Source organism: Epinephelus fuscoguttatus, linkage group LG19 (assembly GCF_011397635.1).
Source record: "Epinephelus fuscoguttatus linkage group LG19, E.fuscoguttatus.final_Chr_v1".
NCBI lineage: Eukaryota > Metazoa > Chordata > Actinopteri > Perciformes > Serranidae > Epinephelus > Epinephelus fuscoguttatus.
In genome coordinates, this window is record NC_064770.1 from 22415096 (window position 1) to 22559274 (window position 144179).

Below are 144179 nucleotides of genomic sequence, written 5' to 3' on the forward strand. Positions count from 1 at the left end.
GTAAGCAATATACTTCACCCCCTAAAGCGTCACACTGTTTTATGATTTGGATTTCACACTCATAGACTTCAAGTTAGAAAAAAAAAAAGTCTATATTTAGTGCAGTTCTTGTCCCCTTGTTTTTCAGTTTGGGCTGTTGTGTTCGAGTCAGTGTTTTGAGTGTGTTTTTTGAAGATAGATTAGTGAAGCTATGATGTAAAACAGGTGTGTGACAGCAGTTTACTCTGGACTACTAACATCTCCCTTCACTAGACGGATGCCACCGTGTGATGAGATGATGAGATGCACAAAAAAATAATGATTAAAATAAAACAGGAGGTGGGTCAGGGTAAAAATATGTCCCTTTGATATCAGTTGGACCTTTTAAGTTCAGTAATTACCCAAACTGGCACTGAGGGACTTTAAGCACTGATGGACAATCTGCTTGCCAGGCAATGGGCAGCTTTTGTATATTTGCCCTGTGACAAATTCGCAGAAAGACATCCTTGTAAAGGCCACCGTCATCGCTCTCTGAGGGCAATCTGGGTGCTGACACGTCGTGTCTATCAACTCCAACATGGCTGTCAGCGCAGAGCACACCATCCCTGCCAGCTAGTTCTCTCCTGCTTGCTCAAATTGTACAGTATCAGTGGAGAAAAGTGAGTGATGAGGAACTGTGGAGCAGACAAAGATGTCTTTTAGCTCATATTGACACACACTCAGTTTGATTGCATTCTAGTCAAGTGCTGAAGGATCATCACCACCAGGGATATAACATAAATAAATGCTCTACATTGGCACACGTGGATCCTGCTCGAGGATGTTTATGTGTGGACACTGATGCATGTTGAGGGAAGGATACCCTGTCAGTTAACAACAAAGCCAAAAATAATCCGGAGGTTACAAGTCTTAACAACATCCTTTTAAGAGGACATGAAAAAAACAAACAAAATGAAAAAATGCTTTCCATAAGACATTTAAAACAGAACCCTGTCTACTTTTTTCCTCTTTTTATGGCCTTACAGCAGACAGGCACCCTGGAAGTGAGACCTTTCACGTGCTGATTGGGAGAACGAGTTGTACAGTTGTCAGCGCTGGATTGATGAGAGTCAAGGGAGCATTGGTGTTGATGCTGAAGGGGTTAATGTTAGCTCTGGAGGCAGGAGGCAGTCTTTACTGGGAGTCCCATCACCGTGGTCAGTATGGGAGTTGTTAGAAGTGTTCATTAATCATAGTCCTAATTTGTTTTCACACTTCTGTGCTGACACAGGCTGAATATTATTACAGTGGCAGTTACGTGGGAATCTTAGTAGTCTGGATTGTGATTGGATGTGAACGGATGTGTGAGCTTCACTTGTGTTCATAATAAGATGAAAATGTGTGGAAGAGTGTAATTCAACCGTCAGGATTAAATGCTGCTATTTCTGAAAAATGTGCAGTTAAATAAATTATTACCTGGCGCGACAATGTCGCAACAGCTGGTACTGTTTTCATCTTGTAAGTTTGTGAGTGTGTCGGTCATTATGGCAAAATGTGGTCCTGGAGACACACATTGTAGCGAGAACTACCACAGAAGTCATTTTGATTGTTCTGCCAGGTGTTTATGTCTGTCTTTATTTGTGTGGAAAGATTCTGTCAGTGCAATAACATCGCAACCCGACACATTCTCACTCCACACAACCTCGTAACATCCAGATATGACATGCAAGGTACCCTGGGTGTGTTGTTTGTTGTTGTCTGGGACGCCAACTTGTCAACTTCAGCCTGTTACTTCCGTTTTACCAGGAAATGAATCCTTTTTCCCTTCAACAACAAATGCACGTGGTTACATTTGAACAACATTCGCATGTGGTGGGGTTTAGGACAAAAGAACAGTGTTTGGCTTTACAATCTTATGAAAAGGAAAGATCGGCCTCCTGGTTAAAAGTCGGTGGTAATCGGACCCATCCACCACCCTTCCCGCTTGCCCTGCCCTAACTTTTGCCACCTTAATGCTGGAAGTCACCAAGTGCCGGATTTTGACAACTTTGGAGTGAGACTGGGTTGCGCAACCGTGCAAAATGCAGTCAAAAACTTTACAGTTGTGTAGTTAAGATCAAAATGAAGACAGCTTTTGTAAATGGGTGTGTTTCAAGCAAGGAGGCCAGTAGTAATGTGGTAGAAAGTAGGGAAGGGACCATTGGCCCCCCACTTTATGTCACTGGTGCATTCGCTTTAAAGGTGCTGACACACCAAACCGACATCAAAGAACTAGCGACGATGAAAGCCAACTGTTGCGTTGTCTACATCGCCTCACGTCGCCCTGTGTCAGTTGCATTTGAACACACTACATGGACTACATCCAATGGCCAAGTGGCACGTACGTAACACAAAAAGGGAAACCGGAAGTCCAAGGAATGCATGAGATAAACAAAGTAGCAGAGTGAGAGAGTGGTACATCCTGTCAGCCGAGGGGTTTCCTATCTGTGCAGCCGAGCACCGCAGCACCTCCACGGACTATTACATCCAGACGGTCCCGGTGTTTCCTCCGCAGGCTCCACTTCACTCAGCTGCCCGACAAACCCGCTGCTTCTTCCCACTTTAATCTGTATAACAAACCAGGGCTTGGTGCTCTGGTTGGATCCAAACGGAGAGCCGGGGCTAGCTGGGAGGCTAGCAGAGGCTAACTGGCTGTGCTTCAGGCCATGCTGCAGCTATTCAGGTTAAAGTGGGAAGAAGCAGCGAGTCTGTCGGGCAGCTGAGTGAGGTGGAGCCTGAGGAGGAAGCACCAGTTAGCGACAGTGCAATATGAGAGAATTTACTAAATTGATTACACCTGTCCTGTTTTTTGAGTGTGTAAGCCACATGTTGCAACACACGTGTATAAAGACAAGTGTGTTACCTGTTTAACCAAATTTATTAGCATGACTCCCAAGGGTACCTGAGCTATAGACTTCATAAAGCCAAAGGGAAGTTTACCCTGAAAGCTCTCCTCTTTAATGACGTACCAAGTCTTGACAAAGCCACATATCATTAACGTCATATTCAAACTATGAATGTGTTTATTTTTTGTGTAATTTGGCAGCAACTCCAATGTGAGTAACATTGAAGAGAGCTCTTCTTACTGTTATTATTATTACATTGAATTACATTTTTGTTTCACAATTTTACATTTATTCATGTCATTGCTATCATGGTGCGTAAGTCTTAAACAGCCTTCTGATTTAACAAATTTGCCATTTAGCTTTGGGTCATAGTGGCAGATACAGGATCAAGTACTTCATTACAAATTTTACTTTGAAGAATGGCTTTATGGCTTAACAGGGGATCGTCTGGTCTCTTTCCTGTTATATTAATAATGACGTTTTGCATTGAACAAATGTACTGACCTAGGAGTCAAACCAAGGAAAACACTACACATCTCCTCCCCTATGTGTTGCAGGAGTTGGCTCAGCTCAGTGAACCACAGCCTCATCCATCAGAGAGGCTATACATTAAGTCGACTGATCATTACAGCATCTGAGGAAATGTCCTGTCCTCAACCAAGCTTGATTAGGAAGACTGAACTACTGGAGAGAAAAAGCAATATACTGTTGCAAAATTATCCTTTTTTTGGGTTTTGTTTTGAAATAAAAATGTGTTCATTGTGACCAGGCAGTTGTAATAACAGTATTAAAAATAGAGGAGTTTTGTACAGTTCATACTGAAATATTAAACATCTATATTACAGATGTTTTTCACCAGCAGTATTCAAATAAAGATATTTATACATGGTGGAGACTTATATCTGTTCTTTTACTGTATGTTTATGTTCAGACAAGGTCTTGTAAGCTAGATACAAACAAAATGATGTGATATATTCTTAATATCACAGTTAGTTCAAACAAACACTATATTTTACACCATATTTGAGATATCAGCTATTTTAGATGTGTTTAATATTGTTTGCCCATTTTTAAATATAGCTCATATTCACTTTAATAGCCTTTGCACTTAAAGACGTGGAAAGGTAAAGAGGGAGTCATGAAAGTAAAAGACCTCATTGTTTGTCCCCACCAGTAGCAGATAAGGCTAAAGGTTGCTTTGGAAACTCAGCCAACTGGAGCCAGAGTCCAATTTAGGAAAACCACAAAGTCAACACGAACGCGTGCAACGGTTTGGGAGGGAATAAAAAAAAAGAAGTTGTGATTATGCAGGCCGTAATCAGAAGTCAAAATATATAAACCAAAAGGCCCTTGGATACAGTGACACATCACCATTAATTTCCATCAGTTCAGGTAAACTATCATTCTGGGGCACAGGCGGAGGCATGATGACACATTTACAGTATATATAATGTGAGACTGTCACTACTGCAGAAACCATATCCTTTTATTTATCCAAGGCAAGGCCAAATGCTGCCATGGATATGTGCTTCCTTTAGGTGTTTTAAATCAGCCACATCTTTTGGAGTTGAGACATTAAGCTAATATCTTCATACTTCCCCACCAGCGTCCGAGAGGTAGTGTAAGACCGGCAGGATGTAAGACTGTGGAAAGAAAGAGGTGGTTTTTGTCTTGTTTTAGGAAACTGTATCCAGCTTTTTACCTTATATAATATTAAAAATGGACTTTCATTCATACTCACACAGCTAACACTTCAAGATAAATCCAGGGCAGAATGTTAAAGGATCTTTTCTCCAGCAGCTTATGTATAGTATATGATATTTTTAGCTCTAATCTAATATATGTAATCCAATATATCTAAGACATAACATGAAGCTTGTTGTGGACGCATCAGGTTTAATGTACACTATATCAGTATTTCTCTAACCCCACTGCCACGTTTAAATAGAAAAGCCTGGTTTATCAGTGGTTGATATCAGTCACACCAGAATATTAAAATAACTTCAACATTCAACACATCACCCCATACAGTATATGTGAAAATATATTCCAGTGTGTGCAGCGCTCTGTGAGACTCCCTCTGTTTTTCTTATCTGGCTGTGATTAGGATGCAGCGGGCTGACATAGATCAGACTGCCGTGGCCAAATTACGCCTAACCAGCCGCAAGTCTGGAGAGCAGTTAGACTCCAATTAACACAGGCCAAAGTGATTTCCCCAGGTTGCATCACATGTCGCATGCAATGGTAATTACGGTGTAAATATTCAGCACATGCCTCGCGTGAACATGGCTATTTCCAGGTAAGGTCTTCCTGCCCCATGAGCATGTCACTGTCATAATAAACAGGATTTTTTTTGTAGAAATCATCTTTCTCTCTAATTCAGAAACGATCCTCCTGAATAGAAGTCCTGAATAAAAAATTTTGGATGACAGAAAGTTACTTGAAAACACAAGAGGATAAATAATAAATAATGTTAAAAGACATTTTGGCTTTAAAAACATTTGCAAATGTAACCACTGGAAAAGTAGAAAATAATTTCTCAACTTTAGGGGTAAGTTCAGTATTTTTCAACTTGGCCTCTATTTTTTATGTCTAAGTAGCCCCTTTTACACTGCCAGATTTTTGGCGAATGTTGGGCCGTTTTGCCGGCAAGCTGCGAGTGTTTAGACACACAGAGCCGGATTGGCGAGTTGATCCAAGGTGCCCAGTTTTCCCCCTCTTGGATTGACATATTGGCGGAACCTTTTTGGTTTGAAATTAACAAGGCGCCTTTCCACCATGGGAGGGGCTGTTGATGACGCCGCACGCTCGACCCACTGGCGGTGGATAAACAGGCAACAGCTGATAGCAGGAATTAGCAAGCAGCTAGTAGCAAGAGGGAAACACAAACCTGAGAGACACTGTAAAGATGAGCAACTGGGGAGACAAAGAATTGCGCACCTTCCTTGCTTGCGCAAACGAAGAGGCCATTAACCGTCTAATGACGGGGACTGTGAAGAACGGGCAGACTTATGAAAGAATCGCCGAAGGACTGACTAGCCGTGGCTTCCCTCCCACATCACTGTTTACGTTTTGTTTTTATACTGCCAATGCTGAAAAAAGACTGATTGGGCTTTCCTGCAAATTTGCACAATTCCTATTTAAAAAGGGCTAGTGACCAATTGTAACAACATTTTTTGTAATTTGGTCCAGTATTGAGCAAGAGCGCTGCAATCGGCAGTGGGAAACAGTCTGCAGTATAATCACCCGGGGCATGTTCGCACCTTCGATTAATATCCACTAAAAGTGCTTCTTTTTGCCACTGACAGGATCAGATTATTATTCTAAGTGTCTGAGAACTTATGGAAAGGATCCATACAGAGATAGACCTTTCGTTAAAGATTAAGATCCTTTTAGTTTAACCAGAAACACCCCTGAAATTGCTCTTACCAATCTCACCAAACTCCATTGAAATAAACAGCAATTTTAGCATGTATAAAGCCCCCACGTTTTCACATTTAAGTGGGCGAATTAAGGGTTTATTTCAAGAGGACCAGAGTTGGCGATAGTTGGAACAGTGGAAAGACAAACCAAGATAGTGTTTGTGAGTTTTGTTTTGTCAGTTTTGTTGTTTGAATTAAGTTTATTTTACAATTCTAAAATTACTGTTTACACGAATGGAGTCTGGTGGAATTGGCGGAGCTGATTTTGCGTCTGTTTCTGGTTAAACAAAAGGGATCTTATTCTTTAACAAAAAAGGTCCATCTCTGTAGGGATGCTTTCTGTAAGTTGTCCGACACTTAAAAATAATCTGAACATGTAAATGGAAAAAATAAGCACTTTTATTGGACATAAATTGACAGTGCAAACAAGGCCCTGCCTCCAAGTTAAAAACACTATATGAATATGTTCCACAAATTAAATGGACAAAAATCAAAAAAATTCTGATTAATCTAATGAATTATTCTTCTAAAATTAAAATAATGGGACTGTAGCAATGCAAAATATCTATCTACTTGATAAGTTTGTAAATGGCAGCAAAGTCTGAAACCTCAGCAAGATCAACAGCCACTGAATTTAACGCTGCTATGTCTATGATCCTCATTTATAGGAAGTCTGACAAGAGTATAAAATATTTCACCATCTTGCTCCTCTCTCCATCATGTCTGCCCCAAAGCACGGGTTCAAACAAACAATCGAAGTCATGAAGCATACCACAATAGCCATGGTAATGTCATTATCAGCACACACTGACTGGGAATCAAGGTTAGGAAAACAGCTACGAGTAATAAAAGGCTGATATGTAAAATGAAAACAAAATATAGAGGTAGAAACCTTTGTGTAGATTTAGGTAAAACAAAGACATTCGGGAGCTTCTGCAGGTCCTCTGACAGCTAGAGTAATTCTCCAATCCAGCAAAATACACTAGACAGGTTTTAATCATTACATCTTACATGAGGAAAACTACAGTTAGCTAGTCATTTGCTAACATGACAAACATGACAAATAGGACACACGTCAGTGACCAAAAGCAACCATTATATCTTGTCAGAATTGATAGCTAGGATGTTTTTTTTCTTACACCAGTCTGGAGAAAAGTCCTTTACACTGCCAGTTTTAGCACGGGTGACTCCCGCCACTGGTGTGGTACCTGTCCAAGAACAACTTGTCTGAGGTCGCCGCAGAGCCAGAGTCTGACACAGTGATTATAGGTGGTACTCTGGGTGAGGAAAGCTGCGGTTTTCGTGCTGAATATCTGAGAAATCCATTGTGAGCTTCACCTTTTCTGAGGTAGCACTTGACTGAATTATTTGCCGTGGGGAGGAAGCGAGCGAGTCCCCGGTCTGTTACCAGGAGCTATATCTCAGCCATGCTGCAATGTGGATAGGCCTGGGTGTTAAGCATGTATACTCACATGTGTGTTGTGCATTTGTGTGAGCAGACGATATCGGAATAAGTCTAGAACAAGCTGACTGTGTTTGTTAAAATGGGTACAAATGAGTGAAAGGATGGGAAGATTTGAGGTGATTGCCACTGTAGATGTCGAAGGGACCTTTGAGGGGAAATAAACTATGATCCACACTCCAATGGGGCCATTGTGTATGGCAGCACTTACCTCATGTGTACAAGCAGAGACCCTCCACGCAAATCTCCATGATGGAGGGATTGAGATGTGGGGAGCGCCTGTGGATTTGGAAAAACTATATCTTTCTATCTGAAGAGCCATAATGTCAAGCATGTTACAGTCCATCAGCTGGATACCTGCCACAAATAACTTCAACCAAGTGGGCTCCAGGGAGCCATATCACAAACTTTGAGGTTCTTTTTTTCCTCTCTCTTTTTCAGACAGAACTGCCTTATGACTCAACTCAAAAATCACTTGACATGTAACATCTTTTGTGTGTATGTGTGTGTGGTGGGTGTGAGGGTGGGCTGACATACGTGTGGCATGTTTCGGGGGGGGGGGAGAAAACAGTAAGCACGATGCGTGTACGGATTGTCATGACGTGTTTCATGCTGCTCAAGACACATTGTAAACTCTATCAGTCACCCAATAAATCCTGCTGGAGGGAAAACACAACACAAGATATATGGCTGTTTAATGATCGCAAGCCGAGGTGGAGGTGTAGTGGACTGGACCGAGCCTGAATGGGGTGTATGGGTTCAGCGTGAGTTGGAGGGGGGTGTAATCCACTGGGAGTACGCTCAGCTCGGAGCCTACATGGGGGTAGACACAAGGCCCTAGTCACAAGGGGTTAATTGTAGGTGTTTAAAGAGCACATGTCATTAAAGAGCTGGTGGGTGGAAAGAGTTCTATTTATACATGGCAGAGGTAATGAGGTGAAATTATTCTGTCCGACAGAGATGGGATGTGACCACAGCAGGCTGGTGGAGACTCTCCTGCCCTGGCTCGGACTCCTGAGAATGTTTTCAGTCCAAATACAGGCGCTGAAACGTAAGCTTGCTAATTAATTCCCATTTACATACGGCCAGCTGTGGTTTCCATTGCGCCCTACAGCCCAGGCGCCTTGTCACAGCAGCAGGCGATTGATTGACTAATTAATGATTCCCCAGATGCAACAATTAAATTGAAATTAACTTAATAGGTCTCAGACAATATTTTGCCACGGTTGTGTTTTCATTACTCATGTTTACATGATAACATACATAAACAGAGACATACATGGCGAAGAATCACACCAGCAACTCAAAGGCTTTCACAAGTTTTTTTCTATTCTGGATCCCTGCTCAGTTTAAGTGTTTAATTGAAGGGGGTACACCTATGTAACGCTTTGCTCTACACAAATCTGTGTTTATAGCACTACAGTTGTGCTGTGAAAAAGTAATATCAGATTGATTAAGTGGAATTATCCCTAGAGTGATTAAACAAGCACTGCCTGCTCCACTAGAGGGAGCAACTCCATAGGGATCAGATACAGAAGAGATGAACACATGATACTGTTTGATACTGTACCAGTCATACACTCCTGCTGTAACAGCCAGGCATGATACAGTTTGCACATATTATCACAAAACATAATGATTTCCTTGAAATTCCCAGGACTGGCCACTTATCAATTCAGGTTTAATGAGTTTAATGTGACTCCTGAAACATTAATGAGTATAAATGAGCATGGTGAAGGTTAAACAAGTTAAAAGAACAAATAATTGTGAAAACCAAGACACTGTCTATAAAATGCTTTTGCAGCATTGCCAATTGTTCAATCAATGACCAGTTTTCAGAATCCAAAAGGAAATGTTTTAATGTCAGAACTGTCTATGTGATCAGAACTGTATTTCGAAATTTCTTTAATTTTGGAGCCATATTGTGACAAGGACAGCCCTCATTTGTGTTGTAGAGTGTACTTATTTCTTCGTCTTTTTATACATATCTATCCTTAATTTTAATTTTTAGTATTAGTCTTTGTCTCTGACTCTTTGAAATATCAAAGTCTTGACTGTAAACCTTGTAATGGGCCAACCTCTCATTGATTTAATTTTTTCTTAAATAGCAAACATAATGGATGTCAGCGGTAAGATCTGACAGAGCCGACGTCTTATGGAACTGACAACAAAGTTATATATTTATTAATTTCACCGCAGTTTTCATGAGTTGTCAGTTTATTTTATGGAAGTTGCTAATCAAAATAATAATGTTTAAACCATAATTCTTATTCAGTTTAGATTCAGCAGGGCTGCAGATTTGATATGTTATGGTTGAGACACACTCAATAGCATTATTATTTAATGTATATATCATAAAATGTAAAGCTTACCAGTTTTTGAGCAGTATTCTCACCTTTCTGGAAACCAGGGAGTGAGACACGAGTCCTTGAGATACGCTGTAGCTCACTTTTATGCCCAATTAAATTATGTTTTTGTAGTAATTTTACATTCAAGGGCCAGCATTTTCACACACACAAAAAATCTAAAATATTTTATAAATCATTTTTATTTAATGCACATAAATCCTATAAAAATAATGTTTTACTTGAAAAATGAAATTAGCATGTTGAAAAGATATAATTTTAAGTTCTTTTTTTTAATCTATTTTTATTTGGTAGGACATATTTTATCCAAATTCACAAGAATGGGTGAGTTATATGTTCATAGATTGCAATATAAATGATAACCAGCTGCAATGTTGTGACGGCTGGTATCGTTTCTACCTTGTGAATCTGTGTGTGTGTGTCCCCTACTGTAGTGGGGAGAAGCATTTTTAGTGCCTTGCCAGGTGTGTTAAGTGTCTGTGGACAGATTTTGTCTCCTTGTAGCATCACAACCTTGCGAGATGCAGTCGTGAAATTTTCAGATGTCAAGCTGAGATCACGATGAAGGCTAAGTTTGAAGATTAGTGTGGTCTGAGCAAGAGAGCCTGAAGCAGAGGTGTAGGAATAAGGGACGGAGCCATTGCCTCCCCCTCCAATTGTTCTGAGTCGCAGATCACTGTATAACGGCTCAAGTGATTCCACTGCAAGATGGTCTCCAGTTCTCTTCTTGTTTTAAATGTTAAAAGAAACAATGAACATTGTGAAGTCATGTAAATCTATGACACCCTATATTTTTTACATAGTGGTTGTTTTAGGGTGTATTTTGTTTCTCTACTATTCATTTAATTAAAGAAACAACACACATGTTTTACCGGTCAGTGAGGTGTGGTCCATGGCCAGGTCTTTGGCTCACTCTGTCCTGAGCTGTGATGGACATTGGATGGAATACAGCCTGAGGATGTCCACTGGGAAGAGTTTGTGGTTGCCAGAATCTGATCATTGGGAAGGCGCATGTAACCGAAGAAAAAAGAAAACAGCAAACTGAAGAACCTGCCAAAATCATCATGCAATTTCTGGAGCACTCTAAAATGCCAAGGGAAGCTGGATCTCCTTCCTCTGCTTGATAGTTTTCTTAAATTACTGCTCAACTTCCTCTAAATCCCTGTTAAGCAGCATTTTTCTCAATTGATTTTTATACATTTGGAGAGGAGAAAATAGAGAAATAGCAGAACACTCGAGAGAAGTGAGAGTCTGTGATTAATAGATGCACGCAGCAATGAAATGTCTGTCATTCATACGCCGTTTTCCCCTGACGCTCAGGTTACACGGACTGAAACAGCGTTTGTCCATATTAGTGAGGGCCCAGTTTTTACCTTTCCTGTCTGCCTGCTGGTAAAGGAGAGAGGCCAGCGTGCTATGGCATGACGGTCAGTGGCACCCACCCTGCATTTCCATCGGCGCCTGCTGTCCGCGCCAAGCCTGAAAAAGGTGAGATGGCTGATATATACACTCTCACACACAAGGCCATCAAAAATAAGTGAGAGGCCACCTCAGTCTGGTACACTTTCAGGAGACAGAAATGTGAATTCAGTCTTATGGACAGGCACGATAAATCCATCCTGGCCTCAGGAGGAATGTGAACTCTGAGTCTGTGACACCACTAATACTATGGAAGCCTATTTCGGCCAGTGTGATGAAATTTAAAAAAAGATCCTCTAAATCCTGGGTCTTCAACAGGAGGTCTGTGACCCCGAGAGGGTCCTCAGAGTTACTATAGGGGGGCCACCAAATGACCTCTAAATAATCTAATTAACTAATGAAAGCATTTTAAGTAAAATGTGTCTGAAAATCCACATTAATGTGAATCTAACAAATTAGCCAAGATAATTAGTCTGTTCATAAAACCTAATAGTTAACAGTACACAACATTTTTGACAGGCTGACTGTTGCCCAGGAATCATTATGCGATCATGTGAGCTAGCTAACGCTACATCACTGTGCGGCACCTCTAATTATTTTTGCATATTAGCCAGTTAGCTGTATTACTATGCCAAGTGTACAGGCATTCTTGTGCGGCACAGTGCATTGTTTCATAACTTTTTAACAGACTCTGAAACACCGTCCACTTGAAAGTGCAAAGGGTGAGGCTAACGCACCAAGCAATGCTACAACTGCTGCTTAGTTAGCAGCTAGGCAAACAAGAGAAGACCTGAAAAATATTCAGAACTATCTCAAGTGCAACTCTCAAAATTTCTTGACTTATGGCCAAAACACAACCGGCAGCTAATTTATGTGTCAAAAAAAATACGTCTCTATTATTTTCAATGTACAACCCCACATCGGCGGCAGCTAGACATGCATCGCGCTCCTGGACACACCGCCCTGTGGCACTTCAAGCCACTGTCCTATTTCTAGTCTCACCACCCCTGGAATTAAACGCACTTTCCCCCCACTCACTCTCTGCTTGTACATACCAACTCCTGTAGCAGCTCTTTTTCTCTGCTCCTACGGCAGCTCGACTCCTCTAGTCACTACTGATGTATAAAGAGAACTCTGTTGCTGTTGCTTTGTCTTGTGTGAGACAAAGAATAGATGAGTAGAGATCATTATCATCACATTATCCCATCATTATAAAGACAATGGCCAAATGGTGGAGGAAGTACAGATCTTTGAGTAAAAGTAGCAATAACTTTGCGTGGTCATCTGTTGATGAGCTACAGCGCGACACGTCTAGTGTGTGCTAGGGGCGGCAATTGATGTGGCGGCACCGATGTGTTTTCAGCTTCAGTTTCTAAAAAATAATGACCTGATTATCTCAAAATAATGATAAACTTTATTCAAATTTTCAGTTAATAATGACTCAGTATTTCAAAACAATGAGTTAAAATTTCAAAATAATGGGACATTTTCTTAAAAATGGTGACTTAGTATCTCAAAATAATGACTTACTATCATTTCTCATTATTTTGAGATATTAAGTAACTGTTTTGGGAAAATTTGTCATTATTTTGAGATACTAAGTCATTATTTCAAAGAAGTTTTTCATTCTAATAACTTAAAAAAATGGGCTACCTTATAATTCAGTCTCCCTGACTATGAAATACTGTGGTCATCTCAACTCAAAGCCTAAAGCGCTTACTAGTACAACACATTACCTGCCTTTGTAACACTGTAGCAGAAGAGAATAAATAAAACTCTTTAACATTGGTGACATGCTCGCAGTTGGCTCGCCCAGCACTGATAGTTAAAACGTCATAAGTTGAATACGTATTTCATTACGTGTTCTTCTGATTTAAGCACAAGAAAAGTGGCCTGCCTCAGGCAAAGCCACACAAAACGGTGATTCACTGCCTTTGTAAATATTCTTTTTGGCTGTCGTCTTTCGGTTGCGTCTCAGTATGACTTTTCCAGAGTAAGGGTGACATGCCGTCGTCGTATAGGGCCTGTCTGGACCTTCTTTGCTTCATTAATTCATTTCAACTTTACAGAAATAAATACTACTTCTCTTTTTTGAAACTCATCTTGAGAAATAACCAGTTACATACTATCATTAAACAGCTTATATTTACATCTACCATCCTAAATCCTTAAACTCAAAGGTTAACTTAGCTATTTGGCATGGAGCTTTTTCACATTAATAATCCCCAGATATCTTATGGAGGTGTTATATTCAAGCTTGCCTTAAAGCTGTGCAATGTTATGTATATTATAATGTCAATGTCTGGAATTACAGCTAAACCACAAAGCTAAGCACTAAATTCTGACAACAGACAAAGTCTCAGTTCAGTTTCTGTTGGCTTTAAAGCGAAGCTCAGCAGATGAACTGAGCCATCAATCACGAATAGAAGACAAAAAACATAACTGCATTAGTCACCTTTGTCTTGGCGTATGAAAACCTGCTTGCTAAAGGAAACCCGATATGATACTGACACACTGACATTTCATAATCGTGTACAAGTTCTTAGTCTGGGTCACATCCTGAAAACTGTGACATCATTCAGATTTTGCCACAACCTAAGACGTCTGTTTTATTTTAGATTTAATAGGATATGAAAGTTTAAAAAAAAACAGACAAAGAAAACAAAGAGGAAAGCAGGAAAGGTGACAGGTAAACTGGCTCGGATTTGGGGTTTTACTTAAGCACTTGAATGCGTCATAACTTTGTAAAGAGCATTTTGAATGTCAAGAACACACTCCTACTAATTTCTAATGAATGAGAATGATGTCATCCAAATTAAGAGGCCTGTGTCCTGTGATATATTGGAATTAATATGGCTCTGAAAACTTTTTATTATTAATAGATATAAAGTTTGTTCTTTTGCAACATCCAATCACAATGTGTAATACACTTGGAACCCAATAGATACTTTTTCAAACCCTGGTCTTTAATGACTTGTCATACTTTTTAAAGAAGCATCTTGGGGTCAAATAAGGGCCAACAATTACCTCCAAAGTGAGTTTAATACAAAGTCTTTGCCCCTCCCCACCTATAGCTGCTGCAGAGGAAAAACTCATCAACATATCCCTCAATTAAGCCACATTTCATCAACGCCAGTCCCAACAGGACTGATCAAACTATGTTTGCTGTGTTTTGTTTTGGAAACCCTGCAGTGGCCTTTTGATGGGAATCACAGGTCTGTTCCAGTTAGGCAGCTGCTGGAGAGATCATCGTCTGAGTTTGCATGGCACCCGCTGAGAGGCCCGAGCACCATGGGAGAGCTCTCCCAGATAATTTCCATAAATATGAGTAATGTGCCCCTTTCCCACTTTGGTGTAGGTCCCTCTGGGAGGATGTGGGGATAAGCGCGTATGCCGTGACATCCACAGACCAATAAGTTATCTGCAAATGTGTTTTTAGATTTACTGAGATTTGTTTATTGCAGTTTAGTTGCTAAGATCAATATTTTAATGAAGACAGGATATGACCCCCTGACTAGTAACAGCGTCCTTATGAAAAAAAGACATGGCTGGATGTGTTGAAGAGATAATAACTCATATAGCCTACATGAGAACTGCTACGTTAAAGCCATCACTTCACGTGGTGTCTAACATATTGGCACACACAAGAGAGCATCTGAAGACTCTGTGTGGCACTACTCTGGGTCATGGGTGGATTCTGAGCGGGCCTACCTGGCAGAGGTCTGGGGGCCCAAAGTGTCAGGGGCCACCCTGACCCCCATCTGCAAGATGTCACTCACAATAACACGTACCAACCAGAAGGAGACTCAAAGTGGCCACAAAGAGATGCAAAGGAACTACCAAGAAACACAAAAAGACCATGAAAGACATAAATACACCTCAAAGACACACAAAACCAAAACAAAGAGATGCAAAGGAACTACAAAGAGCCAGAAAATGGCAACAAAGAGATGCAAAGGAACTACAAAGAGACACAAAGCAACAACAAAGAGATGCAAGGAACTATAAAGAGACACAAAAAGACCATAAAAGACATAAATACACCTCAAAGACACACAAAACCAAAACAAAGAGATGCAAAGGAACTATAAAGAGACACAAAGCAACAACAAAGAGATGCAAAGAAACTGCAATGACACACAAAATGACCAAAAAGGCACAAATATACTTAAAAGAAACACAAAAGGACTGCAAAGACACATAAAACGACTACAAAGAGAAACAAATCAACCATAAAAGACATAAATTTACCTCAAAGAAAAACAAAATGACCACAAAGAATAAGAAAAAATGAATTACCACCACAAAGAGACAGAAAATAAAAAATAAAAGCCTCATAATATGTGTATGCTGTGACCTAGAGAGGCAGTAACTAGCATTTCAAGTTATAAGTGGCTCTAAATCATCACATTTTGAAAACTTATAACAAAAAGTTGTGATGTATGACAAAAGAGAAAGAACGCATACATCAGAATTGGATTTTAAAAACAACAACAACAACAACAACAACATAATAACGACTGCAAATTCAGCAGCAACTGAGATCAACTATTCAGTGACTCCAATCTCTGGAACTCCACAAACTTCAGTTATTTTCACATTTGCCGTCCATGTCTTTCTTGTTTTATTTTCTCTAAACAGTAATAAAATACTTTATATCCCGCCGTCACGGTCCATTTCGTTTAAGACTGTCATCCATGTCATCTTTTCTGTTTGGCTAAGGTTGCACTGTAAACCCTGCATACCTGCTTTAGGCGCAATTAAATTCATACAGAAAGGTCTGCACGGGTCAGAGGACGGCTCGTCCAAAATCAGAAGAACCCAATAAAACCCGATGCGTCTGCCAGTGTTGTTGTGAGGCAGTGAAAGAGAAGGATGGTAATAACTTTTTATCATTGTATGGACAGACAGGGAGGGAAGGAACATAAAAACAGTGGAAACACAGCTACAGTATCTAAGGCTCAGCGGTATGTTTCTGCTTTCTGTTTCACATATAATGTGTTAGTTAGACAGTAATAATAAACACAGTAAATACTTTTTGTTTTTTGTTGATAAAAAGGACTCAAAAAATATTGCTCTTATTTATTAGCAGTACTGTATGTATCTTAGTTCTTACTGGCCAATACAAATATTAAACTGAAACCAAAATTCAGCGCTTTCTCACCAGGTTTTTGGATGGATTTTGAAGCCTTGGTTCTTGTGTGGTTAGGTAATGTCCAATGCAAGAAAATGGGAGAAATAATGACAATATTACACTTACATATACAAGTTTAATACTGAAACAGGAGCACTATATTTTAAAATCATGAAATAAAAGGAGAGCAGTAATTTCTGCAGCTGTCAGGGTTTAAATAAATAAAAACTAAAATGGGCTTTATATGTTTCAACAAGAACTCCAGCTCACAAAATTCATGTCGCTCCATTCCCTCTGCAGCCGTTACAGATGTTTTTCCCTGTGGGGAAAGCAGGGTCAAGGGGCAAGACCTCAAGTGCTTATGATGTTTTATACTGCCTAAACCCGGCATAAATTGATACCTCAGACATGAAAACATTTGAGTTGATTTTGGGTTATTGTGCTTTGACATGTAATTTGTAGTTCTGCGTTCACCCAGCTCTTCAAGCATCCCCTGCACCTCCCCTTCATCGCTTCCACACACACACACACACACTGTAAGTTCAACTGTGCTTGGGACGGTAAATCAAACTCCTCTGAGGAAACCATTTATAAAAGCCTGACATCCGGCTTCCTTTTTCTGATTGCTGATTACACCTCAGAGTTTCTGAATGCAGCTTTGCTTGTCACCTCAGGACCGGCGCAGGACGAGATTAAGAAACCTCCAAGCTGTAAATTAGCCACATACATTATCTATGGCCCCAAATTTGATCCGCTGATCACCGTCTCCTCCTTGCAGCAGGCAATGTGAGGCCTCCTATCCTGGACATGATGAAAGAGAAGAGAAAGCTCTTAATGGCTTTAGCAGCATACTGAATCCCTGCCTTGTCTAATATTAAATCACTGCTTATATTTCTTACAGCTGGCTAAGACTTGAATGGCAAACTCAGAGAGAAATCACAAACCAGTGCCTCAGAAAAATACAGATTATACCTCAAATAAGTCAACATTAGCGCATCACGGTGTGCCTGAATGAGCATATTAATATTGTTGCATGCCCTCAGTTCCAGTAACAGTGCTTATAACATGCCAAGGTTGGGATTTTCCTTTTTTTTTTTACTCTAATACAGTGGCCCTTCAGAGGTCAGCTTTTTAAGCGTGACATACAAAGAACAAAAAACAAAAGTCCCAAGGCTGTTTTAAGACTTAAGATCTGCAAATGAAGTGTATCGATGGCAGCATAAATCAGATTGATTTAATTTTAATAGCGGCATCTCCTCCTCTCACAGAGTTAAGGATGAATCCACATGCTCAAAATGTCCTTTGTGTTGGCAGGTCAGTGAACACACCCAAGACAAGGTGAAGTATTTTAAGTATGGAGCAGCTGAAGTATCACATTATATCAAAATGTCTCAAGGAGCTTTTATCATATTTTGAATTGGTCATATTTAGTTATTACTTCTCTTTCTCATACAATTTAATCCTTAAATATGTTAGTTATGGTACTTAAGAAGGAGGGAAAAATGTCTAAAAAATTAAAACTGCGTATGAACTTTTGGTATTAATTGAACAGCAAAAATTATGTTGTATTAAGCATTTAATCATAACTACTGTATATTCCTCAGCAAAAATTTAAATATGTATTGGGTAGGCACCCCCCAGTATATTGTTATAAAACATATATTTAAAAAAAAAAAATTGCTATGCTGTCACAGGCAACCATGCACCACCGTCTGAAATATCATCAGCAAATGTAATCATAATCACAATAAACTTAACAACCTTGCATTTTTATTACTGGTTTTAGTATTACAGCATATTGCAGTTCTGCCTGTGGTTTGTGCAAATGGTCTTGCCATACCCCAGCAGAAGCTGTTGCACCTACCCACTGCTGTGGATAAATGCAATCCATATACCTGTGCTGTACTGTCTTTCTATTTCATTACTTTAAAATGTATTAAAAAGTGAAAAACTACAATGTAATTTAAGTGCTACGTAGGTTATGTCACTGTCCATTGTTTATACTGTCAAAGTTTATAAAAAAGACATAGTGTAGTATGCATTAAAATTTAATTGTGTGTGTGTACCTTTCCTGTGTGGCCTCAATCATATGCTGGCCTCTTAAAATGGCACTCAGTGATTAAAACTTTGAAAACCTCTGATCTAAGTTCTATGTTTCAAGTTGCTCTAAAATGGTCAGTTTAGTTGTTTAGTTTCTTCAGAATTCTCCTCCAGACTCCCCTCAAGGGCTGGCTCGCAGAGGGTGAAAATTGAAAATGGTCCCCCCAGTGTTACATGGGCAGAGATGGGTAAGGGTCACGGCATGATTTTATGACTCCACAATCGTGTAATGTGACATAGTGACTTTCAGAAAGCTCAGAGTCGTGGGGATTTTACTGACGATCCTGCGGAATGTTTTAGAGTCCACCGTAGACGATGGCAGCATTTCTTGTACCACGTAGCGAGCCACAAGCTTCATGGCTTCTTTCAGGCTGATAGGTTTAACGTTATCTCCGTTATTAGAACCAAAAGACAGCCGTTGCTGTTTCGGAGCTGAAGGACCAGCGTTCTAAAAGTAACGGAAGTAACTGATGTCTTGTTTGAAAATGTACTCAAGTATTTGATTACTCAAACAGCAAACTAACGCGTTACTAAGGGTTACTCATTACTGCAAAAAGTACTCAAAGTACTCTAACTCATTACTTTGTAAGGCGTTATACCCAACTCTGCTCCTGGGAGAATATGGCCGTGGAATTTTCAAACTGTCATTTTAAATTTCCAAATAAGTACACACTCTCAACACATTCTCACTCCGACCTTGTCACATATCAAAGTTTGGTCATCGACATTCCACATTCATATGTGATGTGTAAGGTACCATGGGTGTGTTGGTTGTTGACATTTTGGGATGCCGTGTCAAGTTACGCTTGTTAAATGCATTGTCTTCTTTCAAAATACACTTCCGTTTTTGCATGAAATTGACTGTTTACACACAGTCACTTTCAAAATAAATATACTACGTTGGTAAAACACCACAAATTGATGGGGTTTTTTTTGCCTTCAAAAACAAAAGCACATGGTTGGGTTTTGGGAGAAAAGAACAGGGTTTGGCCGCGGACACTGCTCTCCCAAGTGAAAGTCATTGTTTGTTGGACCCACCCATCCCACTCAGACTACCGTTGCCTTAACTTTTGTCCACTGGCCCCTGAGCGCCATTAAACTATATTGGCGACAGGCCGTGTATCATGCAAACATTAAAGGACAGCTTTTTCATCAGTGTCTGAAGCTGCAAGTCACTGCTGAAGACTTTGGAGGGAGAAAGGGTTGGTGTTCTCATGTTTCCATAAATTGCATTAATGAGGATTAATAGTGAAAATAGTGCAGTATGAACATGTCATTTTTTACTTGTTTGCCATGTGAATTCGTGGCTAATAGCTTTGTTTAGACACATAAAACTTTTAGTTCATATTGTGCAATCTCATAGATCTATTGACTGCTTTTAGTTGTGTCATAACTATTCATGAAACTGTTTTTTTGTGTGTTGAAAACCATATTTCTCTGACTTCCAAACATAAGGTATGTAGTTGTAATCATGTGATATTACATTTCTAAATATCGCAGGTTTGCACTGCTGTCTTTCTACATGGAAGCTCTTTCTCCATCATTTCTTTAAGTCACATCCATGCCCCGCTCTAAACATGCTGTACAAAAAAGGTAAAAGACCTCTTTCATCAGTAATTGATAGGTGCTTGTTTTGGTTCAGTGGCGTTGTGTCACTCTTGCCACTATGCGTTAGGAATATATCAGAGCTGGAGCGGCGTGTGAAGGTGGGGAGATGGTGGAAACAAGTGTGTCATGACCAGAGAGAGTGGCACATACGCCATGCTTGTCAGGATGACTAATAGCCCAGGGCAACAGGTCTCACTGTGGGGTGTTAACAATCAGCCAGGCCTCAGTTGCAGCCTGACAGCCAGCCATATGACTTGGATACAAGTTGGTCACCTGCACTTTGAATATCTTAAAAGGACCTTTGTCTCAACAAGCTTTAACCAGCTTTTCATGGTTAAAGATAACACCATTTCCAGGTGTTAAAAATGCCTCACACTACATACAAGTTGCTTTAATTTTACTAATAGCTGAAAATGCTTTCAAAACAATCACCAGTGCCACAAAATGAAAGACATTTGTATTAACGCTTTAGAACGAATCACACGGATCATTTAGTCTTTTTGCTGAAAATGAGAATCTTTATTTGACAAGTCAGCTCAGAAGGCAGCTCATCAATTCAGAGTGACATTTACACTCCCACTGACCCATAGGGGGTAAAAGAAGAAAAGAAACCTGTCCGCTCAGCGCTGTGCAACACTATCCCCTTTACATCCAGAGATTCCTGGTAGTGCTCTGCATACAGTAGCCAGCTCATTTAAATGTATTAAATGATTGTGTTTTATGCTTAATTGTCTTATTTATCAACTTTTGGGCCATTGTGTGATATATTGTAAAGTATAGTCAAATAATTAAGCAATATATTTAATGAAGGAAAAACATGTCCTGCCCTGTAATTACCTTGTAATATTAGACAGGGTGAAACAACATGTTAACTGTAGACAGCCACCGGTTGGACCACTTTGTTAGACGCCTCGGTGAAAACTGAGACGCTTGTCTGTCGGCCAGCTTCCTGTACAAGGTGAATTCCCTTTCTGTGAATGTGACTCGTCTCTTCTTAGAACTTGTTCTGTCAGCATGTACAAATAGAAAGACATCTTGACACAAAAAAGTCACAAACTCCTTCAAATAAACTATTATTTTGGCTCTGAATTGCCTCGGTTCTTTTTTTATAACTTCTCAATATAGAAATTGGTCGGTGGAGGTGACACGTAGAGTTGTTGACCATACAGTATTTAAACTGGAGCGGACATGTCAGCACTTTGGTACTCAGGAGACCTGTCTTCCTCCAGACTTAGCTGTACATGCTGCCATTACACAGTACATTGGATATTATATACAGCTGGTTGCATGCATCCAATACCCCACATGCTGACAGGGAGAGATTTGTACATTTGTTGACACAGAAATAGCTGTTTAAGGGCTGCTCTTTTGAAATGCAATCTCTAAAGCAAAGACATTAAAAACAAAGCTTAAAATGCAGCATCAAGAAGCCTAAATTTAAGCTTTAATCACTATTTTCTGAGTGCCTTTAACTGACCTTATATAGCCTCAGGTTTGCTGTAATGTAATATCCAGTGTGAAATAAATGCAATTGCACAACACCTTAGATATGACATCTGAACATGCTGTACAGATACAGATGGGTACACACTGTTCAGATAACAATCCATGAAAAATAATTAGAAGACATCTTGTTTTGTGCGCTGTCCTGAGTTCTGACCATAGTGATGTCATTGCTCCACACCCCCCATTCAACTGACTACTGGTCTCCATTTTTCCAGCACTGGTTGACGTCCCTTCCAATCATGCCCGTTCATTTACACGTCGGTGTAACACAACAGCTCAGGTTTGTTAAAACAGTGTTAACAGCCAATTAGTCATGAGCAGAGGTGGCGGATTTTATGTTGCCCTGGAAGACAAGCGTTTCCAGCGGCATTTTATTTTCCAGGTGTGTTAAGCCGATTTTATATGGTGTGGGCAGACAGCCTTGCCCACCCTGTAAACAGTTATGTAGAATGTGTTAGGACAATAAAAAAAGGACCACCAGAAAATTGTTCTGAGATTTAATTGACTTCTATTCATAAGGAAATCAGCTTGGTGGGCGGTTAAAGGCTGTTCTGGACATAAGGATTAATGTTGTTAGTGTGTAACACATCATAGTATAACATAATATAGAATGTGACACTTTTAGTACTGTCACCTTGTCCTTGTTTTTTGGCTGTTAATGTTTTGAGCAATGTGGTTTACACCTCTCTGATTGGCAGTGGTGTAGTTGAGGGTGAATGCAGGTATACGGGGCATACACACCTCCTTTTATCTTTTCTTTTTCAGCCAAAAAGCCACTGAAATATATTGTAATATATAGGTGAGTATACCCACTTCCTTCATAGTATCCCACCCATCTACCTAGTAGTACACCCGCCTCATTAACTGCCACTATACTGCTGACTGGAACAAAATCAAACATGACAAGTTGAACTTTATGTTTTCTGCTGCTTTAGATTTAAATTTACATCCATCCAAATTTAAATTACAAAAAAAAAAAAAAATCTGAAGTGAAAATGATGAAAATCTGAAATAATCAAAATATTGCTTAACAATTTCTACACTTTTACACTGACACAAAAAAGATGGTGTATCATGTATCGTTTATCGTGTGTCGTGTATCGTTTATCATTTATCACGTATCATGTGTTGGGTATCGTGTATTGTGTATTGTTTATCGTGTATCGTTTATCATTTATCGTGTGTCGTGTATCATTTATCGTGTATCGTTTATCGCGTATCATGTGTCGGGTATTGTGTATTGTTTATCATGTATTGTTTATCATTTATCGTGTGTCGTGTATCATTTATCGTGTATCGTTTATCATTTATCGCGTATCATGTGTTGGGTATCGTGTATTGTGTATTGTTTATCGTGTATCGTTTATCATTTATCGTGTGTTGTGTATCGTGTATCATTTATCGTTTATCATTTATCGTGTGTCGTATATCATGTATCATTTATTGTGTGTCGTGTATCGTTTATCATTTATCGTGTATCGTTTATAGTGTGTCGTGTATTGTTTATCCTGTATTGTTTATCATTTATCATGTGTCGTGTATCGTGTATCATTTATTGTGTATCGTTGATCATTTATCGTGCATCGTTTATCATGTATCGGGTATTGTGTATTGTTTATCATGTATTGTTTATCATTTATCGTGTGTCGTGTATCATTTATCGTTTATCATTTATCGCGTATCATGTGTCGGGTATCGTGTATTGTGTATTGTTTATCGTGTATCGTTTATCATTTATCGTGTGTTGTGTATCGTGTATCATTTATCGTGTATCGTTTATCATTTATCGTGTGTCGTATATCATGTATCATTTATTGTGTGTCGTGTATCGTTTATCATTTATCGTGTATCGTTTATAGTGTGCCGTGTATTGTTTATCCTGTATCGTTTATCATTTATCGTGTGTCGTGTATCGTGTATCATCTATTGTGTATCGTTGATCATTTATCATGCATCGTTTATCGTGTGTCGTGTATTGTTTATCGTGTATCGTTTATCATTTATCGTGTGTCGTGTATCATGTATCATTTATTGTGTGTTGCGTATCGTTTATCATTTATCGTGTATTGTTTATCATGTGTCGTGTATTGTTTATCGTGTATCGTTTATTGTGTATCGTTTATCATTTATTGTGTATCATGTATCGTGTATCATTTATCGTGTATCGCTTATTGTGTATCGTTTATCATTTATCGTGTATCATGTATCATTTATCATTTATCGTGTGTCGTGTATCGTATATTGTGTGATTTTGTTTAAAAACATAATGCGACAAAGTGCAAGGGAAGCAGACTTCACTTACTGATCATGATGTACATAAAGGATGTGACTTAAATGTCTCCTAAAACTTGAAAAAAAGGACTGGAGAGATAAAACATTTTATCAGAAATGTGTGGATTAATAAGAAGATTCAAATGAATACTTGAAAAAAAAAAAGTCACCCCTCCATCTTGTTTTTGATCCATTGAGGTTTGACTCTCTTTTGCTTTATCTTGTTTAACCTTCTGCGTCTGCAGTGGTTTTAATGGCCAACAAATAAATAAGTAAATAACTGGAGTGCATGTAAGTGTGCATCTACTGTACCTGTATGTTACTGATTCCTGATTGTGCCTTTAACACGTCTAGTAAGGTGACTTTTGCTCGACTAAAATCTGGCATAAACTCCATGTTATGCTAAAATCTAAATGATATGTGTATCGTATTTCTCTCGAGCTAGTTGTTTTTGTGAGTCACGCAGTAATCTGAGGGGAATATTTTTCCTCCCAATCCAGAGATGTGACTGCCTGAGGTCTTGGCAAAGTCCTGCGCAGTCCGGGAAAAACTCCACTGAGCACTTGTGATTAAGTGTCTTTATTTAAGCCCATGAACTCAAACGAGCAATCAGAGCCAAACCGAGGCTCCAAACTTCCTCAAAATCATGCTGCTGGAAGCACTGAAGAGTGTAACTGACCGGCTATCATCATTCCTCTCCTGTCAGCTGGTGCTGCACATTAAACTTCTGTTGTTAGATTCACTGAAGTTGCAAACTTTGCAATTAAATGAAAGATATTAAAGATTTTGCTATTTTTTTTTCTGAGCGATGCAAAACTTATCCTACCTATATACCACATACACCCCTCCTATACTGAATACTGCTATATTATTATTGTAGCACACAGTGACAAAGGAATTATGCATAATTATGGCAACATGTAGTCCTGGTATATAGTCGTTTCCAGACAGATCTGGGACATACTGTCTCTTGGCCTCAATCCAGACGTCTACAGTGGCCTCATTTCATTGTTCTGCTGTGCCATCAAGGTTGCGGCTCTGTGTATGTACACAGCAGTTAATGCATGTATACAAAATAAGATAACCTTTTAAGTTATCCCGACACTCAACAAATTGCATTTAATCTGTGCTACTTTAAAACTTCAGACGCTGGTGCACGTAAAATAAAGAGAGAAGTCATCAGAACAGGTTGAGAGATACATGTCTGGATGATAAAGCATGTTTTGCTTTCTGTGGTTTTCATGAATGAAATCATGTTCCTGTGTGCCGGCAGCCTGGTCTTGTCTCTACCTGTCTGACGGTGAAATTCCCACATTCTCTCTGTCTCACTCACATCACTCCCTCTGATGAGCAGACAATGTCAAGGAAGTTGGATCGTGGATGTGTTTTTATTTAGTCTCCTCAAAAAAAAAAAGATCCTTTAATGGGATATGTGATAAAGAAAAATATACAGCACTGGTGCCTCGTGATTTAACAAGCGACTGCTTTTATTTGTTGTGTCACCCTAAAGAAACAACTAAATGCTCCATTAAACTGTGTAAATTACGATAAGCTTTTGACAAAGAAAGCTCAAGTGGGATTAAAGGGATGTGATTGTATCTGCCTATGTGTGACACACAGGTATGACATCCGCTGGGTGTGGGGATCTAAGTGGGTGTGGGCGTGCAGACGTGTCTATTTTTAGAAACATTTAAAGGGAGAATGAGGTCAGAATTCACTGTGTTAAACTCAGCACACACCTCCGGGTGATTCAGTGGCACCAACTTGCGAGACCTGGTCTGGCTGGTCGGCTCAGATGTTGAGGCAGGAACAGACCAACACCAGGAACACTAGATCACTGTCATGACTTTCTCTTTAATGTGAAGTTTTTGACTTTTAATGGTGTCATGAAGTCGAGTTTTGATAGGTAAAGCCTTATTAATTTTTTTTCATCATGTGTTGTATCTGTATACAATCACGGGCAGAAATGCACACCTTGAGTGCTGATGCTATGCACATTTCTGCTCACTGCAAATAAATATAATAATCTTTATTTAGTTCAGTTAATGGTTTACCAAAAATGCAGATGGATGGACAGATACAAAGATGAAAAATACAATTAAATAGTAATAAAGAAAAGAGCAGAATGAATATAGCATCAAGGCAGTAATACAGATTTCTTAAGATTAAAAAAATGCTAATGTTAAGCTTATTGAGGAATAATAAATCTTAACAAATCCCTCATTTGAGATAACAATCCAGGACTTTCAACTGTCATGGCTGTCATGAACAGACAGATTTGGATCTCTTCACGTGCAAATGCAGTAATAGCAATGATTTCATCGATGTCTGTTCTAGGACGTCTCATCCGTCAACCCAATTGCAAGTAAAAAAAGTTTGTATTGTACATTTTTGCAAACCACAGATTTGTTACATTTGTAAATTATTTTGTAGCGGACATGTTGAAACTTAATGTTTCTTAACAATGCAGTGGTAAAGGTGTGGTTACATTTAGGCACAAAAATCCCTGGTTATGGTTGAGGAAAAGATCATGTTTTGGTTTAAAACATTCACTTTTGTGGTACAAAATCAGCTGGAAAAGCAGGGACAGGTCAGTGAAAAACACCAAGGTCCGGTGCCACAAATGCCACTGGAGAAGCTGCAATGTGCCTCTAAAAACACCCAGGTTCAGTGCCACAAACACTGGTGGAAACGTCACGAAGGGTCACCAAAAAAAAGGTGTTTTTGGTTTCGTACAGTGGTCTGCAACTCGGCATCTGTCTTCCTTGACATGCCATCCACCAGCCCCTCCACCTGAAGATGAATCAAGTCAGCTTACATCACCTTAGAAATGTTGATAGGACACGTATGAAACATGCTTATTTTGTGGTCTGCAGAAATGTATAATACCAACATTTTCTTCTAGCGACTGGGCTGTGTTCATGTTTGCTTCTAAGTTCAGCCTGGAACTTCATTCTTGACCTTGGCTATATTAGTTTGGCTTGACAATCCAAGATCCACTTACTATCTTTTTTAGGATATCACTTGACATTTCATTACACACATATTACAAATGTTTTAAAGGGTCATGCACTGACTTTGTTCATAAGGTTCCTTTAAGTATTATAATGAGTAAACTTTGCTTGCTGAGAATTTAAAATGCAACTGAGATCAAATTTAGTGGTCCCTTTGTGGTCAAAAATCATTTTTAGTGCTGTTTCTAAATGTATTATGAATTGTTTATAGAATATAATATAATAAAATATAGACTATAAATTTCTCCATTTTGGTTTCTGATATTTTCTCAAAAGAGAGCACAGGATTTGTGATTTACAGAGCAGACATAAACTACAGCAGACAAATAAACAAACAATTTCACTTCAGTTGTCAATAACCGGCAGATATATCAGTCAGGTTTAACAGACAGAACATTTCAGGTATGTCTACAGGCATGATGTAAATGTGCCTGAATTCCTGTTGTGATAAGCGCCATCACATATGTGTCATTCATACTGTACACCAGGGAACAAGCAGGCATCTTAATCCTCTTGCTGATGACAGACAGACCTACACCGTCACTAGCTGGAAGCTCTGGGGATGCTGCTCTGTGTTTTAGTTCTGCGTACATGTATTTCTATACGTGTATGTGTCTTGCCAGTATACCGTGTCTGCGAAAGCGCGTGTGTCACAGCAGGTTCAGACAGCCAACACACTAACCTGTTTAACTCACTCGGCGCCTGAGCCACTGATGGGGGCCCTTTACTGCTCCCGGCTGGTCCAGCCCCTAAAACAAGCTCCTGGGCTGCAGCAGCGGTTAGGACCCAAACCAAGCCTCCATTCACCTCATCAACCCAGCTGTTTATTTTCAGAGGCATTAGAGGAAACACTCGACAGGGCTTATCAGATCCAAACAGTCGCACGTCTTTGTTATTTTACACACAGGCCTCCTCTCAACTCAGCCTCATTTTCAGTAATTGTTTTCTTTCTTGCTTGGTAGAATAACACGGTGGGCTACATTTAACACAAGTGGTAAGGGAATCCGTCAGTGTAAACAAGGCAGATACAATGCACACTGGGATTTTATCTGAGCCTTTTCTGTTATTCTGTGTTTTTTAAGGGCAGGGCTGGAGCAAATATTGGAGTGTACGTGTGTTAAAGTGAAATTGGTGAAATGAAATACAAGTCTTCAGCCTCAGCCTCTCATACAGACCTCTGTTTTTCTCAATTACTGCTGCACTAAACATCAGACCCACACAGGGCTAGTAATGGATCTCTACAGATACTGGACTGAAGTCTTTTATTTAACTACTTAATTTAATCTGCTTTAAACAAACTATTGTCTTCTCACAGCACAACAGAAATCCTTTGCTTTTTAAAATGTGCCGCCAAAATGTTGTGATGCTGTAGAAAGACGGAGTTGTTGTGACACTGTAGTACATGTGTTCAACATGGTGGCAGTGTTGCACTGTCTTTGGGACACCTGAAGCCCTCGGTGCCACCCAGTACCAAGCAGCTGCAGACAGTGCTGCTGATTATCAAGCAGCCATGAGGATCAACAGGCTGATTTTTTTGGTACCAAATCATGATGCACAGTGCTCTGCACATGTCAGCTTAATTGTGCTGCAGATTGCAGAGGCACAGACAATACACAATTGTCTGAATTCAGAAAACAGTGAGTGTGCTGAATCATGTGAGATCTAATCATTCCTCCCTATCAAAAGAGACAGCCTCGGTGGAGAAATCAGCGAGTTTTCAGCAAGCAGGAAATGTTTTCAGTCACTCATGACTGACAACGCAACCTCTGTTCAGCCGCAAGGTCCTCAGACAAGCCAGCGTTACAGCCGAATATCAAGGCAAACATGGTCCAAATCCCCCAGTCCACCTCCGCGTGCTGCCAGCAGGAGCTCTCGTAGATGGGCTGAGCTCCGCTCTGCCAACTGCGCCATAAAATAAACACACAGTAAATCCAGCATGATTAACATTAATCATGATCACGTCACTGCTAATGCACTGACTGAGGGCCATACAGTGAAATCACACTGACCTAGACGCTTGTCTCCTTCTAAGGAGAGGGGGTCGGCACAGACACAACGCTGAATGCTGTGATAACGAATAAGAATTTATTAAAAGTGAAATTAAACAGTTGTGTAAGTGAATGAGTCTCAGACTGAGAATGACGTGACTTGAACGCACAGGTCAGCATAGGTGTTTGATATGGCAAACCTCGCTATATTTGTGTGACCCCTGTATCTGGAGCGAGCGCTGCTTTGAATACATGCAACTTTTGGGAAAGACATTTATTTAAAAGGCTCTTTTCAACTGTGGCAGTGCCAGACACGGTTTGACTAAAAGGTCCCGCAAGGCTTGTAACTTATTGTCGAGGATTGGATTTCAGCTAAAATTAGCCATCAGGCCCAATTTATTACTCTGATTGAGGAGTCTGAAAATGCCAGTAACGGGCTCCCCATTATATAAGCTAAGCCCTGAGTTGAAGATATAATGTTGCAGTTTAATTCAGCCCACATCACTTGTGCGTCAAATGTGTAAAAGTGGTAGTAATAGTAGCTTAGGTTTCCCCCAAAGTATTGAACTGGCCTGAGAGAGGCTTGGAAAAACAGCAAAATCCCCTACCAATTTTATGGAGGTGGCAAAACAAGCGTCTTTCCTTCGGTGACTTGACTTATTAAACCCACTGGAGACTGTGAGTTATGAAACGGGGGAGCAAACTCAAACTGGCACATTATGGCTCAGGCAGGTTTAGAACAAAACGCCCCTCAGTTTGGGTCACGATCGTGATCTTAATTCAAGATAATTCATTCCTACAATGTGCTGAAATTAACTGTAATGTGTTTAGTTGCAGCAGAGAGTGCTGGGGAGAAGTGAGCTACATGTAACTGAATTATGGTTTAAATACATTTTTGCAGTAGCTTGCTGGTAGTTCAACTATTTGTAAGTGATTCAAGTTGTTTAATTATGTTTTTCTGCCAACCAATTTTTAACCATAAAAGGAAAGGAATGACTCTGACCACCATTAGTCATAAGTATTAATTATTGCTATGTATTAACGAACAGTCAGAAATGTTGTTGCATGCAATTTTAAAGGATACCTGGCTGACTGAGTTATCCTGTTTGGTGCAACACCCTCACCTTCTTCCAGTAGCTACGCGATATAGAGATATTTCATGTAGCATAGCAGCCATTCATAACAAAATGTTTCTGTTTATGAGACCTGTCGCATCAGTTTACCATCATAAATAATTTGAATATCTGTTGACCAGCGCGCAGCTCACCCTGTTTTATTACAAATTCTTTATCATTGTACTGATCTGTCTTTGCACCAACAGAGGCAACAGTGTTCCTCCAGAGGTTTGCACACAAGCTCACCTAAAGGACAAATGTCCTTTTGATTGAAAAGTCGTTTCCTCCTCTCTGTTTAAACACAGGTGTTGATTCTGGTGCAAACTACTGCTGCTGCTGCTGCTGCTGACGCCCTCCCCTCATTTGCTCTTTTAAATATGAAACAGGCCAAATGGTTCCTCTGCTGAGTACACTCAGGCAGGACCTGTGGACACTCCAGCAATTATCAGAGATTATTTGACATCCCCCCGGCACCCCACCCCAACACACACATACACTCCCTTTCTCGTTTTTCCACCCTCTAAACTCGCACGAGCGGCAGGGGATCATAATAGTTTGCAGTTTGAACAGGTCTGCTGCTTGAAAGCGTGTACCGGCTCTGCTGCCAGGAAACAGTCTGTCCTGCCACACTGCTGTAGTACATGGAGACAGGCACTGCCCTGGCTCTGGACACGAACAAGAATACGGGCCAGACAGCCCCCTTCTCCCTTCTCCCCTCTCCCCCTAATGTCACGTACTTCACCCAAGCGTGGGTGTATCTCTGCTGCGTCTGCAGAGTTTTTCAGCTTCTCGAAGCCTCGCAATACGCTAACGGCTTTCTGTGCTTTTCTTTCTTTACTTTCTGCTTAGATTATCTGAGTAAGTTTTCCTTCCCATGGTGCACTATGGATTCCTGCGTGTCTGTGGTTGGCACAAACGCATGTCTCGTGGCACAGATTCTGGCCCGTGGCACTGGCGTCCTTCGAGCCCACACCCAGTGCCATGCTGCACACTCTTCACCACTGACATCCTCCACTCTGACCAGAGACTGTAAACACCAATGGAATGGACCACACACACACACTCCCAATGTTTGAGTGAGCTGCTTGGTGCAGGAGCATGCATGAAGGAACACACACACACACGCACACACACATACACATGCGATTGGAACTGAAGGCCCAATCAGTTATTTTGTCTTTTTTGACTTTATGAATTATAGATGCATTCACGTGTGTTTGAAAGAAATGAAACAAAAAATTTGTGTGTTTCTCATAAAATCATATTTTAGTATTTAGGTCAGTTTCACCACTGAGTTTTTTTTTAAATGACCCAGATATTTTGTATGATATTCTATCCAGAACGTTCTGTTGCCCAAGCTAGATTTTCATACACAGTATTAAAGTTTTAGCTCTTGAAATAACTGTGGAACTCCAAGATACAATCACACAAATGTATTTAATATGTCTTTAATTTCCCTCAATAAGCAGATTACTGCACTTTTGAAAAGCTGAAATGCAGCAGTAAAACAATTATTCCCCTAAATGAAATTAAACGGATATGAAATATTGGTTTTGTTTTTATTTAACTTTTAATCAAAATGTACAGTATTAAATTTTCAAGATGTTAAAAATCAAACGAAGTAATACTGATGATAAATGTTGTACCATTTATGATCCATTTTGGTCTGGAAACATTTAGAAAATCTGACACATATTTAAATAACTGTATTAATACAATATCTTCTCTTATATTAATAGGTATATAATAATAAGTAATGTCACAGTCATTTCCATTGCCATAAGTCTTTTCTATCACAATAAACAAAGTGTGACTATTGTGGAAATGACATCAAAAAATCTTTTGGTATGTTAGCATGCTAATATCTGTTTAGCATTAACATTAAATGTACACAAAATGCACCAAAAAAAAATATGCTGTTCCTTATTTTTTGTACATGTAAATGAAATACAACCTGTTTGGAAACCAGGAAACATAAAAAAAAACACAAAAAAGTTACCTCGATTTCTTCCAATTTCAGTTTCCTCCGTGGTGCTAACTCCTCCAGCCATGTGCTCTCCTGTCACATGACTGTTGCTGTGGTCATCAAGCATACAAAACTCTAAAAATGAAAACAGGACAGGTGTTCTTTCTATGAAAATGACATAAAATACTAACATATGTTACAACACACGATACATTTAAAAAATTGTATTTAAAGTAAACATCAGATCAATAACACATTTAAAATTAAGCAGAGTTGAATGTCAGAAAATACAGCAAAAACCTCACATGAAAGGCCACTTTTAATGTAATAAAAATGACTGATCTATCAAATAATTTTGCATGTTCCTTTTGGTTTCAAGTAAGCGTGACAAAATAATCTTAAATAATCTTCTGTACTTCATTTTCATTTTGAAAAGTGCTGTGACAAGCATCCTCTTATAACAGGGCAAAAATAATGTTTTGATCAATGGAAACTGAATACTGAATAAACAAACAAACAAAAATAATATACATTTATAAATCACAGATAAGAATAAGAAGAATACCATTACATAATATCCCACTGTAAACAGCGTGGTATAAATCAGAGTAGATGGCACAGTAATACGCGAGGTGCTGTAGGAAGTGAGCTGTTTGTACTGCATGACAATGTGTACTTTTCAGGCCTCTGCGGGCTCGAGCCGCGTGTATATAATGGCCAAGCTGTACAGTAGCTGACCACTCGGTGACGGATGCCAGCTGACAGGTGGGACCACAACACCTCTTCTAAATGTTAATGCCCAGAGCCAGAGCCTCATTTCTCATGCCTGTTAGACACTGCAGCTACTAGAAAATAATGCAAATACCTCAGCTAAATTTAAAATGACACTGAGATAATAATGCAAATGGTTACCTTGTGGTTCCTGTGAAAATATAGACAACCTTTGACTGCCCTTACTTGATCATCACAGCCGCTTTTGACAGTGGCAAACTTCTCCACTTGCAGTGTTTTAAGCACCTTATTAGTTTAAAGCCCAAGGCACCAATCAGTCACTGCAACTGACTTCTCCGAGTTTATTCTGCTACGAGCTTTGCAGACTGAAAACATCTTTGCAAACACTCTCTGAGCACCGAGTCATCCTGTCTTCTGTTCCCTCCAGCAAGCAGTCTCACTTGGCGAGATTTACAACCCCAGGCAGGGCTGGCGGATAGGGACCTACGCAGGCGAGTGTACGCGTAGTGTTGTGCTATCTTTCCTGGTTTTTTCATCAGCAGCAGCAGGTGTGCCATTTAAAAAACGGGGTCAAGTTGTTCCCCGGCACTTGATTCAAGGGGTGAGGATGAGGCAGGGCTCAATGAGCACAAGTATCCCTGTCAGCTGACATTCACGAGGCCCTCGGCTGCCATCGTGCCCTCCAGATGACTCCATTGATTTATATTGGACCTCTGTGGTCGGAGTGGTTTTACTGGTGTGGTTGCCGCAGTGCCCTTTTCAGTAAAGCTTACGTCAAACGTGTAGCACACGGTAAATTGCTTTGCCAATCCGTTTAAATATTAGGAGGAGGAATGAAGGAGGGATCAAAAACAACTCAAAAGTGACTCAAAAGACCTTTTTACATGGGCCGAGGCAGACTGCATCTCGCTCTCATTGCTCGGAGGGAGTCGCCAAGCTGCATGTGTTTTCTCACCAGCTTTAAATAAACAAGCCCAGCTCCAGATTTAATGAACAGGAAAAGCAGGCTGATGAGAGAAATCAATTTATTTAAGGACTGATGCCACATGATAAACAGTAAGCTCTCGGCGTTACTTAGGGCACATTTTTGGAAGTGCAAATGACTTCATGGTTGCCAAGAAATACATAGCAACACATTTATAATAGCCAGTGAATTTGACAGTGTAAATGTAATTTGAAGAAATGATTTTAGCGATGCTACTCTAACCCAGCTGTTTCCTAGAAGCTGAGATAATTTGGGAGATTACAGCTCGTGGCTGTTTGTTCGGTCCTATAGCCAAATCAAGGCGAATCCCCCTCATGCAACATTTGCATGATGGCCACAGAATTACACAGGTCAACATTAATACACAACCGCCCAGCCCAGATAAAAAACTGCTATCTCCATGATCTGTTGACTCTGTGAGCGAGCGAGTTAGGTAAATGTTAAAATGTCTAAGACCGGAGCAGTTAGAGTGCAAACATGTCACAACAGCTGTGAACACAGCATGGTTTTTAGATGAGCTGATCTTTGTGTAAGAGTTGAAATACAAGTCGCGCTGGGTGAGCAACAGCAGCGAATCCCTGAATCTTTAAAGCCTTTGTTTGGGACCTCAGATGGGAGCTACTGTAAAACTGTATGTTGATGTGAAACAAAGGTTCTCTGTGTGTAAATGTGTGTGTTTGTTATAGAGCCAGACCAATAAATCCGTCAGGCTGACACATCGGCTGATATTAGCACATATGCAAAGAGTATATAGATAAAAAATTAAAAAAAAAATGTTGGGGAGTAACCAGTTACATGTAATTAAATTACAAAATAGTTGTAATCAGTTACAGTTACTGAGAAAAATAATCTAATTAAATTACAGTCACTAATCAAAATGTTGGTGATCACAAAGGGTTTAAAGCCAAACATATTATTTCCGATAAAAACATGCCATCTCAAAACACCTAAAAAAAATCCGTAGGAATGGCCCAAGGAACTTGAAGATCTCAAGGTGTGAACCTGGCCCCCAAATTCCCCAGATCCAAATTTAATCAAGCATCCATGGGATATGCTGGTACCCCACCTCACAACACATGGGACTCAAAGGATTCACTGCCAATTCCCTGGTGCCAGACACCACAGGAGACTCCGCAGAGGTCTTGTGTCCATGCCTCGACAGGTCAGAGACAAGTCCAATCCACAAAAGCCTCAATGTGGATCGGGGGTACCTCTGGGGTACTGGCAAGACTCACGGATGCTCGATCAGATTGGGATCTGGGGAATTTGGAGGCCTGGTCCTAAACAAAGCATATGGCAGATTGACTGTGTGAGACTTTTTACTATCTATCAGCTCTCAAAGACGAGTGAGTTAGTTATAATGGGAAAGATAATAAATAACTTCCTGTAAACATATTTATTGTCAGTTAAATGTCGAGTTAAAAGGAGCTCGTCTTTCACCAACATGGAGTGCTCAGGCAGAGGAGTCTTTTACACCACATTAGGGAAAAGAGAAATGTGCAAGAACAACACAACCAATGTCACTGATGATTTTTCAGGGGTCGAGAAGGAGGCGATATTATAAAGAAGACAAAAAAAACATAATTCCACGACAGTAAGCAGGACTGGCTTTCAGATCAGAGGTTGCAAAACATTACAGCCTCAACGCTTTTTATCATCTCCAGCGAGGGGGCAGCCGGGTCGGAAGGATAAATGAGGAGGTGCACTCCACTTTGGTGTCAGGTGGGTTTCAGGTTCCTGCTCCCCAAAATGTTTTTAGTGTTGACTTTCACCTTGTAGCCTGCCTCCAGCTCTCCTGGGCCTACTTATCATGTACAACAAGAATGATGGATGACCTGAGGGAGTGATCATCAGCTTCCAGAGCTGATGCAGCAGCCGGCTCATAATTCTTTGACTGTGTAGAGATTAAATTAAACTGGAGACCAGTCAGAGTACGGACGGCTATTACTTTTCCTGATCTTTTTCGGAGAGTCACTGAGACAATGTAGAAACAGGTGCACGATTTGTTTGTCACTCATGTTTGTCTATGTAAATATGTGTCCGTTTGGCGTGCCATTTACTTTTTCCCCCTCAGTAACATGGAAAGTGTAAAGGCTTCGTTAATGTTTAAACTTTCACGTGTAATCATTTATTCAAATCTTTAAACAGTCATGTATTAGTCCTTTTCATTTTAAAGTTAAAAACAGATAACCCAATCTGTGTTTTGTGTGCTTTACGCACTACAAGATAACATACCTGATTTACATGCAAGATGAGCCGAGGACCATCACTGAACGGGAATGTTTTATAGCAGAGAACATGCATTCAGTGGTTTCTGTAAAACAAGGAAACACAAGGTGTGACAAGAGCCAGAGCTGCAGTGCAAACACAGATGACAGTCATTTGATTTATAGCTAAGCAAATACATTACAGTGGTTAACTCGGAGCTCCAGCTCAGGGGATGAATATGCTGATTTGCTTATTTAAACCAACAGATACTGAGAACAGTCAACAGGCATTTCTCCGCACCTGGGTTTTTATAACTGTGCACTTTATAATCTCAGTACAATATTCTTCTACATCAGTCATGATGGATTTAAAAATTTATATATTTCTGACTTTCCTTTTAAACAACAGAACAAAGAAAGCAGAAAATTAATTTGATGTTCAAGTGAAAGTGTATTTTTAATCATCCCATAGCTCAGCGGTTTACAAGTGGTAGGTTGCTGCCCAAAAGTGGGTCATGGGCCCATTCTGAATGGACTGAATGTAAAAATAACACACTTTATTTTTAAGTACAGTGAATTTCTGGCACAGAGCTTTTATTTTGAAGTGCCGTTTTCTGCTGTAGAGTGAGAGACTAACCTACAGCCACTTGATGAAGACAGCAAACTAGCTAAACGACATGGCCAAACGTAAGTATGACATTGAATGTATCAAACGTTGGGACCTTGAACTAATGACTAAGGAGAAATCTGGACCGCATGGCTGGACCAGTAGGGTACCACTGCTGTAGCTTTCAAGCTTGTACCAAAGCCTGACTCATCTCGTCAAAATTGGTCATCCTCATGCTTTTAACTTAATTGTGTCCATAATAAATTTGACCACTAACTTGATACTGGTGAAAAAGTTCATATGTTTCTTCATAGATTTCTAATGGTTTATAGCACAGAATTTAACTCAAACATTGGAGGAAGATAAAACACGACACAGATGGCATGCAGCAAATGTTCCAGGTCACATTCATATCCCCAAAACTTGGTATACGATCAAGCCAATGTAGTCACCAGGCCTTAAAGGGGAACTACGACCATTTTCAAATGCATACATACTATATGTGTCATTCCTATGGTCTAAATCAGTCCAAAAACATTAGTAAACATTAACAGCTCTTCCAGATCCAAACACTAGAGTGCTAAAACTCAAATTTGTGATGTCAGGGTATACTTCAGGTATAAAGTGTGGAGCTGCTGCACAGACAAAGGATTGGGAAAAATGTTATAGATGACCTAGAATGCACCCCGGGGTACATTTTCTGCTTCACAGCTGAGAACACTAATAATGCTCATTTGATTATTAGAAAAAAAAGAAAGAAGAAAAAAAAAACAATCAGTAGTTTAATCACAAATTTGAGACTTACTTCTGTGGTTTCTGGCTTTCAGAGACAAAATGTCATGTTTACAATACCCACTAAACTTTCCTAGGCCATGGAAATAACATACTGGAATTCTTAATGTCAGTGGTGTCCCCCTTAAAAAGCTTTTCTTGCCATGCACCAAGGGAAATAGCCTTCGTTTCATGCATGTCTTAACTGGACATCACGCAAACTGGTGACATGTACAGGGCAGGCAGGTGGATGGGCTCCTCTGTCAGGCAGGTGGATGTTCAGACAGCCTGTCTGTAGACAGGTCCGTCTATCCTGGAATGTGCCTCTTTGATCCCTGGATTATAGCTCATCTGCTCCTCTGTGATCCAAGAGGCTCCTCAGATCCTATTGATATATTACCTGTATGTCATGATATGCAGATCGTATCAGCTGCATGGATCCTCAGCTAGGATTTGACAATTTGTAATAATATACCAGCTACAAATTTAGCAAAAGTATCCATGTAGAATGATTTTTCTATTCAACCAAAATTGCAAAAAGTTTGTTTTTATAATTGAAAAATATATAGTTTGTACTTTTGTGCAGCAAGTGTTATTTCAATCAATCAATCAATTATATTTAATTATTTGCTGTTAAACACACATAGCAGGTCACATCAAAAGCAAAATGAATAAATAAATAAAATGAAAAAAGAATAAAATAAAAATAAAAAATAGAATAAAATAAAATAAAACAGAATAAAATAAAATAAATTAAAACATCTAAATTGCACCCAGATAAAATAAATTCCTAAAGCTTCATAGAAGTTTAAGGTTTTTTGAAAACGAAATGAAATAACAAAAACAATATAGCAATTTTCATACTCTTAAAACAGTAAAACAATAAAGCAAACAGGTACCTGCACAACAGAATGACTAATATCCAACAATACTGAAGCTTCAAATTGTTGTGGGACCACTTTGATCAAACAGAAATAACCATCCAACTAATTGCCAGCATCAAACCATTACAGCTATTTTACAAGTACCACTTACACCAGTATCGCTACAGTAAAGTGAACGTCCTGTGACAAAGTTGAGCAATAAGTAATGCTTTTTTATGAGGCACATTCCTCTGGAAAAGGAATGCCAACTGAGTGACCTCAAAAAGAAGAGCTGCGCTGGCTGTGGGCTGAACCGTGCACTGGAGTAACCCATCGGCTCTTAAATCCCCTCCATCCATTGGCTCGACTTCACTGGCCCCTCCTATGAGAACATGCTGTCATAACTGTTCTCTTTATCTCATTTCGATGTAGTGACGATGACCCTGTTGATCAACAGAGAGGAGTGTGCTGATAATGTACTGTAGAACGAAGCCATAATAACTCTGGCCAGACCAATAAGAGCTCTATTATGATAAAGATTAGATGGAAAAAAGTGGGTATGTTAAGACAAGGGTGTCTAAACATGTAGTGAGATATGATAATCAGTTTCCTTGTGGCTGAACTGCACCTTGCATTCTACATGTGGGAAAACATGCCATCTATTTTACATCAAACAGCCTACGGTGCACAGGATCTGACTAACAGAGCTCCTTCACATGAATTTCAGACAGCTTTTGGTCTCCACCGCCTCTGACGAAACGGCTTTGCATTCCTGGAGAGGGTGCGTCAGATAAGGAAACAGTATGGAAGCACATTTCTGTGCAGTCACTGAGTCAAGGGACTCTCCTCCACTCATACAGCACACGTGTAAATGAGTGTTTTCATTCATTTGTAGCCTAAAACTGCTGTTAAATTGTCAATAACAGATTATTTATTCAGCAACGGTAAGTTGTCACTGTTTAGCTGTTGCAGGCTGCCATGCACAGATCTTTCACTTTGCCCGGAATTCACTAAAACATTACACAAAAGGGTAAACACGGCACCATTTTAAGAGTTTACTGAGTAATTATTTTCACTGCTATCATGTCTAATGTCACTCAGTAGGAATACATGTTGATCTAGGAAGTCAATAAATTGACTTTCCCGCTGAGTAACTCACAGCTTTCTCCACATTCGGTGCCAACACAGGTCGTGTTTTCCTTTTAGTATATTTAACATGTCATCAAACGGGCAGAGCCATTCATCTCCTGTGTGAGGTAAGCCACTCGAAGACAATAATTCACAATGTGATGTTATTGTAGGGAGAGTTATAAACATGTAATGCAAGACAAAAAGGATTCCTTGTAAAGATTACAAATTATGCCACAATAACAGGTTTGTTTAGATTTATTTATAAAAAAACAAAACAAAAACAAATGACGAAATAAATGTTTTCCCCCCCGAGCTGAACCAATGAACCGACAGAGAGTTCAGTAAATGAAATATCCTTCACCACCAACACAGAGTGTACCTTCCTCGACCTCACCGCAGCTCTTAGACAATAATTACAGCCTTTTCATGTTTCATGTGTTTTACATTTCCTCTTTCGGATGACAGTGCAATGAAGCATTCCTCCACAAGTCCCACAAAGTTTATCCAAGTGTGGTTTGGAGGCTAAACCTATTATCTGAGTATCTGCTGATCAGACAATAGAAAAACTACGAGAGCTTGCCACACAGAGAAAGGCAGCACATGTGCGACAAACACATACTGTGATTTCATAGTTATTGTAGGAGAATAAACACAGACAATGGTAAGACAAACATTTGCCAGTCTCAGCTGATAGGCTGCTGATTCACTGTGAGTCTCGTGACTCAGTCGGTCATGTATGCCGGTTTATGCCTTTGCACCGTAACGTCAACAGAATCGGCCTTTGATCCAGCCATGGCCTCGGCTCAGACTCACAGTCTGACCCAGCGTTTAGTTACAAAGTGAGTGTGCTGAGGATATACTGTGGCTTCCTTTGTGGCAACACTCTCATTTGGCTCCATGTTTAAGGGAAAATATAAAATTGACCCTGTATTTTTACTCGGCACGCATTTAATCCGCTGGCAGTTTCCTGCCGCAAATCCTTCCTGTCACACATCACACATCATGTTGAAAAAATAGCTAATTTCCCCATAGGGCAGTCCTTGCATTTACACTGTATGTGACTCAATAGACATACTATTACACATACACTATAATTAAACCTGTGTTATGAATGTACCCACCCTTCCACATACCATTGTCTGTGCAGTAAGTGGGTGCAATTAGATCCCTCACCTGTCAACTTTGATTATCGGGGAAAGCCCCGCTCATGGAAGAGATTCTTCATTTTTTTAATCTTATCTGAATTTTTTGTCAATAGATAGAAATTTTTTTTTTTTTTCAAAAGCATTCAAACAAGGGGGTTGGCTGTTTTTCCTCTTTCTCTATACTGAACTGAAAAAAAACCCTGATGAAATTAGTTTGGAAGTAATGTCTTTTAGTAAATGTATATGCAAACGTGTGCAATATAACAAAATAAGTAAATAAAAATACATTATTTTCCAGTGTGAGTTGGAACATATGCACACATTATTACACACACAGCCAGTTATCAAATGTTCAGCATTTTCCTTTCTGATATTCATCCTCCAGACAGTAGTGCAGCAGGCAGAGGGCCAACAATCTCAGACACAGACAGTATTAGGCTGCTGTCTGAGCTAATACTCAGATGATACATCCTCCAGACCACGAGTGATTCATTACGGGACTGTCTCACAGACCCTTTAGTGTATGGAGCACCTTTTTACATAACCAAGGCACATAATTAACCAGACCAGAAGATGCTTTCTTTTTATAGCGCAAAGGCCTCCTGCTTATCAAGGAAACTTCTTTTCCAGAAACCAGTCTTTAATGTGGAGCACAATAAATATAAATGACACAAAGTGATTATCCCTGACTTCTAGGTACTGTTATAGTGACTGACACTGATAGAAGAAACCTGGCCAGATGTCAGCGCACAATATCTGAAGGAACATTTGCTGCAGAATCGAATCAGCATAGAAAAGGCCGTGAAACTGTATGTGTTCAGCGGTTAAAAAAAAAAGGAGGAGGAAAACAGAAATTGGCAGAATCATTGAGAATTTAAGGTATTTTTTAAAAACATAAAGGTGATATCACTATGTCATTTGAAAAAATTAAGGGAATGCTTTGATGCTGGGGGAAAATATAAAAACAAGTATGACGAGTCAGTTAGAGCTTAGATTCTCTGCCCGAACCAACCCGGACCTGACCCGACCCGTCAGGCTCCTCATAATAGACCTAGGTTATGGAACCAACTTGTTATCACACCTGGGCGGGGGGGGGGCCTTGACGGCGCCACTGGCCGCGCACGCATCACACTTGACCTGCTGTGCATAGGCCTAACCAGCGAAATGAGGCCTTCGGATGTCAAGAAAAAATAGCCCCAGGAGAGTTTAAATTGGCCCAATCTCAAGGGAAGTCCGAGGTTTGGGACATCTTTAAATTAGTTGTCGACGGTGACAACGTGCGTGTCGGCTTCGTTGAGTGTACCAAGTGCAGCATGATGCTGGTATATGGCAGCAAAAAGATGGGGACCTCGACCCTTAAGAGGCACATGACGAAGGCTTGCCATGGCAAAAAAGACGAGAGTCAGCCTTCAATGTCCACATTCGTATCCCAACAACTCTAGTTCAAAACATCAGTTGTAACGGCCCAGTACTTAAAAAAAAAAAATTCAGGTTTAAACTGGGCTTGGGCTCATAATTACAGTTAAAGGAACGGGCCAGGCCGGGCTTGGACAGATCGTGCACGGGCTCTGGTGGGGTCGGGCTGGATTTTTGGGCCCGATCTAAGCTCTAAAGTCTGTGTGTTATACTATGCAGGTACTCTTTACGGCACAACTGCACCTAATTGTGCTAATTATTAGGCTTTTGATGCAAATTTAACTGCCTGTCAAAACTGAGTATGGTCACGAGCATATTTCATGATTGGGGTCAAAAGTCAGACACAACTTATACCGTTCTGCTGCTTTGTCGTGTTCTTTTTTTTCAGGGGGAAATCTCTCAGCCTGACCTTAAAACACATCTACTTCCCATTTTCCCCCCTCACACCCAATGCACCCTCCCACTCATTTGACCTCTGACAACTGGGGCCCCTGTGCCACAGCCTATTGATTCCTTGGCATTGAACTTGAATCTAGGGGCCACAGAGACTACAATCAAAGAGGCATTGTCTCTCTCTAAGACAGACTGCAGACCAAACAATACTTGTTCACTTTCCTTCATTTCTCCATTCATAGAATGAGCCACTTATCCTCAGCTGTCCTGGACTTTTTGACCATTCAGTTCATGTGGAATGCATGCATTTCCTGTGTATAGAAGATGTCCTATTTACCCTGACGGATCACCGGATGATAACAATCTTCATACGCCCCTTGGCGTAACCCGACCAGTGTCGGTGGCAGGAAGTCAGAGAGGTCCCTCAAACTACTTACAAAGAATGGAGCAAGAAATCACAGCCTCTTACATCTGTATTTTAGCATAACATCATATTTCACATCCAGAGTCATATATTCTATGTATTTAAAGGTTAACTTTGGTATTTTCTTTTCACTTAGACCTTATTTTCCCATGTTTTTGTGTCCAAGTGATGAATGAAAACAAAGATTTTTTAATTTGGTCCAGTATTGCAAGAGACCGCTGCAGCCAGCAATGGCTTAATCTTTAAAAAAGGTCTATCTCTGTAGGTATCCTTTCCATAATGCTGTCAGACATGTAGAATAATAATCTGAGCCTGTCAGTGGCATTGGGTATAAATTGATGGTGCACAAATGTCCTGAGTGGTTACACTGCAGCCTGTTCACTGCTGTCGGCTTCAGTGGTCTCACTCAACACTGAAGCAGTTTCAGAAGTTGTTGTCTCAGTCACTTAGACACTAAAACACGAGAAAGCAGGGTCCTGGTTGAGAAATACCAGTTACCCTTTAAGTTACCCTTTAATTGGAAAAGAATAGAAATCAACAATGCTGCTATGTATTTGTGCAAGAAGCCACATCGATTAAACTGTCAGCAACACACTGACTGCTTCTAATTACAAGTAGATGTCACTGTCATCACCCCTGGTAGCAATGTGGCATTTACTGTATGTTAAGTAGACATGGCATAATTGCAAACTTAATTTTTCAGCATAATTACCGGAAAAAGGTCTTAATGATTCCACTGGAACGACAGTTTGAAAATATATGTTTACTTTACTTCAAGCTGAAGTGAATTAGAAAAACATTCGCTGACTTCTGCTGGTGTAAACATGAGGCATCTGAGGTCCATTACAATGAAGGAATTAAATAAACAGTAGCCCAAAGAACACTGGTGGATGCATGCTTCATTAAAAAGCAATGTTGTTGTAAGTGGCTAATTAACTTGGGGCACCCTTTTGGTACTGTAAATATACAAATTAATGAATACGCTCCCTGATTGGTGTGAGAGGGCACCCACAAATCACTTTTTATGCAGTGTAGTAAGGTCTTGCACTGAAAACGACTAGGAAAATAACTGAATGTTATACCTTTACCATGAAACTCAAGTGAATCTGTTAATACACCATTCAGACCACAAAGATGTAATTAATCATCTGGATTAATGAATACAAAATACTAGAAACACTTTACAACACAGAGGATTCCCCTTGTAGCAGTTTTTAAAGCTGGGCCAATACTGTTTCATTTTTCTTCTGCTCTAGTTTCACTCCCTTAACCTTACATTTGCTTCCTGTAGAAAATGCAACTTTTTAATGTCTCTAGCAACTGGCCAGTAAGCATCAGAGAAATGATAAGCTGCTCATGACATTTAAAACTCTCACACCACTTGATAAACAAGCCATTGGGGAGCATTAACAATTTTTTTCCATAACCGCTTATCCTGTTGGGGATCGCAAAGGGGGCTGGAGCCTAACCCAGCTGACACTGGGCGAGAGGCGGGGTACACCCTTGACAGGTCACCAGACTATCGCAGGCCTTACACATAGAGACAGACAACTATTCACACTCACATTCACACCTACGGGCAATTTAGAGTCCCCAGTTAACCTGCATGTCTTTGGATTGTGGGAGGAAGCCAGAGTACCTGGAGAAAACCCACGCTGACATGGGGAAAACATGCAAACTTAGTCCCTTTTTGACCATGGATTCATCACCCACCTTAAATCATACCATCTCCATGGGATCTAATCATCAAAGACTTTACACATTTTTCAACTTATGTCCACATGTCAATAAAAACGAGTCTCTCCTGATTGAAATGTGTTTGGCTCCGAACCACCAGTGCTTCTGACTAATCAGCATCCTGTGAAGAGCTACTGGCAGCGACAGCCATGGTTTAGGTGTGTGTGGCGAGGCACAAAGAGATGACTTTCCATTCAAAACAACAATGGTGGCTCCTAAAGACTATAGCACAGAAGCATCAGTTATATTAAAAGAAGACAGTATTTCTTAACTTAAAGACTGGCACTGAAGGCTTTTCTTGAGGGAAAAAAAGTTTTCACTGTTTTTCCGACTGGACCGTGATAGACCGTGATAGACGGATGGTTCATCCAATAACCTGCCAAGTATCTTTTTTTTAAAGTGCCCTTACCCTCTTCCAAACAGTTTCCAATGACAGCTCCTCATATGGTTCTGTGTGACAAACATTCTGGCACGTCAGGTTTCCGACCCACCCAACATTGCCAATTGTGTTTCTTGGAAAGTCAACCAATCCAGGGTCTTTGCAATGTTGGGAGAGAACTTTGCCTTGCATGTGCCAATCATGCATCCTCTCTCTCACGGTTATGACTCACTTTGCTCAGCTGACATGCAGTGGTACACATGATGGACAAGGTTTTTTTAGTCTCCCTCAGCTTGCCATCAGTGACCACCCACTTCCTGTGCCAATGCAATTAAAACAGGCTGTCTCTCTTCCCAGTGGTAAGCGATTTGAGTTTTTCTCTGCGATTCTCCTCCTAAGAGTGGACCACACCATCAGTGCAGCTGTTGTTGACCAACCACCACCTTACATGAGGCAATAACTTGCTTCCTAAAGAACGGCGCCATCAGCAGGACTCAAGACACATTCTATTTCCCTTACTTCCTGTTGCCCAGAAATCGTAGAGCATGCGCCTGATTATCATGAAACAACTATAGGGATGTGTTTGTCTTGGCAACTGAATCACATTCACAGGCATCAAACATGTATTTCTGCATTCCCTCCTTTGCAACAGGAAATACCATCCTTCCACGCAACAGTGTTCCAGTACTACTGGCTCCTCTCTGGCTCCTATAAACATGACCAGACACTACCTGTCTGTGGAGTGAGTTTAACAATGAAAAGTATGCCTATCTAAGCGATAACAGCGGCTCCACCTGCACACAAGCTGGACTCTGGGAGGAGATCAACAAGATTGTTTCTTTTCCATCACACAGATTTGGCTTCTGCTGGCTGATAATTATTGTCTTTGTGTCCAAGGAGAGTGCGTAATGTTACCTTTGGTTCTCCCTGCAAAAACCACTTACTCTGTTTCTGGGTGTGGATGGTTTTGTTCATGCTTTGTGGTGTCAGGGTCTGCAGTGCGTTTCCTCCCCCAGTTAGCGATGAGACAACCTTGTGTGTTGTCAGTCATCGTAGCGGCTCACTAGCTGGCTCATTACACGGGTCATACCATTTAGAAGGCGTATGAGGCTATGGGTCATGCTTCTTGGTTGGTGCTGAGAATGACTGTAACAAAACATTGTGACAACAAAAGACTTGGTAACTAGGTTGTCAGGGCTTTTCACAGCAACCTGGGACCGCCTAGATGAGGTTTTTAATCTGTGATCCTGCAGTGCCGACAGCAAGCAGCAAGGCCCAGTTCCAATACACCACTTGCCCAGACCACTTAGCCCTCACCCCTTTGTTTTGCACATCATGTCGGGATAGGGTGTCTCAATTCTTGCTGGGATAGAGGGGTAAGGTGAAGTGTAAGGGCTACGCGATCCTTCAGATAGAGATTTGAAGGGCACATTTTAAACCAAGTGATATGAGAAATCACATCACAAAAGAAACCCACAAATGTATTTTCTTTGTTGTATGCCGATGTCTTACATTGTTATTGCTGATTTGTGCATGACAGTGCCACATTTTGACATTTTTCCATGTGACATTCCCCTTCATTTGATGACATATGATGCCCGAAAGTCCAGCAGCGAAGTTGCTGCACTTGTTACTGCTGCTACTATTATCAGTGCAGAATGTTAGGGTAGGAGAACAGGTTGCTAACGTTAGCCTACAGTGCACCACTAGTTGCCTTTTAATGAAGCAGTATTTGTTTTTATTTGATGACTTGTTTGACTGATTTATAGCATGGAACTTAAGCTGTGAACGAATTGCGAGCTTCCTGACAACCACAAAAGGATGCCTGTAGCCCACGCAAAAGAGGTCACCACTAGCGATGGCCAATTTGCAATGTCCGACAATACAAGTCACATTTGTTTACATAAACACCAGCATGCTGATGATGTATCAGAGTCTTAAAGGGTTGTCCTTTTTCACAGGGGAAGTTTTCAACCACCACCCCTTATAACTCTGTTTCATGGGGCAAGGTGGCAAATGAAAACGAGTGAAAGGGGTAAAAATGTGAAATGGGATTGGGCCCAGGTCTGCCATGTTACATCAGCGCCTTCTGTCCCTTGCTGTCATTACATTTTGTGATTATATATCTATGGTTATCATTTTACAAATTGCCTACAAAGAAATTGCCTCTAAACACATAAGGTTAAATATCTGTTGTATGTCAATAGTTAGGATGCCAGATAGACAAAACTCTTGGAAGGCTGAGGTGAAGCCATTATGTCAAAACTCATTCATCATTCACCAGACCTAACAGTATAAACACTCAGACAAAACAGCCCAATTTCCAGGCTCTCAGTAGCATTGATCATATCAAAATGTCATAATAATCTATGATAGAAATAAAGATTAATAGCCTCGTTTATGGGTACTGATTAAACATGAAGAAAAAGGTCAACTCAGGCATACTGAATGTCATGTAGCGTACATGGATAGCATTTTTCCCCCCTAATGTTTCTCTTTACAGTGTGAAACAGGGGAGCGACAGTGATTCATATGTCAACCTTTTGCACAATTCCCTGTCCAAATAGCCAATCAGGATCCATTTAGGCAGCAGTGGCCTGGAACATGAACTGACAGGCCTGGCAGAGGTGTTCTGCGCCACATGTGAGCAATGGAAGTCCTCAGCAGTCCAGGGTTGAAATCCATACTGTGGTTTGCACAGACACTGCTGATTACCACACTGTTAGTGCAGACGTGCAGGACAAGGTTGTCAGGTCTAATCGTCTGATGGACAGAGAGTGAAGTCACCCCAGTAATGAAAAATTCCTAGAGAATTTTACATCTTTCAGCCTTTAATTAATTTGCCACTATTGGTAGTCAGCAATCAGTCTGCAAGAGTGCTTCCTATGTATTGTTATATTTGGACCCTCAAAACTTTAAATTAACTTTTTTTGGCTTTATTCCAGAATGCCAATGTAATATTTCAATATTTGTGTATCTGAAATGGTAATTCACAAGCAACATCCTACCAACAATACAGATAAATGCACAACAACACAAAGCATAACCAAAACACACAAAAAGCTACCTGGCAAACAGCACTGTTATTTTCTTCTTCATTATTTTTATTTATCCTATGTAAACTTCGGTCCTTGGAACGAAGTTCTGCCGCCAGATCACCTTTCAGGAGGCCTGCAATTTCAGTGTCCTGCCTCCACGCTTGGATTAGTTTGCTTTAAACAAACTGGCTCTGGGCTTTGTGAACCTATTCAGACCACAATCATTGTTGAGGGCCCAATCAGACACTTCGAGCCACAAGTCCTTTTACCTCTCTGTTTTTACACTTGTGAGGGTAATGAGACTGTTTTAAATATAACAATAATAACAATATGATGCATAGAGTCGTTTTTGTAATGATTAGGAACAGGTTGTAGTAACGTTGCGAGAAATTGCCCTTTTTTAACTCAAAATTTATTGACTAACCTGACTGCATGTGTTTAAATGAGGCGGTTCTCATGCACTGTTCATATATGCACCACAATTTGTGTATAACCCACATAGTCATGCGCCATTAGTTTGTATATAATCACACGTAATTGGGAAGGCTGCAATCATATGACCAATGTGCTGACAGGATAGAGAGGAAGTAGTCTACATACTGTATGGAGGCAGGTTGGGGTGGTGGATGGGTTACGAAACACAGAACTTTCTGCCAGGAGACCGGTGCTCAGAACTACATGAAACCAAGAAAAGTTTAAGTTATTTTATGGTACACTGTCACCACGTCCCTTTTCCTAAACCTAACCTACAAAAGTTTATGTGAAGTATGTAACATCATTCATGGGGCGCTAATTTGTTAGATATCATATGAACCGTTGTATGTGCATTTTCGTAAGATCCCATACAAAGGATACGTTTAATTATGTCCTGTGTTGCAAATTTCACAACATCCTTTGCACTATAACTGATAAAACTCATAACAGTTACTGCAACTGCCTGATATGGTGTGCTACTGCTGCTCAACAGTGCTAAAAACCAATTCAGACTAAACTCCTACAATAAGGAGCTCAAGAAAATGTAAATCATGCCCTCTGTACAATGTATCCTCAACAATTTCCCATCTAGTGTTTGTTCCTCAGTGCTGACATTACCTGCAGTGTACTAAGTACCAAGGCACCATGTTGGCTAGCGTCACTGCTAAGACTTCCTCTTTTAAAAGCAGGGTTCCAAATGAGCTCCAACATGAAACCCCTTTGTTTACAGAAGTCAACCGACTTGGCAATGCACAGATTCAAAAACAAAAACAACAAAAAAATGTCCCGAGACTCCCCTGTGTTTACTTTGTGAACTTTGCCCAATTTGTCTCAATTTCTCAGCCACGTCACTGAAACTGTATATGTCCTGTCAAAACCAGGCAATATATGACAGATCACCCCGGCTTGATTCATCTAGAATTTGGCATGTTTTGAAGTTGTGTACTCTTTCCATGGCGCCACACTAAACTGCCCAACATTTAATTAATTTCCCTTTATTTACACTTGGACTTTGCTTCTCACTAAAAGACAAAGTACGCCTATGCATAAGTCAGGGTTTTTAATTATCATTGAATACCAATAAAAGGTTCCTGCCAGGAAAACTTGGCCAGTGTTTGGTTTGCTCTGAGTCCAACACAACTACAGTCCCATAAAAACATTATCCATTTACATTCCATTCATTACCACCTCAGGACATCTTTGAGCGCTGCTCCAAATGTTTGGAAAAGCACATTTTCGATTTCAGAGCATTTTTATGCCTTGTGAGAGTTTACTTTATGATGCGTAATCTAGGACCCAGCAAACCTTTAATTTCACACCAATAGTTTTAGAATCAGTTTGAAAATCTTGGATTCCAGTCAGGTGCTTACACTGGGCAAAAGGGGCCTCATCTCATCCAAGGCTTCTCAAGTAATTCTCTGGACTATCCTCCAGGGTCTAAATTGTTTATTAAAAGCCAAAGCATGACTGTTTTCGCAAACTCACCACAATCCATCCATCAACCTATAGCAAGTAACCAAATTAGTCTTCTTCCACTTAGGGACTTAAAGACAGAGTATACTGGGCTTCCTGTATGCTCAGAGGGAATAAAGGTGTTTGGAGAGCCTGCATTTGATATTGCACAGACAATGGTCAGCCCTCCATATGTGACTGAATATTATCTGTCTTTTACTGGGCTTTGTGGGAAGGCTTATGTTTGCCAACACTGAAATTCTGTTTTAAATTCTGGAGGCATTTTGTACTGCAAAATATAGATGAATAGAACAATTTTAATTTGCAAGTTGATGACTGTTAAGAAATAAGATTCTTACATAACTGTGGTATTAAGATGAAAGCTTTAAAATGACAATATGAACTACGTCAATTCCTGATGGCCCATGCCATTACTATTTATTTCTATGGTAACTGAAATTAATATTGTTGTATGCACCAAAAGACTGCACTGTTAGATAGACTGACACCCAAATGTTGCCCTTAAGAAGGTCCCGATGATGTTGCTTTAAAACATAACACAACTGTTCTAAAATGGTACCAAAGAAAATCATTAGCAAAAACGTGACTGTAAAATGACCTCCTTGGAAGTAAAGAATAACTGTTCTGTTCATTTATTTTTTGTAAAATATTTTCATTGCTACACTGCTGAGTACCTTGAATTAAATTTTGTTGCAATTTCCTCCCTCATTCATTGCTTCATGTTTGCTGTTATTTTTGGATCAAATCAACTTTCCTGTATGTTCTTTCTTTTATTGAATTTCTCCAGAAGTATGATTTTTTTCTTGCTCCAACCAATTTTGCTTTAGTGTCTTCTGATCTTCTGCCATTTTTTTTTTTTTTTTTACAATCAAGCCAACTTTGTAACATTATATACTTGAGTGCAACAACAGGTAGCTTAGCACAAGCCAAGCACACATTCAAGCAAACAAATGGACTCCATAGAAACAGTAGAACTTTACTGCTGTAAAATCTCTTTCAGTACAGTAAATGCCTTAACGTCTTACCTTTCAAGAGACTCTGTGCTCTCTAACTCTAACTAACTAATAATTTTTTCAGCTAAGGGAAAAACTAAATCTTAAGTGTCATACTTAATGTGCTCTGTGCAACCAGCCCCAGCACCATAAATGAGCAATATTTGCATTTGTGTAGCAGAGACGCAGTCAGCAGATGTCTAAACGCCAAAACATGCCACCGCTAAACAGTGTGCTTCGAAACAGCCACCCCTATTATTTTCTACGCTGGTGGAGGCTCGGCACACACGCTTGTGGACGCGTCATACATCCAGCTTCACCACCCCTGAGAAAGCACATTTTATCCCCCAATCCTCCTCCTCATTTGTGATGTATAGAGGCTGAATCCAAATGCCCCGGACTTCACTGCATTTGCAGACTTGCAGACTTTGCCGGTACATTGCCGAGAAGTCTGGGAGGGCTTAGGGCTGTCCAAATCCACAATTCATCCAGTCCACAAGGGGCCTATAGTGGACTTCCTGCAGTATTCCACAGAGTCCGCTTGGGGCGCCGACTTCAGCAGACTTCACTGATTTAATTACCCACAATTCATTGCAATACGGAGGTGACTTTGTTGTTTCTTTAATAGCCGACTGAAAAAAACAAAACTTATGTATATGTAAAACAGTTACTGTAGCCTTGTAAAACAATATTTGACTTATGTAGGCCAGAAATAATATCCAACAACATTACGATACAGAAATATGTACTGTAGAAAACAACCCTATACAGAGATTTATAACTTGTTATCTGCAGGGACAGATGAGCAGACAGTATATGACAGCAGTTACAATGATCTCGCCCTCGCAGACGTGATGACGAACTTGTCACGGTGCATACGACTGAAGTCTGCGAGTCCAGAGAGTGGATGTTTGGATTCAGCCAAGGAGAACTGTCACCTCTTGCTGTCACTGTTTCTCGTGACATATCTTTCAGTAAAAGTAGTAATAACTGGAAGTGTTGCAGCGTGATGCTTTCTACTGGTGCTATGGGCGAACATTACGCAAGTCATATGTGTTTCTAGCTCTCTTCTCTAGCAAACAATAGTGTTTGATCTGGCAATTATGTGCCGTTGGTTTATCTCCAAAGGGAGAAGAGAACTACTGAAGCAGAGCAGGTAGAAGGTAAGAGATATTGTAGATAGGAACGGTTGAAAAAAAAATCAAATTAGACATGCTTTTGTTAATCAAACAGCCCATTTCAAAGGTCTTAAATAAGCACCACTAATATTTCATATGCATACAGTAATGTTATCTATCAGATATATTTACAGGGACGTCAATGATGGAACACCCCTCCAATATGTTTTCTTATCAGTGCTCGTAAAGAGATCTCCGCTATGGCCTGACAGTCTAAAGGACAGCAGCAGTGTGAGGACAAAGTCCAAAGCCAGAACTGTATCACGAGAAGTGACTGTGAATATGAAACCAACACTGTTCCTCCTAACACTGCACCATATATGCTGGGTCTTGCATCAGCTTCATGTATATATAATTGATTGCCAAGGCACCGGGGGAGTCACGTTCACCCCCACGTCCAAAACCTGCACAGAATATAATGAATGTTCAGGACTGTCTCATTACTCCAATGTACACACGGAGAGTAACATTGCATCCCAACATGCATTTGACTGTTGTCCAAGCTGTCATTGCTCAGGGAGCCTATGGTCTTAAGTGCTCAGCCGGTAAACAAATCAGGGTTTATTAAATACACACTTGTCACTCTCCACTAACTGTGCATGGGGAAATTTATTTTGACAAATGTTGCCCCACAAGACTTAAGTGTCCCTAGCTGACGCCAACAGATAAATACCTCTGAATTAGGAAATGGATTGAATTTAGCCGAGGTATGCTTTTAAAACGTGGATTTCTCCCTATCCCTGTGAGCCTATCTAAGGTCAATAAACAGTCAATGAGTGACACATCTAATTGCTTAATCTAATTGTGTTGCTTAAGATGTCTGACTACTGTACATTAAGGCTGAGCGGGTAGCTGAAAAAAAGTGTCAGACCATGTTTATTTACAAAAGTGTTAATTAATGTAGGAAAGAAAGAAAGAAAGAAAGAAAGAAAGAAAGAAAGAAAGAAAGAGAGAGGGAAGAAATTAAAGCTCCACGCTGCCCATACATATGCCGTCAAAACGCTTAAGTCGCCAAAACATTACGGGGAAGTATATTCCTGTGTACGCACAATGTGTGTGTATGCATGCATCTGTGCATGAGTGTGTTTATGTTCCTGTGCCACATGCAATATAGCATGTTCATGTGAGAATACGTCTTCGGGACTGTGAACATGCATTCAAATGCACTCATTCTGGTGAAAAGGTCAGACTGAACAAATGGGAAATCTTTACTCATGTCTGGGCCAAGGTGCTTATACATCACATTCATGTGACACTTTGCATACATTTGCTGTAAGTGAGGTCAGGAGACTTAAAAACAGTCCCTTCACCATCATGGCATCGAGTAGTTGTCAGCTGGCTGGATTTTTTAGGCCACACAGAGGGAGTCCCCCTTTCATACAGCCATCTGTCTGATCGTTGTAATACAGCAGGGCTGCAGTGGCACAAGTGAGTTGTCCAACCTGCCAACTAGCAGCGGGTGATTGGGCAGTGGAAAAAGCAGTAACTGTGTGTGTTTGGGTGTGTGTGGTGAAGACAGAGTCAAGCTGAAGCCAATGCTTGGTCAGGCTGGTAGCACTATATTGCTTGCGTGTATGCTGCCAGAAGAAAGCATCACATGTGCCTAAAGAGACAATAAAAGGGATTGAGGAGACTTTAGTCAGACAGAGCTTAGTTACCTGCTCTCCAGCAGAGCACATGTGTTAGACCACAGAGTGTGGGGAGCTGCAGTGAGAGCTTCCAGACCTGAACGAGACCTTGCCTGTTACCCTCAAACATGCACATACACACACGCCAAGTCTGTGGCAGGTCTCGCCATGTTAAGCACCAGTGGAATCATGGTCTTTGAGGCTAGACAAAAACACAGTGGAAAGGTGGGAATGATAATAATAGCGGGGGTGTATTTCATTTACTTTGCACTACTTTGGCAGTTGTGCTAAATTGATACTAAACTTCTCTGCTCTTGTTACAGATTCTGTGTTTCACTGCTACATACTGGACTTTGTCACAGCTGACAAAGCTCTGAAAAAAAAGTAAGAAAATGCTACACATTTTTGTTTTGGTTCGCTCCGGTAACTGATGCCATATGGTCAGTGTCACATGTAATCTTTCCGATAGGTCCACAGAGCACAGCCAGGTAGGTGAGCTTTGCAGAGAAATAAAAGAATTACATAACATATTCACATTTAATACTATTTACATTCAAAACAGGTCCAAGCAGTCCTCATGTAAGTCATACAGCAAGAAAGGGTTGTTTGTGTGTGTTTGTGCGCGCACTAGTGTGCTCGTGCTTTTGTTCGGCAGCACTGACTTGACTTTCTAAGCGGAACTCAATAATTAATTAAGAATTCTTTTATATTTTGTCCCCTCTTTGTTTCCTATTGGTTTTCTCCCTTTCAATTTTGTCTGCAATCAACTTTTAACATCTCCCCTTTTTCTTCTCTCTTGTGGGCTGAGTCATTACCATAACAACAGAGTGAGGCACAAAAGCCCTATGGGCATGTGACAGAGTTGTGGGATGGGGGCACATGGACTGGGAGAGAGGGAGAGAGACAGGGAGAGAGAGAGAGACTGCCCATGCTAATATCCGCAGCTGGGCCTTTGGTTTTGTTCTCTATGCAGCTGGGCTGGATGAGAGAGCCTGGATTCCAACACACCCCCATCGGCATAAATCTTGCCATGCTTGAGGCTGCAACAATGCCACTGGGTCATTCTATGCCAAGTCGGCTGGGTCTGCTCATACACACACACACGCACACAAGCACATGCTCACAAATAAATTGTTGTTGTGTGGGGTTGTTTGTAGCTACCAAGGCGTTTTTGTTTTTTTGTCTTGTGGGATGCATATATTAATCATTTATCATCTGTTCAGTCAGAGGCTAAATGAAAGCCCAGACGATGCTAATTATTCCTTTCAGTCTCGCTGGCATTGTCCACAGAACAGGACCAGACAAGATTGTGTCATGTGCAGGGGTCAACTCCAAGAGTCATTTTGATGATCACTTGTCACTTAAGGTCAGCAGCCTTCAAGGATAATGACAAGTTAGTCTTTGCTCTTGCAACTCCGCAGTTGTCGAGATAAGGTTGTTTGGGTGATGACTTTTGAAAAGGAGACAAACAGATACTAGACATGCTGCAACACTGTGACAATCCAATGTGCTTTTTAACCTCTGACATATTCACCGCCCACAAGACCGCACCACCATCGCAGTGGAATGCACCCTGACTGAACTGGCATGGATTAAAACAAAGCGACGCTCAGCCACAGTGACAAACTTGTTCCCAAAACATTTGTCCCCAGCTTTCAGCCGATCATTAATAACCCCATAAAGAGCTCTTTATGTCTGAGTGGACAGTGTCACTTTTTGGAGTCAACTTTGATGAGATGAATGTGCGTGGTGAGCTTGAATGCTTCGCAGCTGGGTGCGAGCCGGGCGCTGGTGACAGCGGGTACCAGGGCACAAATCCCATGGCAGAAAGGGCATCTTTGTTTGGCCCAGGTGCTCTCTGGATGCACTGCCCTCACATCCTGTGCAGTCTCATTCATTATGCATGAGCCGTACATTTAAAATCATGAGCTTCCTGTCAAAAGCCAGAAAGGGCAGGCCCGGCCAAGTGCGCTTTCTGTGGCTTCAGAGGGAGAATAGAAGCGTAACATTTTCAAGGCATTGAAAAGCCCTAAAACGAAGGCCATTGTGGAACGGGCTAGCATTATAAAAACACATTATAGCTCTAACTTTCCGAGATACAACAAGGGCTCGTAAAGCAGTCAGCGCTTTCAGCCCCATTGACGTGGACTTTCACAGTTGCCTATCTCCTCAGCAGGCTCTGTATGGACCACATTGTCCGAGTGACACGAAATGTGTTTTGTGCAGCTTTTTGGAAAGCTTTTGCTTGCAGCAGTTTGTCATCAGTGGCTGCCATAACGAATAACAATGCAGAGTCCACTCCTCTCATGTGCCCCACTGCTCCCATGAGAAGATGTGGCTCAGTAATTACTGGAGGATTACAATAATCTACGTTTGGAAGCGTAACCTCCCCCTAGCCTTTGTGGCTCAGCACGAGATGAATCCAGTACAATTAAGCCATTTTGTTTCACTGCATGACTGTTCATTAGCATTATCTACACCAGTGGCTTCAGCTCTCAGACCGGGTCCCCCTCAGGTTCTCATCATTGCATCAGTTCCCTTGGTTACAGCTCAGTCTCCCAGAGTTTGGGGTCAGGAGGGTCAACGCCTAATGATGTGATCAGACGACTAGAGTTACTCCTGCAAGTATCAGAGCTATCTCAACAGAGGTCTCTCGTAGACAGTCCAAGTCATGCGCCCGTATTGCCCCCTCATTCTGTAGCACCAACACAGGAGAGTGGCATAAATCACCAGCGTGGCTGACTTTCATGTGATGCATATTCAATCCATTAAGGTCTCTGCTTTATAGTTGAAAGCCAGTTAGCCTTGCATCAGTGGGGTGCCACACCTCTGGTGAAAGGGATCACAGCCCCGTGTAGCAGCCATAGCCTGGAGCAGCTCTTCCCACCAACCAACCACTCAATATTTGACCAGGACCTTAGCAATTGGTTCACGCAGGGACACCACAGGTGGGGACATTAACCATTAAAGAGATACTGCTGCTGACTGTCTGGGGATGGAGCAGACCTGTCGGCTTCCTCTGGGCTTGAAATGATCATCTGGGGCGACTCAGCGCAGTTTGGCTTAAACAGGATTTGTGGAGGGAAACCCCTTTATCAGGGCTTACAAGGATGAGACCATATAGCTGCTTAAGCAGATCCCTAGGTTGTGATCCTGCTGGGAGGAATTCTCATAAAAGTAAAGACGTCAGGGTATAATAGGTGGTTAATTTAGTGCTGCATCATATAATGAATTTCATTGTACTATAAAAGTTAATGCTTTATGGTGAGACGAAGATTTACAGTATCAGTGCACGATACTTTTGTTCACGTAAGACATAGTGACATGTAAATAAACAATGCTAACACTCTTAATTACAATTAATAAATAATAGCATAAGCAGTTATATTCAAATGTGTTTTTTCCCACAAGGAGACAGAGTTTGGTTCCCAATAGGTCCTTGGGCTTTACAGGACATTGTCCTCAGTCTACTGGTCAGCAAGTCTTATCCTGATTCCTGTCACCCGTCATCTTAGGCCAAATCTGGGGCCAGACGTAGAATATTGGCTGGTGATGAAAGGTAGGATATACCACCCACTGTTACAGATTTAATCGTGAGCTGGTCATGCCACAAGCAGCAGCTCCAGCAAATCCTGTTTGTTTACACTATTAAAATAAATTGCATGTTGTAATGCTCTACATGGTACTTAGGAACAGTTAATTCCAGATAATGTATTCAGGAATGTAACACATACACACACTCGCACACACACAAAATAAACTCATAACAGAATACCTTTCAGCTCACAGCAGGGTGTGTCGATATTTGATTGAGCTTCCAAGTTGGACTTTCATTCGCTATCCTGACAAGCTGTCATATTAAATATGTTATTGGTATACACTGAGATCACCCATTAGTGAAATGGAAAAATTAATTTGGCAGTGGTGTCGACTCCACTGTGAGGTCAGTGTCTGAGGGCCAGGATCTGGATCGCTAGCGGCCTGCTGTGGGTCTGTCTGTCCCACATTATAAGCCAGTTATCCCCCGGCTGCCATATATCCAGTCATAAGACCCAAAAAGAATGGCATCAGTCACACTTTAATGGATCCTGGATTGTTGTGCCCTCGTCCCTGCACCCCCACAGAGCCCAAGGGTGGGTGGTTGGCTCCGCTGCAGTCTCACAGGAGCTGCCTACGTCTTCCCTTGTGACCCTTAACTGTTGCCTGGGGGCAGACTCAGCATGATAGCTGGTAACCAGAAGGCTGAGCCATGCTGTGTCATGCTACTTACTGGCCTCAATATTGTCAAATTAGTAACCAATCTTAACTCTTGTTCTTTGAAAGTACCCATAATCACACGGAGAGCACTGAGGGATCTGTTTTGCCCACTGCAGGTGGACAGATACAACAACAAAAGCACTCCCACTCATCCCGCTGATAAAACTCTCTCAGCTTAAGACTGGCAGGAAGTTGCTCAGGATGGTTTTTTTTCATCCAATTCAAGATAATCATGTTGTCTAAAATTCTCAACCATTTCATGCAGAAAGAAAAAAGCAATATATTCTCATGCAAAATATAATTATAATCATTCATTTTAATTTGTTAACCCCAGGAGCGAGTGTGCAAAGGGAGGGAGAGGGAAAGAGAGAAAAATATTCTAAACTTTGAAGGGACACACCTCAGGTAAACAGGGATTTTTAAAAAAATATATAAATACGAAAAATAAACAGATGAACTTTCCTTATTGATAATGGTTGTAATAACTGACTTGCATAAATTTCCAGAACAAAAATCTGAACGCTGGATAAAGCCAGATTTCAAAATACTTTTTTTTTTCATTTTGATCACACGTTAGAGTAATAGCTTTTTAAAGAGGGGATTTTGGATATCTCTTTTTATTACTCCCTAAATAAGCATGAATGATATATAAACAAACCCCTTAGTAAAAATAAAATAAAATAAAATAAAATAAAATAAAAATAATATAGGTAGAAATATCATCATGAAAATTCCCAGTTTATTGCTCACATTAAGGCCAAAAATTTATTTATTTTTTTTTAAATTGTATTACAGTTTTTCAAAAATCTTATGATTAAATATGCAAATTAGGCATTATCCAATTAATTATGTATTTTTTGCATTCAATTCCAGAATATAAATCTGAACTAACACAAACACCTACATTTGTATTTTGAATGCTTTTTTTTCCCCATTGGTCTAAAAGTTGACATGTGCAATATAGCCCAGAATCTGAAAATTGACCTGTGCATGAAAAAATGTTTTCACCCCGGGTGTCTCACCTTGGTTTGGTGAACATACATATTAGATAACTGTAGAACTCATAATATAGATACATTTGAATGCATGTGTAACACTAAAAGTGACATCTTTACACCTCTGTTTTTGTTTTAATTGAAATTGCTGAGAGTCTATGTTATATATGTTATTTCATTTTGGAAATCATTTTGTTGACCCTCCATGGCACTGACCTTCAATCAAATATAATGCTTTCTGGGGGAATTAACCGTGACCTCATTTAGCATCAAATTGTTTCTAAAAGTTGACAGATTGAGATCATTGCAATAAGAACAATTAACTTCTGTAAAGGCAGCCTCTCAGACCAAGAGGCTGCTATCTGATCATTGGTACCACTTAGTGGGGACCTGCTGAGACCTCTGTTTATGCATTAACTGGGCAGCAATAATGAGCACTGGCCTCTCACAGTGCATGAGTCAAATCAAATTCCCTTGCCAATTAGAAGGAGATTTACACGAGGCCCTGTAGCACAGAGGCTAATCTTCTTGGGCGATCTACGGTGTTCCTGCACTAAAACAGCCTCTTATATTCTCATGGACCACTGGTGCTGGCCCTCGTGGTGGGATTTGTTTCTGTTTTCATATGTTTCTGCAGGATTGGGAGGCTGGAGCCAGTCTGTGTGTGAGCATCCTGCTTGTGGAACAGACCTGGCAAACGGCCCACTCAGGACATTTGACCCTGTGGATTTTTTGTTCTTCTGTGTGGTTTTTTGGAGCTAGCACTTTTCCTTTAGCAAGGGCTAAAAGGCTCAAAAGGGTGGAAAGCAAAATATTTTTATAAATCTCCTGGACGCCAGGTTGCATAAAAGGTTCCACAGGCGTTTGCATCAAACCTGGACTGTTGAAACCACAGATTCTGTTTTTGTTGCCATAAAACTGCCCTTTCCAAAAAAGTACATATATGTATATTTCCATTTGCTTTGACTCTTATAAATTTAAATGAACCAAGAAATCAGGTTTGGTCCCCAGAGAAAAACAGAGGGCTAAATATATTAGGCACATGACCGTAAAGATCTATCTGTGGATTAATACTTGCGGTGTGCTGTTGGGTGGTGTTCTGTGAATGCACAACATGTATCTTAGATAAAATATCTGACATGTACTAAATTAGATCTCAAGGGAAAAACAAAGGTCAGTGCACTTGGATAGTATTCAGAACTATGATTAGATTAAATTCAATTATATTTACTGTTTAAACTGTTTAAAAGAGGCTGATCTTGTGCCATGGTTTCTGTGTGGTACAGTGGATGTGACCTCAGGTTAAAAGGTTGTGTTTGGGCTCAGTGTCACAGGTGGTTTGAAAGAGTATCTACCTTGCTGTCATAACAGCCATGGGCAGAGCTTGTGTGAGCTCCTACCCTAATTTGATTCAATGGAAAACAGAGGGAAGCCCCCTAAAGACCTGAAGACCTCCCTTGTTTACTGATGCAGGATACCTTTCGCAATCCTCCTTTGGTCTCAGGGGGTGGTGGGCAAACAGGGGGCGGGGGCAGACCAGGTTCCTCTCAGGACTCTTTCACCCCCCCTCCAATCCCGCTTTGGTTGATAGTGGTGATTACAGGCTAGTTTGTTGGGGTTGTCTGGTCGCAGTAATTGCAGGTTAGTTGTCCGTCACTCTGTGGGGAAAGGAGAAAAGAAAGGAGCCATTTGATCAGCTAGGTGAGGAGGTTACTCAAAATTATGGGCTCCTCACTTTGCCGTGAATGCCAAGAAATATGTGTTGCTCTTAGATAATAAAATTAGCCACAGCATCTGACAGTGTTGTGTATGGGTAGAATCACTGTGATTTTACTCCCTGTCTTTAAAAAATATCCTTAAGAGAACAGTTTAGCCATCAATCATCGCATTAATGAGGCTCACTGGTTACCTAAAGGTGACCAGAAAAAAATGTTCCAATGATATTTGAGGGCGTGAAGTTATATAAGGCTGTTTTTAACTTACAGCTTTATTCACTGCTGGGGCTTTCAGAGGTGGCTATACTGCCACTGGGGAGCTGCTAGAGTTGGAAAAGCTATGAATACCCTTTTACCACATTCCCAGCCTTATAAAAAAAAAAAAAACAAAAAAAAAACAAAACCACACAATATGGACACAAGCTTGTCAGCATGTGTTCTGGGAGCAAACTGCAAAACCTACAGGTATGGACCCAAACTATACTTTAGTAAGGTACACTGTATCAGCAGTGTGTATCAGATTAAGCCTCATGAGTTATCGTTTGTTAAGTATATCAGTGCAGCATTAATTTAACCTAGCAGACAGTGTGTTCCTGGTATGGTTTGCCTTCATGACTTTATCAGTGCCCAGGATTAAGTCTGTTTGCTTATGGACAAGAATGCAATTAGCAGAGTCACACTCACTGATCAATGCTGGCATATCACTCGCAGTCACCCATGAGCAAACATGTTTTTCTTTTGAACAGATAGGGAAGGAATGTCAAATACGACCTCAAGTCCAAATAGCAGGCTGCATGTGTTGAACTGATGTTATGTAAGAGGGAAATATTAATTATTTCCTGTGTAGTGTGACTTGAAAACCTTCATGGAGTCACCTGTCTAGCGTGCGTTCACAAAGCCGCAGAGCCCAGTTCTCATCCCTGTGTTTCAGGTGAATAATAGATACGGGACCCCCTGCTGCTTTGCCAGGTGACCTCATCACAGCGCCGCCAATCGGCCCTCGCTCACGCAAACAAAGGTCGGCCCAGTGAAAATGCCAGTGCCGGTTCTCACAGTCACCCCGATAATATCTCCGTCCCCCCAGCCCCCTCACGCATTGACATGGAGCAGCCACACAGATAGAGTTGCAAATGGGCACTTCTATGAGTCAAAGCAGGGGAGGGTGGGACACTGGACATCCCCCCAGCGGACGCCTTGTTCTCCCATTAATTGATCGCTACTTGATCTTGGATGGTGATTCAGGGGTACTCTCTAGGGCAGGCCACCGGTCTCGGTGATATGTGTGGGAACTGTGTGGAGGCCACGAAGGTGCACCTGCTAAATGGCCGTTTCAGCCTATTCCCCCAGCACCCTGCCTATTGTTAGGGATTTATATTCAGTTTCCTTCTCAGATGGCCACACAGTGGACGACTACTGAAGTGGGCTTCTCTCTTTTCAGAAAAGGGGTCGCTTAAAAGACAGACCTGCTAAGGTGGGGAGTATTGAAAGGGTGACACAGGAAGAACTGGGAGAAACGTGGAGCACAAGAGGGTCTCATGGCACACAGCAGTGATGTCAGAGGCTTTGTTGTAAATTTGGACGCTCTACTTTACGTAGCAGATCTCTTCAAGCATTCTTGTATCAACAATTTTCACTGTCAAAGATGCTGAATGTGTAAAGATAAAAGGGATTGTGGGGTATGAAATACTAAACAGCATTTTTTAGAGGAAAGAGGATGATTACAAGCTCACAATTAGCCTTAATGATAGCCTGATGTCCTGTGGCCTGCTGGCTGACCCATGACCCTCATTTTAATGATGGCTTTAATAAGAGACATTACTCTGTCAGTGTGGGGTCTCGCGCGAAGGAGGATGGCTAGATGAAAGGTACCTACTCAAGTGTGGGCTGCAGGTGGGGTGACGGTTTAAATGGACAAGAAGAAGCAGGTGCAGTAATGATGTGTATCAAACAGTAGCACAGTCAGCTAATAGTGGCTTTAAAAGGTTGCTAGGTGATGCTGGGGTTTGCCTCTGTTTCAGATGTTCTGCACAGTTACAAAGATGTTTACTTCTTCACACTGGATAGAATTTCAGCTATCATGAACAAAGTGTGTGCATTTCAATTCTTGTGCAGAAAACGTATCTCTCTTCATTACTCTGCCATGAGTGAATCAATTGTTGTTTTCAATGTTTCACTTCTTTCCCTTCTCTCTCTGCGAGCGTCAGACTCTCTAATCCCTTCCGCAGGAGCATGTCATCACTGTGTCATTCTCACATGTCCACTCTAAGCTGAGGCTGTTACCCGCTGGCACACCACCGCCGTGATCTTCAGAGAGAAGATAGAGAGGCGGAGGAGTGGTGGTGGTGGTGGTGGGAGCAGGGCGTTGTGGGGGGGTTGGAAAAGAGCCGGAATTACCAGATTTAAATAAAGTCAACTTTCCGGCCATCTGGCCAGTGTTTAGGATAGAGGGAGAAGCCTTGAAGGCTGGTAGGGCTGGAGTGAGAAAGCTTTATTTTTAAGGCTCTGTATCCAAACCTCTTAAAGATACAAAACCCATGAAGGTCCTTTTAAGACCATAAAACCTAAAAAACAAAAAAAAAGTTTGAGGCACGTATCTATAAAAACAGTTTACCAAACTACTCACATTTTTTCTCCAAATTTGCAGACACAGATATTGGCAGGCAGTGTGCTCGTTATTGAAGGTTATATTTGTTAAAATTGGATAAATTAAAAACAATTGCAACACTGATAATGAGGTTTAGCAATCTGTATCAACTCAGTGCACCCCAGATTGATGAGTCGATTGCAGCACACCCTGGAGTCAGTGTAAGTGGATCTAGAGACACGCATCATGGCCCTGGAAAAGTGGCACATGGGCTGGTGAGAGGAAATCGCATCATTTGAACTCAGAATAAGGTGACCAAGAGGACATATCCCTAAACCGAGCACTCTGAAATTAAGGACAAAACAATGTGTCAGGCAATGATTGATCAGTCTGGGGTGTTTTGTCAAAATTCAGTCGTCTTTGCAGCCCCACCTCCAGGCACTTCCTATAATCAAAGGCCATGCCCACCCATGGCTAATTAGACATTAAGCAAACGTCAAGAGGGCTTGATTTAAAGCAGCCACCCTAGACCTGAGCAAAACAAAGGGAGCGGAGTGGGGAAATGGGAGAGATCCAGATCAATATTGAGCGGTACTTTTGTTTGCTAAAATGCCATAGAGGCTGAAATAAATCAGATAGAGGAGGGAGAGAAGGGCCGGCGATTGCGTTCTCACGGCTCCCCGGGCACTGCACTGAGAATAGGCACACCTGGCCTAACAAAGCCCAGGAAGAGGGGAGGGATGAGCATGCACACAGGCATGCTCCCACAGAACCACATGCGCACACACACACAAACACTATCTGACTACCACTGGTATAAGATCAACAAGAGAGGGTTTATAAGCGTTTTAAGGCCATCTGCGGGCTCATCCTAAACATTGTCAGACACAAAGCTAAAAATAAGAAGACATTGAAAGCATACTGGAGGAGATCAGCGAGGATTTATATGTTTTGAGACTCTTGTGAAGCCTGGGTCCGGACCAATAAAAAAGTATTGCCAGCCAATGAAACTTTATGTGCCAGTTGAGAGAATGTGCCATCTGCAACTTCAGAAAGAAACACACAAACACACTTTGTCTATATTAAGGCTAAAGGAAAAAGAAACAATAATATTTCTGTTGCTCACTGAACATAGGGCGGAAAATGTGTCCTTAAAATTTATGTGAGAGATGAGAAAATACTGTGTGAGGTAACCCTGAGTTTTAAAGGCCATTGTGCATGGACATTTGTCAAAATCTGTTAGGAGCCTACAAAGAACAGTTACAATGTAATTGCCAGAATAAATGCAAACCAAGGATGTATTACATTTGTACATTTATTTAATGGATATGTTGACATCTTACATTTCTACAACAATGTGGTTCTGTTAAGGCACAAAAACTACTTGGTTATGGTTAGAAAGAGATGATGTTTGGGCCTAAAATACCTGGTTTAGGTGCCACAATCATGGCTGTAAAAGAAACATTGTCTTGGTGAAAAAATAGCCAGTTTTGGCAAAATAATAGCTACTGGGGAAAAAAATTGTTTAGTTGTCTTGAACAGTGGTCTGCAGCTGTCTCACCTAGGTGTCACACCTTCCACCATCCTCTCTACCTCCTGACAAAGTCAGCTCATACACATGCCATCAGAAAAACATCACTTTAGAAACACTGACATGATGCTATAAAACGTACAAATGTAATGTATCAGTGGTGTGCAGAATTCCAATATTTTCTTCTGGTGACTGGGTTGACAGTTAGAGCAAGCCTACGCCATACCTTATGCCATAGCCTGAAGTGCACCTCCCCAGAAATGAAACTACACTTTGTGGTGACACAGACTTCCTGTCTATTTTTGTAAGCTGAAACCATTTCCCTCAGTAGAAACAAAGCTTTTATTTACTTTAATTTCACAGATATGAAACAATAAATTGTAAAGAAAATAAAGTTCCCACAAAATAGCATTTTAATTCTTGTGTGTGAGATCCTGACTTCATTTGAGTAGAGGAAATCTCCGCTATTCGCTAGGCTAATTTATACAATCTAAAATGCCATAAGCTTATGCTAATAACGTTAGCATGATATATTTGTTTGGAAAACATGTTTAGTAAGACAGTTGTTTTGTCACTGAACCTTGTGAGTTGTAATGGAGCCAAATTTTGTACTGTTACCTTTATTAAATGTTGCTGTTGTCCCTGGCTTCCTATGAGTGGAGGAAAAGTCCGCTAGCTGCTGGGCTAATTTATACAATGTAAAACGCCATAGGCTTGTGCTAATAACGTTAGCATGTTATATTTGTTTGAAAAATGTGTTCAGTAGAAGACAAGTGTTTTGTCAGTGAACCTTGTGAGTTGTAATGGAGTCAAATTTTGCAATGTTACCTTTATTAAATGTTACTGTTGTTACTGGCTTCATATGAGTGGAGGAAAAGTCCGCTAGTCGCTGGGCTAATTTAAACAATGTAAAATACCATAGGCTTGTGCTAATAACATTTCAGTTTCATTTTCCAGTTCAATTTGAAGCAGCCACAGAGCTGCGGGCAAATCAATTATCAGGACATTTCAGAAATAATGTAACCTTTGTGGCTACCTAAACCATATATGCTCAACAAAATAAGGCAAGACAATGGTATTGGCACATGGTACATACAATTATCTCACAGTCGATGAGGCTATTCTGCTTTTCACCCATCCAACCATCTTCTTAAATGTGTTGAATTTGGTTCCAACAATTATACAGACTCATGGTGCTGATAGTGATGCTCAGATCATGAGCTGACTTGTGCAGTCCTGTAGGTTTTTCTGTCACTTTGAACCTAACAGTGCAATCACTCTCCAGAGTTACAGGGTTTCCTTTCTGAAGAAAACGCTTCACCTCAGACCCTCCTCTCTCCCTCCTGGTCCTTCTCTCTGCAGCATCTGCGGCACGGTTCCCCCCTGTAAATCATACTGTCACTTCTCACACTCAGCACCTCTAGAGCGTGAGCACCCGAGCATGGTTTCAATTTGAGCCCTGAGCAAAGTTAATAAGTTTGAGATAAATTCAGCTGGCCTGGCTGGAGCTGATTTGGAGTGGTGTACGCTTTCGCCCCCCTGATTAGCCCTGCTCCTAAACTTCATTGGCAAAGCACAAAGACAGAGTCTGTTTCACCCTGACCCCTAATGCAGTGTGACCCATGCAGAGAAGCCTGTTATCATTGCTATTTAGAGAGTTCAGGTTACAGGTGAGTCAGGTACTAAAAAGATAATACTGACATAGCGTAGGCAGACTGCTAGCTGTGGGGGTTCACTTAAGAAGAAATATTGACAACATCCACTTTAGTGAACCTTCAATTGCCACGCAGAAATCAAGCTGGATCCTCAATCAAGAAATGGTTTTATTCACAAAGGTTAGATGGCGCGGAAAGCTGTCGTACAAGAGAAACTGACAAGTCAAACAAGTCAGCATTGTACCAGAAGTGAAATCATTCATAGTCATTGAGTGCGGCTTTCCACACATAAGTGCCTGTGCCAGTTAGTAAAATAAACCTCACATGGAGCTAATATTCATCCATGGTAACCTTTGGCAACTGGCGTGATGTTGGTAAGCACCCGTTTGGCCATCATTAACCAGCTGGAAGTGACTACAGCCCTTTCTGCTTCCCACATGATTGGAGGCTACTACCCCCAGTAACCCAACGCAGGGGCCAATTATAGATAATTTAAGACTTAAGCAATTTGGACAGATTTCTGGAAATTACTGTAGAGGTCTTGTTGCTGTCGCCGAACAGAAATGAGAGTGGGATATTTTGACAGGTTTTTACCACAAACCAGTTCTCAGATACACAAAGGCAGAGGTTACATGGTGCCTAATATCCATGTGTTGATTGGGGCTAAAGTCAGGGGGTTAAGCAAGGTCTAGTTAGCCGGGTCCTGAATTACCACAGAGAAGGTTAAGCAAAACAACAGGCCTCCATCCCACCTGTCCACCAATTACCACTACATAAACACGATGGTCGGTCGGCTGCATGCACACGCATAAGATAAATTTACGTAGGTGGTCGGACTTCCCCAATTAAAGAATCTGACAACTGGAGACAGACTGAAAAATGCGCAGTTTGAGCCAAATGCTATAAAACCCCTGAGCAGTGACCGGTCTGGGCATGCTTTGGAGAGTCCACTGCTGGTACCGTCATTCATTACAACTGTATTTCAGGGTTAAATGGTGAAGTAAAAGACATATTACACAAAGCAGTGAGAGCCAAAACTGGAACAAAGGACAAAAAGATCAAGCTGGGTTTTTTCGAAGGTTTTCCTACCATGCTGTAAAATACAATTCAGCGGTGGCCCTGTAAGACACACACACCTCTCCTCCTGCAATCTCTGGCCCCTGTGACCTGGCTGTGTTAACAGGTGGATGCACCCGTGTTTGCTGCCCGTCTCTCTGTGTTTGCCCATGATGGTCAGACAGGAAGCTGGCCAGACTGCGGTCAGCCTGAGCCAGTGCTGAATGCTTTCGGCTAGGTGTGAGGAAGACTTGGTGACATCACTGTTATGGGATAGTCTTCTGACGGAGGCGAAGAGGAGGAGACTCGCTGTGAATCTATTTCTGGCTCTGCTTATATACACGGCATCCTAAATAGGAGACACTGCTGTTCAATCAAAGCATGCTCAGAATGTAGCACTGGAGGGACAAAGAAGTATTTGATGTGAACAAATACTTATAAGTATTCTCTAAGTATAGTCTCTGCTGTCTGTTTGTTGATTGGTTTTCTCATCAGCTCTTTATCTGACCATCTTCACACTTGGCAGGTGTATTGATGGCGACCCAAGGAACTGCAGTGTCGAGTGCAAGCTCTTGAGATCAACTAGACATATCAGAAGTCTATTATGTACATACAGTGTAGTGTATTCAGAAGGGACCCCTATTAATTATTAAGGCCCAGACACACCAAACCGACCGATAGAATTAGTGGCAATGAAGGCTGACTGTTGTGTTGCCTCATGTCACCTGTGTCTCAGCCAAAAAGGTGCACTTGAACACACCGTAAAGACTACAGCCAACAGCGAACCAGCACATATGTTCTGTCCCTGTGTGAGATGAAGTCACTCTTTATAACAGCAGTCGGTGGAAGTCTGCATTATTCATAAAAAGGGAAACTGACAGGATGTAATCAAAACGTTCGTTAGCCAGTTAGCTCATTAACAATGCAACCCATTTTTAACGGAGCAAATCGCAGTTTACCATGCCTTGGCAAACTTTAACACAAACAGTTTCTGCTAAAGAGCTTAATGGCTAAGAAAATTAATCCTACCTAATAAAACAAGTGTGATTTTAAACTCACGCCCTCTTGACTGTATTTATTTGCTATCCTAACTTCCGTTTCTCTTCTCACGCACTGAGCTGAACTGCTTATCTTACCGATGGACTGATTAAAAAGCTGTTAATGGCTGACCAGTGCCAAAGGTGTAGCTCACACTGCTAAAAGTAGGGTGACAGACGTTTATCTACAGCCCAATTTTCTACTGCATAGAAAATGTTTAGATATACAGTATTCATGTATTCAGCTGTCAGTAAGTGTGACAACTCACTCTATTGTAAGATCTGAAGAAAATAACAGTTCCCACTGAAATTACAAAATTACCACCAGTGTCATCTGTCAACAAACTGAGACAAATCACCCCCTAAATGTCTATTCCAGAGTCCCTGGGGTCAAATGGCAGTCCTGACTACATATAAAGGGCTATATTTAGGACAGTGTCTTGTATTGCCTCTAGCACCACATTAACCTCTGACCTCTAACTAGGCTCTAAGCTCCTGGTGGTTTACAGCTGGGACAACTACTCCGCACTGAGACTGGTGATAATTTATCTGCTGAGCAGTCCTAATACATGCACATTAACGTGAGTCAAGAAAGACGTACTCCAAATACGGATAAAATATTAAAGTTGATAAGCAATCAATGGCTCTTTAGCTACTCTCAGAAGGTTGATGAGTGCATTCCAGCAGCTCCTCTACCATCATGTGCCCTTTTTCTAACAACATAAGCTCCTGTAGGTTTTTTTAATGGGGGGGGGGGGGGCGATACATTGCTTTCTCATTGGTAGTAAACCAGTGTGTCTCACCGATACACCCTTCCTACCCAAGGGGCGGCACTAACTGAGGCATATTACATGCCGCCGCACGCAATTGGATAGCACAATGGCCAATCAGAGCAAAAAACAAGGTGACGTATTCATTGCACTAAGTCCCTGTTTGCTGAACAGTGGGGCTAACTGATATATTATGCTTTTGCCATATCCCGTCGGCAAAACAGCAAAAAGATCCTTCCTGGAAGTGAAGGCTTCTAGGGCAGTCTACTGTTCCTCTCTCAAGGAGTATAGTTGGCTTAGCGTTTCTTCCAAAGCTAAATTGAATGGACGCTGTTCTTCAGCAGCTGCCATCTTGGCTGTTTACTTTTCGACTCCTATGGCGCAGCGCTGTCGTCATCATGTTACGCCCGCCCAGAGCCCGCCTCTGTCAGACAGACTGATCTGATTGGTCCGATAGGCAATTCAGCGGGCTCTACTCGTTGGGGCCAGATCCCCGTGCAGTGCAAATTCGAATTTGCGAGGTTAGTAGTTTCCAGGTTAGTAGAAAGCAGCATGGAGGCCAACGAAAAAATGTTAAGGTGGTTACCTTCTTTTTCATAACTCAACCTTGTTCAGTCTTTCTCTAAAACTTGGTGCCAACTACATTTTGAACGATGTTCGAGCACTGCTTGGATGGAGAAAGATTGGTGTTCTGTACCAGCCCAGCAGTACATCATGCTGGCAAAGGGGCTAAAATTAGCACGTCCACCCAGGTGTTGTATTTTAAATTGAAGTCGAAGTTTAAATTCCAGTGGGAAAGGGGCTATGTAGAAAGAAAAGTGCAGGGGCCCCTCTGTTTTTAGGCTGGGGCAGTGTACTCAGAACAAACAAACAGATTTACTGCTTAGAAGCACAAGTGCTAAGTGAGAGTGTTGCGTCTCGTTGGTTTTCAGTGCGACTATCATCAGGCCTTTGAGCCCCTCTGATATGAAGTGTCAAGTGTTTGTTTAACCTTCACCTTTGATGTAATGAGCGAGTCTCAGTGCCATTTTAGTTCCAGTTTATTTCACTTAACATTTAAGGTCACTTATATTACAAAGGTCTAGAAAAATAACATTATAAAATATGCAATAAACTTAATTCCAACACAGGAACAAAAAAAAAACCTTAATTCCAACATTTGTAAAATCTCCATTTCCTTATTTCCATGAGTGTCTAATTGATTGCTGGTGTTTGACACCCAGGTGACAGGTGTTTGTATTTCCCTTTCTGAAACCCACGGTAGGTTTATTTAGGTTTTCACACGCAGACTACATCCACCGCCCAGCTCCTGCTCTGTCCTATACAACAGGAGGACGGCATCATCTGTGTGACTCACATTTCTATCTGGCAGCCTGAAACACAGCTGAGGTCTTGGATGTAACTTAGCCCCTCGCCTCTATAACCCCAGCTGTAAAATGACACAACTCCTCAAGTAGCTCCTCAGCAGCCATCAAACCCCAAGTGCCTGTTAAAGCTCACTGACTCCCCCTCACCTCCACCATCCCACCCTTGTCTTATAAAACCAGGAGCCATAAACCACCACTGGGCTCATTTTTACTCTCTATGTGTCCTCTGTGTTGAGACGAATGGACAATTTACACATAAATATGTCATGATAATATTTTGAATGTGATCGCTTCAATTGGGGATTCATGTTAGGCAATTTATTTTAATGGAGATCAGAGGTCAGACACTGCAAAGTAGGTGCTTAGTTTGTGTCTATGTGATCTCCAATGCAAACTGGAGTACTAGTGATTATCTACAGTCCAGTGACATTGATATAAATGGGAGACAAATTGTCTCATAATGTGCCAGTCACGTAGTCACCTGAACTGAGTGTGCACTGTGCACAATGTCCCAGTAATGAAGCAAACAGAAAGTGACTGGAAATTTTTATGACCAGCTTCCAGGCCGACACGAGGAAAACATCACCAGCCTGAGTAAGTGTGCTGAGGAGTTGGATGTCAGACCCGAAACGCCCCTCCCGATCATCACACCACCCCTTCTACTCCATGTTCTCACTCCACCCTTTTCCTCTGCCGCTCACTCCAACTCCTCTCCACGCTGTGGACCAAGAAAAGTAAGATGGAAATCCTGGCTTTCCTTCATATTTGAAAGAAATAGAAAACTACCGACAAGATCAAACTTCACTAATGAACCATGAAGTTGTGAACATGGTTATTTGGAGGCAAATCATTTCGCCAAAAGCCAGGTGCTGAATCAACTCAGGAGAGTCGTTCAATAAAATATGTATGACATATACAAATTCAGAAAATGTCATCCTACAGGCCGTAAACACTATAACTTAAGCATTCATTCTGTATTTGACTCAATTTTTAAACTGTTTAGCAAAGAAAACGCTGTGGAGTTTTGCATCTTATAGAGCTACATGGAAACAATTACTTCCTGGCAAATGCAGATCTGTTGGCAGATCTCTTCCTGAGTGTGTTTGTGTGTGTCTGTGTGCGTTCACATGTGTGTAGTTCCACTTGAGCACAAAGAGAATAATTGCCACTGAAACGTCACCAGGTTTCATTTGACAAGTGTGCTGAGCATCAGCCAAGCAACATCTGGACGCAAATGGAGAAATGACTGCCAAGCACATGCATTACAGCTCAGAACCTCTCTGCATGAGGATGCCTGCGAGGCTGAAAATTAGCTGAGAAAGTAGTGTAAAAGCTGCAGAGCGGGAGCGTCTCTTTGTCTGCCACTGCGCGCTGATTCCACAAAGTACAGCTGAATAATACAAATTAAGAAAGCAGCTACACAAATAATGGTACATGATGTCTGAGGGAAGAGAAGGGATAGTTGGTGGTAAAAGCTGCGCAAATACAAATAAAAACTACCCTAAAAATAAAGCTAAAGGTTATAGTTACCCCAAGGAAGCATAAAATCCTCATAAAATAAAGTCCTCTAATGCATAAAGATGTAATAAATATCCCTTTCAGTGTTTTTACAGGACATATTAACTTCACAAGTGGCTGCTATGACCACATCCATACACAACTCTGTATGTAGTGGCCCTTCTTTGTGCTTTTAAGCATTCAAGCCTGCAAGTTGAGGTCAATACTTGGAATTTGTGGTAATAATAAAATGTAATTAGCAGTTGTGAAAAGGTTAAAATAGGAGAGGGAGACATCGCTGCAAAAACTGAGATGAAATAAATAAAAGTGAGCATTCTAATGACTGCGAAACGTCAGACAAAATCTGCTCCGAGTGAAATGATTTCAAGGGCACACTTGTGTTTAAATGTCAAACTTAACAGCGGTAGGCTACCTAAGTAAAAGGGTCTAGGCGCACACTTAAATCCAAGGCTGATGATGTTAAACCTAATTAGAGACCGAGATTCTCAGCGAGTGGAGAAATAAAGCATCATTAAACTCTCTTTGGGATCAGATTTCAGAGTTTGGAAAATGTGTGTAGCATCTATTCTCCATCAGGTCAAAATTCACACCAGCAGCTTTAGGCTTTGACACACATCTGGCAGAGCAGAAATTCCTTATGTTTTCTAAGTCTGCACCATAGCGTCTGCAAACAAGGAGGAATACTGAAAGCCGTCCTCAGATGAACTCTGACCTGGTTAGCTGTGCCACTGAAATGTAGAGTGGTGGGCCTCTCTATTCTGCATGTTTAATGAGAGCGACTGACAAATTGAATATAAGTGCCTACTGGGGCAATGGACGGGAGGTTGGTGGAGGGGGTTAGATGAAGAAATTAGCCACTGGGGCCTGTTCTGTGTTGGCTTTAAGTGAATTTGATTGACTGTAGGGGAGTGTAACTGAGCCAAGTTATGTCAAAAACAATGGTTAGCATTTCCTTTCCTTAGGTTGTGTAAAAGAAATTATCACTGTCAACAATATGTTTTCAGGTATTGTGTGTGTGAGGGAACAACAACCTGTCCTGGTGCTGCAGTGATGATAATGGACCTCCCAGGTTAGGAATTGCATTGATATTGGATGATTCTGCCCCTCCCATCAGGCATCCAGTGCCAACGTTTAGTGCCAGTGAAGGAAGTGGGGAGACCTTTAGGGAGCAAGTTGAATGGTAAGGGCCATCTGTCAAATGAAAGACAGGAATTAGCATCACCTCACAGACCTGTGATAAATGTTTCTTCTTTTTTTTTTTTCACCTTGACCACACTCGAAACCTTACCTATGACCAAGTGTTGAAGCTGCTAAATCTTAAAGGAATACTTCACCCCCTAAATGATCATTTGTATACTCTGTGTTAGGCCGAATTTGGGAACAAAACTTTGTTTATCTCGCACGCGTCTATGGTGAACAAAGAATCCAAAAAGTGTGAAAATTCTTGATGAATTGAAATCATAAAGGTCCATGTTTAACAACAGCAAAACAATGTATTTTTGCTAAAACATGTACTTAAAACACTTCCAAACAAACAGTCTCACTCAAAGATAAGTAGTGGGCCTGTGCTGATATTACAAAAGTGTTTGGGAAGCACTGAGGGCATGGCTGGATAAATGAGACTTGGATTATACTTCACAAGTTGTCTGACAGTCTGTAAACTGATGTTTTGATGTAGATTTGTGTTGTTAATGCAGACCGCTATGACTTCAATTCGTTAAATGAAGATCTCAGTTTTTGGATTCTTCGTTCATTGTGGAGGTATTCAAGAAAAACATAATTTTCTTCACTAAATCAACCTATCACAGGGTGAGAAAGGTTCATAGAAATTATCATTTGAAGAGTGGAGTTCCTTTAACCATACCTAACCTTAAAGGAAGCTACAATTTCTTACAGTTTGGGTTTTATCCTAGTTGCCTTTGGTCATTGTTTCTATCGGTTGTGATAACACTGAGATCTTGGTATTGGCAACATTTCTAAAAGGAGGCCGAAAGAGGCAACAAGCATGACCATGCAGGATGGAAACAAATGCCAAGGTTAGCTGAAGGCACAGAATGCTTCATCAGCTAACTGATACATTTCTTTCAAACTTAACATACATGTTTTCTTGGCAGAAAGACTGTTTATATCAAAGTCTCAAAGGTCTCTCCCCAGGCATCACAACACAAGTGCAGTGGCTACTTCACTGACCTGTCTCAGCCAGGCAGCCTGTGCACACACATCTGTTGCTGGTTTTAAAGTATTGTCCTCTTTCATATGCAATTCCTCGCATTTTGCAAAGGATAAGCAATAATTGTTGAGACAACTGTAAAATGGCCATCAGTTGCTGAGTGTTTTAGAAACCGTATGACAGCATGATAGACCGCGAGGGCTGTCCAGCCTGCAGTTGTCTGGCTGAGTGACTTGCTGTGAGGTTTCATAGGCTGGATTTTGCCCCGGGGGAACAGCAGCCGAGGCTGACAGCTTTAGGGCGGTGGGGGTGGAGGGAGAACAGGAAAGAGGTGGTGCAGAGCATTGGAGGCAAGGCCATGTTTTATGGCTTTGATTTCAGAAGGACACTACATCACTTGTATGGTGATGCTGGCTGAATGAAAAAACAGGAACGGAATGGGGCCGATGCGCTGAGGTCCAGCGCAACAGGGAGGTGAAATGAAGAGTCCAGCAATGATGATGATGATTAGGCTTCCTTTGGCTAATGTGACCGCTTCGGGGCTGTCTTGCTAATCAAACTCTGGATTTTATGGTGGGATCAGTAAAGTAAACTTCATCTGGCTGCTGTCTGATTCAGCCTTGTGCACCTCATCGTTGTTCTGTGCCCTGCTTTGTTTCCCCTGTTCTTGGCTCAGAGAGCTGGCAGAGACAGGGACTGAGACGTTAGTCTGTGTCTGTATTTCACTTGATTATAGACGTCTGTAGATCAAGCCCCTTCTGTGAAAGTCAACATAACAGAAAAATATAGAGTTTCATAATTTCACAGACCATTTGTAGGTCATTGATAGCATGTCATTCTGTTTAAAAGTCAAACTATGTACAACAACCTTCTTGTTCTCATATGAAAAGTTATAGAAATACTGTATTATAATGTAAACATGACCACTTTCTTTATTATTAACATAGCTCTTTTGGGGTTATTCTTAAATGTATTTCATAAACGCCATGAGTTGCAAGTCATGTTTAATCTATTTCAGAGAAGTATGCCTCAAAGATAGACATCAGTTATACACATATCACTCTTTACGACGAAAGTTCAAGCAGATGTGGACTCCACAGAAAGATATAAGTTTTAATATGTGTTTCAAGGAAAAAATAAATACTACTCAGTTGTTCAGAATAAAACTAGAAGTGCGAACGGGTGTCATGAAAGAGTCCTTGTGCAGCTTCATATGAGACACTTGTGTCCACATTTAAGCAATTTACAGTATCATAATGCCAACCCATTCCATGACTCCCGAGGTGATGGTAACAGAGAAATAGACGGCTGTCATTTGGGATGGATATACACAGATGAGATCATTATTATGTAATTGGCTCTGCTTTTGCAGTCTCTCCCAATGTGTGAAAGCAGGCATCACCAGCGCTGGCACCCTGTGGATCAGCCAAACCTCAATGTTCGGAGAAAGGCCCACAGATCCACCATATCTGTTACAGCCTGCAGGGCAATAACTGGCATGAGACTACCGGCCTACGATCAAATGGCCTCTCACCGGCCGATTAACACTATTGGAGCCATCCAAATGGATATGAGCCTGTTAGTACTGAATGTAATGGAGGTCTGATTTTATAAAACTCAGTCTTTAAAAAAAAATCACACACACACAGTGGAGAGTGGATTTTCTGTAATGCACTACACAGGACTTGATGGAATCCAGATTTCCCTCAGCACACTACAGGATGCCAAGGAAGTACAGTAAAAAGGTTACATTAACCATCCGCTGATAAATATTCATAAGCAGTCCATATTATGAAAACAAAATGGTTGCCATGACAAATAAATAACCTTTATTTAATCACTGTATCGTAGATGTGAATTAATGTTGTTTATGTTGCCTTGAATAAACCTGAAGGGATAACATTTAACGTCCCTCAGGTTAGTAACATTGGACCCATTATTCAAATAGTGAATATTAATAAGAAACAATACAAACCTTAAATCCATTTCTAAACTAGATCAGCATCTGCAGGTAGGATCAGAGGCTAGCACATGTGGGACCAAGTCATTGTTTTGCAAGTCTCAAGTCTTTGCACTCAAGTCCAAATTCAAGTCCCAAGTTAAGACAGTCAAGACCCAAGTCCCACACTTTTTTGAGTTTTGAGCCCTAAGCAAGTCATAATGTGCTCTTTAACAGTTATTTAAACGAGAGTAAATTTACAAAATCCATGAATACTTCTTAAAAATTGTATTTATTTGTTAAAACAAGTTTGTTAGAACAAGTGCGACTAAACCTTATCATAAAAAAGAAGTGCTGACATGCTGCTCTCACAGCATGTTTTTGCCATGTCTTGTATTTAACTCATCTTATATTGGAAAAATGACTTTAACTTTCTCTTCCCAAATTTGATTAGTGAAAGGTACCGAGTCAAAAGGCTCAAGTCCGAGTGATGTTTTTTTCTTGGAATTCGTCAAGATGAGTAGACAGTCCTCAAATTGGTGACTCAAGTCACGTGACTTGTTAAAAGACTGTCATTGGGCAATCCCAATATCAATCGGTATATCTATCTATCTATCTATCCATCCATCCATCCATCCATCCATTCACCCAAACACCCGTCCGTCCGTCCGTCCGTCCATCCATCCATCCACCTATCTATCTATCTATCTATCTATCTATCTATCTATCTATCTTCTGTTGGAAGTGCCAATGAAGCACCAGTTCAATAAGTCAAATAGGCTGAAGTTTTAAAGAGTGTACTTTTTTTCCTCACAAAAACAACATGGTAGTGTTAAAGTAGCATAATTAACGACATAACTGAGGTTGTTGATGGCAGATTTGGACCAAGCCAATATAGAATGACCTGTTATCATTCGTGTCAATAAGAAATTTATGCAGAACTCCAGAGAGTAGAGAGGTTGGGGAAGTGGAGTCAGTTTTCAGAGGCGATAAAAATCAGCTGGCGCCTGTTGAGGAGGTGCCTGTGAATGTCCTGTCACCGCCAAGGACAAAGACTCTTCCCAGTCACGCCTAAAACAAGGATTTCGACCTTAATACTCACCTAAACGTTTGGTTCCTCACTCTACTAAAGTTGTTTGTTGTGTTCCATACTATACAATATCCAGAATATTTCACCTCTAACCTTTTGCAGATCTGGTTACCTAAGAGAAACCCACTAAAGAAAAGTCGAAATCAGTCACCTAAAACCAAGTGCCACCTCAAGGCCAAATGGCAGTGCTCATGAACATGATTCTTGTATGATACTTAAATTGTCTTCCCTCAACTGAAGTGAAATGCTGCTCTCCTACCTTTTCCATCTCATATTCTGTGTCGTTTTTCCATATTGTTGTTTTTCCTCACCATTAGCCTTCACCTTTAACTGTAAATTCTAGCCCCCGGAGGGACTGCACGCGTCTTTGTCACACCCTCTCCCTCCCTGGGCTTGTGATCTTTAGGCTGGTGAGAAACATGCAGAGGTTTTCCTTTTCCTTCCTGTTCCATGCACAACTTTAAGTGGTAACCCAAGAGACCTGGATTGGGCTTACTGACAAAACTTTCCACTCCCCCACACGCTCACCGCCCTGGGTTTATCAACCGGACCTCATCTGCTCCTTCTCGGGGTCTGCCATCTGCATGGTCTTCTGTATAGACACCCATTATTAAGGAGTTAGGCCTCAGTGAGCAACTTCAACCAAACTAAAGTGCGCTGAAGCCACAGTTTCAGACCACAGGAGTGCGCTGAGGTGTAGGTGCCGGGTAACTCTAGATTTTTAATTACAGAGTGTGCATGGCGGTGTGATAAGAGGGTCACGGCTTCCTGATAACCTGTTTAGTGAGTCAGAGGCTGTTTGTCGCCCAGACCGAGCATAAGCTGTGAGAACGGGACAAAACCTCATCTTTGTGTCAATACGTCTCTCTGAACTTCCTATAGACTCAAAGTAAGTGCCGCCATCTGCTTTCACCTCTGACAGCTGATACCACACACCTGAGTCACGACTCAAAGTTTCCGTCCTCCAGAGCACAGGAACAAATCTGGGGGAAACAATGAGAACACGGTCAATTTTAAAGAGGCCAACAGTGTCAAAGCTGAAAGTGGCTGAGTATGATTATGTTTATTTAGACTTATTTCAGATTATTTCAGGGCAGGCAGACAAATAGATGATAAAATTCAAACCAGGAAGTCCAGTTTGAGTAACACGTCCATGAGTTACCGTTCGGGCTGCATTTTCCTGACCAAACCTGACGCGAGTCCAAGGCAGTTATAACTAAGCCCGGCCCAACCCCGACAGACTTTCTGATTTTTGAGTCTGAACCTGACTCGAGCCTGACGTTTGTTACCTGACATTGTTATTGTTATCATGGTTACAGCTTGTCCCTTTACCATGATCACACATGGACATTGTATAAATGACCATCAAAAGGCTACTGTTACGCACAGTCAAACACGCCGCACGCACAGCAGTGCAGGACCACACTGTACACACACTCAGTTGGAGCTGAGCCTGTGTTGCGTTCAGGCATTGTCACGTAAATAACAAATTACAGCTCTTGAATAGGTCAGAGCACAACACAGCAGCATTTCAAGTGGGCCGAACCCCAACCAAACCCAAACAAAATTTTCGATTTGTCATCCAAACCCAGCCCGACCCGTCAGGTTCTGCAAGGTCCCATTGGGCTTGCGTTGGCTATCCACACTGTAGCCCAAACACACCAAACTAAAAACAAAGAACCAGCGGCAATGAAGGCTGACTGTTTCATCGGCTCGCGTCACATGTGTCTCGGCCAAAAAGTTGCACATGAACACACCACAAGCAATATAGCCAATGGCTAACTAGCACATACTTTCTGTGCCTGCATGAGAGGAAATAATTCTCTTTACCAGCAGTGGTAGTTCGTATTTGTCACCAAAAAAGGGAAAGCGAAAGACCGACAGGATGTATTCAAGATGCTAGCTAGCCAGTTAGCATATTTACAACACAAAGAACAAAGGATATTTACAGAGCCCTAGTGAATAATAACATGAACAGTTACAAATAGCATAGTAAATAGCGAGTTCAGTGACTAAAAATATAATCTTACTTAATATGATAAGTTTGTATTGATCTTACTCTTGACTTTAGCTATTTGTTTACTTTCCTCACTTCTTTTCTTGTGCGCTGAAATGAACTGCCAATCCCCGGGCAGGCTCCACCATCTCCAATGGCATTTTTAACATGCTAAATCAGCCAACGAGGGCTGACTTGTGCCAACGGTGTTGCACACATGGTAAAAACTAGGGTGAAAGACGCTCACCACATGGCCAACACTGACTTACAGCCGACTGCTTGGTGTGTCAGGGCCATTAACCATACTGTAGTTCCATTCAACAGGCTAATTTTATAATAATCTTGATTATCTTGTGCATACTGACACTCCCTCAAACATCCCTCCATTTATCATGACACTAAGACAACCAACTGGTGTGCCAGCTAGCTAACCTGTGGTGACCTCACCACTCAAGTGCCAGGACACAGGAAGGCATTGCAGACAGGACAACACTGAGCTCTGCAGCAAATCTAATAAACCAGTTACAGTTTTCTTTCTCCCTCCAAGAATAGTAACCAAGCTGCTCAAATATGGTATCTCAGGAAATAGTGGAGGACAATTTCCTTTGAGCGTAACATTAGAATGCACGAGCCTGGCTCCCGGAGGTTCGGGGCCACCACCGCTGGGCCGCTCCAATTAGATGGCGCTTCCCTGCTGTGGCTGAGCCAGCCTGAACACAGGAGCACCCGAAAAGGAGCTGGAGGAAGAAATGGAGGAAGGAGTGAGGGGAGACACACACACAGCCTGGAGTGTTGTATTATACTTGGCGCGTATCTCGCCTAACGTCTCTCCCTGTCTACACTTCTGGCCCCTGAATATGCTGCAAAGTGATCAAATAAGGAGACGAAAACATGTAAAGATGGAGAGAGTGAAGACAAAGCTCCTCCTGCTGTGGCCGACTGTTATCTTTGATTTTTTTTTTTAAAGTGAATATTTAAAGGAATCTCTTCATTTTCCTGAATTACACTTGTTTTGGATTTTATCATATTGCTTACTGACAAAAAGGAAAAGTGACAGAATACACTGGTGAATCCAGTCAAGTGGAAAATTGTTGGAAAGTCTGATTCCAAATTGTGTTGACTCACACGTCACTCCCTTCTAAAAAGTCAGTAAATAGCAGCTCCAGCAGCCATGTAGAAACCACACGGAGGCCACAAAAACTGCTTGTGTTTTCTCTCACAACTTTCCAAAGTTAGTAAAGATCATCTGATCAATTGTAGACAACTTGAAAAAGTTAGAGAAAGGCTAAGTTATTTTCTCCTTTTCAGTAACACACATCTAACAAAGTGCAACCCTCTGATTGTTGGTGTTCCCTAGTTCTTCCAGGATGTGGGTAATGAGTCCTGTCCCCACAAACCAAGGGCAGGTAGGAACCAATTAGCTCATGACCAAGGGAACACAATGACTCCACTTAAACACCACACATGAAAATGCAAAGTACTATAAATGACAATGAAGTAATAATTTACCAGTAACTCAATAATGCTGAATCTATTACTACATAAATATAAATAATGTACTCATTAATAAATATCACAGTTACTTAAGTAATAAAATAACGCAAAAATATAATGTGTGCAGTAATTATGGTTACAAAAGCAACTTCACTGCGACCCCAACTCTATATCACAGTGATTGAATGGAATGTTCTCATTCAGTAATGAGTCAAGATATACCCCAATGCTCATATAAAAACATGAATGAAAAACTGTAAACACATTCGTGCTGAAATACAAATCAAAATGTGACACATTAGCACTTTCCCAATCTCTGAACTTCCATCCAAACGTTTCTGTATGATTAAAGCCTGTAGGGCCAATATTTCAAGCTGATCTGGTGTAGCCAACAGAAATCCGAGCCAAGATTTTTCTTCTGTGCGTTCCATCATTTCAGCTGATCTCTATAAACTGATACCTCCATGTGAATGTTGAGACATTTTTAATAAGCTAATATAAAGCTAACGCTTTGTCACATCATAGCCAGAGGGTTCTGGGATTGTATTTGAGCCAATGCGTTCCACTTCTCCATATGGACTGTTTACCATCATTCAGACGTTATTGGTCAGTATTTCTCAATAATAATAATAACATGTCCTTTATAAAAATTGAGTATGTACAAAATGAGTCCTAAAAGAGGACTCAGATTATAGAAACCATTTTTGGCTTTTGTTCGCACATGCAGAATATTTCTGATAAATCTTGCTCTGTCGCCTACAGACTCTTCATACATATGCAGTTTATAGATATTAGCACTTTTCTTGCCTGCAGGTGGTGATATAATTTTTATGTACACAGTACATCAACTTAAATGCTTTAATATAGTATAAGTACCAAAAGTAAAAGTACTCGGAATGATCTATTCCAGCACAATATATTACTGGATATTAATCAGTGATAAATTAATGTCTTACTCACTTTACTGTAATATCAGAGCTGCTAAAGGTGGGGCTAAGCTTTACTATGTTATATACTACTGGTTAGCTTAACCTATTACATCAAATATTCCTTTCTTCTTTGTCGTCTTCTTCCTCTTATATTTTGCATTAAAAATCTTAATCTGTAACTAAGACATCCAGCAAATGTAAGAGTTAAATGTAAAATATTTCCCTTTGAAATATAGTGGAGTAGAAGCAGAAAGTAGCGAAAATGAAATATACTCAAGTGCAAGTACCTCAAAACTGTACTTTAGTTAAGCCTTGTTCCGACCAAGTAGACTGGTTCAGTTCAATTTGTTACAAATTGTAATTGTTATTTTTGCGTTTCCTTTGTCAAAGGTTGTGGATGGTGCCAATTAAACTGTTCTTTTCTGTAATGTTTTTTCGTCACACCTCTGTTAGGATACCTAGCACACTGCTCCAATAGAAATACTGCAGTCCATTGGTTAGTCGATACAGAATCTACACTCTTGCTCCGACTACAGCGGACTGTAACAACTGTTCCTACGGTGGCAAATTTACATACATTAGTCAACTAGAACTAAAAAATGAACAATCAGTGAGGTGCAGACATTCCCCTGGTGAAGAACAAATACAGCAAGAGCAGGATGGTGCAGTGACGCAGCTATTACCATCTGATAACAACTCTGTCTACATCGAGAGTACTGTCTGGGGTGGAAACGCATAACAAATCTACCTTTTAGATAGATATATGTAAGGGTTATGCACAGTTCTAAGGGTACTATGCAGAAAGTGTTTGGTGGAAACGCAGCTTAAATGTACTTAGTTACATTCCACTACTGGCTGGATGATGCCAGTTGAGCAGGTGCTGAGTATTAGTGGCCCTCTGTAACCGTCACAATAATATAGAGGTATAAAATTATTTGATTGACTTCTTGCTGTGACTCTATTGCGGAAAAGCACTCTGTCATACAAAAATTGGAAGTTGATGGCATTTTATTTTTGAACATAAATGATAATATAGACCACCATGTTTGCACAAGTAGTCCTAAAGTAGGACAAGACTTGAATGATTATTGTCTAAATATGTATGAAGATGAACATGTTACCTTCAAATGTGTGTGTATGGTCATTAAATGCAGTTCGTTGACCTTCTCTTTTTCCTTTGCCCTGAAATAGGATTTATCAAGAATAGACTTGGCTTTCCCCATTGTAATAAGACACTGTTTTAAAGCCCTTGAAGTATGCCATTGTTCATTTCACCCCTGCCCTTTCTAAACGTATTAATCCCATTGCCGTGGTCTAATGCTGAAATCCCCAGTGGAAACACCTAAGAGGCCTGGATCTGCTCGACCACACAAGATATTCCCATTTCCCCTGCAACAAGTGATATCAAAGGTATGACTGTGGTCACTGCTGAACAGCTAAGAGGAAGTACATCTGTAGGCCATCCATTTGTGAGCATTCAGCAAAGGTTTGGGTACTGGCTCTGATGCAGGTGCTATCCTCTGGAAGGTGATTAGATATCATCACTCTTTCATTAACTCAGTATTTCTAGTATCACGGTGACTGTGTAGAAAGAATGGTCCTTTTCATCGGCCGTCCCAACTAATGAGCCCTGCTGAAAGGACCATGTTAAGGTGGGAGGATAATGAAACAGGAGAGAAGGGGGGAGAAATGTGACAAAAAACATGACACCAGGGATCTGTGAAACACTGCAATGTGGGTGCTTTCTACATGTAAATATTTAAATATATGTCTTAAAATGGTTCCCACTTCAGTATCACTATGATCATTAAATATGGGTACTTTCTTAGCTAAAAACTTTCTAGTGAGAATTTTTTTAAAAAATGATGTAAACAAGGGCATGTGACATGACTGAAAAGAGGAAATTGGGAAACACATTAGAGTTTATTTTTAGGTTATGGCACTGCAGGCGACAACAAAGGTCTTGTTTCACCTGATCATAGAAACAGGTGGGAGGGGAGAGGGGCTGAATATTCCATTACGTAGACCAGACCTGAGCACATACAGGTTCTTTGTGAAAGGTGTCTCTGTGTGCAGGCAGAGGTGCCACACTGACATCATCCAGAGCTGTGGATGGGACTTTTCATGTGTTGTGGTGCCAGGGAGCTGCTATAGTACTGTCAGCCAGCCTGAGTCAGCACTGCGCTCCAGACACAACTGTGCAAGAATCCATGACGGAAGAGAGCTTCACAACTTACACCGCATTTCTGCTCAAAACCACCTAAACATGATGTCTTGGCACTAAGGGATTAGTACATTTCAACAACGCTGGATTTTTGGCTAACTCATTGTATTTAAAAATACAGTTATTATAAGGGTTACTAAGGAAAACACTGGTGATATAGGTCTTAGACCTAAAGTAAGAAGGACTGGTTGCCTTTGGAATGCTGAAGCAGGTGAATTTGTTCTAGAAATCCTGACTATGAAATTGTTTATGGGTCGCGAATGAAATCTGGACAAAACTCAACTATAAAGCGGCTAAAAATGATTTAATAAAGTCTAAGGTATTCCATAAATTCCCTCGTGATTATAGTGGTAAACAAGCTGTTTATATTAAAGGTTCAGTCGTAGGATTTAGGGGCATCTATTGGCAGGAAATTGTATGTAATATCCATAACTATGTTTTCATCAACCTGGTCTCACTCCGAAGTCATCGAAATCCGGTGATTGGGCGGTTATTTGCAACATCAGACACTGACGAACGAAGCCGCCCTTTAACATCGGCATGATAAGCGGCTGGTCACCTTTTATAGTTTAACGGCACTCAGCAGCTTCAGGGGGAAATGTGACGGGAAAAGAACGGGAGTTAAGACGGCAAAAGTCCGACAAGGGAGGGGAGGGGGGATGGGTCTGACTTTCACCCAGGAGAGCAGTGTTCAGTCCCGTAAGATTATAAAGCCATTGTTCTATTTTCCTAAACCCAACCATTAGTTGTTGGAAGAAAAAAAATGTCAATTCGCATTGCTGTACTGATGTAATGCGTTTATTTTGACAGAGACTGCATGTAAACGTTAAATTTCCTGTGAAAATGGGAGTGTAATTTGAAAGAAGACAATGCATGTAACAGGTATAACTTGACACAGCGTCCCAGAACGTCAACAACCAACGCACCCAAGGTACCTTTCAGGTGGTATCTGGATGACCAAACGTCGATAGGCGACGAGGTCAGAGTGAGAATGTGCTGTTTTCATTGGTTTATAATCACCTGAATATAAGAATCATTGTGTTTTAGTTACCTTAAAATGAGCCATCTAAATCAACATAAGGAGTGGGTCCTCTGCCATGGTGTCCGCCATGTTGTTCTACTGTAAATCAAGCGGACAAAAGCAAACACTTGCTCCAGATATGGCCATTCACATTTTTGTGTGCGTTGCCCAACGTAGTTTTACTACAGCTTGGCACGCAGGAGAAGTTTTGGTTCTGCAACCTCACCACTAGGAGCCATTAAATCCTACAGACTGGACCTTTAACATCTGGATAACACTTTGTAATCTTTGCAGAGTGGCCTCTATGGCCGTGAGTGGAAATTACAACATAATGACACATTAAAATTGAATTGATTTTCCAACATTTTCTGAGGTGGGTTGCTTTAATGTCTACTTTCTTGAGTGAAAAAGTACATTCTGGATCTTGGAAACTGTACTTTGACAAGAGGAAAATCTCAACTTGAGGTCCGCTTACTTGCTTTTTGTGAATATTTCAACCACATTTTCAGAATCAGAATCAGAGATACTTTATTGATCCCTGAGGGGAAATTGTTGAAGCAGTCTGTCTGGATGGAGTTTGCTCAAACCAGGTTTTTGTTGCTCCTCCAGAAAGAAATGTCATTAAATGCGAAAAGACAGTAAAAGCAGAGAAAGTAAAAAAAGACTCAGTATCGTCAGTAACACAGAAATAGCTCAAGTTTACTAACATTAGTCAGCATGAGCTACTGGTCATACAAATGGATGTCTAAAGAGAAATCAATACAGTATTAAAGGTGAGCACCTGTTTATTCCTATGAAAGTTCCTCATCGGTGCATGAAGCCAAAAAAGCTCAGTCTCAGCTCAGTCTCAGTCTGAAATTAACAGGATCTTCCACATACTAGGGCCCATAGTGCAAGCACACTTGGGTAGCCAAAGGCGGCTGAGCAGCTAACTTCCACCGGCCAAGCGGCTAACTTCCGATTTAGCCCTCCACTAACTTCTAGAATTCTAGACTTTCAAAATGTTGCTGGACCAAACGGATAAATTAACAAGTCATTTTGCAGGGTCCCAATGGCATCACATAATGGACCCTGAAGTTGTAATTCCACATTTGGCCACTATGTTAAATTGGTTTCAAAGCCCTGCACTGTTCCTGGGGGCTTAGTCATGCCAGACCAAGTAAGGCTATAGAAGCAAAAGTGCAACTTGGGCGAGGGTGTGTTTTATTGCTTCTGAGTTAAACTTTTCACAGGTAGACTGTGTTATTTGTCCTTCTAAAAGTAGCATAGTCTCAGTTTTTACTTGTATCATTGCAAATAACAGTGACAGCACAAGACGTGTTATTTTACTCCATTCTTTTAACCTGTCACCTGTTCTTTGTTGAATGGACCCCTGTTGAGGATGCGAACCCATGATTAGCCTCTGCAAAGACCCAGGTGATGTCATAACATTTTGTCAGCACTCTGAGAATGAGCCATTGTCATTAGGACATAATTACAGGTCAGGCTCTACTATTGGAAATGCAGGAGAGTGACCTGCAGAGATCACACTCGGCTTTAACAGCATTTCATTGTCATTTGAACCGACTCAGAGGTCACTTCACCCCAAGGCACGGAGGGAAACTTGTAGTCACTCAGCAGAGTTCAATATTGGATGTGCTTCTCAGGTGTGTTGTCAGAAAGATTCGATGGTGAATGTGGGGATTTTATGCAAGCAGCTTCTCTAGGAATTAACAAGACACAGATTCCATTAGAAGAATTTTGTATATTTTCAGTGAAGCTATTTTTTGTTGCTGTTTTATTGTGGTTTTAACATAAAACTATGGCTCGGTGTTGGCTCCGATCCAACGCCCATGATGTTTATCAAGAACTATTGGTTCTCCCTCTCTCTCCGAGACCATCATGCATTTCCTTCCCTGCAGATACACTATCAATGAGTGCCCAAGGTATTTCAGTTTACTAAAAGCCAGGAGGAGATAAGGCTGAGATTACAGTGGCACTATCTGCAGAGGAGGCCAGAGAAAGGAGAAGATATACAAGAAAGCGTGCGGCAGCAATTACCACACACTGCTGGTCACACAGGGGTGAAGGCCAGAATACATTTGTTTCCCAGTTGGACTTCTTTAGTGGCATAGCTGAGCTATCTCATGTGTTATCTGACCTGATGATGGAGGTGGCAAATGCTGTGTCAATTAATAATTGCACGGTTATCACTGTTAATGCAGCTTATGCATGAAGAGTATAATTTGAAATTAATGCTTTACTGCTATTGTATTGTGTTTTCCAGAATCTAGAAGAGAGCTGTGGTCTTCGAGTGTCTGCATGCTTTCACCCCTTAGTCACACTGGTGAAGCCACTGGGAGCTGTTGTGGTTCTGCGTGGGATATCAGGGAGGTGTGAGAGAGTCAGAGCAGGGAATATAAGCCCATCCTTCTGAAGGTGTCAAGGCCTTGATAAGTCCTGTTTAAACTTTACCCTTTGCAAAATGCCATGTGTCAACAGTTCCCCGTGGCCAAAGTGCTCTGATCTGGTTAGGCAAACACCTGGGGCAGCCCCTCCATCCATTCAAGACTCTAGCTGACGATGGGCGAGGGTACGAGGGTCCTACGACCAAACTGGCCCAAACTTTTTCAAGAATTAACAAACAGACAGGTAAATTGACGAGGAGCCGCCAGTGGGAGCAGCCGGAAGGAAAGTTCAGATGGTTCGCCGATTGCATTTTCTCACTTCTACCTCTTGCAGTCTTCTGCCATGTCTAGGGCAGTTGGCACTAGTCGCGGAAAGTCTCAGACAGGTGTTATGTCGGTTGTGAGTGGTTGAAGCCACCTCTGCCTCCGCTGCCTCTGCCACACTATTTGTCACTCAGTGACGTCTTCTAATTCTTCATGGCTCTCGTGGAAGATAATTTAAACGCAGCAAAGGTGTCAATGCATTTCTTGCTATTGCAACATGTCTAATGGATCTCAGCATTTTACATCCTGATTCCTCTTTTAGGTCAGTTGTTTGACAAGCAGTCTTAAAAGGCAACAACGCAAAAATTTCATAAACTTACTGTGCTATCACCCACACATACACAACACTAAAAGTTTTTTAAAAAGAGAAGCGGTCTGCCCAAACATTTGCAGTGGAATCTGAGAGAGCTAGGAGAGGTGGAAGACATGATTTGGCAGTTTACCCCCACTGTTTGCCTCAAAATTTTGACGCCATGGCTCGAAGTCAAGCTGAGAAGTTTCCCAAGACCTGCTCGGCCTGCAGGCGGGTATTCCATGTTAAGCTGTGAGCCTGGCCCCCGAGGATCTGTGTGCCCCCCCCGCTCCCAAGCGTAAGTCAGTCTGCAGGGCACCTCAAACCCTCTGCAGTCAGCACTGCGGGGGCGCGAACATGCCCGACCACACCTCTGATGCCTCTGTGTTATAGCCATCACTGGGTTTCCTCCTCTGCATGCTGAGACCCGTCACCTCTACAGCTCAGCAAACTCATCTGGCAACAACACAGCTTAAAAACTGAAAATGACATAAAACATTTACCTCTAATGAGACACAGTATGTTGTCTTGTACTAACAAAACGTAAGAGTATCATTTGCTGCTTGACATGAGCTGCAGCCCTCAGAGGCATCTCAGAAGTTACTCTTCATTGAGGGAAATGGATCAAGGATTTCAGCCCAAGTACAGAGAATCAGGTTACTTTGAACTGATACAAAATCAGCACAATTATACCCATTAGCTACCCATGAAACAAAAACAACTTTAGTTTTTCCAATCCCCTCTGTTTCTCACCCACATGAACTTTGGAAGAACAACATTTCTAAATTGTATGTCATCTAGTTGTGTGCAGGGAAGCTGACACGCCACAGCCTTGATTCAACCAATAAGACACAGAGCAGAAATAGAAGGTATATCTGATATGTGACGTAATAGGCTGTTTTTAATGAAAATGTCAGGGTCAAGATAGACTGAAAGACTCTAACAGGAACCTTGAACCTTTATGGAGATAGATGATATTCATAGGAAACGTTTATTTTTAGCAGTGAAAGGCACCGAGTACTGACAGACAATTACTGAACAAATATATTCTGCAATGGTATGATAAAGGTATGATAAAATGTGAATTTATATTAAAAAATGAAAATATTGTGCATATCCTTTTACACAGTCCTTATGTAAGTTGTCTTACAGTTATAAAATCCTAGACTGCATCTCATCAGCACCTCTTATACATATTATGTGTATAGAAAAGTCCTTATAGATTTAATAAGGGAATGGATTTGATCAGATTTTACTTTCAGCAGTCTACTTTATGAAAACAAATATTTTCCATTTCTAAGCAACTTTAAATGTGTCTCTGTCATCTTAAATGACCAAGCTACTCATTTACACATCTTAACTAACAGAATTCATTTACTAATACATTCGCTGTACTTTTTTTTAAACTGATTATTAACGAAATCAAAACGTTGTGATAAAAATAGAAAACCTTCGATCTTTTCATGTCTATCCCTCGACTCATAACTTACAGTCGGATTTGGTTTCTAAACTTGAATACATGGATTATAGTGACTGAACCCTCTCAACAAAGTGTCCTTTGTCCACCGAAAACAAGTGTTGGAGCAAATCCAGCAAAGTAGATTTCAGTGTTGCGACACGTTTTTGTTTTGCTCCGCTCTTTCCACTGTCTTTATATTTAAACGTGTTGGCGCCTCTAAGGAAAATTCATATATGTTAAATATAATATCATATTCAAAATTGCCATGCATTTATATTTTTGTTAAGTTAGTAACATTATGATCATAATAATCCTCATTTTCATTATTATTCGAGTATTATAATCGTTATTATCATTATTATTATTATTACTACTACTTTTATTATTATTATTATGATCATTATTATTATTATTTTCATATAGATCAATGTATTAATGATAAAAATGCAAATAAATTACAAATCAGCAGTCATAACACATTCAATCAATTAAAAGAATAATCTTCAACCTGTTTAGAAAGAAACCCCTGTTTATCTCAAGACATGGGTAAAGTTGGAGATACATTCATGTGCCTTGTTGATTCTTTTCAAGACGACGTAATGTTTTGTTTTGCAATCTGCTCCAACAATAACTCGTCTGCCGGAAAAAGGAAAGGCACAAAACATAAATGTTGAGCGGGAACTTAATATTTGAAATATGATTTTGTAACACCCTCTTAGTTTGCTCCGCTCACTGCAGCCCCTGCTCGGTTGCAAGACTCCCTCTCAAGTTTCTGGACTGCTGTCTCCCCCTATTGGCCCCTGAGCTCCTCTGTGCAGAACTCAGCAGCCAGACTGAACTGTCTGTGTGCAACAAACACTTTGGACGCGACTGCCCGCTTGTTGTCACAGACGCGTAAATATGAATGTTAATTCCAATGAAATCAGATTTATAAAAGATCAGATTAAAAAATGTAATTTTGTCCAAATGAGAACTGCTTTTATTTCTGAATAAACCAACTTGTGTATCCCTTAAGTAGATCTCATATAAACAGCTGACTACTTTCAAATATAAAAATATGACCTTTATTGGGAAAACAAGGGATTGTCAGTCCGGGGAAAGATGTGTAAAGATGCAAATAAGTCTGCAATTTCTGTAAAATGAAACTAAAAGAAAGAAAGTCTATAAACGCATAATAGAGATCAAGCCTATATGAACTAAATTAAAATGTATTTATGCTTGTAAAAGTCTCATCCAGTTGTCGATACTGATTTTGTGTATAATCAAAGAAAATTCGTGGTATGGTATATTATCATATATTTAATCTCCATATCACTATAATATTAAAATGCTTCATATAACATTTGTGGTTAAAATTTGTAATCACAGCCCCCCTTTTTATTTTTCTCTCAGCTGGTGCAATATAAACTTTTAGATGTTAACTTTTAAACTTTAAGTTATAAATGAAACCAAAGATAATGAAGGGGAAAAACACCTTTTTCCTACTGGAACTTGGTTTTCGCTGTTGTTGACTGCAGAGTTCTGAGCAGAGTCATATTACGTCTCCGCCTACAAAAAGTTTCCCCCAATCATTTCCTTGCCGTCAAACATAAATCCAGCCATCGCCGCCTGTGCTCCTAGACTCTTCAGCAATCCTCCAAGAGCAGATCTCTCAGTCACATTTCTCTTTAAAGTCCCTCTTGCAAGGTTGAGCATTAGAAGGTTGAGCTGCAGTTTGCCTTCTCACCTGCCAAACTGTAAAAAGTCGAATGCGCGTAACGACTTTTATTTTTGACTTTTTTTATTTACTTCAAGGGATTCAACTTTGCCAGTCACGCTGTGCGCACTCACAGGCTGTCACTGCAGTCTTTGGGCACAGCACTTGGATTTAGACAGAAGGATTTCTCCCATCTTTTGGTGTTTGTTTTTCACTGCGAGAAGCTGTTCGTTAATTTTTTCGCATGAATCTCCTCGACCCTTACCTGAAGATGACAGAAGAACAGGAGAAGTGTCACTCTGACGCTCCGAGTCCCAGCATGTCTGAGGACTCCGCAGGCTCGCCGTGCCCGTCCGGGTCCGGTTCGGACACTGAGAACACCCGGCCGTCCGACAACCACCTTCTCCTGGGTCAAGACTACAAGAAGGAGGGCGAAGAAGAGAAGTTCCCCGTGTGTATCAGAGATGCCGTGTCCCAGGTGTTGAAGGGTTATGACTGGACGCTGGTGCCCATGCCGGTGCGCGTTAACGGCTCCAGTAAAAGCAAACCTCACGTCAAAAGACCCATGAACGCATTCATGGTGTGGGCTCAAGCTGCACGACGGAAGCTGGCCGATCAATACCCGCATCTGCACAACGCGGAACTCAGCAAAACCCTGGGCAAACTCTGGAGGTAGGTTCGCTTTGCATTCCCAGTCATTTTTTGCAGTGCGTTTTTACGCGCCGCTGTGCGCTGCGCACCATTTCTTCGATGAAATGCACCACCTGCCTGCTGTTTCACGTAGCTTCACAGGGAATTTGACTCATGCATTTTTAATTCTATCTCTAAATATTACAGATTTTTCTTTTTTTATTGTGATTTTCGACACACTACAATTTTTTTGTTGGCTTAAGAAACCTTTTACAGCTTCTTCTTGATTATGGATATGAAATCAATACATGCAGTAATCAGTAAAATGAATGTTTCTTGCAATAACTTATCAACTGTGTCACGTGCTTGTTGTTAAATGAAAGCCTTTTAATGTGAACCTCCATTTCTCTGTGATATCTTCAGATTGCTCAACGAAGTAGAGAAGCGCCCATTCGTGGAGGAAGCTGAGCGACTGAGAGTGCAGCACAAGAAAGACCACCCCGACTACAAATATCAGCCACGGCGGAGAAAATCTGTCAAGAACGGGCAAAACGACCCCGAGGACGGCGAGCAAACCCACATCTCTCCAAATGCCATATTCAAGGCGCTGCAGCAGGCCGATTCACCAGCGTCCAGTATGGGCGAGGTGCATTCTCCAGGAGAGCACTCAGGTAAGAAAATTTAAAAAAAAAAAAAAAATTAAAAAAATAAGATAAAGGAAAATAAAAGCAACTTTCTAGTATTTTTTGAATGTGTTTGAGACTGTAGAAATAAAAAAAAAACAGACAGAATCATTAACAGACACCCGTTAATGATTCATCATTAATGATTAGTGGGTTTTACAAGCCATCATGCAGATACACCTGTCAGTGCTCAGGTTTCCTCCTCCTGAAAGCATTTACATTTACGCTTTATCACTTTTTACACAAGCTAACTCTGCTTTTCCTCTGACCAGGTCAGTCCCAGGGCCCACCAACACCCCCAACTACCCCCAAGACAGACCTCCCCTCCAGCAAAGCTGACCTGAAGCGTGAGGGGCGCCCCATGCAGGAGGGCACCAGTCGCCAGCTCAACATCGATTTTGGAGCTGTGGACATTAACGAGCTGAGCAGCGAGGTCATCTCCAACATCGGGAGCTTTGATGTCGACGAGTTCGATCAGTACCTGCCACCTCACAGCCATGCTGGGGTGACCGGAGCGGCCCAGGCTGGCTACACCAGCAGCTACGGCATCAGCGGCTCCTCAGTCAGCCAGGCGGCCAATGTCGGAGCCCACGCCTGGATGTCCAAACAGCAGCAGCAGCAGCACTCTCTGACCACCCTGGGTGGAGGAGGAGAGCCAGTCCAGCAGGGTCAACAGAGAACCACCCAGATCAAAACAGAGCAGCTGAGCCCCAGCCACTACAGCGAGCAGCAGGGCTCCCCACAGCATGCCACCTATGGGTCCTTCAACCTGCAGCACTACAGCACCTCCTCTTACCCCTCCATCACAAGAGCACAGTATGACTATTCAGACCACCAAGGTGGTGCCAACTCCTACTACAGCCACGCGGCGGGCCAAGGCTCCGGCCTGTACTCCACCTACAGCTACATGAGCCCAAGCCAGAGGCCGATGTACACCCCGATCGCTGACACCACCGGGGTGCCCTCTGTGCCCCAGACCCACAGTCCGCAGCACTGGGAGCAGCAGCCCATTTACACACAGCTCTCCAGGCCATGAGGAGGCGGCCCTCAGCACTGACTGTACAACACCCATCTCATGCATAGACTTCTTGCCCGTTGGCCTTTGTGCCTCCATGACACACACCCTTCATTGCCAACAGAAAAACATGACAAGGACTTTTTTTATAGTACTGAAAATATATCTTTGGATTGGCTCACAACAGTGCCTTTTGTATTGGTTGGAATTGTGATTATATTTTTTTAGATATAATGTTTTAAAAAAAGTTAAGTCCTCTGTGAGGACATACTGGTTATAAATATTTTAGTATGTACTGTGTATGTGTTCTACTCTTGTCATCATCGTCATAATCAGTGTCATCAGCATCCTCATCATCACGATTTGAAGGTTTAACACATCTTAAAGGAGCGGGTACAAACACCCTCAGTGGCCTTACTTCTCACTAATGTATTTTTTGTACAGAAGTAAGAAACATCTGTTTACTGACACTGCCGTCTTATAATACCTACAGCCTACTTTCTGCTTTGATTTTTTTTGTACTGTACATATTTTATTGTAATTCCCATGAGATGCAAGAATTGAGCAATGCAGGTTCAGAATAGATTTGAATTTTTGGCCATGATATGACCGTGTCATCAGTGAATTAGTCAAATATTCTACTTATTGTTCTTTGCTTTAGCTCAAATTATTGTGTTGGAAACGCCATAGCAGGTGCCATGTAACTCTACTAGGGGCCTTACTGTGTTGCTAGATGTAACCGAGCAATGCTTGCTTTTATCTGGGTACTGCCTTGATACCATTGGTGCCTCTGGAGCCACAGTTGGGAGGCTCCGTCCACTGGCATTGCGGTGTCAAAACCACAGCGTAGTTCTGACTTCCTGCTTGAGGAGATGCAGGAAGTGACCTTTGACCTGATTCTCCTCAGCAGCCAGCAGGTCTGAGTCTGGCGTGCTTCTATCATTCCTACAGCCCCATCCTTTATCCTAACCTTTTTTTTTTCCTTAATTTATTCTTTAGCATTAATTTTATTTGAGAATAACTATTTGCAATTATCTTTTTAATTCAGCAGCGGCTAACTGAGATGAAAAGTTTTCAGTGGACTAGTTTGCTGTCATGTGGTACAAATTTGTTTATTTATCATTTGTAAATGTTTCCGTATAAAAGTTTCTTTTATTCATGACTTAGTTATGTACAGATTACTTATAATTACACAATGAGTCTTTCTCTTTTTTTAAAAAAAGAAAAGAAAAACTGGAAGTTTTCTCTTTTTTTTTCCTTTCTAACAAATGAATTAATGGATATGGAAGCTGCGGCTGTTTTTGTAAAGAATTTGCTGGAATCAACAGGATACTTTTTGTTTTTGGAAAAAAAAAGTTGTGTTCCTCATTTTATATTCTGTATCATTAGTTCTCATCTCGTCATCTCCTTAATGCAGTTTCCGTAGGTAAACATGGCATTGTCTTAAAAGCTTATCTTTTGTATTATATTGTTTGCAATAAAAACAAAACACTGAGAAATACGTGATCGCCTTGTGCCTTTAATTATCAGCATGTTTCATACATTATTATCTGTGTTGTAGTGTTTATCAGACAAAGATCAAAGATCTTTCATGACAAGGTACCTTCTTCCGGCAAAGACCAGCTAAATTACAGTGTTAGCATACTTTCTGAGTCTGAATCACTTTGGAACAACTCTAAAAAAACAAGATTGTTTTAATGTGACACAGATAATCTGATTTCTGCATTAATCAGAGGCAGCTTGTCGGCTACCCACTGCAGCACTTTGGTCACATTACTGTTAGACCGATGCGAAGTGACGAAAAAAAAAGTCAGTACGTTCAAGTCGTGGTACTGGGAACTGTGGTTTTGCTCCTGGCTTCTCAGACCATGAGGTCACAGGTCCGTTATTACCACGGCCTATTGAGAAGATGTATGTCCACACCCCTCCCCCCGGGCCTGTATACACGACAGCTTAAAGAAACAAACTAGACATTGAATATTGTTTATTCATTACTGGCCAAGTAATATAGGAATCGAGCTGACCTTAATAAATCAGTGACAGTGTAAACACAATCAGGTACTATAGCTTTGTGTTGAAATTCGAGGCACATTCGCAGATGACGTCTCTTTCCTCACATCAGCTTGACTGAACCGTTCTCTGCCACCCACCGCTGCACCTCATCGCACAGTGATGACTGGACAGGGGCTTTTTTTTTCAAAGTTCCCTGAAATCATCATACAACTGATTACACAATGCTTGCAACTAAATAAAAATGAGACAATTATAGTATTGTGTCCAGAAAGTTGTCAAGATTTACCTCAGCAGAACTTTTGCAAAAAAGAAAGAAGGCAGATAAATTGCATTCATACACTATGTATATGAATTATTCTAGAAGAAGAAAAAAGGAAAAGCCTCTTCATAAAGGTGTTTATCATACTAATTATTTATTCCCATTTGTTACTTGTCTAGTTAGCACAAAATGTAAGCAACAATAAATGCAATTTTACATTTTAATGACTGTTTTTTAAGTTTAAAACACATTGTCAGTGTATTTCAAAATGCTAACAGTAATGCTGTGTAACATTTCTATTGTATGCCACCACATCAATATGATGACAACATCCCAAGATGGCAACGCATTCGCTCACATGCTCTAGGGTTTGCTGGCAGTGGAAACAGTCGCTAAGCTGTGGGAATGTGGGTACTCTGAAAGGGAAGTTACACCATTTTAACACATAATAACACATGGAATTCACTGGCTGACAATGTGCATTAGTAAGACTGTATCTACACTTAGAATTTTGATTTAAAGTTGGCACCCACAGTGTAACTTTACTGCCTTAAATCCTGGCGCTATCAATGATGTGGTGCAGTTGAAGTAATAAAATGTCCTCTGCTCCGGCTTCTTCCTCTGTAACTTTGCTTCAAACTGCTGCCTCTAGGAAGCAGCCGCTGATTAAAACAGTATTGTGTTATATAAACTAGAAAAAAAGAAAAATAAATCATGAATATGCAAGACAGTGTCCTACTGCAGGCTCGACTCTGCTGTCTCTGGTTAAACATGAGGGATGACATCTTCCCCTCGGACAGTGAGGAGCAGAAATAGTGTGTGAAGCCCGGCTCCCACAGAGAGCCCCCCTGAGGCACATCCATCACTGGATCTCCAGCAGCTCAGACCTGGAGCGAGGCAGCAGGGCCTCAGGGTCCAACAGGGCAACGGTAGGACAGTTAGTGACGGCTTGGGGGGGGGGGGGGGGGTCATTACATTTTTTGGGAAAATGCAAAATAGGGTTCAATCTCCAAAATGGACACACCGGAGACTGTGAGAAAAACGACTTGAAGGGAATTACGAAGTGCATTCAACACAAACATTGACGTTACAGTTGTTGGGAGGAGTTCTTAGTATAAAAGTAATCTTGCCTGACTCAAACCATTGGCAATAGTCATCATCACAATGTCCTGATGCCGTCTGAGCTGGCTCCAACAGATACATAGTAACACAGGACATGATTGGCTCCTGATGGAAGATGTTGCCTGTGAGTTCAGTCGGAGCCAACATTTCTATTCAGCAAACATGGAAAAAAGTCCACAATGGTAAACACAGGTCCGTGTTTCTCCAGCTCAAGACAATGACCAGATCATTTTTGCTCAATTGTTTCATTCTCAGGTTGTTGGCAGCGCGCGCATGGGAAAATGGGAAAAGTTTACATTTGCAGGTCCAGCTCTTCAAAAAACAATCGTGAGTTCAGATGAATTGAAATCAGGTGAACATATTGTCACTTTTGGGAAACAATTAGTCTAATGAATAATGAGAACTCCTTTAGCCAAACACTATTTCTGCATGACCCCTTCCATGAGGAACCAAAACTAATGTGGTTCCTTTGTGTTAGTTGTAATTCTGAACAGAAAATGAGTATACACATTTGCTTTGCAGAGATGACATAAATGGGAACATTAAAAAAAAGAAGAAGTCAGAGAAGAAAATTTTGTTGTTTTGAAATACAGTTAGAGTACCTGAATAAAAGACGTGGACAGTGATAGCCGCTTTCATTGCGTTTCATCAGAATCGTGTGTCATGTGTGTCACCCAATCAGGAAATGACATCAGCATTGAGGCTTTCCCTGCGTGAGACCACGGTGACTCATTTACTGGGCTTTTCTATGGAGACAGACGGCCTTGCCCAGTAGCAGCCCAAACATAATGATAAATTTAATATGTTCCATACAACGACTTGTCAAGAGAAATAACCATTATCACAGCAACGACTCGAATTTTAACTTTGAAATGAACTAGAAATTTCAAAGCAAGTATGCAACATCAGATAATCAAGATCTGGGAAACACAGCCACGGCTGTAAGTCTGTTTTAAAAAATAAAACAAATAAAAAGCTGCTTTTCTAACCCGTGCGCTTCAGCCTCCTGACCTCAGCTCAGAAAGTCTTGGCAGCAGCAGAGTGACCCAGCCAGGGAGTGCATCGGGGCCTCGATGGGACTGCTCCCGTCCGAGCAGCAGGAGCGCCCTGATGAATGTTTCCGAGAAGGATCGGAAACAAGACCAAATTTTCTTTTCTTTTTCTTTTTCTTTTTTTTTCAGACAGGCCTTTCCATGGGCAATTTTCCCAGGACGACCCCATTATTATTCCACAGAGACGTCTGCCCCCTCCGAACCCTATGGGTGGTCTTTCTGAAGGCAAAAGGAAGAGGAAAAGAAAAGGAAAAGGGGAAGAAAAAAAAATCTGGTGATACACCCGCGGAGACTGGACAACAATAAAATACACAACAAAGTAAAAATGAGACAAAACAAGTTGGGGAGTCAAACAGCACTCTGACATATTGCCTGGTGTATATGTGCTGCATGTTACAGTATTCCAAAGAGTTTCGAAAATGGTCTAATCAGGGCAACAATGAACATGAAATCATATCCAGATATTTGTTTGTATTTCTAACATTATTGTGTGCTCTTAGTGGATACCATTCCTCTGTTTAGATTACCTACAGCGACAGTTTGAATTGACCCCCACATTGAGTTGCTTTTAAATTGTCCAGTCCATAAAATCCTCTCTTAAACCAATAAGAAACATCCAGTGGAGGAAACCTCTGCTAAATCACCGAGAGAGACAAGCTGACCACAAGGCCGTCTCCATGGAAGCTACACCCTCAGCTGAAAAACTACTATGTGCTGATTCAAGCCGGGAGCAAAGGGAGGGCACATTTCCTACATCCTGAAGCATATTGATTATTGTGTACATTCAATCAGAAGAGTTACCTGAACAACAGCCATCAGAGTCAACTCACTCCTCACTCCAATATTTATTTAGGTTTACAATCCCCTCTTGCCACCGTTTGAGTCGACTTAGGAAGTGAGACTTTGCCCCGCGGCCATCCATCTTGCTCTGAGCCCATGAGGACATCAGCCTGTGCCAAGAGGCCGAGCTGGGCCAGCCTGCTGGAACCCTTGGTGAGCTCCCTGCCTTTGTCTGAGGATGTGGAAGAAACCTGGCACCGGCCCGAGGTCAGCGTCACAAAATTATATTACCATAATCCCATTAAGTGTGTCTGAGGCCTCATGAGCTCCAGCTCAGTCTGGGAGGAAGGTAGGTGAGGGCTGGCAGTGGGTGGCTGAAGAACTCAGTCGGTGGATGTTATGAGATGGAAGCTTACCTGCACTTTATATGTGTATATTTTAGCCTATATTTTTGGCACACAATACACACATGCAAAGATATATCATAAACTCATGTATTAGTATAGGCCTCAGCTACAGCCTGTGTTGTATCACAGTATGTGTAACCTATTTTCTGTGACATAAATTGAGTGTACTGCCCCAAAAAAAGCATATAAATGTGCCAAGAAGGAAGACAGCTCTCCATAATTGAAGCCAGGAGCTAAACAAGATGATGGATCAAGTGGGTTTGCCTATAAGCTTTACATAATCAAAGTTTCTCATCCTTATCTTTATTATCCCTCGTCCTTCAGAAAAGGATTCTCTCCAATAATAATGAGATTTTCCATCCGTCTCGACATTTGTTTCCAATTAAGACGCTGAGAGAAGCGTCTGAGCGGTCCAACCGACCACGGATACAGTAGTTTGTCTTTGCTAACTCCTTCGCTTGTACCTGGTAAATCTCGGCAGCACGTATCCTTTTATGGTACACATGCCCGTTGGGCACAGGTTGTTTTAGGGGATGCATATTGACATGTCACCAAAAGTGATACTGTTCTCACAGGGCATGAGAGCTGAATGTAAGCTATGCTCTGGCAGTTGAACCTTGAGGCGCAATCGGCTGTAACAGAGAGATATTATCTGACATGTAACACAGGAATGCAGCCTAGTGTCTGTGTTGTTGAAATTGGGAACACAGCTATGTTTAAAACACCAGAAAAAGTCTTAATTATTCATAGATTTGTTCAGCTACTGAATTGCAAACAGGAAGACTGCTCTGATGCTTCTGTTTGCTGACTTAAAATTTCAATTAATTATCTTTTATATTTGTCCTGTACTGGATAACAGCATGAAAAACAGATCACAGTGAGAGTGGGATGAGTTGCACAAGGGTTGGGAGTGTATGAGCATGTGGGAGTGAGGTATTAGTGGCTAGTTCTTGCGGTGACTACAGTCAGTATTGTCGGCAGCCATTTCTTTACTTACAGGGCCCAGTATATCAAACATACCTCCCCTATGTTTGTCCATTCCATCTACGGGACAACCAGTGAGACTTAATCCCTTGTCCAAATAAGTTAATACCTCAACTAACATGTAAAAGTAAAGTTCAGGGCCAGATGCAGATTCCTGAGAGACAGACGGTGCCTAACCTGGCAGTAAACCAATTAATTACACACAGAGTGACTCAGTTTGTCATGGAGACATGGAGTGACACACACACACACACACACACACACACACACACGCGCACACACACACACACACACACACAACTCTGCGGGCTCTCTCTCTCACAGACTCACACACACTGACAGAGGAAATTAACTGTTTTGTTTAGTCCACATTTTTCATAATTCTGCCACTTTGCATGTCTCTTCATGTGAATTTTAATGTGTGTGTGTGTTTGTGTGTGTGTGTGTGTGGGTTTCTTCTCCCTGCTTCTCACCCTCTTCCCTTTGCTGACCCCCCCCCCCCAGCATGTGTTGTGATATGGTTCGTCTCTGCGGCCTTCTCCTTTGGGAGAGGAGCTTAGTGAAATATGGGCAGAATGCCTTACGGTCAATGGGGTCTTCACCGGCCTCATTTCCTCCATGCAGAGCTCTGTCAGGGAGCGCTAAGCAGACCCCCCAGGCCTGATGCTGACAGCACAGGAGGAAGCAGACAGTATAGAGTTCCCTTAAAATTAAAGCAAATATCACCTCACTGTAATAAACAGAAGCAGTAACTCAATTTGAGTAAAGGGGCTAATAAGACACGAGTGTCTTGTGATTCGCCACTTAGGGGGCTGCTGTGTGGATTACGGCGGCAGGACAGCTGACTGCTCACACATCATGGGTGACAAAATAAGTTGCGTGTTAAATCTGTGCTGGCTGTGAAACAAAAGCTCATGTCTGGAAAATTAATAATAATAAAAATAATAATTTAAAACCTCATGCAACAGGGCTGTCATATTGAGAGCAGTGTCACATGCTCATGCTTTCATTCTGTAACTTGCACAGAGTTATGTGTGCAGCCTCTTTAGCGCATTAATTGGTAGCAGTTCTGGGATGGGGGTTGGGCGACGCTTGGGTTTGTTCTGCTGTGCGCCCCTATTATTTTCTCCACAGGCAGTTTAGTGCTTTCCAACTACCTCTGAAGCATCAGCAGTTTTGGCCTCATCGTGCACAGAGGGGAATACTTTGAAACGAGGTGCTGGGGGACTCTCTGCAGGAAGTTTTTATGCAACTCTAATTTTAGAGAGCAGTTGTTTTTACAGATGCCCATTTCTCTCAGACAGTTTTATCTGTTTGATGATCGTGCCTCTTCTCTGGCAGTCTATCGTTTAGTACAGCTCCAACTCACATAAGTCAAGATTTAAAACTCTGATTCGGCAGCTGTATTGCTAACGGAGATTAAATCTTTTCCAGTGGTCTCTTTTTTTCTGCCGGGGGCTTAGAAAACATGGAATTAGCATCACGTCCCAGAGTGCCTTGCAGCAGCAGCTGTGGGGAACAGGTGTGTGTGGTGAGCACATGGTGAGGGTGATGAGGTCTGCCACATGTTAAATGCATAAAACACAACATTAGAGTCTAACCAGCGCAGAGAGGGACAGCAAGAGATGCTTACCTCTGTCGGACCTATGTTTTTGTGTCTCTGTTATAAGAGTAGAGGAAACTAGGAGATACATCTGGAGGAAGAGACAGTGGAAAAAAAATGTGAAAAGGAAAAAAAAAGGTGCCAGTTAAGTATCTTTTTGACGTGGGCTAGATGAAGGAGAAATTTGAATCTCTCACTTCAGGGCAGGATCGCACAGTGGGATTTCAATAAATGAGTGAGTGCTGTGCCCAAATACAGAGCCAAAGCTGCCAGACGGCACATCCAGCCCTCTCTCCCTTTCTCTCCCTCAGCCTTTTTCTCAAGTCACTTTCTGTAACTTGCTGTGAAATTCCAAGGAGACGTCAGGAAGAGAAGAATCAGGAGGCAGACATTTGGTTTTTATGTGCACTAAAGCCAACTACTCAAAGGCAACACGGCATGTTTTAACGATTATTTTTCTTGCAGGAGAGATTTGATTTCTCCTTGTTGTGTCTGTTGTCCTTTAACGCTCCAGTTTCCTCCCAACTTGACAAATGTCATCTTTGCTAAGTCTAACCCCGCGCAGATGACAGGGTGAGGCCTTGGTTTATCAAACTGCAGAAGAGCACACACTGGTTTCCATGGCAATAAAGCCTGCTGGCGTTCTTGGGCCTCGATGGCCCATGGGCATTGGCCAATTGCAAGTTAGATAAAGCTCCTTACCCTGGGAAAAATCATGCCCTCTCCTGATTTATGATAGCTGTGAAAACTTCAAAATTCTCTCCCAGACGTGTCAACAAACATCACAGCACAGGTTCAGCTATGCGTGTGCTCATGTGCAAAGATCCAACAGGCCTGTTTGACACCTTGTTAAGGTTTTCCTCTCCTTCCTCCTGCCCTCTCTATTCTTGCACATCCATGCCTCTGTGGCCCTTTGGGCCTTGGGCACTGACCCCAGAACTCTGAGGATCACTCAAAGGAGCCTCCTAACCACCACAACACTCTGGGAACATTTGGCCTCCAGATTTTCTTTCTTCCCAAGGTTTCCCCATGAACCTCCTTTTAAAGCTTATCTTGCATGTGGGAAAAAAAAATTACAAAATAGAGACAAACAAGAAATCATATACAGACTTAGGGTGAGAAATGTAAATATAAAACATTTCATGTCTGAAAAGGACTAGGAAGAAGCAATCCGATATCTAACACTGTATAAAATTGTTATGGGTCTTTTTTGCAGTATAGATAATGGTTGTTAATTTCAGTAATAATACTACAGTTACCCTCAAATCATTTAAGTTGCTACAACTTTACTTTCACAACAACAAAAAAAATTCAACAATCGATCATATTCCTGGATTCATTTTCGCAGTCATCGCACATGCATGTCACACAGCAGCAAGCTAGCTTGGAAGATGGAAAGATTATTGTTCTAGGTAGCTGTACTCAGACTCTCTCTACTGCAAAAAAACCCACAACCTCAAAACTCCTGAGACACCTACTACGACCGGCAGGCTACAGAAGATGGCTGTAACCCTACAATGGCGAAGCAACCAAAACTAGGTTGGCTGCATGCTACAAAACACTAATGAAGCTTGTGGTTGATGAAATGTTGCGTGTATCCATGACTGACTCTCCATCTTTCAGACAGATCCTCAGGTGAATAGCGGTCAGAGACAACAGGAGACTCCCAGGTCAAATTCATTTGCAAGCTATGTAGCATTAGAGATGCTTATCAGAGATCAACCTGATATTCATACAGAGGCTCACGTGCAAAGTTTGATTTTGAGGAGAAAGGACGTAATTATCACTTCTGTGGGGAGTAGTGTAGCAAATTATTGCTAGCTGGGAGTAATAGCCAAAGTTATGATATTACTTTTGAAAAGAGTCATGAGTAATACATTACATTTTTTGTGTGATGAGCCCAACATTGCTCTACAGTTACAAGTCTCTTTTAAGTCTCCATTCAGTCATACACCTGATAATTCAGGGGTCTATTAACCTCTACATTACAGGTTTTATGTCTTACCTACACCATGACAAAAGTCCAAAGGACCTGTGTCCCTGTGTCTAATCTGCCAAAGTACTCCACAATAACCATGAGAACAGACTCTCCTGTAAGATCCAGGAATGCACTGTTGCATATCAATGACCCACATCAACAGAGAAAGACAGAGAGAGAGAGGGAGAGAGAGACAACAAAAAGAGAGGATAAAAGGGCCCCTTCCTAACACAGTCACACACACACACACACACACACACACACACAAACACACTACAAACACACAGAGGCAGGCAAGTCCGTGAAATATGACAGCCCCACGGTGAAGAAGGTGGGGGTGAGGGAAGCCATATTGTAACAATCTTATTCTGTGGTCATTAATCGTATCCTGCTGTTCCAGCCTCCCCGACCGTGTGCGCTGAGCGTATGTCAAACACATTTCCCCTCTCTCGGTGGGCGCACTCCCAGCCAGCTCTAATGCTGCACAAAGACACAAACCCTGAGAGCTCCTGAAGGCAGACAGGCCAGATAATCTCCCCCTCGGACTCCAGCGCCAAGTCCAGAGCCAGCCATAAAGACATGGAGAGACACAGGCCCACAGGGAACGTCCTCTGGCCTGGCTGCCGCTGCTGATGCTACCACACTACGTTCTCAACAAAAGCCCTGACAAATCACATATATTGTGAATGAGAAGGGAATATTTCAACAAACCTCTTTATCTCTGTCCCTGCTGGCATCATGTCTAAAAGTTGTGAAATGCTACTGTTTAAATGTACATGGCCTCACTGTTGCTTTTTTACCACATGGCTTTCCATTAGTGGGTTCCAAATAACAGCGCAGATGGCTTAGCTCAACTATCTGTCCTAGGTAGGCTTATATGATCAGTACAAAGGGACACGTTAATGTGACATTGGGTTGGAAGCAAGAACAAAAGTAATCATTCGAGATACGCTCCTGTTATATAACTGATTGCAGTTTCAGTATTCCACGGCAATCTGAAAATCTGTCCATTGATAAACATAGACAATTTCTGGGCAGTCATGGGTATTTGGCAGCAGCAAAGTGGTCTTCCCTCTCGTCCTTTTTATCCATCTCTCCCTCCATACTGCCTGTCTTGCTCCCTCTTTCCCCCTCCTGCTGTGAGCGGCCTCATTAGGGAAGTGATAATGTAACCCCTCCGTTTCATCAAGCGCTGCCATTTGTCATTATGACTGACAAGTGCCGAGGTGGGTCAACTGAGTGACAGGAAGTAAGGCCTCCCATTGGCCATCCGATAGTTTTATCTATCGTCCCACCTTTCTCTCGCTTTTCTCTTTAACAATGCCTCGGTGCATAAAGAAACACAGCCTTAAAAATGATAAAACCGCAAAGCCACCGCTTTGTGCTGTCACTGTAAATGCTATCAAATATGAACACATAAAAAGTATTGCTATCATCAATCACTCTCTATATCTCCAAATTGTAAGTGGGTCTACATATGTCTCAAACTGCAACTGAGGCCTGTTGCCAGAAACCTGAGAAGTCTCTTGACAAGTGGAGTCTCCAGAGCAATGGAAAATCAGTCCGAAACGCCATCAATCACGGCACAGGAGATTGGTTGAAAGACCTGCTTTTCACTAACAGTCTGGTCTGAGATCCTGACAAGATAATAGATTGTGAAGCTGCCAGAATGGCTTGATTGAAGAGATGTATTGATCGTAAATCAAAGTTTTTCCAGACAGCGTTGCTACTGTAAGTGATATATCGGTATCACTATTAAAAGAAAAACACTTTTTATGGCTTCCATTAGAGCTGTGGAAGTGGGTCATTATGCAGGCTGGAGCACAGGTTATTTCTATCTTACCAAAAAACCTGGTCTCCTGTGTCATCCCTAGCTTGCACCACTTGAATCAGCTGCTTCTCTTTCCTCTGGAGCTACCAAAATATTCAGAAACTCGAGGGCTGGGCAGCAGCCTACAAGGGAAACAAAAGAAGGCTTGTAAGGATAAACGTTACAATCACAGCAAAGATCAAATGATAATCTGAGTGTGATGGCAACAAGTGAGCGCACAAGAAACACTCCTAGCATAAAAACACACTTAACATGATCAAATTAGTTTACCTCTGGCCGAGGGATGAATGTTAAAAGCTGAATATGCTTTGACAGAACCCTTGACCTCTGGGTCTTAGTTGTGGTGGGCGCCCGTCAGTGAGGACAGGAGAGGGGTGATTGATTGGGTCCCTGTCAGCAGGCTCAGCTGGACATCCTAGAAAGATCTCCCCATCCATCAGATCATCCAGACCCAGGAGGAGCTGCTTCCAGATGGGCAGCATTGTTCCCAGGCCACCCTGGCAGACGCCTTGAAGACTCTGCAAGACCCAAAATGTTACTGACAGCAGCCGCAGTCAGCCTGAAACCTTTGCATCTGTGCCCGTGTGTCTGCACGCTTCGGAAGATGTAGCATACACCCAACCTAATCGATAGCATATACCGGATGGGAGTTGCAGAAACAATAGCTGTCATTACAATCACTAGCCATAGCTCAGCGATCATAGACAGAGTGGAGATAAGAGGTTGCAGTGATGGTGCGCTGGCAGCGATCACTGTGTCTAGTGCCTAGTGAGGCGTATCATGGAGACTTAATTGTGGTGCAAGGCCTAATTGCATGGTCAGGACAGGGGGTAATGAGTTAATCCCAAGCCAGTCATCCATGATGAGGAGAAGCAAGTCCTCAGCACAGTAATTACACTCCTGCTCATTAACCTCTAAGCTTCGGGACACCGAAGTGTGGGATGTGTTAGATATTTGATCATCTTGTAAAAAGGTTTGATAACAGGTTGAGCATTTGTTTGTGGTGAAAGAATTAAGCAACAGTCCTCACAGCATCCACCAGCCAACCCGGGGAGGCCAGAAGTTCAGTCAGTGATTTGGAAGACCAGGAGTACTTGCCAGGTTGCGAGCCCTGCTGACAGATTAGAATGTATTTTCTAGGAAGGGCTATTCAGTAGAAGAGGACCGGGGAGATATTTAGGGGAATGGGTGGGGATATATGTGATCCCATGGCCCCACTATGACAGGCGTCACGCCACCCTCCACGTAATGATCTCTTCCATATGGACCCAGGAATGGTCAGTCTGTGTTTACACGAGCTGATCCCCAAAACGTGTCCCGAGACTCGTTCTCTCCTTCTCTGGCACTGCAGCGCGGGAGGAGAGCAGACGAAAGGCGCTTGGGCAATCAGGACACCCCCTACCGAAGGTCCATTAACTTAGGCTGCACAGTGGCACCAAGCAGAGTAGCAACCTGCCAAAAACACCCCCCAAATCCACATGCACTTACACATGTACACTTAAACACACACCGAGCACTGTTAAAGATTACACCCATCATATTTTCATAATTGTTGGAGGCACCTGAAGTCAAGGCCAAGTCAACACATTTCGCCTGGCAGCTTGTGAAAAGGGCCATTTATGTGGCGCGCATATCAAAAGCACTTCATCTGTGTTTGCTTCAGAAAATTGAAGAAAATATCAAGGTGTCGCATTAAGATGGCATCCTTACAGAATCTGAGCTTCTTTGTCAACCTTGGACTGGAGAAGGTGTCAAATGATTTTAACAAGGTGGAAGTCTTAAGTCTCTTAAGTTTCACTGCCAAACTAAATCCTGGCAGCTGGACTTCAGACTGGTACTGGTCACTGCAACGGTACTTACAACCTCCTGCTCTGAAAGCAAAGGTGAAATGTGGAACAGTTCAGACTGTTTGGTCCTTTGCAGCCAGTGTACATAGAAAGGCGTAATAAGCAGTCCAGGGGATTGACCACAGTGGTATGAGACGATCTCGCTCAAACTCAATATAAATGAGACGGTGATCATTTCTCTGGTATACCTTCTATATGTTCGGACTCATCATCAGCATAGAGAGAGGTCTCCCTGATAGCCTCTCCTCTATTCCAAACACCAATTTACCCTCAGAGTATAAAACCCTCTGTGGATGTTTGGAGAAGGAGGCTCTCCCCATAGTCTACTTAAATAACCACTTCCCCTGGAATGAAAACAGATCCATTATAGGACACTGGTATCTCCTCTCCTACTGAGGCACCTCTCTCAGTCCTGACTGAGTTCAGGGTCTGGGCTTAGTGATGGGCGCTGTGATGGCGGAAAACTGCCCCTTCTCTGTTGACTCAGAGCTGGAAGTGAGTAAGCTGAACTCAGGCCTTGTCTCACTAGGGACCGGCCGCACCCCGCTAATGACATCCAGCCCTTGACATTCTTAAAAAGTCTCTGGTTATTAAGGAAAACAAACAAGGACATCAGACTCACTCACTCTCTGTGCTAACAAATACAGTCCCCAGGCAATCCAGTAGATTGCTGGTGCAACGTTATAGTCCCCTGTTGAAAATCAGATCAGGTTATGGTGATTTGGAATGCACAGTGAGTGTAGGCCAGTATTTATCCTGTGAAGTGTATGAAGGAGACAGCCGTAGATTTGATAACACGCAGAGTGTGTGCAGGAAGGGAGTGTGCCTACCTGGCTTAGAGACTCAAGTTTTCCAGCTGCTATACTGGGAGGAGCAAAGCAAAATAAAAAATGCCTACATTTGCAGTCTAGAGTGATGTTTCCTCATTGCAAGGTTTTTTTTTTTGTGGTGGGATGTGGTTCTCATCCCATTGGAGGGAGCTCTTCCACCCCCTCCACCTGCCCTCAAATCCCCTTCCTCCCCCCTCCCTCCCCCATCTTGCCACACATCATTGCCCTGCTAAACGCTGACAATTGGTGACAAATGGACTGCACTGCACACTGTGCGTCAGTTGCCCCGGGAAACGGTGGCGGACATGGGGCAGGGAAGGAGAGCAGAGGAGGAAGGGAGCGGGGAGTCCTTGCAGCAGCAAGGCGCCTGGCACAGGTGGCTGAAAATCAATACAGATCCGGCCTCTGATTGGGCCTGACAGCACAAGAGCAGTGGAGTGTGGGAATCCACTGAGTGCCACACACAGCTAAATTGGATGATGGAGGATAGGAGAACAGAGGAAGAGCAGAGGGGAGAGGGAGGGGCGAGGACACGTTATTCCACATTATCACAATGACATTTTGACAGGGTGACAAGGACACACTCCGAGCGCATGCTCACATAAGACAGGATAAATGAGAAAGACACTTTAACAGATGGCATCTGAACACTTACGCACAGCTCATATTTTGCATGTTTCTGTAGCTTGTTCAATTATAGGACATTCTCGAGGGAATTACACTGTCCAGGGTTAACAGTGCAGCTGCTGACAGTGGCATGTTGAGCTATTAGGGGACTAAATGCTCTGCTTTAGTGCAAATAACAATGACTCATGCATGCATATACACTCGCACTTGTAGGCTTGCTTTCTGCCATGCACAAACTCACTCTTGCTGAGCTCGCAGTCACAGTTATTTCACCCGAGGCTGAGTGCATGCAAAAGTGTGGCACTGTGGCCTCTGTGCCGCTGCTTGCCCTAAACATGTGACCAGCCGCTCCTGCAGGCCCAGAGAGGAGCAGCCAAATGAAAAGAGGAAATAAAACAAATGAGTCAGGCAACAAATAAATAAATAAATCAACAAAGAAGCAAGAAGAAATTCTTTCTAAAATATGTTAATCAGTGCTTTTACTAGGCTGTCATCACCTCTGTCATGTCTTGGAAGAAGTTCGTTGGCAAGTGCACACAAACGATTGACGAAATTGTTTCAACACCATGAAGCATAAAACTCGTTTTCCCATTTTCCATTGTTTACTAACTCGAGCATAACTCATCAACAAATTTGTGTGTGGAATAATTGTAATTTCCTCCAGAAGACAGATGCATCTGTCACATCAGTGTCAGTGATACCACGATTTAGTGCAGAGAACAAACAGGAATATTCCTACAGAGAATAGAAGACAAGTGACACGAGGAGAAGGATTTAATCAAACTTTTATGGCAAAGAATTGCCTTAAGAGGTTTTTGGCCTGTGCTCAAACTCTGATGTTTGTTCACCATGACTAAATATACCATTTTAAACAAATCTACAGACTGTACTTTCTGGCTGTGGATAAGTCGTTTGTGCAAAATTGAATCGATGCTGATTAACTGAGGCTTAAGCCAAAAGTTTCTTCATCAGATAGTTGGAACCCACTCATGGAGACCCCAGTCCACTGTCAGTCTATTTGACAGGGAGGAACATAGAGTAAGTGACATTCCCACCCTGCACCCCCTGGTGAAAGACCCCTCCCACATATGACAGTACAAATTAATCAAGATCCCAGACAAACCCTCACCCTTCATGCAACAAAAGGATTTTCCCCGGCCCTCTATGGCCTCACCAGGCAATTAAACTACATGTGCAAGTGTATGTTCACATGCTTATAGGCAGCTACATCAACAACTGCATCCCATGTCATAAATTCTTCTTCATGCATTAAACATGAGCAAATATCTGTGTCAAAACCAGCAATGCATATTTAGTGTTTGCTTTGTAAGAGTGCATGTGTGTGTTTGTACATGCATGTGGCGGAAAGTGTGTTTTGTGTGAAAAGGGGGGCACGGAGGGGCGCCGCGATCAGCTGTGTGCAGGTTGCCGTCTTTGAGGGATGGCTGGGTGGGGGTTTGAGGACATGTCGGCCCTGTGTGTGGGAACCCCGCGCTCCTCACTTCTCATACATTGTTCTCCTGCTCCTACAAACCGTTAATGCCACAAAAGATGCTCAGCCTATTGTGGCCCGGGACAGCTGAGGGGGGAGGGCAATGGGGCGGAGGCAGGCAAAGGGAGGAGGGGTCTGGCCTAGCCTGAGCCTGGTATGGCTGCCTTGGCTACCTCCCCTCCTTTCCTCTCCTGTCCTCTTCTCTCCTGTCCTCTTCTGTCCTCTCTCCTCTCTGCTCCTCTGTCCTCTCCTCTTCTCTTCTCTTCTTTCCTCTTCTCTCTCTTCACTCAGCTCTGCCACTTAGCCCCTCTCAAGAGGATTTGGCAGGGCCGGATTTAGGGGGCCGATGCTTATCATACAAAAGAATTAAACCAACTCAAGGTCCGAGCTTTCTCTTCTAGTCCGCTATGGCTAATCTGAGAATCTGTGAAGGAGGGCTTAGGTGATGTTACATTTTCATTAGACTTCTGATGGCAAACGGGCCACTAATGGTAAGAGCCCTGGGTGCCATTGTGATGCAAATCCTGATTATTTCTTTAATTAAAGCATCAGAGGGGGGGCAAGAGGGGAGAAGGGGTGGAGTTGACACTGACAGAACTGCATGTCCTTACCCCTACTAGACAAGGATTCTCACGTCCGTCCCAGACTGGAGATCTGGGGCTCGGGGGGATTTGGCTGGTTTGTGAAAGGCTGGTAGGGTTAGGGGATTGAGGCTGAGCCTTTGAATCTGTGACACAGGTCGCCTATATTGCCTGAGAGGCTATAATTTGATCTAGGCCCCAAACAAGTTACATGATCTTTCTTGCAGTGTGAAGGCTTTGACTCCATTTGAAGTGAACAGACAATCACATTAAACTGGCATTCTGCAATGATCAGCGCCCATCTATGCTCCTCGGGTCACATTACCTCACAAGCACAAAATGTTCCTCCTCACTGCTCAAATCTTATCATGTTTATCACTGCAACGTTAATTCCTAAAAAAACCCAAAGAAGATGGGCTCAGTGGGATCACTGTGAGCTGAACTGGAACCGTTCACAACAAACTAGCTTAACGATTGATAGCCGCAATGACCGTCTGTTACTGCAGGCTGAAAATTAAGGCAGTTGCTGCTGGTTTTTCTGTCCTGTTCCCTAGAGATGATGTGCGCCACAAAAGAGGAAGGCAGAAAAACACTAACTGTTGGGGTAGATGAGCGATCCACCCTCAGGATCTGTATTGTTTGTCCTCGCCACGGTTCTGGTATTCATGGGAAGACTCTGTGTACCCTGTGCGGCTGTGGACCAGATGTGGTCCTAAGCTGACTGTGAAGAAGGACAGGGGCCACTGTTGGCACTGGAGACAGAGAAGAGAGGGAGAGAAGGAGGGAAACAGAGTGGTCAGATGTGTGCAAGACACCTCCCAAACCACCTCTGATCACCCTCCAGTAGCGGGTGAGAACTATGTGCACACGTGTGTCATGGTTGGTGGTGAGCGCGCGCTGCTGGCGATGACTGTTGGAGTTGGAGGGATGTTGGGGGGGAGTGGTAGGTGGGAGAGGAAGGGGTGTGTGTGGAAACCCTGAGAACTTTTTTTTTTTTTCCTCTTGGCGTAGCTGCACTGCTCTCCAGGACCACGGAGTGTTGCCCCCCTGCAGTTTAAGCCTCTGTCTCTTTTTGTCCCCAGCACAACAGCCTGTGGCATTCCATGGCAGCAAATCTGGCTGTGCTGTCACATGGGGGAGATTAGCCAAACTAAGACCTCAATAGAATGCTCACTTTACTCACCCATTCCAGCAGTGGCCGCCCCCCGCGCCCAAACACCCTCACACACCCAATTTAACCGTTCCTCGTCTAGACAGAGTGCAAAGCGATTATTATTGGCATTATTAAGACTTATATGCAATGCTCTTTTTCTCCTTGTCACATTCCCAGTGGTACACATGAGCTGCCAAGCAATGAGCCTTATTTCCCACTGAGCAGGACACTTCCTCGTCAGCCTGGCCTGTGCAGTGCTCCACCTGGCCAAGCTTGAGCTTCTGAGACTAGATGCTAAATATCTTGCAGTGGATTTACATCTATTTCCTTTCCATTTTCCTCACTAACTGCGGTTTCTCCTGCCTTCCGGCTCCTCCGGTCCACCTCCCCTTCATAATGCAGTTATTCTGGGCTTGGTCACAGATATTTAGAGCTATTCTAGCCACACCGCCACTACCCACACACTCACCATTCTTATCTGGCAGAGGGACACTCGGAGGAGGATCTTCCAGGAAACGAAGCTCCAGCAGGCTGCAGAGGTCTGTGGCTGCCTGAAGGGACCTAGGATGAACTGCGAAGGGGACAGGGGGGAAACAGTGGAGATCTGGGTTGAACAGAACCTTCTCTCAGGGGGTACTGCAAGAACAAAGCCATCTGACTGCATTTATAGACAAAGAGGGAAACACATATGGTTCATGTTTGTAGCATGTCAGACTTACACCACTTGCCCCTTTTACACAACCCCTCCAGCCTCATTTACATATGTATTCATGCCCAAATGGGAATTATTAGATTAAGATTTACCAGATATATTCCCTGGGTGCGTTTTTCTGAAACCCGCTTACATCAGGTTGGAGTTAATGCGCTGAAAGAGGACACTTGACAGATTATAACAGACAGAATCTGATGATGGTTATGATTTTAGAGCTAAGACCATTGTTCCAGTTATTGGTTAAGTAAATCAATCTTCCTCTTTGGGTTAGACTCACAGATATAGCAATGGTTGAGCTTCATGAGGCCCAAGAGCTGAGGCCAGCGTAATAGTCTGAGTTTGCAGCTGGAGTCTGGGGGCCACAGTTGCAGCGGCACAGAAAATAATTAGGTTTATTTTCACGTAATGGTCTACTGCCCAGAGCAGCACCATTGCTAAGCATAGGCAAAAAGCTATTTAATCGCTGCCACATAAAAGCACCTCTCTTACCGCCTCCCAAAATGGATGTCATTAATGGACCAGGTCTGGTTGAAAAGGGGTGAGGGTAGGGACATCGCAGGCAGGGGGAGGGTTGATACATTAAGAAAGGATATATGGGCAAGAGCTGCCCAATCCAAACTGGTGAGCCGCTCAGGCCGTGCCTCAGTGGCACTGCTTCCCTCACCTGTTTTGCATTACAGGCAGAGCAAAGGCAACAGTAAACCGTGAACCATGAAGTTTAACCATTAAGCATTGCAATATAATTGCCGTCTACGGCATATCTGCTCTCAAGTCACGTAGCTGACGCACACATTGCTGACCGGGAACATGCAGAATCTGAGCTGCGTATAGACCATGAGAGAGGACACTTAAAACCCACACTACATTACAGTCTAATCACAATCTTCTGCCAGTACTGAGACATGCCACTGCAAGCCATCTGTCTGGATCGCTAATTCACCGAAATTATACATCACAAATACCAATGTATTGCTTATTTTCATCAACACATAGGTATTAAATTCTGATCAAATCAACATATTTAAGATTCTGGTTCCAAACACATCAGGCTGATTTTGTTTATCCTCATCACTCAGTCTGTTGCTCTCCTCTGACGTAGCTATTTGGCAGCTGCAGCCATCTGCAGCTAACCCAGCGCACCACAGTCCCAGCCAAGCTTAGCCAGGCCTGCAGCAGCAGTGGGCCTGCTGGCTTTTACTGGACAGATTAAGTCATGCTTATGCGTCTGGGAGATGTTGTGAGACCCAGTGATCATCTAAGCCACCGGCGATCCAACGCAACCAGTGGAGGGGAGCACTAGTGACGTCCGCAAATCACGTCATTTCCCATCTACTACAAACCCTTGTACCTCCAATCCGTGGAGCACACTACAGAGTGCCCAGCTCACCTTGCACCCCCCTGGCTTCAGAGCTGGAATCTATGCATAAGCCATGTTTGTCCACGGCTTTTGGAATAAAGTGCTGTATAGTCAAGAAAGTGGTCATAATAAAGTAAGACGGATAGGTCCAAGATGAAAGTAATAGCTTTGGATCACTGCATAGGTGGAGGTCATGTGCGTGTAAACGATCAGAGGGTGGGGTGCTCCGCCCCTGTGGCTCTGTGGGTTTTGGGTGGGTGCCTTCATCTTTCACCTCAATGAGAAATAAGGCGCCTTACTGAAGTTTACCTCTCTTTGTCAGACTTTGGGTGCCTGTCAAACAGACAAACCTTAATCACCTCCTCTTGGCAGTTGACCCAGTTCTTATAGGCTGGCTTTGCAACATGGAAGCTGTGGGCATGTCCAACATATCCATTAAGTATGGTTTAATCCCAACTCGTTGCATCCCCAGGGGCACAGGATTACCAAAAAAATCTAGGAAAATAAGGTCCGGATTATTAATGGGGAGACTAGTGAATGTTTTTGTCACAGATGACCTCTTGCCACTCTCGTGACGCACACATACACACACATACACACAGTCGGGAACAGGAGTGAAGTCAGAGCTTGGCACAGCAATAATGCGGGTACCTGAGATGTCAGGCTCCTGGCTCCACTGATTCAGCCTGTTATTGCCCCTTCCTCCTATTCTTTCCATCCTTCCCACTTTCCACTCACAGCAGCAGTGCTTTGCCAGTGGGGTCACCATCTCACACAACACTCTCACAATGCTGTATTGTCTGTAATATGCTAATATTGGCATAAAAGCAAGTGATTTTAGACAAAAGTTGACTAAAGGTTTGTGATGTTGCTCAAACAACAATCCCCCCCCCCACCCCCCACTCCTGCTAAACAGACTCTGCTATCAGGCATTTTCCAGCTGTCTCATGTGGTAACCCTTCGGCTAATGGCACCAAAATTAGTATTCATGAAGCATCCTACACTTCCCTGCTTGTTTGCTCTCTGCTGTGTTCTCACCATAAATTTGGCTCCCGGAACAGCAACTTACAATGGTTTAAATACTTCTTGTTTTGTGACTGCATGCATGTGAAAGTGTGTGCCTGTGCACATATGTCAGGATACACATGTATGAGTTTATGTGCGTTTTTTTGCATTTGAGTAAACTTATTGATTTGCGGCGGCCACAAAATCGTGCAATCTAAGAAGTGATTCTGGAATTTCCATAATAACTTGTGACCTTTTGATGTTTAATTGTTTTTGTAGTTTACAGGAAAGCTTCTGGAACTGTCTTTCAGTTCTGTTCTTGTCAAATCCCTGACCTTTATGAAGACACAAACATTTACTGCAGCTTTGAGAAACACATTCACTGCAACTTTGACAGGCCATTGGGATTTTTTTAACCCATACTCTGGTTTGGAAAACACGGCAGCAGGTTGGACAAGGAAACAAGGGAGTAAGCATGCTGAGACAGAAGCTGTGAATCCCCACTCCCAGAAGGCTACAGCAGGGAATGTGTGATGTTTTTTATTGCCCGTGGCAGAGGGAATGCACCCCTGGTAGCCACAGGACAGGACACTCCCAGCCATCTCTGGAGAAAAGGGAAGCACAAACCACAGAAGTTATAACAGATACTACCTAAAAAGAAGTCATCACAATCATCACGTCACGACGAGTGGGAATGACTTTACAGGACAGCGTATTTAGACAAACGCAGCACAACTTCCCCTTTGGAGGCTGCTGAAAAGGAAAATGTGTCTGCATGATATCACTCATGTCAGACAGACGTGACAAAACAGAGAGAAGTGAAAGTGCATAATGTCTGCGTTCAGCCCACAGTGATGATGTCAAAGCATCTCATGAAGATATCTGATCAGGCTGGGAATGTCTCTACTGTGTGAAACATGACTTGTTAAAAACATGAGTGTGGATATGATAGGGTAATGAAATGATCTATTACTAACATCTGACTTAACAACTAATGAATGAGCTCAGGTTTTCCCTTATTTTATAATTACGAGTAAAAATATCAGAGTCCTATTTAAAGTAGTAACACAATGACGTATGTGTTTCTGACATATAATGAGTCATTTTGTGTTCATTAATACAGCATTAACTCAGCTGTGTTATATTTCTCTTTAGGAATCATAATTATTTTAATGTTTTGATCTTATTTTTATATACATAATCAAGGGTGTAGGCTTCATTTGGACATAAAGTGGGGGGCACATGGCGGGAAAACTTTGAGCGCCAAATATTTCATTTCCTGCATTCCGGTGAATTTTATGCACCAATTTGTGCAGTTTTTGTATCAATTAAGTGGTTTAATCCCAAATTTTTCCTAGACATAAAACTATCATAATCATCTGTCACTCATAACCTTTTGATATAATCAGTCATTTTTACTTTTTTTCAAATTTCAAGGAAAATTAGGTGGAAAAAGTGTGTTTATGTTCAGTCACATTCGTGACCGGTGGGCTAATATGTCGTATCTACCATTTATTGACAGATGAACATACAGTAATCTCCTATGCAGTCATCAAAATTCTTATATATCTCAGCTCAATTATTAACCCACCAAGGCTCTGTCACATTCTGGAGTGACTACTCTACACATCAAAAACCCTTCTACCTTTTACATGTATATATGACATGATAGGTATCCTTCTGCATCTGCTGTTGACGTTCCAGGATGTGCTACCAATACCGTGACATCAACAAAAGCAAGTTAGGTTTAGAAAGAAACATCTTGGTTTTGCATTCTGGAAGGGAATACTTGTCTCCTGGGTGAAAGTCCGGGGTTTGTTGGACCCATCCACTACTCCTCCTACTGCCCTGATAGTTGCCATCTGGCCGACCAGTTGCATATCATAGCAATGCAGGTTACGCTTAGCCGCGTTACATACTGCTACAAAAAGGTGGCTTTTGGGGTCAGGTGTCTGACACCGAAATCATTGACAAAGCAGCGGTATTCGACGACTTCTGAATGAGAATGGTCTGGAGGGGGAGGTCATAATCACTTATAAAGTTGCTTCTGTCATGATCTGTTTGCACAAGATCAGCATATGAATTCAACAGCCTGGCTGGTAAATGGCCTGTCGCCCCCTCATAGTCTATATCTGGCCCACTGGTATCACAACCACTGAGGACAGCAACTTTTTGACTTTGAGGAGCAACTGTAAGGTTGTATGCATTGTCCATGCTTTCACTGAGATCCCACCTATCCATAATTTCACTCAAAGAAAACCTCAAAAAAGAAGAGTAGAAATTCGGTAGAACAAGATCCATATATATGTATGGACATGTACACTTAGATGCACTGGGTTATCCCACGGTCACTATTGTTGCCATCAAGGTGTTCACTAATTCTGTGACCCCACTGAACAAAGTTGAGTAATTGCAAATGCACATATCAGTACCAGACACCTTAAAGATAATGTGTATCAAAAATTCCTGTCCTATCTTTATGTTAACATACTATACAAACCTTTTGTTTGGGAGCTTTCATGCAGCCATCTTTGTCTCAGGGTGCAACGAGGAAGTAAACAGCTCTGGTCACGTGACAGTTTAGACTAAACGTGACACTGCACATATTTCACTGAGACTCTATTATTTCAATATTTGCTGGAAATGCATCGATACATCATTTGGTAACATTTTTAGGGCATTATAACTGAATTGTTACCAGTGAGATGAAATGGTTTAACTGTGTAAATGGTTAGGGGTGGGCAATGCACATATTCTAAATATTTCTTATTTATTCTTAGATTTAAATTCCTACTGTATTTCTCAAAAATGACACTTTTTTTTTAAATTTTATTTTAGCTTTTATTTGATGTCACAGAAGGGACGTTAAGGAAACAGACACAGAGCAGACGGGAAAGTGCTTTCCTTAGCCAGACTCTCAAAATGACCTATAATTGGTATTTTTGGATGCTGTTTTCAGTTACCGTACGTGTGAATATTATACATCCCCGAGCATGTCTTGGCTGCTGACAGTAACAGTAACCTTGGCACTGCTGCTTCTGTCCCTGGCTCACCCCGTACACCTCTAACAGTGCCATCAACTCATAAGACAAACTGAACAGCAAATGTGTCACAAAGTCCTAAAGCAGCAGCAGCAGCGCACAATGCTATGAGAGAAATGTAGCCGTTGTGGCTATAGTACAAAGATTTTTCCAGCACCCTTTCCTGAATGCAGTGGAACTAAAGTCTCATACGGGGTATCAGTTTCCACTTTCCAGCTCCCTATAATTGAACAAATTGCTTTGAATCAGATTTGCTTGCACGGTCTGTTCTTTGTTATATGGGTTCAGAGTGATTACGGGATCATGACTGAGCTTTGCCTCAAATGATGACAAACTACATGGATTCTCCTCATAATGTGTTCTCCCCTGGCCAGCCCAGGTTTCTATATTGCTGGCTGGCTGCTGCATGTAGAGCCATGCAGCCTGGTTCAGGCCATAAAGGAAAGATGAGGAAGTTTGTTTTCCCTTACAAAAACTTAATGATTAAAAGCATCAACCCACTTAGGACAAATGTTTGAGAGAATGACCTTTCGGTGTCCGTTGAGCTGTTACTGGCTCCAAGAAGCTGCTCTTTAGTTGAGAACAAATGCTTTTCATTACAAAATCATTTGGAAAGTATTTTTCAGCCAAGCTGCTAAGTTATTAATTGGCCACTTGCTGCTAGTTACTACCAGGTTACTGTATCTTTTCTAAAAAAAAAGATGCCTTTATGTGGATTATGGGCCAAATGTGAATTACCCTCCATCTGAACTCAGGAGTTACTCACATTCACACTCACACATTAAAGCTGTAGTTAATAACTTTTTTCACATTTGCTGAAACTGTCACAATATTCTCACAGCACTAAAGGAGACAGAAAATCACACTCCTCTGCCAACTCTATTACCTTTTAGCGCTTCTAATGACCTTACCGCTCATTAACAGAAAAACAATCAGAGCTGAGGAGTCTCTAACAGCTGTCAATTACGTTAAAGGGCCAGTGTGTAATATTTGGCATGGTTTATTGTCAATCTGAATCTGAATATGAATATTCTACCCATTAATATGTTTATACAAGTGTATAATCACTATAAAATAAAATTCGTTTGGTTTTCGTAGCCTTATAATTATGCTTTTATATATATATATATAGCAAGGGCCTTGCTTTAGAGAGGTCGCCATCTTGCTCCGCCATGTATGTAAGGCAGACCGAGTGGACAATCCAGCCAGCCAGAGAATGCGTTTCGCGTGTATAAATGAACCAACGAAGACAACGGAAGGAAGGAAGAAGGAGGAGGAAACAGCAGAGAATGTTAGTAGCTCCTCGATGGAGAGTAGTGAAAAGTTTTTTTAGTTATAAAGTTTGCGAATGGACCACACTTACCACGCAGCAGGAAAGAATGAACCCGAACCGTCATCTGCGAGGAAAAGAAGACGCAGCTTCACTCCTTGTGATGCACTCTCTGCGGCGCTTTTCCTCCTGATGATATATCTCCCCAACATTGGTAGCACCGAATCCCATTCTGTGCATTCGGCCTCTCTTCTCGCCCGCTCAGCATCCAACACATGGAGTTCCTCATCTGTATGCTCCGGCTCAAACAGGTATGGCTCTGGATCTGTGTCCGCTACAAGAAACTCTTCAAAATCGCATTCAAAGTCGTTCATTGCAGCTACTATAGTCCGGAGATATTGCTAGGCTAAATAAACAGCTGAGCTCTGTTTACTGGCTACGCTGTCAGTCAGTGTATGGGCTGGAGATTGAGCAGAGAGGGGAGGGGGGGTCCCCACTCAGTATGGTAAACCAGTATGTGTGTATGAAGTGTGTCTGTTCCGCTAGAAGAGTCAGAGCTTGGGACGGAGTCTTTTACCCCCTGGAGTGTTACCGGAGTTTTTGGAGTGCTCAAATAAACTTTGTCCCTTCGAGGCCACTGTCATTTACCCGACGGGAGGGGTGAGCGACTGAGCCCTGCAATCTAGAATTTGACCACTGATGTCACTGTTTTCAACCCATTTTACACACTGGCCCTTTAATCACTACATAAACTGCGGTCAAACTGTCATACTAGGTAGCACTGATCAAATATGGATCAAGATTCTGTCACTGCATGGCCTATTTCTCACCTAAAATGTTTTCAGAAACACTTTTTATTGTACTGTTTAGCTGTAAAATGAGAGAGTATGCTCCAGCAGGTGGGTGGTACTTGCTTTTGGTGGCTGGGTCGTATATGTTCTCATTTTACAACTAAACAGGACACTAAAATATGATTCTGCAAACATGTGAGGTGAGAAATAGGCAATGCAGTAACAGAATATTGATTCGTATTGATCAGTGCCGCCCAGTTTGACATTTTAGCCACAGTTCAGGAGCATAATTGTCATGATTGAGGTTTGTTTTTGGTGTGCCGTGGTAGAAGCAGTAGGAAGCAGAGAAGGGACAAGATTTTTTTCACAGATTATGTGTCTCATGTACTTTTTTATTCTCATAAAGTTACCAACTGTAGCTTTCACACACATGCACTCTGTTTGAAGGTGAGTATCTTTATTGCAAAGCAATAATAGCCTGCGAGGAGACGCTGGCTGACAACCATGACAGATCCACTTTTCACAGCCAGTGCGTCACCTCAGAATTCAATTTCCAGCATTTAATGTCATCAGAGAACTACAGAGGGCCAAACATATCAATTAAGATGCTCTATGTTATATCATCTTACTCTGTTCAAGAATAATATTTGCTGTCATGTAGCCAAGCATGATACATTTTCAAATATGATACAGTCATAAAAAAAAGTACAGCGTCCTTTATATTTCTGTTCTTATGGGTTGAATTTCTTTCAGCTGCACTAATCTTCCTTTCTTTCTTTCCTTCTTGCCCTCATAGTTTTGGCACAAAACAAAACGGTTATTGAGGCGCAGCAGTAAATGCAGCATGACGTTTCTGGCTTTATCAATGCATGTCATTTCAGGAACAATGAGGCTTCCACTTTGGCTCATCAGCTGCACCGTCCAGCAACAAATCTGCTGGCATGTGACTGTCAAATGATTCAGCCGGTGCAGGACCTCAGGAAGAGTTTAATAGGAAGAACAAATGATTAAAGCACAGATCACAACAACCTACAAATCCTGCAAGTAATCAAATCATTAAACAAAGACAGCTCTAACAGGTCCCTCTTTCCCGTAAGAAAACCTCTTCAACAATGTACACTCAACAATACAGTGCGAGGCAATAATAGAAGTGCCCTGAGTTTCTATTCGATAGACATTCCCATGGTTTCAGCTGTCCTAGGTGCCTGCCAGGATGTTGCTGGCCCATGCAACAGACAGCCATTTCCTCCCAGGCCCAGGTGATTGACAAAGACACAACGGGCCACAGAGCCAAAACGACCCGCTGCTCCACTGCCAAGCACTCTGGGTTATAGTGCCATTCCCATAGTGAACAAAAGCGTCAAGCAACTGGAGATAGAGAGCCAGATCAATTTCAGTTTTAATGAGCACCTTTCTGTACTCAAGGTTAATAAGTAGAATCACCAGCTATCATCTCAGTGTCTCCCTTACATGAACTTGAAAAAATGCATTTTATGATTGTGGTTGTTATTGTAAGGCCGACGTGAAGTCACCCGGTGGCAGATTTATACTTTGATAATGACAGAACAGTTTATATGAATGTAGGTGAATCACGTCTTTCAGCAATCATATTTATCTCAACACAGTACAAAACACGTTTGTGAACTGACATGCATCGGAAGTGAGGGAACTTCATCGCAATAAAAAAAAAAAAAAAAGAAAGAAAAAGCAAGCAGATACAGCAGAGGACCCAACGCTGGGATTCTGGGCTGTAAACAGCTGCATGTTATCAAGCTCACGGCAATGAGACGTGACCGAGCCTCCCTCCCCGGCGCACATCTCCCAGGATCACTTCAAGGTGAGATACCATCAGGCGGTAGCGATAGCATCAGATGCAGGCCCCCAAACATCCCTCCGCAAACAATATCACTAATTTGTTCCTCTCTCACTTCCCCAGAGTTCCACTGAGTGTACGTAAGCTTTTGTTTTGTCAAGCGGAGACAGCGAGACAGATTCCTTGTCAAAACTCTTTTCCTTCAGGCCTTTTTCACTAAGAGTTTGACTTCCAATCTGTTGACTGCACTGATGACTCCACTCATCTGTAAGGGATCTGTGTGAGTGTGTGTCTGTGTGTGTGAGTGTGAGTGTGTGCATGACCATATATAAGCATGCACATTTCCTTGCAGTAGCTGTTGAGCTCATCAGGTTTGGAGGAGACGGCTCCTCTGACAGGTGTCGTTAAAGTATGAGTAAGTGTATCTGTGCACGGGGACGCTCACGGGCTCACAGTTGCCTATTATTAAAGAAAACACTCAGTCACCATAGCGATGGCAGCGCTCTGAGATGACTGCTGGGAGTGCTGACAGGCCTGTGTCAGAGCAGAATTTCCACCCCGCCATTAAGGATCACTCCATCTCTCCACCCCTCTTGACATTTCTTTTGTCAAAACACTGAAGCTTTCTCTAATACTACTTTTCTTTGCTCTCATCCCCTCCTACCCCTACACATGTTGTCATTTTTCACCGTGCTCCCCTCTGTCCATATAGGCTCTCCTTGGCAGCTCCCCAGTCTCTAATACACACACCTCAATTAGTTCTTGAGAGACAGGCAGCGGCAGGTAGAGCTGCCTCGGTTTTTGCACTGTACCCCGGGCAACTACCGTGTCTTCATATTTACCATACAGTCCCATTATTTCACACTAAACAGAGCTGTCATCTCCATCCGTCTCCACAGATCTGAAACAAGGGAAACAAGTTTGTGCCTGAAAGTAACAGATGTACAACTGTAGTCATACAGATGATCCTGCGAAGGAAATCTGAAGCAGCTATTTAAGTGTTCCTGCACAAAATGTGTGACTACCTGAGAAACAATGAGATGGTACAGAATGCATACAGTATGTTGCATTCTCTCAGTGTTGAGCTGGGCAGGTATAGCCCTGTATTGACGCTGTCAGTCACTGTGGTGTTTTTTAAGTAGATGAATAATGGAGGCTGAAGTTGCTTGTGTGAGTGTGGCACAAAAGTAGCACATACCGGTTTATGTGTCTCACCCACCCAGCGCAGTTTACTGGGCACAAGCTGTCAGCTTATGTGTTCTGCATGACTCAGATTTTCTGATTAGTGGCCTGTTTGCATAGATACAGCGCAACAAGAAACAAATGGGGCTGAAGGATAACCAGTGGCACGCTGACATGAAAGGAATGATTTAATAAAAATGAAGGTTCAAACTACGGTCAGTGACAATCACCTTTAACTTGTGACATCAAAACTGATTGTAATTTATGTGTGCATCACATGTTTGTCTCTTTCTTAAAGGGACAGCTCACCCCATATATTTTACCTCTTAGATGAGGCGCTATTTACCAATTGAGATTGTTCTGTTGTGAGTTGCAGAAGGTTGGAGATATCAGCTGTGGAGACGTCTGCCTTCTGTTGAATATACTGAAACTAGATGGCACTCGGCTTGTGGTGCTCAAAGCACCAAAAATACAAAACTCAACAGCAATGTCTCTTCACAGAAATCATGATGGGATTTATCGTTCACTTGTGAGAGCCGGTATTTTGGCTCTCATTTTCTTTGAAGAGCCAGTTCAAAGATGTGGATCATTCATTCATTTTTGGTTATTTTTTCGCTGTGTGTGTGTGTGCGTGTCAGAGGTTGGTGCGGGTCAGAGTTACTGCAATAGTGATGTGACGTTCGCGAAAGAGCTGAGTCTTTGAACTGGCTCTTTGAAGTGAACGAGTGAGCAGCTGCACTGTCTTTCTCCCTCACAAACTGGTCTCTTTCAACTTGTTACAGATCAAATAATCTGAAATTAATGGATACAGAGTAAATTAAAGCAAAAAAAAAAAAAAGAAATTAGGAACTGGCTCTTTCACTCTAAAGAGCCGGTTCACTCGTTCACTTCAAAGAGCCGGTTCAAAGACTCGGCTCGTTCGCGAACGTCACATCACTAATGCAGTAACTCTGACCCTGTCATGGGCACGAGCCACTCATCAGTGGGTAGATGCACACTTCCTTCTGTGCAGTGATACAGTCGGTGGGTGTAGTTTCGCTAGAAAGAAAATAGTTCCTACATGAAACTGCTCACAACAACTTGAATAACCAGATCATGATTTCTGGAAAGAGACATTGCTGTTGAGATTTTCAAATGTATTTTTGGCACTTTGAGCACCACAAGCTGAGTGACATCTAGTTCCATTATATTAGAGAGAAGGCAGACAACTGTACAGCTGATATCTCCAACACTCGGCAACTCACACAAAAATAATCTAGCTTGATTAATAGCACTGCAGGTAAGAGGGAAAATATGTATTTTTGATTTTGCTTTGCTCATTTTATAATTGTAGAAATAGAACTTGAGGCATTAAAAGTGTCACCTCGCAGCAGGATCTGGCTAATGCATGTCCGTCTACATATGAGCCCTGTAATATATTGGCAAACTAGGTAGTGTTTTCTCTGCATGCTTGGTTAGGCTGCAATTGCCAGTATAACACAATAGGAAAATGAGGCATGTATGTATGTTGTGGTATAATGTTTAATCTACCATCAAATTGTTTGCCTAGTGTTCTCCCTTGCGTGATATTTTTGATACAACACAGAGGCAAAGATTGTGTATATTTCATGGTAACTATGCGTTCAGCATGCCCAAACATTAAAGTGGAAAAGCACCAAGTTCAGAATACCAGCTAAAGTTCATTGTTTCGCTTCATTTGAAGTTTGTTGTAGTTACGACAATGCAAAAGGAAACACTGTTGACACATTGCACCTGCAGATGTGTTGACGTGTCACCTCAGTGAAAGATGACGAGGCTCCACCCCCCTCACAGTGGGCAAGCTTGTCAAACTGCACAGTCTCATGTAAGTTAAGGTGGGAGGAAAGCTCAGTGGGCTCAGTTTGGATTATATTCCTCAAAACATATGACGCTTGCAACATCCATACAGACATCCTTCCTTTCACTCAGACAGCATTACATTTATTTGGGACTGATGCATACGTGGGGATTAAGAGTAGAGCTGTACCTCACTGTAAACACAGCCTGTACAGACAATGCATGTCCATAAGCTGCTTATCTATATCTGATGTGCTGTGACTGATCAAACACCAGAGGAAGTCACAGTCCGATGTTTGTGCTTGTTGGCAGGATGATATTTTTGTGATCCATATGTGTTTGCTTTTTTTGAGACTTGCACTCAGCTTAAAACATCGACTCATCCTCTCAAACTTTGCATAGTTCTTTTTTAATATGCGTTGACATCCTGGTCCATTTGCAAGTAATCGTCATGCAAAAGCGAGCCTCTGAGAGATTTGTCATAGTGCAGCTACGTGATTTATGAATAATTTTCCACCAATGTGAAATCATCACCAGTGGGCTTTTACAAGCAGGATAATATCATAAAACTTTGGCACCCCCATCCAAGTTCTTTCATCTCACTCTCCTCCTCCACCCCCCTTAATTTTCCTCTTAATTTTTAAGGCGCGTGGTAATAAAGTAACAAGTAAGAATTGGAAGGGCTGCAATCTGATGACAGATTCATGGTGAATTTAGGAAGAGGCTTTTCAAGTGACGCACAATGAAATTGTTACATTTCAAGGCATGAATGGAGTTTGGAAACCTCGCTGGATCCAATCTGTTAACGAGCTACAACTGTCTAAATACTGGACGAGGAGCAGTATATGTTGTGCTGTGCCAACATATAAATGTGGGGCAACACACACTTTTATTCCTCTTGATTGCTCACCTTTGCTCTCTCAACCAGCTCACACACATGCATGCAGATACATGCAAGTGTGCAAACACACACACACCATGCACAGAACCATCAGATACAGAGCTGCTGACAGTAACTTTGGACTGATACTCTCCAGCTACGGTGACAGGCCAAACAAGTCTGAGCAGTGTATATTCATACACTTTTCATTAGCCTTGGCCCGAGGCCTTCGACACAGTAGGTAGTCGCAGCAGGGTGGGGCTCATGTACCTTTTACTGTGGCACCAGACCTGGCAAGGCAGCACAATACTCACACTGCTGGGCGGTAAACAGTGGAGTCTTTTCGAGTTAGCACACATGAGTACTTTGTCCGAGCCAATCTTAACTGTGATTATTTTAACAGCTCTGTATTATTTTGTGCTTGTAGGTGAAGGTTCAGTAGCTTCATGCTCCATGACAAAAATACCTGAATCTCAAATCCTTGAAAAGCTTGCATAACTCAAGACAGCGTACTTTTGAGAAACGTTTCACAAGGAACGACGCCATTCCCTCATACTAACAACAGCCATACGTAACATCCCATAATTTGAATCCTGTCTCATTCTCAAGTGGTTTGTGTATCACCAAGACAACATCTATATAAGCCTGTCCTCCCAGTGAACTGTGCTCTCTGCTCTGACGAAGCGAAGGGGAACAACAGCCCTCATGGCTATGGGACAGGTAAATTGCACTGCGAGACAAGGGGCTGTTTGTGTGAGACAGAAACATGACACGTTCTGATGCAGGAAGTGAGGCTTTTCTTTTTTTTTCTACCACTGTAAAATAAAGAATTAAACCCTGGGAAGAGGGAGCATTATAGAAACAATACTGGCACCTTTGTGTCTGTGAAGGTGTTAGAACAAGGTAATGTATGACTGACAAGCAATATGTTCCCAAGCCGTGCATGTCTCATCACGTGTAAAAGCGCAGCACAGTTTGTACAACAGAGGGATATTACCATTCAACACTGTATGGTACAACAAAATTGCCCTTGGAGCTTGCCCAGGCAGTAATCGAGCTGTGGAAGTGTTACAGTCTTCTGTGTGCAAGTCACTGCAGATCAGACATGGAAGGAAATCTAAAGTTCTCCTCTTTCCTATTTACAATTGCTTGGCACTATGTTGTTGCACTCGCCAACACCGTCAGACCAAATACTAGAAAGCAGGATCCAGCATGCATGATATCTAATTTTCAGGATTCAGCTATTTTATTGTACCCCGTTGCCACTTATCAGCTTCCCTTTTGTCCCCTGAGAGAAGTCCCTGTGTCTCTGAACATGTAAACCAACACCCTCACCAACCACAGTAAATCTCTGTGTCTTTATGCCTGTCTCGTAAAAAATGCTTTATGTCCAGTTTAACAACGCGGCAATTACTAAACGTAAGGGATACATTGCCTTCTGAGAAAACTATAGGTTTGGCTCAAGAGTTGATACCCTTCTGTGACATGTAACAGTATCTGAATATGAAATCCTGTCTGCCCTACCATATAGCCCTGTTTTGGCAGCACTGCTGTTATGCTAACATATCACGTCATAGGACCATTTTGTAATGCCAAGATGCAGAGACACTAATGATTTGTGCTGTGTGGGAAAGCTGGTGCAGCGTTCATGGATGGGGATCTTGAGAGATTCAAAGATGAGTAATATATGACCATGATATAGATACCATATGTTCGTAGGTTGGAGGGTGATGAGGTGCTAGGACGTCAGATCCTTGACACTCAGAAAGCTGGGTGATAGAGGGGAGGGGAGGAAAGAGATGGAGAAGAAAACGAAGAGTGGATAGGAGGTACGGGTGCTGAGAGAGATTCAAAGACAGTTCCCATGCATCATGCCAAGCATTAGGCTGGGGCATACAGTCTATGACCTCACTGCTCTGCGGCTGGGTAGAGCTGCTCAGCAACCTCACTGCATTAGCCCCTCCACTTTTGTGGTTTTGTTTGGGACGGATCAAGAAAGCCCAAATGGAGCACAGAACATGGAGGTGGGCTGGCCGCCCAAAAATGAGCCGGAGCCAGCCAAGTGCTTGTGGTCGTCTAGTCAGGTCAACCCCGGCCAGGGCAAAACATCGCCCCATCCATCCAGCAAAGAGGGCTTACCCTGGCTGCCTGTGATGACTGCGTCACAAGAGAGAGAAGCCCCTCTCTGACCCAGGACCTTAGTCTGTGCAACCCCTTTGGACTGAGCTGCCATGCTGCTGTACTGGTGCAGATGCTGGAGCCGGAACAAGGATCGCAGCCAACTGGCAATAGAGGTAGAACCACTGCTCTAACCCTGCACTAATGTGAAAAGTAAGGCTGTATGTGAGAGCAAGGGGAAGGACCATTTTGGGATTAGGGCACAGTACCCTCAGTGGATAAACTGAAGTGGTGATAGAATACATCCTGCTGAGATACAAATGGAGAAGAAGAAAAATGATGAGGCATAAATGGCTGATAAATGAGCAGGATATGTGCCGGGCAGGGTAAAGGTGCGTCAATTTTACATCCTGTCCTACCTACAGTGAGGGTTTCAGGGTAGCAGGTAGCCATCTTGGTGAAATTCAATAGACACCATGACTCAGTAGACCTAGTTTTTGTTCCACTTCTTGAGTTGCAACTGCTAATTTACAGCTGATAAAGTTTCTGTGCTTATGTAAGTTTGTTAGCAAGCTTACAAGCAGTAAGTAGATACAGTGACATCTGATTTGTGCACTCCTATCTCGTACTAATATCGTACAAACATATAACATCAGCATTTTTTGCCTGATTAAATTATCCTGTTAATTATATAACCGCAATGCTGTATCTTGTTTTTTTGGTTTGTATATTACTTGCACTTGCAGTGGTTTTGAGGTATGTGATGCAGCTGCAGAGTGCATTCTGGATGTAAGTACAGAGACAGACAGATTAGGTTGCGCACGTGTAAATTGATTTGTAAGCTTGAGAATGTGCATGGGACGTGTGGCAGCATCCACGTCATGCTTACATTACAGAGCTCTTTCTCTCTTTGTAACTTTTATTCCTCTCCCACAGAGCTGAACTTTGTCCAGCAGCTCTATCTAGCTCTAGCCAGGATGCTAACCAGTCCCAGGTGCTGTCAGAGCTAGGCTAACACAGTAGGCCCACCTAGACTGCGAGGCCTTGGGTTTCACCTCAAACCACAGGCAGCCCTCTCTCAAAGATCCGAGCTGTATCATAAAAGCGCTGCGGCTAAATCGGTCTAGCCCTTGTGCAAGCACGTCCCACGATGCATTATAAATCCATCTGCATTTCCATCATGGACGATGAATCTCAATCACATTTCTAAGTTATATGGACTAAGGTTGTTTGCTCTTGTTAAGCCTTCTGTAAGCTTTGAACAAAAGGGATTGCTCAATGCTCCCTGCCAACCAGCAGGGCAGTAAATAAAAGATTAAGGGATGCCAAACCTGAAACCAAGCAGGCTCTTTCAAACCTTGATATATTTGTTGTCTTTGGTTAATCCTGATCTTGCTGAACCAGCAGAGCCAAGGTCTCTGTCTGAACTTCCTGTATTACCCACAACACTTCCTGTTTCTGTTTGAGGTGTACTGCATGTGTCTGGTTGATAAAAAATTAAGAGGCAGAACTAACTTTTCTTTTGGGTTTCTAGTCTGAATGCTGTCTACATATTAAACATGGATCAAAGGATGCACATGCTGTTGTGCCTTAACAGTCTGTCAGGTCGGGGTGTTCGGCCTTACAGGCAAACATGGTGTGCACATGACCTCCATTGCCTTCTTCCAGCAGTGTGTGAGGACAATGTGGTTGCAGACACAGGTAAAGGGAGGGGCGCTGTGGCAACATGCCTGCAAAATGGTTTTACAGGGGCCAGATTAAGGGGACAGGGGAGGGAGGAGGACAGTATGCACTATGATAAATCTTCTATGCAGCACGCAAGGCTCTACCGCCATGCTCTACATATAGATACGCCATACGCATTATGCACAAGTGCTACAGAGAACAAGCTAAATAACACTTAATCCCCTCCATATCACATCCATCACAGCCCTCCCTATGTGCATACACTCATATAAACTCTCCTCCACCTCACCTACATCCTCCTTGAGCCCCTTCCAACCCTTATCTCTCCTTCCTCCCCCTTTCGTCTTCTCCTCAAGTTAAAGCTGCCACCTTCAATGAAACCAGCGCTTCTAGATAGCAGCCAAAACAGCTTGATGACATCATTTTTTCCACAGCTACTATCACCCCACCATTACCCAAAATCCTGTTCGCCAGTGTCATTATCTCACCTGGCATCGGGCCCATGATTTGTTGCCTGTGTGCTCCCTGCCACTCTCTCCTCCACCCATTGCCCCGCTAAAACACACAAGCGAGTACGCACACACACATGCGTACACACACACTGCCACCTCTACCCTGGAGTCAGAGCCAAAGCCTGCAGCAGGCAGCGCCGTGAGAACATGTCCTCGCACATCCACTTTCTTGGAGGCCATTTTAGCTTGTTTGGTTTGTCTAAGCCTGCGCGGAGGAGACGGTATGAAGCTGTAGCACATTTGTCTTCCAGTACGACATTCTGATGTCATTTGACATCAGCAACACCATGCGATGAAATGCACAGGGAATATACATCTCTCTGCTTCAGCTTTAACACAAAAGTTATGTCAGTGTGCCAAGCAGATCCCACCCCACAGCTGCAACGCTACAGCTCTTGGCCTGTAATGGAGGCATAGACGCACATCCACCATGCAAACCCTCAAAAACCATCACAGAAATCCCCCCGCCCTCCCACCCACCCAAAATAAGAATAAAATTGAATCATTGCAAGAGACACATCTCTGTTCCAACATAATGAGGAAATTCCCTTTATCTTTTTACGCCTTACTGTCTAACCAGGACTGCATCACTTCATCTTGTGTTTGATGAATCCTCTGGGTTTTTTATCTCTCCGCGCCTTTTGTTGCTGCATTACAGGGTCAGCCACAGGTTAGCTGATGTCATCCGATTGTGAAGGCTGATTCTTTTTTTTTTGTGGGCTCTCTATCAGTAGCCATCTTTTTCAGCTACTGTTTGCTTTTCAACCCACACGGAGGCAAGATTCTTGTCAACACTCACACATGACATCATGAGTGAGAGGCAGCTCATTAGGGCGCGAGTTAGGTGTGTTATTTGCATGTAAGACAGAGAGAGAAGCGAGAGATGCAGAGTGAGAGAAAAAGGAGGAAGGTAGAGCACGCAGTAGGCAGTGAGTTATGGGGAAATGAAACACAAGATCCCCTTTAAAGGCATGTCCTGTGGAGAGGAGCCCTACAGAGTACAAGGTAGAGGTATTTGGTGCCCTGTGTCATCTCTTTCACAACAAGAATCAAACCTTAACCCTTAGCAAATACAAAGATCTGTCTGATCATGCAAACCACATTGAAAGGCTGCACTGCTAATCTCAAAATAACTCCATTAAAGTTATCTTAAGGCATCATCAACATAAAATAAGTGTTCAGTTTGGGGTTATTTTCAAACAAGCATGTTCTTATCTTGACATGTCAATCTTACATTATATGTCTCATTGCAAATGTCACCTGAGCTGATTAATGAGCGATGACTGACTGTGTGGGTGAGTAACCAAGTAGGGAGAACAGGATGAACAAGTTGTGTTACCTGTCACTGGTGAGTTTTGCATTTACAAAAATAACAATGAAGCATTTCCGTTCATGCAACTTTGGCAAACAGCCATTCATTTCGCAGAAAGTGTTTGGCTACGGAGGCCGCCTGTCAATCAGGTGATCCGAGAGAGGGAGTGATATGCAAAATGATGAAATGAGCATCCACACAGAGGACGGCGATGCGTTTCAAGAAAAACTTGTCAGGCTTGCAGATAAATGTGTACGTGCATGTGGTTGTCGTGTCCCAAGTCGTGCAGGTGCAGGGCAGGAAGTAGGGAGGGAGGAGGTGAAGTATTGCACGGCGTTGCGTCGCGTCGTGAGGAGGCAGTGGGTGGTAGGGGTGGAAGTGCAGTGGAGATAATCCCCAGCTTTTGCCCTAAGTCCTGTGCACGCTGGGCAGATCAGGGACTGAGGGGGGAGTGGTGCTACCCCGTGGCAGTCACCCAGCCCCGAGCCTTTCACCTGACCAGCCTGGCAGCCCTGCAGCCTGCGAGACTCAGCCCTCAACTTCCATCAGGAACTGCTGAACATTTATGGCTAAGTCTGGCTGAACAGACTTTGAGCCTGCTGTTGGCGTGATTGTGTCCTAAACTGCCCCTGTCCACTCAGCATTAGCATGTTCTACGTTTTTGCTCGCATGCAGAGCCTTCATCTCCTGGTTGCCTCAAACGCTTAATCATATCTCACATTTAAAGTTTTGTACTATTTGCAAATGAGTGCCTTGAGGTGTGTAAAAATAGCTATTGTTACTACTGAGTGAGGATGAAGTGTTCTGTGTATCAATAAGCAGGACAGAGGGGGGTCAGTGGGTTAATGCGTTCAGTATGGCTATGCTTTTGGCCCTGGGGAGAGATGAAGTTGAGAGGTTAACCCAGGGGTCGAAAGGTCACGTAACCCCCAGAGCACTACTCCAGGCCGAGCCCAGATTCAGCTGGACACCCTGAGGAGAGACCCCTTCAACCCACACATCACCCTGCATGCAGTTGGGAGCACCAGCTGTTAAGAGGAGCAACGGAGGGAAGGAGGGAGGGAGAGGTAGAGAGGGAGCTCAGCTGACAGGATGTGAACCAGTCCCAAGACACTCTTTCACTCCCATCCATCCATCCATCCCACACTCTGTGTTTGTTATCAATCATACTAAGCACTTTCTACAGTCGTTTAAAACTATTTCCCCCGTTTTAACATTTTTATGTATTCTTATAAGACAGCTATAAATAATGCTGATAAATGTCTTTCAATGACACCAATTTCTGAGGAAGTTCTGGATATGAAACCCGAAAAAAACACTGCGGCGTCACAGTTAATTGGTCCCCCCAGTCGAAATAAACTGTGGCTCTTCCTCAGCCGGTCGTAACCTCTCGGTAACCCCACCACCACCGCTGTCATTATGGCCAACACAAGTGCTCTAATCATGTGATATGCGAAGCCTGGCTCCAGCTGTGAAGCCACAGCTTCACACCCATGTCCATCGGCTCGCTGAGTGACTCCACCATGCCCTGGTTGTAAACAGATAAACAAGAGGCCAGCACATTGCTATGCTGAAGGGATTCTTTAGATAGCTGAGCTGAATGTTTCCCCAATCCTGCACCACAAAGTCACTGTCATTTCCCTCTGTCTATTTTACTGAAGAAGTCCCTCTCTTGCTTTCCCTCTGTCAGGGGGATTTCCAGGTGCTTCAAATGAATGCAGTGGGTAAAATTTGAGAAGTTGTACCAAAACAGGAAGGACAGCTTGACTTGGGTAGGGGGCATTGACCTTTAGTATTTGTCAAATGGATAGGATTGGATTTAGTTTTGTCTTTTAAGGCCCTGACACCGAGCTGATGGTCAGCCGACAGTCAATGTCCGCCCATTGGCGAGCATCTGTCACCCTAGCTTGGCTGTGTCCCCCACACGGTTGGCACCAGTTGGCCCTTGTCTGCTTTCTGCCGACCAATTCAGCACGTTCAATGGGCACTGGAGACAGTGGAGCCCATCTGTGAATGTAATCACTGATCGGCACTTCAGCTCAGTGCCAAGGAGAGAACGGAAGTGAGGAAAGAAGAGAAAAGTCAAGAGGGTGGGAGATCAAAACAAACCTGTTATATAAGGGTTGATTATTACAGTAGTATTGGTGTGACTGGGTTTTTAGATGTAATCTAAACAAAGGTTGTGTAACTGGGTACTGTGAGAATGGGTTAATTTCATGTCAAGTATACTGCTTTCTCACAGCTCAGCTTGAGTATCTTCATACAGTAATTGTGATTTCTAATTAGAGCAGAAGATCTTCGCATTATATTCCATGAGAAACTGAGCCTGAGCCCAACAGGTGCCAAATTACACTCACCTGCAAAGATGACAATGTCACTAAAACTGCATCAGGTGTAGATGGGACGATTTGCTAATGGTCGTTCTCAGGAGGATTCAGCGTGGGAATGTCTTCTATCCTCCAGTGAGAACAATGAAACTTCTCACATTTGCATTCACGGAAAGAGCTGAATCACACCACGCAGGCATTTTTTAAGAAGTTATGCTAAACACACCTGACAGAAGCACACAAACAAAGCAACAAATTCACAATTAGAAGTTCCTGCATTTTCTCAAGCTGAACAATATACAGAATCAACAGTGTGTGTAGGCAGCATTTTGGCACAGGAGTCTTGCAACCAGATTTTTAGAGGAGGCAGGGAGGCTGCAAAGACCCTGGTCCTGCTCTCCCACACAAACACGTCCCCAGAGAAAAGACACACGGAGCCAACTGCTGGAAAATTTTGAGCAGTCTTGACTTAGTCACACCAGGCACCCACCCTAAAACACCACTCACTGTCAGCGATTGATGTGGTCACAGAAAATCAAAATGTGCCTCAGCATATGAGCGTGTCACATAAAACATTCATATTCAGAGGGTCTGGCCTTTTGGACTGAAAAAGAGGGGGGTTAGTGCTCCACATTGCCTGATCTGGTTGTATTATATGTTCTATGTTGCCACTGACACACGCAACTGCTGCACTTTACTCAGAACTCTCACTGACTGGACAAAGGCCAGCGCAACTCATTTCTCCATCCAAATAAAAATCTCCATAACTGAGTGAATTCATGTTTGTTTCTGAGCACAGTGAAAGTAAACTCTGAGGAGTAGCTCGGCTCAATTACTGTGTTGTTTTAGCAAATGGACTTGCTGAGTCGTGTCCAGTAACTTTTGAACTAAAATGCATGGGGCTTGAATTCTCGAAATACTCGACAGATGTTTCGAAAATGTTCATACGATGATTCACGATTTGATTGGCTTTGGAATTAGCATCATCATTTAAAGGACATTAAAGTGTCACCGTTGAAGAAATGACCAATATAAAACCTTCCTACTGGGTTACCTTTCTATGCACCACAAATAAATTGTTCAGTTCCACCATTTACTGGTTTAAAAACCTTAAACTTCCTGAAACACTTTCCTTTTTTGTCCTGACTCAAAGGTACTCTGTGGAGTTTTGTCCACTAGTAGCACTATAGAGCGATGTTTTTACGAGTGGGTCCCCGTTTTGTTTGTTTCTGTGTAACAGCGTACATGCACATGCAAAGCTCTCCACATGCAATACACATTCTTGCCAGTGCCTTCATTCTGTTGCATTGATCTACAGGTGCAACAAGAAATGCAGCAATGTGCCAGCAGAAGCAAGGAAGAAGACGACAGCTGTCCAGGAAAGATGGATGTAAGCAATGCAAGTTTCAAAAATCGGCTTTGGGAATGTTTTGTGAGGAAGGACATGCATTTACAACCCCATCTCTCTCTGAAAGTCGTGAATTCTAGTGCCTGGGCAGTGACTTGCAGCGTCAGACACCAACAAAATAAGCCGTCCTTTAACGTCGGCATGATATGCAGCCGGTCACTGTTGTAGTTTAACGGTGCCCAACGGTGTCAGATGGAAATGCGGCGGGATGAGAACGAAAATAAGGCGGCAAAAGTCTGACTTGAGCTGGCGGGGGTAGTGGTGGAAGGGTCCAACAAACACCAGCTGTCACCTAGGAGAGCGGTGTTCGCGTCCCGTGAGATTATAAGGCCAAACCTTCTTTTTTCCTTAACCTATCCACGTACTTTTGTTGCCTAAATCTAACCGTGTTTTTGTTGCCTAAACCCAACCACATCCATTTGCTGTTGAAGGAAAAAACGTCAATTTGTGGTGTTGTTCTGATGTAGTGCACTTATTTTGAAAGAGACTGTATGTAAACCATAAATTTCCTGTAAAAAAGGAAGAGTATCTTGAAAGAAGACAATGGATGTAACAGGCAGAACTTGACATGGCATCCCAGAACCTCAACAACCAGCGCACCCAGGGTACCTTTCACGTCGTATCTGGACGTGGAGAGTCCATGACCAAATGTATATGTGACATTGCGGAGTAAGAATGTGTTGGCATTCATCATGTTTGTTAAGCATCAAGGATAAGCATGCTACAAAATGTGCCTTTGTTGAGTGAGTGAATTTTGTTTGCAAGAAACCCCCACAGGTCCACCAAAAAAAACCAAAAAAACACACACATGTAATCTGTGCTACTTATTATATGTATACTAGTCCATACCCATTGGTAGCTCTGTCATCTTCTACCTATGCCAATCCTCAATGCCTATGTGCAGTTTCACATAGATTGACCACGTCAGTGAGGAGAAAAACGTGGGACAGACACACAGACACACCCACCCACAGACAGAGTTTTCGTCATTATATAGTAAGATTGGGCTAAAATAATGAACTCACTAATGGATTACTGAAGGGGCCGACTGGGCAAAGGTCCAGGGAACCAAAGTGTCAAGGCCCCCCCTGGCCTCCACTGGCAAAATGCCACCCAGGTGACAGGCACCACCCAAGAGGAGACTCAAAAATACCACAAAGAGATGCAAAGGAACTGCAAACAGACACAAAATAACTACAAAAACAGGCAAAACCACCACAAAGAGACACACAACTACAAAAAGATGGAAAAAACAACAAAAAAAGGGACAAAACCACAAAGTCTATGTGTCTCGCTTCTGTGTAGGGGAGGCGGGGCCTTATGCAACTCTGTGCCCAAGGGCCCATTGTCTCATTATCCACCCATGGATGAACTACATCTGAACTTAACTTAATCCTTATTCATTTTTGGTAGCTTTTAATGAGCTAAAATCAGATTTATATTTGACACATACAGAAAAAGCCAATGTTAAAAACATTTACATAAACTGATTTTCAGATCTGAAAATGGGTCAATTACTGTTTATTGAAAAAATAAACAAGTTGTGAATGTAATAATTATGCAACATGGTACTCTTCTTTCTCAAGTCATTGAACCCAAAATGGATTAAACATGATATAGTCCAAAGAATTATGAATGGTGTTGACTCCAGAGCTTCCAACGAAGTAGGAAGAGTTTTAAATTTCTGGCACAAGAACATTTTGGGGCTTGCTGATAAGATCGCACAACGTCAACTTTCTGGGCTACATTTCAGGCAGGATGAACAGGAAGACAAAGCTGCCTTTGAAATACAAACACAAGTGAAGAAAAACCCTGAGTCTGCAGTATTTTGATCACCCTCTGCTTCGAGATAAAAAGCAGCCCCTAATTTTGTCTTGGATTCCTCCGATTTCTGCCTGCAGGATGCATGCTGGGTTTAACCTTTGCCCTCTTTGGGATCATTATCAACCATTAGCAGCCTAAATATAAACTCATTAATGTCTAGAGCCATAGCAGCAGTTTGTGTGGCAGCTGGAATATTTAATTTGGCCTGTAGCTCATTTACTTTTTAGCATGAACACCAGTAGATTGAGAGTATGCCATGGTCCACGACAGAAGGTGGGAAAGGAGTAGATGGTGTCGATTTTGTCCGTATCTTTGTTATGTCCTTGACTGTGTGCAAATAGGGGTGTCCAACAGTTATCCTGGTGTATGCACGTGTGACAGGGGGAAAGCAAGGGAAACAGAAGTGTGTGTTGGCGGTGAGGGCCTCACCGACTGTGTAAACAGGGCCTGACTACCCTGAGAGCTGATGGCTATCGACCATCCCAGACCCAGGAATGACAGGTCTTATCTAGAACTTGGATTGGCTATGTGAGATACATGTCTATGTGTGTCAGTGAGTGCACAATACAGACAGTGTGTTTTGCATACTCTGTTTAAATCTTTGATAGAACGGGTTCAGACTTTTGTGCAGAAAGACATGGAAGCAATACCCACGTTGCGCACAATGCCGCCGCATGAGTGACGCACCACTACTATCTTGTCCATGCTAAGATTGTGATAAATGGCTGTGTGAGTTCGTCACCCCTCTGCCAGCTCTACACATCAGGAAACGAAATTCAAGTGCCACATGTAAAAAGGAACTTTGTGTGTGTGGGTCAAGGGGTCACTCAGTCTCTGACCAGAGTGTGGGAGGCAAGAAGCTGCCACATCTGTCGAGGCGAAATAATACGATCCTGACGTGAAATCACAACTCAAAACTCTCAATACAATGCAAAAGCAAATCAAATTAGGAGTGGTTTGAAGGTATAATTCTCACCTACTTCAGTAGGAAATTTAAGATTAAGAGATCAATATCGCCCATAGCCATGAGGTGTACTGGTTCTGGAGGCAGCATTGATACACTACCTTTTTATCAGTCACTGTACAGTACTGTATGCAGGAGTTCTCTGCATATGCATGATTCCTTTCCAACAGCAGCTACTCCTTTTACAATATTGATTTAAAAAAGGGAAGGATTTTTTCAGTAGTGTGCAAGAAGGCAGACAAGACAAGATGACCCACAGATAAAGAAGTTATTTCTGGACAAAAAAAACCCAAACAAAAAACAGTAAAGCAAGACCAATGTCTGAGCATACATAGGAAGTGTGAAAGACTTCAGAGGGATTAATCACATATGAAACAAACGTCATAAATGTACAAATCAGTATCTTGTTTCTGGGCATTTCACGTCAGCATATGATTTTCACATCTGCTTTTTAGTGGTGGCGCTGCCAAGGGGTGGCCAGCTGGAGTACCCTGAGAAACCCACACTGACATGGGAAGAACATGCAAACTCTGCACAGAGCCCGCCCCAGGTTTGAACCAGGAACTCTGGTTCTTGTATATTTTTTGTGGCTTTCTGCCTTTTATTCGAAAGGACACATATAGGGCTCTAGTTTCTCGGCGCAGCGCCGGTGGCGCAGGGTGGCCAACCCCGCGCAGAGCTAGTTTCGAGCAGCGCAACCCGAGGCGCGCTCAGTTTGGTAGTTTGGCAGACCGAGGTGCGCTGAGATGGGTGTGGCAGCGCAGCAGGGGGAGGTGTCGACAGATCCAACTTGGCGCAGTGACAGTTTCATGCCAAAAGGCTTCGCCGAAGGTGCGCTAAAAGCTCACCAGCTGAAACCAGGTCTAGGGGAGCAGCGCAGGGGGAGCACAGCTGGTGTAAGCCGAAGTTTGGCTGACCGGCGGACAGTGCGCACACGTCACCAAAACCTCTCAGGCAGGTTTCCAGAATATCAGGCACATTAACGATGCAATAAATACCCAAAAAACCACTATTCAATGCAACTATCTGCTATCAGCACATAAATGTATCTCTATATCAACTGTCCCGTCACATCTGATGTCAGATCAAAGGGGATTGGCACCGTTTGGCACGCATAATGGAAATCCAACCTGATTTCATTAACACAGCCTGCAAACTAATGAGTTCACATCCCTCTCAGCCAACCACAAACAGCCACAGCATCAGATAGGGAGTATATATTCAGCATCCATCATCTTAGAAAAGTCAACAGAAAAGAAACAGAGTGAGACTGCGAGAGAGAAAGAGAGAGCGCACGCACGAGAGAAATGCAACATTGATTTACAGTTGTGTTGACCTCCTCCCAGGCTACCTTTGCATCATCAGCCCGTGGAGGTCTGCTTGCAGTTCCGTATATTCAGACACTGTGACCTTGGGTAACCGTTGGCGACCTACTTGAGCTAGTTCCAAGTGGCTTAAAATCGTGCGTCAAAATATGACTGTGGCGGCGGGGTGTGGTTGAGTTGCCGGCTGCTGGAGGAGGGAGGGGGAGTGTCTCAGCCGGCTATTAGACAGCTGGACAGAATCAGGTAATCACAGTAAAAACATAAAAGCACGCTGGTAACTTGGTTCTGGTTCTCTCTTGCAGTAGGCTGGGTCCAGAAGAGAGCGGACAGTAGGGCCAGCGAGAGAGCGAGAGAGCAAGAGTGCGAGCCGGAGCTGCAGCTGGAACCGGCTAGTGTGTATATGCATGTGTTGTGTAGCCTACAAGATAATAAATATTGTACAGCGTTAAATCGCTTGCCTTCCCTCTGTACCCGACCGTGTGAGTGTGCGACATCACAATGACATTAGATATTAAAACTTTTGTCAATGTGGACATGCTACATAGTGTTAGCTTGGTTAGAGTCTCCACAATTCAATCACTCAGTTCACCAAAAAATACTCCCTACCTTTGAAGCATTCCGAAAGTCCAATTATGTGTCCATTCCTTGATTATTTATATTTCTTTAGTTCGTAAGGGTCCACCAATCAATATAGGGCTTAACAAAATGAATCCCAATGGAGAAAGCTGTCTTGTCAAGTCCATGGCTAACTGTACGCTATTCTTCAAACGAAAAATGATATTTCTTTGTCTTTCTCCTCTTGTTGTTAGGTGTTTTTTGATTTTCTTATTTTTACTTTTCTGGCTACAAAATAAAAGTGTTTTTCTGTGTATATGTCACCCTGGGACAGCCCCTGGAGTCTGCACTCCCTCTTTGGAAGTCCAGTGGCCTGTGTCATACTTCTGCAAACTTTGAAGATCTTTTTTGTCAAAATCATTACTCAGTGACAGTCAGTAAGTACTGTGACAAACTTGGCTTACCATTCGGATAACAAGAAACAAAAGTGATGTCATTAGACATCAAGGAATCTGTTCTGATGACTAGTGACTGGAAATGATAGTGCAAGACACATTTGTCTTTTTAAGGAAAAGGACAACTCAGCTATTTGAGGACCAATGCATCATCCGACACATACAGATATATGACCTTAAAATGTGAACTGTACCAGTGTTAGTCTATGAACATCAGATAATTAGGAATGTTAACTGTAAAATAAGAAACCAAAGTATATCAGCATGTGATCCCTGAGCTTTCACACTAAGTTTTCAATTAGCCTAAAAGCAGTTCCTGAAATTCAGTTATGGTTTTTGGTTTTGGTGTGCCACCCCAAGAATTGCAGTGATCCCTATAAAAAAAAAAAATCTAAAAAAAAATATCGCCTCACATAAGACATAATTTGATGTTTCAGTATGCTGTAGAAGTTTATATATAGTGTTTTTATTTCAGAGGCTGTGACGCTGCATGCAAACTAAAAATGTGGCCAATTTATTGTGACATTTCTTTCTGACAGCTTCACATGAAGACATCATTTATCCCTGCAGCTGACAGCTTGACACCCTCTGTCTAAATTCACCAGAGGCATAATGAGACGTCTCTATCTGACTGTGTTTCCCAAGGTAAACTCCAGAGTATCACCAGTCCTTCTAACGAAGAGGACAAGTGTTGATCTGACCTTTGACTCAGCCTTTCTTTCACAAAGAGAAGAAATGAGCAACACTGAAAATGCACCTCAATAAAAATTTTTTTAGTGTCTTCCATTTAAATGTGATCCTTCCTCTTTGCCAATCAGTAAAAGGTCAGGCCACTAAAGCCTCTGAGCTGAATCACCCTCTGCTGGAAAATTTTCAGATTTTTGAGTGGTAAAAAAAAAAGAGAGAGAAAATAAAAAATCATTTGTCATAATTTCCCCCGTCGGACAGACTTGGCTCTGTGGCCAGTCGGCAAAAGTTCAAACGGGGTGTTCAGCGGGCTGGGAGTGACGTTCTCACCAAGCGGGGACAACCCAGAGTGTTTGAGGTGGTCTCTCCGCTGGAATTCTGAATCCAGGAGTGAAATGGCCTGTCAGGGTGATGTATGATGCAGAGGGGACAGAGGGCTGGCATCCTAGACTTGAGAACATCCACCATGCCCCTTCATTTCACGCAAACGGGCAGGAAGCACACATGCACACATGAATTATTTTATGGTCTCACACATCCGTGTGAAAAATGTACTCGCAGCACAAATGTGTCATAGGAGGCAAACAATTCAAAAACAATGTTAAGCTGGAGTCTTAAAGTTTGAGGATTTGCTGCTAATCAGCACCGACTGCAATTCGTTAAAAAGCACTCACCCAGTCACGCGTGACCTAAAACATAAAAACCAAATGGCAAATGACTTAATCAGAGATCAAATGTTCATGACCACTGGCTTCACATTCGATGATGCACTGTATAGTTCCCCCTGTCTATAAATATATGATTTTCTAGTAATCACTTCTCCAGAGAAAACGGAAAGGGAAATGCTGTGCTGAATCAAAATGTGCTCGCTCATAAGGTCAAGCTCACATCATCTTTGCCTTAAAAGTAAACCTCCACCTCACCACCTCTCTCACTCTCATTACAACCTCTTCTGGTGATTGATTTCCATCTCGGACTGACCCCCCCCTCTTCTCCCTCCCACCCAACCCCACCCCCAAAACTCTCCCACACCCCCTTGCCCCCGCCTCTCGCCTTGCCACTGCCTCTCTGCATTGATGCTAATAATTACGAGTGAATGGATCTGCAGATTCCCATGGATGTCAGTGGAGCCTTTGGCCTGTTCTGTCGCTCCCCTCCTCCTCTTCATCCTCTCCTGCTTCCCGAGTCTCCCCTTCCCTCTTCTCAATGGGGATTAAGAGAGTGGGAGAGAGGCGCGGGATGGAGAGGGTGAGAGAGGGTGCTTGCCCAGACTGAGGGATGGTTTCCCATGCAACTGCCTCATCTATGTCACCTTGCCAATCAAGGCTGTCACCACGAATAAACCAGAAACGCCGCTGCGTATTTTATGATTTTTGGGAAGCACATGACCTTAATGTCACTATCAATTTGCTGTTGATGTTTTGATAAAGTTCTTACTTAGGAAAATACGGTCATAACAAACTCAAGGTAAATCCCATGACACATTTAGAAAGTGAAAAGCTGTTGGAAAATAGGTTACCTCTATAAAGAACAATTGTGGAAAATACAGAGAAAAGGCGAAGCAGTGGATTCCCACCATTTCTCCTGTGCAAGCAGAGCTGAGTGCTTCGACGTCATAGTCACTGGGAGCCCACGCACCCTCAGCATGCCAGAGGTAACCGATACCCAGTCAGCGCTCATCCAAGCTTCAAAACCCAATAAAGTCATGCTCACTTCCAACAAAGTCCAAGGAAGGGCCAACCCAGCACACCACAGTTAATCACATCACACCACAAGGAACAGCAAGAAAGAGTAAGCATGAAAACTATAAAGAGGTGCACTTTAAAGTGGGTAAGAGACTTGGCATGATGGATAAGATAAAGACAGAAAGCTGTATGGAGGAGCAAAAAGAGAAAATGATCCTATTTTTTCCACTCAAACCAGTATGTACCAGCACTGACATGCGTCATACATGAGACTTTATTGCAATATGTAACGTTCAACGAGAAATGTGGACATTTTCCAAGACCAAGTAGTAATTGTGTCATTTTTTCTTCGGATGCAGCTCCAATTTGAGGAAATGGTTTGGAGTGTGCTTCAAGGCGTCTATGCTGCAGGAGTGTTTGGAACCAACAAGGTTTGGCTCGGGGCTGCGTGTCAACCTCACTTCAAATTATCCTCATTAACGACAATTCCAAGGGGAAACGGCCATTTGTATGTGTGTGATATTCTGGTGTACAGGGCCTGTAATAGTCCTGGATGCACACCAGCATGAAAAGTGGCATTTATTAGTTGGGGTCACAGGTTGGTTCAGGCTGAGCCAGGCAGCCAATAGCAGCTCCTCTGGCTCTGATACTGTGGGAGAACCCGAGGGTTTGTTACTTGACGTCATGGACCAACAAATGGAGGAACACCCCAATTACTTTTTCATATTGTGGGTACACAGAAAAAGAGGGGAAAAGAGAGTTTATCTGCAAAAATGTGCATCTTTTAAAAATTTAATTTCTAATTTCCACACTTGAAGAGTTAAAATAAAACTTTACAAATAGTATGTCGAATCCTCTGTCTTCATTAATTAAAGAAAAGTAATCATGGCTTGTGGGCTGTGCACTAGCCCACATCCCTCTTCAAATGCCCCCCTCTTCCATCCCACAAACACACACACATGCATGCACACACACACTCACACTCCCTTCTTGAACCTCAGAGAAGTGAGACACAATGAAACTTGCACCAAAACTTGGCGGTGCTTCAAGTGAGAGCTCGACAGCCGACACAAAGCTTGTGCTTGACATTAAAGGTTTGTGGCTTGACACTTCTTGCTGGAATACTTCTCTTATTGCATTAAGTTACATCAACGCTCCCTATAGAGGAGACGTGGAATGAAGCGGGAGGCCGCCATTATATCCACGGCCGCGTTCCTCGTCCCTCCCTCCTTCCCGTCTCCTTCTATCATTTCCCAAGATTGTTTACCGCAAACA

General features: G+C 42.2%; 1 protein-coding gene and 1 long non-coding RNA gene across 2 annotated transcripts; one reads left to right on the forward strand and one right to left on the reverse strand.

Annotated features, from left to right (window-relative positions):
• Positions 1 to 17211: 17211 nt before the first annotated feature.
• LOC125879392 (uncharacterized) lies at positions 17212 to 60686 on the reverse strand. The gene is made up of 4 exons (XR_007447862.1): positions 60518 to 60686; positions 36167 to 36245; positions 32248 to 32349; positions 17212 to 17447 (listed from the first exon to the last, which is right to left on the reverse strand). It is a non-coding gene; the product is annotated as an uncharacterized LOC125879392 (long non-coding RNA).
• A 30522-nt stretch (positions 60687 to 91208) lies between these two features.
• LOC125879463 (transcription factor Sox-9-A-like) lies at positions 91209 to 95122 on the forward strand. Its single transcript, XM_049561363.1, has 3 exons — positions 91209 to 91965; positions 92347 to 92594; positions 92879 to 95122. The coding sequence occupies exons 1-3, from the start codon at positions 91538 to 91540 to the stop codon at positions 93640 to 93642; spliced, it is 1440 nt and encodes a 479-aa protein (XP_049417320.1). The 5' UTR covers positions 91209 to 91537; the 3' UTR covers positions 93643 to 95122.
• The last annotated feature ends 49057 nt before the right edge of the window (positions 95123 to 144179 follow it).

Excerpts from the sequence above, each read along its gene's own strand:
- LOC125879463 (XM_049561363.1), top strand. The coding sequence starts at position 91,538 with ATGAATCTCCTCGACCCTTACCTGAAGATGACAGAAGAACAGGAGAAG. Across the intron at positions 91,966-92,346 it reads ACCCTGGGCAAACTCTGGAG|ATTGCTCAACGAAGTAGAGA; the intron begins GTAGGTTCGCTT and ends TGATATCTTCAG. Across the intron at positions 92,595-92,878 it reads TTCTCCAGGAGAGCACTCAG|GTCAGTCCCAGGGCCCACCA; the intron begins GTAAGAAAATTT and ends TCCTCTGACCAG.